Genomic DNA, 144,179 nt, shown 5'->3' with positions numbered 1-144,179 from the left:
CCTCGTAAGTCCTTGAATTGATATAGTTATGGACCAGCTGAACCAGATATATTCAGAGCGACAAAGTTCTATTTGCACAGAGTCTTTATTGCACAGAGAACACAGAGAAGACAGAACTCCGACCAGCCCTTCCACGGGGCTCAGTCTCTCCCAGCAGCATCAGAAGAAAGAATATCCACATTACATGACATATTTATACCTCATGGATGAAGAAGAGAAGGGGAGGGGTGTGTGTGCATGTGTGTGCGTGTGTAAGTACGTGTGTGCGCCTATGTGTGCCTGTATCAGAAGAAGGGGGCACATGGTAGCATGTGAGCTGTCGTCATGCTGATCAGGACAAGAGCTAATTGAGAAAGTGGCTCCATTGACCGGCCTGTGAGAAGGCACTGTGTGTGAGGCGTGTGTGTGTGGGGGGGGGGCAGATGTACAGAGAGCCACAGCGAAGAGCATGTGAGGCACTGCACCCTACAGCCTGAGGGCCCGGAGGAGACAATCATGCTATCATCAGAGGAGAGCTTCAAATATTAATAAAATATTTTATTAATATTTGAAGCTCTCCTCTGATGATAGTGTGGGATCGCAAGAAAGGATGAAACGGGAGACGGTAGTCGAGTCTTTCCTTTACTTCCCAACATAAATTACATACATCAAAACAGAGTGCAGAGACGTTTAACGTTATTACTTCAAAGTGACAGCAGCTAGCTGACAGCTGACAGGTGACATAATATACGTCACCAAATACCCAACCCGTTCCCTGAATCCCCAGGCTTAAAGGAGCATTCCCCCGCTCCTCAAGTCCATTGAATGTCTGCACCAATTGTGCGTGATAAGTGTCACCACACAGGCCCCCCCAGAATTCACAATAACCCCCCAAAAGATCCACAGTCAACGAGGCGGGTGGCGGATCAGGCGCCCAAAACGACTCCGTATCACCCGTGCAGGGGTAGAGGTGGGGATTGGGGCATGTGGGGCGTGTGGGGGGGATTCAGGAGATATGAGGTGACTAGAGGGAAAAGCAGTTGGCAGGGGCCGGGCAGGGGGTCGTCCATGCCGCGGGGTCCGGGCCAGTTCAACTGGCCTGTCTAGGTCCAAATGGGCAGGCTTGAGCCGGTCGACCGATACCCGCTCTGACCTTCCTCCAATGTCCACCATGAAGTTCTTAGGCCCCGCCTCCAGGATGCGAAAAGGGCCGTCGTAAGGGGGCTGCAGAGGAGTACGGTGGCTGTCATGGCGAATGAAAACATACCTGGCTGACTGCAGATCCCTAGGCATGTAGGACTGCGGGAGGCAGTACTGGGAAGTTGGGACTGGGGTGAAAGCACCGGCGCCATCCCTGAGCACAGTCCGAGATGAGGTCACCGACCAGGGAGCCTCGGCATCCGGGAGGAACTCCCCAGGGACTCGCAGCGGCTGTCCGTACACCAGCTCAGCAGCCGAGGCCTGCAGGTCTTCTTTGGGGGCAGAGCGCAGGCCAAGCATGACCCAGGGAAGCCGGTCGACCCAGTTGCAGTCCGTAAGGCTGGCCCGCAGAGCAGCCTTCATAGAGCGGTGAAACCGTTCACACAAGCCATTGCTCTGTGGGTTGTAGGCTGTGGTGCGGTGGAGCTTCACTCCCAGGCCCTCGGCGACTGCAGTCCAGAGCCCGGACGTAAACTGTGGGCCCCGGTCGGATGTGAGATCAGATGGTGTGCCAAAACGGGCTACCCAGGACCCAATGAACGCACCTCGGCGGATGTGGTCGATGCTAGCGGGACCACCTCCGGCCACCTAGTGGTTCTGTCCACCATGGTGAGGAGGTGAGTGAACCCGTGGGAGGCGGGCAGGGGACCCACCAGGTCCACATTGACATGGTCAAAGCGCCTCTCCGGCACGAGAAATGGTGCCAAGGGGGCTTTGGTGTGACGGTGTATCTTTGCACGCTGGCACGTCACACAGGAGCCGGCCCAGGCTGCGATGTCCTTCCTGAGGCCATGCCAGACGAATTTAGCACTGACCAGCTTAGTTGATGCCTTCACCCCCGGGTGCGACAGGCCATGGATGGCTTCGAATACCTGCCGCCGCCAGCCAGCGGGAACCATCGGACGGGGCTGACCGGTGGAGACGTCGCAGAGGAGCGTGGTGTTGGCAATACCAAACTGCACATCCTCTAACCTTAGTCCAGTGTCGGCTGTTCGGTAGGCCTGCATGTCCTTGTCAGTGGCCTGGTCGGCAGCCATGGCAGCGTAGTCTAGTCCCAAGTGGACGGCCCCCACCACCGTCCGGGAGAGGCAGTCAGCGACGTAGTTGTCTTTACCTGCGACATGCCGTAAGTCCGTGGTAAACTCGGAGATGGCGGAGAGTTGGCGCTGCTGGCGCCCTGACCACGGCTCGGTGGCCTTGGCCATGGCGAAGGTGAGTGGCTTGTGGTCCACAAAGGCAGTAAACCGTCGGCCCTCCAGCAGGAATCTGAAGTGCCTGATGGCCAGGAAGAGGCCTAGGAGCTCCCGGTCAAAGGTGCTGTACTTTCTTTCATTGTCCCGCAGCTGGCGACTGAAGAAAGCAAGCGGTTGCCAGCCCCCCCACACCCACTGTTCGTACACTGCCCCCACTGCGTAGTCTGAGGCGTCAGTTGTGAGGGCGATAGGGGCGGTAGGAAATGGGTGTGCCAGTAATGCGGCATTGGCCAGTGCAGTTTTAGCGCCCAAAAAAGCGTCGTCGGTACACGGGGACCAGTCCACCTCGGCCTTGGGGTCCTTACCACGCAGGGCCTCATACAAGGGGTGCATGAGGTGAGCAGCACGGGGAATGAACCTGTTGTAGAAGTTCACCATGCCTAGGAACTCCTGCAGGGACTTCACGGTGCGGGGGCGTGGAAAGCTGGCAACGGCGTCCACCCTGGCAGGGAGCGGAACGGCTCCCTCTGCTGAGACCCTGTGCCCGAGGAAATCAATAGACGACCGGCCGAACTGGCACTTGGCGGGGTTAACAATGAGCCCATGTGCACTGAGCCGCTCAAACAACTGCCTGAGATGTGTCAGGTGCTCCTCTGCAGACGTGCTGGCTACGAGAATGTCGTCCAAGTATACGAACATGAATGCCATATCCCGCAGCACCGAGTCCATCAGTCGCTGGGCGGAGAAGTCCTGTATATGCGGGACGGGGTACCGGTCCGGGGTCGTGGCGTTGTTTAGGCGTCAGAAATCGCCACAGGGACGCCACCCACCATCAGCCTTAGTGACCATATGCATTAGCTGGGTCAAGGCGCCGAGCACGTGCATAGACCGGGGGACCGACAGTGGCTATATAGTGCTCCACGCCATGCTTAGCGACTGCTGAGGAAAATGTAGGCGTGGTGAGGATAGGGAACTCCGCTAGGAGGCGCTGATATACATCCCCAGCAGCAAGCATGTTGGACAGACCTAGTGTCCCTGGCCCTCCCAGCGTGCACGGGTAGGTAGCGAAGGAGACAGCATCGATCAGGCGACAGTTTGTAATGTCCACTAGCAGCCTGAACGCACACAGGAAGTCCGCGCCGAGGAGAGGAACTGACACAGCGGCCATGACAAACTCCCACCCTAAACGGCGCCCGCCAAAACACACCTCTACATACCGGGTTCCGTAGGTACGTATAGGCGTGCCATTAGCAGCGTCCATGGGGGGACTGTGGCCCCTAGCCATAGTGTCCACAGCTGTAGCAGGCAGGATGCTGCGTTGCGCGCCCGAGTCGACTAGTAGTCGCCGGCCAAATAAGGTGTCCTTAATAAATAGCAGCCTGCTGCCTCCGCCAACGCTCATGGCTGTTAATGAGCATTGGCCCTGGCGTTTCCCTGGTCACTGTAATTGCACGGTGGGCGACACTGTTTGGCCCTGGCGCCAAACCGGTTATGGAAATAACACCATCCACTGTTACCCTGGCGACGGGCAGTCACTGCTGCAGCGGCGTCCGCAGCGTCCACTAGGTGGGTAGGTGGGTGGTAGGCTGGAAGCAGCGCATGCACAAACTGCTGCCGGTTGGCGAGATAAATCCTGTCTGCTTCGGCAGCCAGCGCGCGGTAGTCCTTGGTGAAGGAGACGGGAGAGCTGGCCAGGGCGGTGCGCACAGGCGCTGGGAGCTGACGCATGAAAACATGTTTAAACAAAAAAGAGGGATCTGCCTAGCCCAAAACGGACAGCATCCTGTCCATCAGTTCGGACGGCTTGCCGTCGCCGAGGCCGTTAAGTGACAATAGACGATCCGCCTTTTCAATTTCCGACAGTTCAAATAATTGCAAAAGGAATGCCTTGATAGCGTCATATTTGCTGGCAGCTGGCGGGGCTTCCAGCAGCCCCATAGCGCGGGCCGTCGTCTGGGCATCCAATGCTGCTACCACATGATAATATTTCGTAACATCCTGTTATTCCTCTCAACTCGAACTGAGCTTCAATGTGTTGAAACCAGTGTTGAGGGCTGTGATGCCAGAAGTCGGGTAACTTAATTGCAGCGGCGTAGACAATGTTCACTTCTCCGTCCATAATGATGTAATATTCACGTACTTCAGGTCACCAATGTGGGATTGCAAGAAAGGATGAAACGGGAGACGGTAGTCAAGTCTTTCCTTTACTTCCCAACATAAATTACATACATCAAAACAGAGTGCAGAGACGTTTAACGTTATTACTTCAAAGTGACAGCAGCTAGCTGACAGCTGACAGGTGACATAATATACGTCACCAAATACCCAACCCGTTCCCAGAATCCCCAGGCTTAAAGGAGCATTCCCCCGCTCCTCAAGTCCAGTGAATGTCTGCACCAATTGTGCGTGATAAGTGTCACCACACAAGCATGATTGTCTCCTCCGGGCCCTCATGCTGTAGGGTGCAGTGCCTCACATGCTCTTCGCTGTGGCTCTCTGTACATCTGCCCCCCCCCCCACACACACGCGCCTCACACACAGTGCCTGGTCACAGGCCGGTCAATGGAGCCACTTTCTCAATTAGCTCTTGTCCTGATCAGCATGACGACAGCTCACATGCTAGCATGTGCCCCCTTCTTCTGATACAGGCACACATAGGCGCACACACGTACTTACACACGCACACGCATGCACACACACACACCCCTCCCGTTCTCTTCTTCATCCATGAGGTATAAATATGTCATGTAATGTGGATATTCTTTCTTCTGATGCTGGTGGGAGAGACTGAGCCCCGTGGAAGGGCTGGTCGGAGTTCTGTCTTCTCTGTGTTCTCTGTGCAATAAAGACTCTGTGCAAATAGAACTTTGTCGCTCTGAATATATCTGGTTCAGCTGGTCCATAACTATATCAATTCAAGGACTTACGAGGGAAACTAAATCCCTTACAAATGGAGGTTCCAGTGAGAATTGATGTGGGCCAGCTGTATCCCAGAAGGACGGAACGAGAACTCCTGGAGGAATGGAGACACGGAGAAGAGAGGACGGAGCGGAAGATCCAGGCGTTCACTGCCAGCTGTCTGCAGTGCGTCTGAATCAGGGGTGAGCAGCCGCAGCCCCTCAGACGTACCACCAGACGACCCTCGACCAAGAGACAGAAAGGAGGAGACGGAGAACAGGCCGGAGATGAACACCGCAGCCAGGCACCGCAAATCATCGACAGCAGCCAGGCACCGCAAATCAACGACGGCAGCCAGGCACCGCAAATCAACGACGCCAGCCAGGCACTGCAAATCATAGACGACGAGAACGGGTGGAACCACAGGAGGTGGAGCTGGAAAGACGGTGGGCCAGCTGAGGAGAGGTGGAGGGGACAGTCCAGAGACACTGAGGAGCGGCAGACCAGAGAAGACACTTTTGCCTAAGGGGACCGCACCCTGGAACGGGAACCAGCTCAGGAAGGAGACCCACGCCCTAGAAGACGGGACCAAGGAGTGCACTGTAATAGAGGGGTGGGTTCCTCTGGGTTAGGTGAATGAGTAAGGGGGGTCCAACAGGGTTTGAAGTGTATTGTCTGAAAAATTGCGAATCTGTGTCTCTCTTTCTTCTCTCTCTCTCTCCCGTTCCCCCCCCCCCTCCCTCTATCGCTCTCTCCTCTCGGAACGTTGTTTAGTTTTCTTTTGATGTGTTTAATGGTTGATAATAGGCAGGTATGGTCCATTAATGAACTGTTGTGTTGACAAATTAAATTAATGTCAAAAGGGGGAATTATAGGATATTTTATTAATATTTGAAGCTCTCCTCTGATGATAGCATGATTGTCTCCTCCGGGCCTTCAGGCTGTAGGGTGCAGTGCCTCACATACTCTTCTCTGTGGCTCTCTGTACATCTGCCCCCCCCACACACACGCGCCTCACACACAGTGCCTGGTCACAGGCCGGTCAATGGAGCCACTTTCTCAATTAGCTCTTGTCCTGATCAGCATGATGACAGCTCACATGCTACCATTTGCCCCCTTCTTCTGATACAGGCACACATAGGCGCACACACATACTTACACACGCACACACACACACACACCCCTCCCCTTCTCTTCTTCATCCATGAGGTATAAATATGTCATGTAATGTGGATATTCTTTCTTCTGATGCTGGTGGGAGAGACTGAGCCCCGTGGAAGGGCTGGTCTGAGTTATGTCTTCTCTGTGTTCTCTGTGCAATAAAGACTCTGTGCAAATAGAACTTTGTCGCTCTGAATATATCTGGTTCAGCTGGTCCATAACTATATCAATTTAAGGACTTACGAGGGAAACTAAATCCCTTACAAATGGAGGTTCCGGTGAGAATTGATGTGGGCCAGCTGTACCCCAGAAGGACGGAACGAGAACTCCTGGAGGAATGGAGACACGGAGAAGAGAGGACGGAGCGGAAGATCCAGGCGTTCACTGCCAGCTGTCTGCAGTGCGTCTGAATCAGGGGTGAGCAGCCGCAGCCCCTCAGACGTACCACGAGACGACCCTCGACCAGGAGACAGAAAGGAGGAGACGGAGAACAGGCCGAAGCTGAACACCGCAGCCAGGCACCGCAAATCATCGACAGCAGCCAGGCACCGCAAATCATCGACGGCAGCCAGGCACCGCAAATCATCGACGACGAGAACGGGTGGAACCGCAGGAGGTGGAGCTGGAGAGACGGTGGGCCAGCTGAGGAGAGGTGGAGGGGACAGTCCAGAGACACTGAGGAGCGGCAGACCAGAGAAGACACTTTTGCCTAAGGGAACCGCACCCTGGAACGGGAACCAGCTCAGGAAGGAGACCCACGCCCTAGAAGACGGGACCAAGGAGTGCACTGTAATAGAGGGGTGGGTTCCTCTGGGTTAGGTGAATGAGTAAGGGGGGTCCAACAGGGTTTGAAGTGTATTGTCTGAAAAATTGCGAATCTGTGTCTCTCTTTCTTCTCTCTCTCTCTCCCGTCCCCGTCCCCCCCCCTCCCTCTATCTCTCTCTCCTCTCTGAACGTTGTTTAGTTTTCTTTTGATGTGTTTAATGGTTGATAATAGGCAGGTATGGTCCATTAATGAATTGTTGTGTTGACATAAATTAAATTAATGTCAAAAGGGGGAATTATAGGATATTTTATTAATATTTGAAGCTCTCCTCTGATGATAGCATGATTGTCTCCTCCGGGCCCTCAGGCTGTAGGGTGCAGTGCCTCACATGCTCTTCGCTGTGGCTCTCTGTACATCTGCCCCCCCCCACACACACGCACCTCACACACAGTGCCTGGTCACAGGCCGGTCAATGGAGCCACTTTCTCAATTAGCTCTTGTCCTGATCAGCATGACGACAGCTCACATGCTACCATGTGCCCCCTTCTTCTGATACAGGCACACATAGGCGCACACACGTACTTACACACGCACACGCATGCACACACACACACCCCTCCCCTTCTCTTCTTCATCCATGAGGTATAAATATGTCATGTAATGTGGATATTCTTTCTTCTGATGCTGGTGGGAGAGACTGAGCCCCGTGGAAGGGCTGGTCGGAGTTCTGTCTTCTCTGTGTTCTCTGTGCAATAAAGACTCTGTGCAAATAGAACTTTGTCGCTCTGAATAATCTGGTTCAGCTGGTCCATAACTATATCAATTCAAGGACTTACGAGGGAAACTAAATCCCTTACACTGGTGGACTCCTCTTACAGGAAGTCTTCTGGTGGACTCCTCCTCTTACAGGACGTCTCCTGGTGGACTCCTCCTCTTACAGGAAGTCTGACTCCTCCTCTTACAGGATGTCTCCTGGTTGACTCCTCCTCTTATAGGAAGTCTCCTGGTGGACTCCTCCTCTTACAGGAAGTCTCCGGGTGGACTCCTCTTACAGGAAGTCTCCAGGAGGAAGTCTCCTGGTGGACTCCTCCTCTTACAGGAAGTCTCCTGGTGGACTCCTCCTCTTACAGGAAGTCTCCTGGTGGACTCCTCCTCTTACAGGAAGTCTCCTGGTGGACTCCTCCTCTTACAGGAAGTCTGCTGGTGGACTCCTCCTCTTACAGGATGTCTCCTGGTGGACTCCTCCTCTTACAGGAAGTATCCTAGTTGACTCCTCCTCTTACATGAAGTATGACTCCTCCTCTTACAGGAAGTCTCCTGGTTGACTCCTCCTCTTACAGGAAGTCTCCTAGTGGACTCCTCTTTTTTTTTTCTCCACTTTTTCTCCCATTTTCTATATTTTCTCCCATCCCAATTTCGTATCATCCAATTCAATCCTCCCCTGTCACGAACGCTGTTTCTTGCCTCCCACAAGCCGGCTGCAATGTGGACTAAGTCATACATAGCACAAGTCCCCTCCGGTACTTGAGGTAACAGCAGTCGCATCTTTTCACCTGCGCAGCTCAATCTCTCAGTGGCGAGGAGTAACGTGTGGGAGGCTCACGCTGCCCCCGACACTTCCTGATTCGACTGCGCAGGCGCACCAACCGACCTGTAGGAGTCGCTGTCCACAACGCCCGATCCCCACCCATCAGTTTCCCACCCTCTAATATGGCCAATGTGTATTAGTATGAACGACCAGCTAAACTGAAAGCAATGTGGAGCGCTGGGCTCGAACAGGCAAGCCCAGCGTCTCCGTCATTCGTGGCGAGCGCCTTGCCCACTACGCCACGTAGCCGCCCGATGGACTCCTCCTCTTATAGGAAGTATCCAGGTGGACTCCTCCTCTTACATGAAGTCTGACTCCTCCTCTTACAGGATGTCTCCTGGTTGACTCCTCCTCTTACAGGAAGTATCCTGGTGGACTCCTCCTCTTACAGGAAGTCTCCTGGCGGACTCCTCCTCTTACAGGAAGTCTCCTGGTGGACTCCTCCTCTTACAGGAAGTCTGCTGGTGGACTCCTCCTCTTACAGGATGTCTCCTGGTGGACTCCTCCTCTTACATGAAGTCTCCTGGTGGACTCCTCCTCTTACAGGAAGTATCCTGGTTGACTCCTCATCTTACAGGAAGTATCCTGGTGGACTCCTCCTCTTATAGGATGTCTCCTGGTGGACTCCTCCTCTTACATGAAGTCTGACTCCTCTTACAGGAAGTCTCCTGGTTGACTCCTCCTCTTACAGGAAGTCTCCTGGTGGACTCCTCCTCTTACAGGAAGTCTCCTGGTTGACTCCTCCTCTTACAGGAAGTCTCCTGGTGGACTCCTCCTCTTACAGGAAGTATCCTGGTGGACTCCTCCTCTTACAGGCAGTCTGACTCCTCCTCTTACAGGAAGTCTCCTGGTGGACTCCTCCTCTTACAGGAAGTATGACTCCTCCTCTTACAGGAAGTCTCCTGGTGGACTCCTCCTCTTACAGGAAGTCTGACTCCTCCTCTTACAGGAAGTATCCTGGTTGACTCCTCATCTTACAGGAAGTCTGACTCCTCCTCTTACAGGAAGTCTCCAGGTTGACTCCTCCTCTTACAGGAAGTATCCTGGTTGACTCCTCCTCTTACAGGAAGTCTGACTCCTCCTATTACATGAAGTCTCCTGGTGGACTCCTCCTCTTACAGGAAGTCTCCTGGTTGACTCCTCCTCGTACAGGAAGTCTGACTCCTCCTCTTACAGGAAATCTCCTGGTGGACTCCTCCTCTTACAGGAAGTATCCTGGTTGACTCCTCCTCTTACAGAGCGGCCCTGGATAGATACTGTCCTAAGGGGGACGACAGGATGTCCCGAGGCATAGTGACACACAGATCATTTTGCTTTCCCCAAAGTAGGTGTAGTGTTTAAGGTTTCCGAGCCTTGCTCTCCTAACTGCCAACATCAGCAGGTTCATAATGAGGGGGGGATTATAATTTTTTCGATTATGGAGTAACCTTTTGAAAATTAGCTCTGCCTAATTCTGGAGGCGCGGCGGGACTGAATGTTAATGCAGGCTGACCGCGGTGGACAGCATGGGAATGAGAGGCGGCGGTGAAATGCATCAAGACACCGGCAATATGTTCAGCTATGACGTGCACAATTGTACAGCCCTGGCCTATTTTATTTTATAATTGTATTATATTCTATTGTGCTTCTATTTTAATTTAGCTTATATTCCATTTGATTTGATTCTACCTTTTCATTTTATTCCACCGTAGTTGTCTGTCCGTTAATGTCGCACCAAAAAACTACCAAATCTAATCCCTCACAAGATACAAGATACAAGATACTTTAATGCCACACAACTATGGTTGGTGGTAATCGTTTGCGGTACAGCATGTTATTTAAGCACTGGGACATCAACATGAACATGGAACATCAAGCGCCCCCGTCCCACGTCCCAATCCCCACAATAAATACATAAATACATACAGGACAGTCACATATAACTAGTGTCAGTTCAATTCAGTTCATGTTCACTTCAGTTCGGATGCTTGCCCGTCTGTGCAAGGGGGGCGGGCCAGGGTGTTTAGTGTTCGGACTGCTGTGGGCAAAAAAGCGTTTGTGAAGCGTGTGTGTCTGGTTGAAAGGTGTAAACTACTTGGCCATAAAGACCTTTCTGATTCTCATTCTGAGACAAGTACAGCATCCATCGTTGCAATGCTCAGACCCTGCATTTCTAACACGTGCCAGCAGCGGGTACTAGGTCACATTGATTTAAAACGAACGATTTCTAAAAACCTGACCGAGATACAAAACAGAGAGGTACTGTAGAATGGGTTTTTTTTAGGCTAAGGCGAGGCAGGCAGACCATAATATGTCTCTCTGCAGCGCCCTTTGGGAATGGTCGAGCTAACATTAGCGCGCTGATGATGTCACAAGCAATTCGGTGCTGTCTGAGGAGGACGACGCTGGCCTGCCTCATATCTCTGGTAATGGCAGCTTTAAAGGGGAACGCCACCCAAAACCGAGAATTCAAATATGACATTTCCACTGTCCAGGAAAAGTTCAGTCAATATTTCTGAGCGTGCGTGCGCCACTCTCTCCCAAAGCAAAGACAAAGCTGTATTTGTTTGAGTTTTATGCCCCAATTGAGCTCTGCTCTATAGTAGGGTTCTCAGTTCTGAAACAGAAAATGTATCCCAAAAAACCCCCCTGGGTGTTGTGTTTGTATTATTTCTTCAACATTTGTGCCCCATAGCTCTTAATGCTGGTTAACCTTCTGTAGTGTGGTAGTGAAAGGGTTAATCGTCTGTAGTGTGGTAGTGAAAGGGTTAACCTTCTGTAGTGTGGTAGTGAAAGGGTTAACACAACAGCTCTCAGCCCTGCTCCAGGAGGAGAGCTGGAGCAGCTTCTCTTGACTTGAGAAGTGATTCTCACCAGTAGCCGTCCTGCTTCATTCTATTTTGTTTCTGTCGGATTTCATGATGGTGTCTCAGGGGTGGCAGAGAGTCAGGGTTAAGGTTATTCTGTAACAAACAATCGGTCATGTGTATTCCCCACCGTTAACCTTCGATACAATCTGTGAATGAGGGAGCTGTCAGACACCTCTGCTATGCCCCCCCCCCCCCCCCCCCACACCCACACACTGTACACACACCTTTTGACCTTGGATCTGGAAAAATCTTTGGCAAGGCTGTAAACACAATATTAGCTTCATGGCAAATAGAAACCCAGAGGAGATTGTAAACAAGTTGCATATTTATTTATTTTAAATGAACAGTATCCTGTTGTTAGGGTCTCAACATTGTTGATTCAACCTTGCTGTTTACTATCTTTATTTTATGGTCTCAACAAGTTCAGAAGAATCAATGGGTCTCATTCCCGAATATTTTCCAAAGAGTTCTCTTGGAAGACTTATCTTGGAACCGACTGAGACAGGATCTACGACAAGTTCACTCTGAGTCCCCAACGCGTGGGGAAGATGTCTTAAGTGGCTCAAACTACAGTATCACAGCTGAGATGCCCGCAATGAGGAATGTCACCGCTCTGAAACATGAATGCGCGTTCCTGTCTAGGTCATTTGCATACAAAACAACGCCTCCAGAGCTCCTTATAAGGCAGGCTCTGTGCCGTGTGCAAATGAAATCGAGAAAAGTCGAGGGTTTAGACACACCTGTCCAGCTCATTAAATGCAACTAATGATGCAGCCGTGTGAAAATGGTGGCGGAAGCGCTTTGGCTGGCAGATCAAAATGAGATTAGATTAATGTATTGTCATCATTATACAGAATACAGGCTACTACTCGTGAGCACCTGCCGCAGCGCGCGCACCCCCCCCCCCCCCCCCCACACACACACGCTCGCAGTACTGTATAGTCTACGTGCGTAATGAGTGAACAGAGTAGGCTTATATTAATCTAATGACTTGTTTTATTAGGAGATTGCAGATAGTCAAGTCAAGTAAAGAGTTTTATTTGTCACGGCATACAAGTATACAGTGAAATGCGGGGGGTCTTGCCCGCAACGATTGTGCAATAATACAATAATAAGAATCCAATAGGATGAGAATAAGACATTTGTGCAATAATACAAGTCATAAGAATAAGACCTAACAGGTATATGTACATAAAGTTTACAAAAAGCATGGTAAGACATGCTAGGTCCTGTGATAGTGCAATACACTGTTAGCTACGGATGAGGCACTGGGTCTTATGTACACTCAGGGCACGAAATTAACTTTTTGACTCATTGGCCAGTGGCGGGTAGATGGGAAAAATCTACCCACCAAGCATATTTCTTACCAGCTGTTACGACCCTGGCTCAGAGGGAAGCAACATAAGGGCACACAGACACCAAGAGTCTGTGTTTAAACCTAAAGACTATAATTATTATCCTATCTAGCACAAACTAAAGATCAAAGTGGTGGAAGGGGAGAGACACTGCCTCAACAATGTCCTCTAGCAACAGTCATAGTGCATGTGTGGGTGGGGAAGTGCCTTTAAGCGTGCCAGGCAGGTGTCCAATTAGCAGCAAGCAGCTAATTAGCAGCAGTCAGCTGCAGCCCAAGACACAGGACTAAAATGGTACATAACATCTCCCCTACCAAAACGGTTGCCCAGGAGGCAACCACTACACATCAAACCACCAAACAGTGAGTCGCTACCACAAAGCGGCCATGGGTCGGCCCCTGTCAAACACGACCATCAACCTCGTCGAATGCTCCCCACTGTGGAACATTCGACAATGCTGTTTAAAACAAAAAACAACACTGTCCTGACTCTCGGGCAAGCGAGACCTCACACAAGGTTCCTCCACTGCGGTATATGGCTGGAATGGGGCACTGGGGCAGGCTCATCCTCCACTGAGGCGTAAGGCCTAGGACCCCATTGACAAACCAAGACCTTATCACATATGAGCTCCATTTCAACAGGCCTCTCCACCGATACCGACCTGTCAAAAAGAGACTGCAAACCGAAATCAATATGAGAGCTAAGCTCACTGCGCTCAACAGGACAGAACACAGAAAAACAAAAATCATAGGTCTCTGATACCACCACAGCGCCCATATCCATTCCTCCTGGCACTGGCAGTTCAGGATACTGCAAACCGTGAACATCCAGAGTAGGATGCACCGCCTCAGGTACAGCCCCACCGTCCCTGGAACATGGCAATACAGCAGTCACAAAAGTGTCTGGAATACCATCCAAAATGGCGTCACACAAAATAACATTGTCATGATCAAAATGGTTGGCACTCATCAGACCATGTCGTGAAGGTGGCTCCTGCTGTACAGGACACAGGTAACTAGGTTGACTAGCATACCTAGTGCCTGGCAGAGAGTCAGTGTGGACACGTGAATCAATATCAGAATCATCAAATGACATACTGGGATCATCCCTGCCCACAAGTGAAACATCATGAACAATAGAGCTACTGAGGGAAGGCTAGCAGCCTCATGCATATCCGGCACGCATGTCACCTTCGGTTCCACCACCGGGCCTGACACAAAGGCACAATCAAGAAAATCATTATGCAGAGGTACATCCACAGTGTGCATTCCAAAATTCTCAACAGGGTCACTTTTCAATTCAACAAAGAATGTGTCACTAAGTGTAATGTCACAAGTTGACGTATCAACAACATCACTTTTGTCCTTTGATATTGCCCGTGTCACAGCACACACAGGGAACACTCCTGGATGTTTCTGTGCCAGCTCATCAGGGACCTCAGAAACCACAGGGATGGGAATGACAACTGGAGTAGACAGCACTTTGTCACCAGCCAAATCATTCCCTAGAATGAAGGACACACCTCTTTTGGGGATGTGAGAACATACCCCCACAACAACATTGCTTGATACTAAGGGAGAGGTGAGTGTGACCTCATGCAAAGGTGCATCCACAAACCCACCTCCAAAGCCACGAACAACGACACCGGAATGCAATGCAGAGTTTTCTGAAAACGGCAAAATCCCTTCCAAAATGAGGGACTGAAAAGCTCTGGTATCTCTCCATATTGTTATAGCCTGCTTTGACTCTAGTGCATCAGTCAGGGAAACAAATCCATCCATCATACATCTTGAGGAGCCCTCAAGCTCTTTGTCCACACCTTTTATACTTCCCCCACCACCCTCCAACGTCGGCATAGGTATTCTGCATATGGTTTCCACCAGAGCCACAGTTTTGACATTTTTCTGTTCAAGCACAGGGCACCCAGCAACGATATGACCAGGCTCCTTACAGTAGAAACATATAATCCCCTCTGGGAATGCACTAGCAGAACCACCATGCCTAGGAGGTGAAGTAAACTGACCAGCAGACACAGGTTTTGGGAAACGGCCCCCCTGAAAAGGACACCTACCCCTGGACTCAACACAGTGGTCCTCCACAAAGACGGACTTGTGTGTCAACACAAACTCATCAGCCAAGACAGCAGCGTTGCCTATCTTCAATACCTTAAGCTCGTTTAGATGAGTGGAAACGGTATCAGGAACACATCTTTTAAATTCCTCTAGGAGAATCAACTGTCTAAGCTGCTCCTTTGACTCCGCCTTCTGGGAGGTGCACCATCTATCAAATAGGTTCTCCTTCTCTTTTCCAAATTCAACATACGTCTGTCCCTCCGACCTGCGATAGCCTCTAAAACGCTGACGATAGGCCTCTGGGACTAACTCATAAGCCCTCAATATGGAAGCTTTAACAAGCTCATAGTCAGCACTTTGTTCAAGGGACAGAGCAGTATACGCCTCCTGTGCCTTACCAACGAGAACACACTGCAGCAGCAGCGTCCAGGCCGTATTAGGTCACTTCAACGTGGTTGCCACCCGTTCAAAAAGGGGAAAGTACCTATCCACATCCTTCTCAAAAAAAGGAGGCACCATCCTAATATTTCTGCCGACATCAAAAACGGAACACGACTCTGAATGCAGAGAACCCGCCTGCAAGGCAGCATGCTTAAATTCAAGCTCCTTCAGCGCACGTTCGTGCTCCAGCAGCATTCGTTTCTCCTCAAGCCCACGCTGTTCACGCTCTTGCTGTAGCTGCTGTTCCCTAAGCTCACGCTCTTGTTGCTGCTGCTGTTCCCTAAGCTCACGCTCTTGTTATAGCTGTTTTTCCTTAAATGCTAACTCCCTAGGCCCCCAATCAATGGCAACACCTTCCGCCACACCAGAGAGTTGTAGAGACACCCCAGACAAAAGAGGCTCGTCCACCTTTGCCACAAGCACCTGCTCCTCAATGAGTATAGCCCTCAAAGTCCCCAAGGCAGTCATTTTTAACCGCTTCTCACTGGCAGTAAGCTCCACATTGTAGTGCACAGCAAGCTTCAGAAGCTGCTCTTTGGAAAACCTCTCCAACATCTCGTCAGAAGGGTTATCAACAAAATCTGTTATGGTAGCCATCCTTACTTTACCAGCGCCACAAACTACTCACTTTAGAGTTACCAAAAGCTGCCAAAAGCACCCAAGCATACACACAATTTACCTGAAGAACCACTGAAGAACCACTGAAGAACCACTAAAGAACCACTGAAGAACCACTAAAGAACCACTGAAGAAACACTAAAGAACCACTGAAGAACCACAAAGAACCACTGAGGAACCATGAAGAACCATAAAGAACCACTGAAGCACTCTGAAGCACCGCTGAAGCACCGCTGAAGCACCACTGAAGCACCCCTTGTCAGTGTTAACATGCTAATGCTAATACTAATAACTATAAGGAGAGCAGTCAGTTTTTGTGCCTGTCCGCCTGTGTGTTCGGTGTGCGACCTGGTGGAGATGTGTGCTCTACTGAGCGCACCTTTCTAGTTTGCAAATAATTCAACCACCCTGAAATAAGCAGATGTGTCATACGCGCAGGAGGTCAGGTGCTAACAGGTAGGCTATTCAAACAAGCAGGAAACCGCAGACCCATGGTGCTACCTGCACATGCCTTCAACAAAACATCCCTGTGTTACATCCAAAAAAAAATGTATAATAATAACAAACAAATCCAAACAGGTGCCCCTTATAATCTGATATGACTACTCACAGCCTCTACATCTATACTGCAGTCAATGACGGACTGCTAGGCCCACCACATGTCTACACTAAAAAAAACTTACATCAGGCCCTAACACACTACCTGTATTTTCTGGCACCCTAACCTACCTACCCTGAAGCTAAAGCACTGTAGACCTAACCCTCTTCAACCACACCTGCTACCAGCCAAAGATCATATTGACCACCAACCCGTCAAGTATATGGTATGGTACAAGACAAGTAGATGGTACTAATCACTTCTATGACTGCCCCAGGGGTAAGTGGTACACAGGAAGCTGACAAACAACCAGAAAATAATGACACTACCTACATGTGGTGTCCACTAAACTATATATTTTAACAGCATACAAGTAGTCAAATCAAATCACTAAAATAAGGGCATACTCACCTGTTTGAAGACTGGCTCAAGCCCCCATGTTACACAATATGTAACGATCACTACCCAAACTACAGCACCAAGACACACCATGCAATTTTATTTTTATTTTTTTACCAAAGGCAATTTCATTTGATAATGAAATGAAATGTTTATCAACTATCCAGTTAGTATTTATACTGTAACGTTTGGCTTTAAATCATATTGAACGTAGAGAGAGAGAGAGAGCGAGAGAGGGAGAGAGCGAGGGCGATGAATGAAAATGGGGGACCCTGATGTAAACAAGACGAAAGTCTTTCTCTGGTCTGCATCCCCTTAACAATTGTATATATTGAGCTGTACTGTACTGTACCCATTCTGCAATCTGTTAATAAAGTTTTCAATCAATCAATCAATCAAGCGAGAGAGAGATAGAGAGATAGAGAGAGAGAGAGAGAGAGAGAGAGAGAGAGAGAGAGAGAGAGAGAGAGGAGATGCGCCCAGTATGGTTCTGCGGGGCTGCAGCTGGATACTATTGTTCTGCTGGGCTGCAGCTGGATACTATTGTTCTGCGGGGCTGCAGCTGGATACTATTGGGAGAGAGAGCCCCCGTCTGAGTTGCATAGTTGATGATGTCACACACACTAGACTAGGATGTCAACACACAGAGCCTGGATGCATGGAGCGATATAATTAAGAAACGAATAGCCAATAAATGTGAAGTTATCTTTGAACCCCTGTTGTCAAGCCTCGTTAATATAACCCCTTTCCTCACTAATGGAACTGGTTTTGTGGACTCACTGACGGTGCTTTGAGCGTTTCCAGGGTAGCAGCTAATGCTAATTAGCTTAGCTTAGTCAGCTCATGGTCTTAAGTCAAGTCAAGTCAAGAGTTTTAATTGTCACGGCATACAGGTATACAATGAAATGCGGGTGGTCTTGCCCGCAAGGATGTGCAATACAGTGGTACATATAATAGAATCAAAAGAAGAAAACAACATTGTGCAGTAACAGGTAGCAGGTAACATGGAGTGACAAAAATTTTCTCGGTATCTGTACATAGTTATTTACAGAGCATGTGGGACATGCTAGTTAGCTTTGGTAGTGCAATACACTGTTCCTGTTATTCTAATTTAAAGTGTCCTTTCCTTTGGCCATAAGTGTGCATGTGTGCGACATGAGTGTGTGCCCGCTCATGTTAAAGTGTTAAGTGGCTGCTCGTGTGTGAGCGTGCACAGTGTGCGTGTCGTGTGTGTGTTCATGTGTGCTTGTGTGTGGACAGTTCAATGTTCTGAGCACTCAATGTTCATTGTTCATGGCTCTGATGGCCTGGGGGAAGAAGCTGAGCCTAAGCCGCTCTGTCCTAGTAGCTGGGGTTCGCAGGCGTCTGCCTGACCTCAGCAGCTGAAACAGGCTGTTATTGGGGTGGTGAGGGTCTTTCATTATCCTGCAGGCTCTGGATTTGCACCTCTTGTTGTATAGAACCTGCAGGGGGGGTAGTGCAATACCCGTGGTACGCTCGGCTGAGCGCACCACTCTCTGTAGGGCCTTCTTGTCCTGTGCCGTGCTGTTTCCATACCAGGCAGTGATGTTTCCGGTCAGGATGCTCTCTACAGCTCCTGAGTAGAAGGACTGGAGTATCTTCCCCGATACTCTGAACTTCCTTAACTGTCTCAGGTGGTAGAGACGCTGTTTCGCCTTCTTTACTACTGTTTCTATGTGTGTTGACCATGTCAGGTCCTCTGAGATGTGGACCCCCAGGTACTTGAAGCTGCTCACCCTGTCCACGGTAGCCCCGTTTATCATCAGTGGTGTGTGTGTCTCCTGCTGTCCTCTCCTATAATCCACGATCAGCTCCTTGGTTTTGCCAATGTTCAGGAGCAGGCTGTTGTCCTGGCACCAGCGTTCCAGTACCTCAACCTCCTCCCGGTAGGCCTTCTCGTCGTTGTCCGAGATCAGCCCCACCACCACCGTGTCATCTGCGAACTTCACTATGGAGTTGGAGCTGAACTTGGCCACACAGTCGTGTGTGTAGAGTGAGTACAGCAGGGGGCTCAGAACACAGCCCTGGGGGGACCCGATGCTCAGGGTGATGGTGTTGGAGGTCTGACCCCCCACCCTGACCGCCTGGGGTCTTTCGCTCAGAAAGTCCAGTACCCAGGCGCTCAGGGCGGAGCTCAGACCTAGCTCGATCAGCTTGTCCACCAGTCTGGTGGGGACTATGGTGTTGAACGCTGAGCTGTAGTCAATGAACAACAGTCTCACATAGCCCCCCTTCTGACGGTCAAGGTGCGAGAGGGTGCTGTGCAGTACCTGGGAGACCGCGTCGTCGGTGGACCTGTTTGTCCTGTATGCAAATTGCATAGGGTCCATATCACTGGGGAGGGAGGCACAAATGTGGTCCTTGACCAGCCTCTCGAAACATTTCATGACCACAGAGGTGAGTGCCACCGGTCTGTAGTCATTTGGACATGCTGGGGAGGGTTTCTTCGGCACAGGGATGATGGTAGACATCTTGAAGCAGGCAGGGACCACTGACTCCGCCAGTGATTGATTAAATATGGCGGTGAACACAGGGGCCAGCTGGTTGGCACAGGTCTTGAGTATACGTCCTGTTATGCCATCTGGGCCAGCAGCCTTCCTGGTGTTTACCTGCATAAATGCTCTTCTCACACTGTGTTCCGACAACGAGAGAGCGTCCCCCCCCCCTCGCGGTTGCCCCCCCCCCCTCCACAACAGCCGGCGCGCCAGTGACGTCACTAGCCGGAGAGCCAGCAGCGCCACTGTCTACACCAAACCGAGCGTAGAAGATGTTGAGCTTGTCCGCGAGGGAGGCGTCGTCGCTCCCCATTGAGGGGGCGCTGACTTTATAGTCAGTTATTGTCTTAAGTCCCTGCCATAATCCTCTTGTGTCGTTTTGTGCCATTTGTGTCTCCAGTTTATCAGCATATGTCCTCTTAGCAAGTTTGACAGCTTTGCGTAGAGTATAGACTGAAGCCTTATACTCCTCCATGTTTCCTGACTCTCTACCCAGGTTGTAGGCGGTGGTACGAGAGTTCAGAGCTGCTCTAATAGTGCTATCCACCCACGGTTTCTGGTTTGGGAAAATCCGCACCGTTTTCCTGGGGACAATACCATCAGCTATTGTTGTGATGTAGCACACCACTGTGTCTGCTAGCTCACTGACGTCACTGGCGCTTCCTTTGAACATATCCCAATCCGTGTCTGCAAGCACGTCCTTGAGCGTGGCCTCTGATTCGTCGGTCCACTTCTTTGTCTCACGTGACACGACGGCGTCACGTGATCTCTGTTGATATGCCGGAAATAGCAAGATGGAGTCATGATCGCTCGAGCTTGTGGACCCCGTTAATGGCGGAGCGGCTACTGCCTTGTAACCGGCTTTGAACGGGGAATAGCAGTGGTCGAGTGTGTTCTTCCCTCTGGTGGAGCAAGCGATGTGCTGAAAAAAGGACGGCATCACTTTCTTCAGGTTGGCCTGGTTGAAATCGCCGGCCACTACCATCGCTGCGTCTGGGTGTTTGATCTGGTGTCTGTTGAGATGATCGTGTAGTTCGCCCAGCGCTTTGCCCGTATTCGCGTGTGGGGGAATATACACGGCAGTCATGACGACTGCGGTGAACTCCCTCGGGAGGTGAAACGGACGACATAGGATAGAAAGATGTTCCAAGTCCGGCGAACACGAGTTTGAGAGGACCTGCACCCCCTCGGGATTAACCCAGGAATTGTTCGTGATGAGGCAGACTCCGCCGCCGATGGTCTTTCCTGAGCCAGCGTTGCGATCTGCACGTAAGACTGTGAAGGCATCCGAGGGAGAGACGCTTTTGTCTGGAGTCGTCGACGTGAGCCATGTCTCTGTGAGACATATAATGTTGATGTCTCTCATCTCCCGTTGGAACCGGACCCTCGCTCTCAGGTCATCCATCCTACCCTCCAATGAACGGGCATTCGCCAGAAAGATGGATGGAATTGCTGGGCGGTAAGCAGCTCTTTTTAGTCTCAATCTGATACCTCCACGTCTCCCTCTGTGTCTCCTCCTGCCGTCGCCTTTGTTCTTTTCTTTGCCGCCATTCTCCCGTCTGATTTCTGCTGGCCATTCTTGGTCAAAAGTGTCTCCAAACTCCTCTTTGAGCCCGGGGTTCAGGTCCATAAGTGTCTGACGGTCGTATGACGTACCCGCCAGTGTTGCTTTAAATAAAAAAGTAGCAAAAACAAACATAATAGCTAAAAGTGAGTACATCGTTGCGGAGCTAAAACCAGAAAAAGCTCTGCGAAACGTTCTTTTGTTAGGTGGTCTCGCTCTCGCTGCCGCGGTGGATTTTCTTTTTAGCGGTCGGCTTACTCTCATAGTTCCACATTATTTGTAACCCATTTAAAGTTATTAAGCTAACGTTAGCTCCCTACAGTGCAAGCAGGCGCAGCGGGCAGTCGTGACAGAAGAGTAGTGGATGTGACATCGGTAAACAAGCTACAAATTAGGCCTGTCGTAAGACCAAAACACACGGCAGTTTAAATAATTTTACATGACTATTTTGTGACCCGCAACATGGCGGACAGACCTCTCAGTGGCACTCGCCAAACCTAAAATCTGGTCGCCAATGGCGGGTGGCAGGCTTTAATTTCGGGCCCTGTGTACACTGCTATACAATGCTATACTATACAATCTACAGTTGTACTATGTGTCCTTATGCTAGCGTGTTATCCATCTGTTTACTACACAAGAACCACTCCCGTTCTTGTTTTTAAAGTGACCTTTCATTGTGTAAAGTGACCATGAGTGTGAGCGTGTGCAGCATGTGTGTGTGTGTGTTCATGCTAAAGTGACTGTTAGTGTGTGAGCGTATACAGTGTGTGTTGTGTGTGTGCTCATGTGTGCTTGTGTGTGGAGAGTTCAGTGTTCAGGACTCTGATGGCCTGGGGGAAGAAGCTGAGCCGAAGTCTCTCTGTCCTAGTTGCTGGTGTTCGCAGGCGTTTGCCTGACCGCAGCAGCTGGAACAGGCTGTTGTTGGGGTGGTGAGGGTCTTTCATTATTCTGCAGGCTCTGGAATTGCACCTCTTGTTATATAAGACCTGCAGGGGTGGTAGTGCAATACCCGTAGTACGCTCAGCTGAGCGCACCACTCTCTGTAGGGCCTTCTTGTCCTGTGCCGTGCTGTTTCCATACCAGGCAGTGATGTTTCCAGTCAAGATGCTCTCTACAGCTCCGGAGTAGAAGGACTGGAGTATCTTCCCCGATACTCTGAACTTCCTTAACTGTCTCAGGTGGTAGAGGCGCTGCTTCGCCTTCTTTACGACTGAGTCTATGTGTGTTGTCCATGTCAGATCCTCTGAGATGTGGACCCCCAGGTACTTGAACCTGCTCACGGTAGCCCCGTTTATCCTCAGTGGTGTGTGTGTGTCCTGCTGTGTTCTCCTAAAATCAACGATCAGCTCCTTGGTTTTACCAATGTTCAGGAGCAGGCTGTTGTACTGGCACCAGTGTTCCAGTACCTCAACCTCCTCCCGGTAGGCCTTCTTGTCGTTGTCAGAGATCAGCCCTGCACCCCCACTGTGTCGTCCGCAAACTTCACTATGGAGTTGGAGCTGAACTTGGCCACACAATCATGTGTGTATAGTGAATACAGCAGGGGGCTCAGGACACATCCCTGGGGGGACCCGATACTCAGGGTGATGGTGTTGGAGGTCTGATCCCCCACCCTGACTGCCTGGGGCCTTTCACTCAGAAAGTCCAGTATCCAGGCACTCAGAGCAGAGCTCAGACCCAGCTCGATCAGCTTGTCCACCAGTCTGGTGGGGACTATGGTGTTGAACGCTGAGCTATAGTCAATGAACAACAGTCTCACATAGCTCCCCTTCTGGCAGTCTAGGTGAAAGAGGGTGCTGTGCAGTACTTGGGAGACCGCATCGTCAGTGGACCTGTTTGGCCTGTATGCAAATTGCATAGGGTCCATATCGCTGGGGAGGGAGGCACAAATGTAATCCTTAACCAGCCTCTCAAAACATTTCATGGCCACAGAGGTGAGTGCCACCGGTCTGTATTCATTAAGACATGTTGGGGAGGATTTATTTGGTACCAGGATTATAGTAGACACCTTGAAACAGGCAGGGACCACAGACTCCGCCAGGGATAAATTAAATATGGTGGTGAACACTGGGGCTAGCTGGTTAGCACAGGACTTAAGTATAGGTCCTGTTATCCCATCTGGGCCAGCTGCCTGTCTGGTGTTCACCCGCATAAATGCTCTTCTCACACTGTGTTCCGTCAGTGAGAGAGTGCCCCTGCCCCCCCGCAGATGCCCCCCCCCCCCCCCTCCACGACGGCCGGCGCGTCAGTGACATCGTTAGCCGGTGAGCTAGCATCGCCACTGTCCGCACCAAACCGAGCGTAAAAGGAGTTGAGCTGGTCCGCGAGAGAGGCGTCGGCACTCCCCATTGAGGGGGCGCTGACTTTGTAGTCAGTTATCGTCCGTAGCCCTCGCCATAAGCCTCTTGTGTCATTCTGTGCCATTTGTCCCTCCATCTTGTCAGCGTATGACCTCTTAGCAAGCTTTACAACCTTGCACAGAGTATAGACTGTAGTCTTATACTCCTCCATGTTTCCTGACTCTCTGCCCAGGTTGTAAGCAGTGGTGCGAGTTTTCAGAGCCGCTCGGATAGTACTGTCAACCCACGGTTTCTGGTTTGGGAAAACCTGCACCTTCTTTGTGAGGACAATGCTATCAGCTAGTGTTGCTATAAAGCTAACAACCACATCTGGAAAGCACATGATGTTACAGTCCCTCACCTCTCGCTGGAATCGAACCCTCGCCCGAAGATCGTCCATCTTATTTTCCAGCAAACGTACATTTGCCAGTAAAATGGATGGAATTGCTGGTCGGTAAGCAGAACTGTTTAGCCTAATTCTGATTCCGCTTCTCCTTCCCCTGTGTTTCTTCCTTGTCCTGCCGCCGCCTTTGTCTTTTTCCGGCCCGATCTCCGATGGCCAATCTTGGCATAAAGTGTCGCTAAACTCCTCTTTCAGTCCGGAGATACAGTCCACCAGTCCGCTGCCCGACTCTGGCGGGCCTTAATATGTGTACTGTACTTACTGTATAGGGCAGAGCATATAGTATCTACTAAATCCTAATGAAACAAGTAATTAGAATAATATAAGCCTACTGTTCATTCATTAGTTTAATCATGTTAAACCCAGATTCGGCTCAAACAAGGCACTAAACACGTTTCGCAATTATGCCACATCAATGTGGAACGCCCTACCCACAGCTGTAAAGGAATGTGAATCACTACCCACTTTCAAAACCACTCTCAAGGAGCACCTACGAGAGACTGCAATTCGAAACTGGCCCCTGTAAATGTCCTAACGCAAACCCCCTCCAATGTACAATAAATGTCCTATTAAACCCAATAATACACAAGACCCTCTTCTTGGGACAAGGTAAGGAAATACAAATTCCACAGAAGGCATTAAATAATAATTATTTTCAATCATTTCACAATAATTGCATAATTGTGTTTGAATATCTGAGTAATTAAAGTAATTATACATTTGTCGAAAATAGCTGGTTCAGATATGGTTAACCCAGCTTCCCTGTGATCAGATGAATCCATATTATTAATTCTTTTGATGTAATTTCTTATCATACAAATATTGTCATATTAATTTTAATTATGATTAAGTAATTAATTCCAAGGAGGCCTGTATGGTTGACATGAAGGAATCACTATGATTCCTCCCAAATAAAGCCATTAAGAATATGGAGAACACAGTCTGTCAAGTTAATAAAATGTTCAAACAATCAATCAATCATAAGTGTGCTCCTCAGCACTCTTAAATTCTGCTCTCAGCCACGGCCGAATCCGATCTCAGGGACATTTGGGGAATCTCGCTACCAGCCCTAATATGTCTTAAATCGGCAGCAAATTTCTTGTCGTAAATCCGTTCGGGAATGAGACCCAATGCCCTTTGTTATGATCTCTTAGACCAGAGGTTGGCAACCTTTACTATCAAAAGAGCCATTTTGACCCTCCTGCATGAAATAAAATTAATCTGGAGCCGCAAAACCTATTTACCCTTAAAAGGAAGATAACACAGTGTATAAAGTTTGGTATATATTTATACTATATAGAGAGGGATTGGAATTGATTCAAAAGCTTATTTCTAGTATGCACCTATTCTGCCCTGTCAAGGCAGACCGCAGTAACTTCAAAAAAGTGAAACTGAGAAAAATGGCTTTAAAGTTTTTTGACTTGCCATCCAAAATGTGTTATAGGTAGATAGATGATAGTACCCAGATTTAACATGTATTAATGAAGTAATCTTTAGGCATACAAAAATATGACATAATTATTTTAATTAACCCCCAAAAAGCAGATACTGCACTCTGCTGCACAGTTCCCTTAAATAATTATACAGGTAATGTACAGGCAAAGTGCAGTAACTTCAAATACAATGTTGTTTTCCCTCCAGCTTTCATAACTTAACCTAGCCATTTTATTTGGATCATCATCATTCCAATATATTCAGGTGTTAAATTTCATTTTCAAAATGGCTAGGTTAAGTTATGAAAACTGGAGGGAAAACAACATTGTATTTGAAGTTACTGCACTTTGCCTGTACATTACCTGTATAATTATTTAAGGGAACTGTGCAGCAGAGTGCAGTATCTGCTTTTTGGGGGTTAATTAAAATAATTATGTCATATTTTTGTATGCCTAAAGATTACTTCATTAATACATGTTAAATCTGGGTACTATCATCTATCTACCTATAACACATTTTGGATGGCAAGTCAAAACACGTTAAAGCCATTTTTCACTGTTTGGAAGTTACTGCGGTCTGCCTGGTTTTTGAGTGTGATTTTGTAGTTACTGCAGTTTTTAAAACCCCATATCTCCAAAACTGAGCGACATTAACATCTGAAACTTGGTCACAAGATAAAACATTTATTGACAAGTTCAATTTCACTCATAACTCAATTCTGACTTTTTTTGAGTTACTGCGGTCTGCCTTGACAGGGCAGTATTGTTATGTTTCGTTCTGTCTCAAGTGTCGGAGAGGAGAGGGGCAGAAATGAATGCTGGCCCCAAATCCATTCCGAAATAAGAGACAACGGACCCAGTACTTGGTTGGTGGTGTGAAAATATGCCTACAAACATTAAAGCCCAACCTCCAGGTTAAACCCTACTGATCAATTATGGGTAGTTTACATCATTGGTATATAATTTCATTATTTATTTTTTTCCATTTGACACCGGAAATGCCACTCTGAAAGAGTTAAAAAGGTCCATGCACGAATAACATGCACGCGCGAATCAAAAAAGCTTATCAAACGCTGACGTCACTACAGGTGCATATTAATGAGCCGAATCTAAAAGCTTATCAGACGCTAGCACGGCTGTGACGTCACTTCAGGAAATGCCTTGCCCGTCCGGGTCATAGTACTAGATCATACGGCTCTGGATCAATGGTGGCCCACTCGGTGCATCACAGTTAGCCTATATAGCTCCGCCGTCCCTGCTACAGTCGGGACCACTACACTGACGTTAGCCTATGGTTCTCTCCTCTTTGTGTGCCCCCGTCCTCGCGGGTGTCCTGCGGAGGAGCTTGTGGACGCGACAACAGCGGCGGCCGTTGTTAGTTTCAAGTTCAAGTTTCTTTAATAGTTGTCATACAGAAGTACAGAATACTTTTATACAAAATGCTTCTTACTGTTGCGCTCCAGAGACTGTGCAAGACAAGATAAGTATGAAATAAAATAACATAGTAAAATTAGAAGTAAAAAAAAATGAGGTCACAGTGTTCAGTTTAGACATATGTACAATGTTCGATGCAGAATAGACGTAGTTACCATACAATATACAATACTGTGCAGTGTACTAATATACAATACTATATAGTGCAAGGCAGAAATGGGGAAATGGGACGAGGTGCAATTTAGGTACAATTCACAGTAGGTGTACGAGTTGTAGTGCAAATCCTTTATCAATAAATATAAAGTGTAAGTGTGTTTGTGTGATCTAAAGTGTGGAGAGTGGGTGCTGCAGTGTGTTGTTTGTTTGAGTGAGTGTGTGCGTGTGGGTGTGTGTGCTGTGTGCATTTGATGGTTGTTGCATAGTGATTATTGTAAGGTAGGAGGACGCGACCCTGGTCAGACGCCTCTGGTTTTAGCTCCGCAACGATGTACTCACTTTTAGCTATTATGTTTGTTTTTGCTACTTTTTTATTTAAAGCAACACTGGCGGGTACGTCATACGACCGTCAGACACTTATGGACCTGAACCCCGGGCTCAAAGAGGAGTTTGGAGACACTTTTGACCTAGAATGGCCAGCAGAAATCAGACGGGAGAATGGCGGCAAAGAAAAGAACAAAGGCGACGGCAGGAGAAGACACAGAGGAAGACGAGGAGGTATCAGATTGAGACTAAAAAGAGCTGCTTACCGCCCAGCAATTCCATCCATCTTTCTGGCGAATGCCCGTTCGTTGGAGGGTAGGATGGATGATTTGAGAGCGAGGGTCCGGTTCCAACGGGAGATGAGAGACATCAACATTATATGTCTCACAGAGACATGGCTCACGTCGACGACCCCAGACAAAAGCGTCTCTCCCTCGGATGCCTTCACAGTCTTACGTGCAGATCGCAACGCTGGCTCAGGAAAGACCATCGGCGGCGGAGTCTGCCTCATCACGAACAATTCCTGGGTTAATCCCGAGGGGGTGCAGGTCCTCTCAAACTCGTGTTCGCCGGACTTGGAACATCTTTCTATCCTATGTCGTCCGTTTCACCTCCCGAGGGAGTTCACAGCAGTCGTCATGACTGCCGTGTATATTCCCCCACACGCGAACACGGGCAAAGCGCTGGGCGAATTACACGATCATCTCAACAGACACCAGATCAAACACCCAGACGCAGCGATGGTAGTGGCCGGCGATTTCAACCAGGCCAACCTGAAGAAAGTGATGCCGTCCTTTTTCCAACACATCGCTTGCTCCACCAGAGGGAAGAACACACTCGACCACTGCTATTCCCCGTTCAAAGCGGGTTACAAGGCAGTAGCCGCTCCGCCATTAACGGGGTCCACAAGCTCGAGCGATCATGACTCCATCTTGCTATTTCCGGCATATCAACAGAGATCACGTGACGCCGTCGTGTCACGTGAGACTAAGAAGTGGACCGACGAATCAGAGGCCACGCTCAAGGACGTGCTTGCAGACACGGACTGGGATATGTTCATAGGAAGTGCCAGTGACGTCAGTGAATTAGCAGACATAGTGGTGTGCTACATAACAACAATAGCTGATGGTATTGTCCTCAGGAAAACGGTGCGGATTTTCCCAAACCAGAAACCGTGGGTGGATAGCACTATTAGAGCAGCTCTGAACTCTCGTACCACCGCCTACAACCTGGGTAGAGAGTCAGGAAACATGGAGGAGTATAAGGCTTCAGTCTATACTCTACGCAAAGCAGTCAAACTTGCTAAGAGGACATATGCTGACAAACTGGAGACACAAATGGCACAAAACGACACAAGAGGATTATGGCAGGGACTGAAGTCAATAACTGACTATAAAGTCAGCGCCCCGTCAATGGGGAGCGACGACGCCTCCCTCGCGGACAAGCTCAACACCTTCTACGCTCGGTTTGGTGTAGACAGTGGCGCTGCTGGCTCTCCGGCTAGTGACGTCACTGGCGCGCCGGCTGTTGTGGAGGGGGGGGGGCAACCGCGAGGGGGGGGGGACGCTCTCTCGTTGTCGGAACACAGTGTGAGAAGAGCATTTATGCAGGTGAACACCAGGAAGGCTGCTGGCCCAGATGGCATAACAGGACGTATACTCAAGACCTGTGCCAACCAGCTGGCCCCTGTGTTCACCGTCATATTTAATCAATCACTGGCGGAGTCAGTGGTCCCTGCCTGCTTCAAGAGGTCTACCATCATCCCTGTGCCGAAGAAACCCTCCCCAGCATGTCCAAATGACTACAGACCGGTGGCACTCACCTCTGTGGTCATGAAATGTTTCGAGAGGCTGGTCAAGGACCACATTTGTGCCTCCCTCCCCAGTGATATGGACCCTATGCAATTTGCATACAGGACAAACAGGTCCACCGACGACGCGGTCTCCCAGGTACTGCACAGCACCCTCTCGCACCTTGACCGTCAGAAGGGGGGCTATGTGAGACTGTTGTTCATTGACTACAGCTCAGCGTTCAACACCATAGTCCCCACCAGACTGGTGGACAAGCTGATCGAGCTAGGTCTGAGCTCCGCCCTGAGCGCCTGGGTACTGGACTTTCTGAGCGAAAGACCCCAGGCGGTCAGGGTGGGGGGTCAGACCTCCAACACCATCACCCTGAGCATCGGGTCCCCCCAGGGCTGTGTTCTGAGCCCCCTGCTGTACTCACTCTACACACACGACTGTGTGGCCAAGTTCAGCTCCAACTCCATAGTGAAGTTCGCAGATGACACGGTGGTGGTGGGGCTGATCTCGGACAACGACGAGAAGGCCTACCGGGAGGAGGTGGAGGTACTGGAACGCTGGTGCCAGGACAACAGCCTGCTCCTGAACATTGGCAAAACCAAGGAACTGATCGTGGATTATAGGAGAGGACAGCGGGAGACACACACACCACTGATGATAAACGGGGCTACCGTGGACAGGGTGAGCAGCTTCAAGTACCTGGGGGTCCACATCTCAGAGGACCTGACATGGTCAACACACATAGGCACAGTAGTAAATAAGGCGAAACAGCGTCTCTACCACCTGAGACAGTTAAGGAAGTTCAGAGTATCGGGGAAGATACTCCAGTCCTTCTACTCAGGAGCTGTAGAGAGCATCCTGACCGGAAACATCACTGCCTGGTATGGAAACAGCACGGCACAGGACAAGAAGGCCCTACAGAAAGTGGTGCGCTCAGCCGAGCGTACCACGGGTATTGCACTACCCCCCCTGCAGGTTCTATACAACAAGAGGTGCAAATCCAGAGCCTGCAGGATAATGAAAGACCCTCACCACCCCAATAACAGCCTGTTTCAGCTGCTGAGGTCAGGCAGACGCCTGCAAATCTCAGCTACTAGGACAGAGCGGTTTAGGCTCAGCTTCTTCCCCCAGGCCATCAGAGCCATGAACAATGTACATTGAGTGCTCAGAACATTGAACTGTCCACACACAAGCACACATGAACACACACACGACACGCACACTGTGCACGCTCACACACGAGCAGCCACTTAACACTTTAACATGAGCGGGCACACACTCATGTCGCACACACGCACACTTATGGCCAAAGGAAAGGTCACTTTAAATTAGAATAACAGGAACAGTGTATTGCACTACCAAAGCTAACTAGCATGTCACACATGCGCTGTAAATAACTATGTACAGATATCGAGATGTCACTCCATGTTACCTGCTATCTGTTACTGCACAATGTTGTTTCTTCTTTTGATTCTATTATATGTACCACTGTATTGCACATCGTTGCGGGCAAGACCACCCGCATTTCATTGTATACCTGTATGCCGTGACAATTAAAACTCTTGACTTGACTTGACTTGATTGTTCGTTTAGCAGCCTGATGGCCTGGGGATAGAAGCTTCTTCTGAGTCTTTCTGTGCTCGCCTTAAGACTCCGGTATCGCTTGCCTGACCGCAGCAGTTCAAAGAGGCAGTTGTTCGGGTGGCTCGAGTCCTTAATAATTCTCTTAGCCTTCCCCTTGCACCGCTTGTTGTAAATGTTCTGGAGGGTGGGAAGCCCCCCTCCAATTGTGCGTTCGGCTGAACGTGTCACTCTTTGTAGTCTGCTACGGTCTTGTGCAGTGCTATTCCCAAACCAGGAGGTGATGTTGCCGGTCAGGATGCTCTCTATTGTACATGAGTAGAAGTTCCTAAGGATCTTCTGACTGACTTGGAACTTCCTTAGGCGCCTGAGGAAGTAGAGGCGTTGTCGTGCCTTCTTCACAACACTGTCAATGTGTGTGGTCCATGTCAAGTCCTCGGATATGTGGGCTCCGAGGTACTTGAAACTGTTCACTCTCTCAACCGGTGCCCCGTCGATGCTGAGGGGGCTGTAGTCCTTGACCCCCGACCTCCTGAAGTCCACAATCATCTCTTTTGTTTTGCTGACGTTCAGGGAGAGGCAGTTCTCCTGACACCACCGTGACAGGTTCTCTACCTCTTCCAGGTAGGCCCTTTCGTCGTTGGCAGAGATCAGGCCCACCACTACTGTGTCATCAGCTCATAGCTATCGTGTACCACTAGCCTTTACGGGCTCGAGCACCCTACAGGCTGCCACCATTGTCGCCGTTGTCGCGTCCATGGGCCCCCCGGCAGGGTACCCATGGGGACGGGGTGTACAGAGAGGAGAGAACCATTTTGGGTCGGCCGTTCATGCCGGCCAGCGAGCCGGATGTCGGGATATGTTGTTAGCACAATAGCTACCAAGCTAAGCTATGTTAGCTACTAACGTTATAAACACAATATGTGTACAATGACACAATGATTTACATTATTACAAATATGGTAACGTGGTTGTGGCTTTAGAGATGGGTGGCTATAATCACGGAGCAATAGTATTAAGTGAAACAGATACATTTTCATTCGGCTAGTAGTAGCAAGCATATATCTATGGTAGCAAGGCTCTCTGCCTGCAGTGCCTGCCACTAGCTGTGTGTGACTCTCAGCGCCCCCTGGTGAGCCCCCTGGTGCCCTGCACCTGTTGTGACGAGATCATTTCGATTACACACGCACGTTATGAACCATTGATTAAAATATCCACGTGCGTGGTGATTGTGTTGGGCAGACAAAATGTTTGATAAAAACGCTAAAACTGGGTCAATTTCAATACTTTTTTTTCCCTTCTTCATGAAACTCACCGTTGGCCTAGTCCACATTGTTTATTGAACAAAAATACAACGTGAAGGTTGGCCTTTAAATATCTTTGGAACCGTTTGTATTAAATGATATCTGAATCGTGAGATTATTTTCTTTGTCAAAATTTAAAGTGTGTCTCTCCATCGCATAAAGGCTGGCTGGCAGTGTGCATAGAATAAGGCATATATAATTTTTTTTAATCCACTTTTTCTCCCCATTTTCTATTTTTCTCCCATCCCAATTTCGTATTTCCAATTCTTCCCTCCCCTGTCTTGAACGTTGCTAGACTATGCCTCCCACTGGTCGGCTGTAGTGAGGATAGAAGCCTTGCATCACGTGTCCCCTCCGGTACACGAGGAGGCAGCCTGTTGCATCTTTTCACCGCAGCAGCTCAAACTCTCAGTGGCGAGGAGTAACGCGTGGGAGGCTCACGCTGCCCCCGATACTTCCTGTTTCTGCCGCACCGGCGTCACCCAACCGACCTGTAGGAGTCGCTGTCCACAACGTCCAATCCCCACCCACCGGCTTTCCCACCCTCTAACACTGCCAATTGTGTTAGTATGACGGCCGGCCAAGCCGGTAGCAACGCAGAGAGCTGGGCTCGATACCAGCATACCCTGCGTTAGTGGCAAGTGCCTTACCACTGCGCCACTCAGCCGCCCAAGGCATATATTATTGAAATTTGTTTTTGTAATAATAATAATATAATAGCCTCATTGAAACAACTCTTGGTTGTTTTCAGCCTTTTATGCGCGTATCTGTTATTTAGTTAAACATTTTCGTTGACATAAGTAGATTTTTCGTTTTTGTTAAAGGGGACCTGCATTGCTATTCCTAGCACTATTTGGGCAACTTTACACAATTCCTGTGAGTCTATTGAAGACATATGTAAGGTTTTTTTCAAAAAAATGCATTGTTTTATATTTCTTATCAAGTACTCAAAAGCCTCATTTCACAGCATCAGTATTTCAGGCTGTGATGGCCTGGCTCCGCCCATAAGCACTTTGAGTGACAGTCATCCACACAGTCTGCGACTGGTAGACAGAGCGAGATAGACTGAGGCACGTAGGAGCACTGTGTAAACAAGCAGACGCGGGCTCTCGGAGCGATCTCTCCTCTCTCTTTCTCTCTCCCTCCCTCTCTATCTCTCTCTCCCTCTCTCTCTCTATCGATCTCTCTCTCTCCCAGCGACTGGCAGACAGAGAGAGATAGAGAGAGACTGAGGCACTGAGCACTGTGTAAACAAGCACACGCAGACGCGGGCTCTCGGAGCGATCTCTCCTCTCTCTCTCTCCCTCCCTCTCTCTCCCTCTCTCTCTCTGTCTCTCCCTCTCTCTATCTCTCTCTCTCTCTCCCTCGCAGAGTGCAGTCGAAGTGTCGGATTACACTATCTGCCTCGCTGTTGGAGGAAGTGATTTCCACTCGCTCTGCTATCGCTGTGTTGGCTGCCTAGGTTGTGGGCGGGCATTGGCTCCAACCACAGAGCCAATCGGAACACTATCCTCTTCCCCAGCGCCACGTGACGTCACCATGCGAGTCAAATCAGAATGACCTGATTAAAATGGACCAGGAAATGAATGACCTGAATGACGGCAATCCGCCAATATGGTATTTAGAGACACAAACACATTGATACTAACTCCTATTACTATAATACAATGCTAGACACTTAAAAAATACATTTATAATGCATGTCACCTTTAAGTAAAAAAAAACGTGATTAGAAATGTGTGAGTTTGTTACATGCTTTTGATATTTCTTTGTGGCGAGTGACGTTTTTTTTGTTATTAGCAAATCTTTCGCCACATATCAAGCAGGTACAGGTAAGCCTGCATTGTTAGTAGTGAAAGCAAATTAATCTGTCCACGTGGAATTAAACCCTCTATTTTTCTTTTTGGGGATTTATCCATGGTTAGTTTATTGGGGGGTCGGAAACTCAAGATTAGCCACCTGCAGACGGCAGGGAGAGGCGGGGGGTGTGACCTATATTTTAGTTGATGAAATGACAAGGCTAGACAACCACTACGGTAGACCTGGTTGGCGTACCACACGTACCAGTCAGCATGCCTTTGATCACTGTATATGCTCATGGACTAAATCGTCATTTCATTTTACAGTGTTATAGTGCATCAATAATCAAACAGGCTTAATTATTCAATGTAATCTCTCGTACGTACAGTACATTTATGGAATAGTCGAGGCGGTGATATTCCTCCACAGGGACGCCCATCATTCATGATTTATTTAACATGGAAGGCCGGGCTATTTTTAATGGTGCAACTATTCACAACCACACTACGGTGACGACCCCCACTTTACCTGCAATGGGGAGTCTTCTGACTCAGAGAGCATGGTAGAGTGGGTAGGTCGTCACCCCAATTTGAAGCACCTGTGCAGTGCAGAGAGCTGCCTGCAGCACCACTATATATGTTCCCCTCTCTAATCCCTTCTGTCTGCTTTCCCATATCCCATATTTCCCAACAATAGGTTGTATCAGTAACACTCAACTGGGAATCCTTTGACAATTCTGATTCACCTACATTTGTTGTTTATTCAATTATTGTTTGTTTAGATAGGATCAAATAAATTATTTTGTTAACTTGGTATCCCTATTTGTCAGAAACCACCTGTTTGTGACAATTGGGGGCTCGTCCGAGATTTAAAATATTATGGTCACTTTGTTGTGGATGGAATTAGCTTGCTGGTAAAATACCATTATGTTTTGTTAATAGGGTAGAACCCTTTTGTGTTTGTGACACTACAGACAGTGAACCTTTCACTACCACACTACAGACGGTAACCTTTCACTACCACGCTACAGAAGGTTAACCTTTCACTACCACGCTACAGGTTAACCGTCTGTAGTGTGGGAGTTAAAGGTTACCGTGTGGTAGTGAAATGGTTAACCTTCTGTAGTGTGGTAGTGAAAGGTTAACCGTCTATAGTGTGGTAGTGAAAGGTTAACCGTCTGTAGTGTGGTAGTGAAAGGTTAACCTTATATAGTGTGGTAGTGAAAGGTTAACTGCCTGTAGTGTGGTAGTGAAAGGGTTAACCTTCAGTAGTGTGGTAGTGAAAGGTTAACCATCTGTAGTGTGGTAGTGAAAGGTTAACATACGGTTATCCTATAACCATAGTTATATGAGTAATAGCGGCGCTCTGCGCTGCCTAGTGGAACATATCCCATATCAGCCTAGATGCTGAATAAATTTCTCCACATGTACCTGTACACACCCATCCGCCATCCTCTACATAAGCAGGGATGTGGCCATACTAACAGCTCCTTCCCAAGTCTTTCACCACCGAAGGCGAAGACCACGGGGTCCTCAGGGAGTCCAGCGCAAAGTGCCGCTATTACTCATATAACTATGGTTATAGGATAACCGTATGTTATATATCGTATAGCTTACGCTCTGCGCTGCCTAGTGGAACACAGGAGCTGAGCAGAGCGGAAGCTCGACCAATGTACCCGCTGAGGCACCCCACAACCATCAGAACCGGGGAGGACCCGAGCCCCCGGACCCCCCTAGTGCGACTGTGCGAAGAGGGTTTAGAAACTCAACGCACAGGGTGAGCAGACCGTGGGACTTACCTTCCCACAGAAGCACCCACGACTACACAGGCGTGCAACCCACATGCCACTAGGGAACGAACGGGAAGAAAAAAAAACTGTTACAACCCCTAATATCACGGGGTCAAGGTCAAAAACCCAACCCTGTGGCAAGGCCGTAGCAGCAGAGCGCAGGAGGAACCAGCCCCAGGAAGGGACTGGACCCCCCGGAAAAAGGGGGCCTGGTGAGGCCAACAACGCCGCAGCATCGAGACCCCACCAGGCGGTCACTAGTGACACCACCCCCCACATCGCCAGCTTATCGGACAGGGCCCATCCAAGAGCAGGCTCTTCCCCCCCTACAGCACGCCGCCCTGAAGCACTCAAGAGGCTAGACCCCCACAGCGGGACCAGGCAGCGCACCGGGGAGACAACCCCCAAAGAGGTTGATCCCTCAATCCAGGTAACAGGTCAAAAGGACTCAACCTGAGCCTGGAGCACTGCGGACTAGACAGGCGCCAAAGGGGTCTGCTGAAAACAGCACCCCGGCGGAAGGGGCGTACGGTATGCTGTGCACCATGTCGCAGCCTCCACAAAAAAAAACACCCTCTAGAGGGGCCAAGGCAGAGAAGGCTGACACGATTGGCAGATGTCATGAAAGGTGCGGGGGCACACTCGCAGGCAGACGGTGTCAAGCCCGGCCTAACCCGCGAGTCGACTCCGCTACAAACACACCTGGAAACCAATCACCACCTAACAGGAGGCGGTTGTTCCTATAACCCCCCCAAGAAAAATACTCCAAAACACAACTGCGGGTATACACCCGCTATACAGCAGTACAAGTGTTTCAGTTCTCAAGAAGGGGTTAACCCAGGCCAACCGGTCGACGAGAACGAGTCCGGACCAGGGCCCGGCGGACCGGGACGTACACAGGGATGCCAGAGGGGTACAAGAACCACCTCGACAGCCCCCTCCCAGCCCCGCCAAGAAGGAGAAGAGAGGGGCGAAAAAAGAATGGAGAAGGACCAGGCTCCTTTAGCACAGCCCAAGGTACAACACAATATGGACCAAGCAATAGTGAAGGATAACACGCAGTGACATAACCACGAACACCTCCATGACATCAAACCCTGCAACGCCCGGGCTAACCCGGCATTTTTTCCCCGAAAAATCACAAGTCCTTCAGGGTACCAGAACAGCAGATCTGCGCCCCGGCGGACAACGGGTTAACTGACCTGGTCCGGCCCGACCAGAACCAGTCCCGTGTCCTAATCACGCCACCATCCCCAGTCCTAAGAGGGGGGTAGGTACACGTGTCGATCCAAAACATCACAGAGGGCGCCACCAAGACGGTCAGAACATAAAGCACCGCGCCCGGTGGCCCACCCCAAAAGCATGAGACCCATCTGCCAATGCTTTGATCTATTCCGTTATCTCCCCCCAGAGATGAACGAGAATTCATCGAGACTAACATAGTACACTGGCGCTCGGAAGAGACAAAACTCCATCCTAGTTGCCCCATAAAAATGCAGTTTCAATGATGAGCAACCAAGGCGCCCAAGCCCATGCGTGGTTCCACACAGAAGCACCCAGGGCCAGCACTATGTACACGTCGAGACCCAAAACATATCAATGGTAATTCCAACAAGAATCCAGATAACGTTCCCTCCAAGCAGCCTGGGAGAACGGCAAGAAGCCGGCCAAAAAACACGGATATGGGTCCCATATGACGTGTCCGAGGGAAACAACACCCCTGTCAAACCCGCTCTACATAAAAGAGAGGAGACAGGGAACCCCCAGAGAGACTTCCCACATGAGCAACAATTTGAAAAAGATATATGTAACATTGAGCTACGTGACCAAAAGCTCAAGACATATGTAACAGAGCACAGAGCAGAAAACGTCACATGCACCGCAAACCCATCTTGACAACAACAGAGGTCCATCACATGGAGCCTGAAAAGAACTCACGGAAGTCTCACAACCAATAGAAATGCGCCCAGTGACGTACTCTATGGCGGGGGGAATTCCATGACCCACCTGGCCAAAAAGGCGTGGGACCAGGGAACTCCCTACCCCCCCCCTCTCCCTACCCCGTGCCGCGCTGACCAATCAGTGCGACAGGAAGCCCGAAGGACAGAAGGCCACACCCCCTGACCAATCAGACAAGAGGGAAGGAGGGGTTTATCAGTTCACCCCCTCACGACCCCACACCCCGGATACGATGAAAAACAACCATCAGCAATGATACCCTTGTAGCCAGCATGCTGTATGAAAAGCGTACATCCACAAGGATAAGCTAAACCAACGCACGCCAGCCACAGACGATAACTCATCTGCGAACAGGTTTATAAACAAGGCCGTAGGCTTATGTGCGAACACGACACCCGTGTTTCATGTTTTAAGAAAAAAACACAGAAGTTTAAGAGAGGGTCAAGACCGCGGTACAAGCTACATATACGAGCACTTCTGTAGGCTAACACTCCAACAAAGTTGTGGACTCGATGCCATGTTTCCAATGTAACAGAATACACACAACCCCCTCAGACAACAGTAAAAAATTACCACTATAAGAAGAAATATATTTCTTCAGGATGAGGAAAGAAAAGTCTTTCGACCGAGTGCTAGCCACAGGCCTTGCCAAGCACACATATATATATAGCAACCAGAACGATTTACAAGAAACTGTCCTGCTCTCCTAAACAACCCCACAGCTAGGCGAGGGTTCACACATCGTATCCCCAACATATACAGTGAATAAAAACCAGGAGGGACCCTTTATTTAGTTTTAACAAAATCATATGTTTGGGGCGGGGAAGGGAACAGGGTAAACAGGGGAAGTCACTAGCGGCGCCTGCCGCGTGCAGCACGGTGCTTGCGCCCATGGGGAGCCGGCCCAGAGGGCGCCTGGTCACGTCGATCCTTACCGTCACATCCGGGCGTGGGGCGGCTAGCTGCGGTGGACGAGGCACTCCCTCCACTCCTGGCCTTCTTGGACGAAGGCCCAGCAGCGGCGGCGGTGGTGGCGGAGGCAACGGTCACGGCCCTCCGACGACGTTGTTTCCGTCTGCCATCACCGGTGGCATCGGGTGGGGGGAAATGGGGTTGGAGCACAGCGCGCCCCTCCTCCATCTCTCTGCAGGCAGCCTCATCTGCTGCATGGCCGACCCGGAGAGCCCAGCATCGGAGAGGGGGGCAGTGAGTAGGGGAATCCTCTTCTGTTCAGGCACCCTCGCCTGCTCCAGCCAAAGGTGGTGCTGGGACAGAGTGGCCAGGGCGCGCCCCTTCCCGGCGGCTATCGCCTGCAGCTGGGTAAGGTGCAGGATGGGTCCAGCCGCCTGGGCGTGAAGGTATTGTTGATGGTCGTCCAACACCGACCCACCCGCCATCATCCCCGACATGCAGCGTGCTAGCTGTACGATGTTAGACGTCGCAGCTAGGCTCTGAGTCGCGGCGATGTACGCCTGGTCACTCCAGTTAGCCATCTGCCTAGCCGATTTCCCATGGGGAACCGGCTTCCGCAACGGCTCCCACACCACTTCAGGACAAAGAATGGATGTCATCGGGCTATCAAGCCGAGGCACCCCGTCCTTTAGTCCCTGGACCAAACCCGACACCCACGTGACGTAGGCGGAGGTAAGGCCAATGATGCGGGAGATTACCTGTCCCTGTTTTACGTAGGCCTCCATTGAAGGGAAGAATGGGCAGACAACGCACGTCTCCCTCACAGGACGACGTTGCCAGAGATGACCTATCATGTCATCAGGGACAGGTGCAACGCCACGCCATTAGCGGCTGCGGCGGCCGCCATGAGCTCGGGGAACAAGGCACACAACTCCCCTTGCGCACCTCCCTCCACGTCGCCCGCGGCCCTCACGTGCGGGAGGCTGCCATCTCTGGCGCCACCGTCCGACGCGGCAGATAGCTGGGCATCTTGTCTCCAGGTCGGAGGTTCTAACCCAACACCGGAGAACAAGGGACCCCAATGAGACGCAACACTCCCTGCCACACCCTGAGGGGGAGAATGATACGACTCCATTGGGGCATCAAACAAGAGCGCTCCCGCTCCCTGCATATGATCCTCAGTTTCCATCGGAAACGGAGACAGAGCAAGAGCACCCTCGTTTGGCTCCAGCACCTCCCCAAAGCCAGGCCGTTCGCCCCTGCAGCTCGCCGCCCTCGACGGGAGCGAGCAGAGGCGAAGAGCCTGCGTCTCAAATCCTCAGCCACCAGAGGAGCCGTCGGCCTGACGGCCGACCGTCCACTGGCGGGGGAACCAGAGCTGGAACTAGGCCATCTCACGGGAGACGGCCTTGATTCAACAGCCCCTCGGAGAGGCAGACTCACCACCGGATGCCGCTCGGGCGTGTCTGACTGCCACGACCGTGGAGTCAGAGCAGCCCCACGACGCACGGCGGACGCGGCAATGGAAAAACGCTGGTGAAGGGTGGCGTTGTGAGCGTCCGAACCCCCGAAGGTGCAGACATTATGACTTTGCTTTTTCTCTAAAATTGATGAGAGAGAGAAAAAATAAGAAACAATGTCCACGTAGCTCCTCTCCAACAACTATTTTGCACTAAACTCAAGTGGTGTATACAGACACTCGCCGGTGGTGAAAATAGGGAAGGGAGCTGTTAGTATGGCCACACCCCTGCTTATGTAGAGGAGCATATGGGGGTGTGGCAAGGCGGATGGGTGTGTACAGGTACATGTGGAGACATTTATTCAGCATCTAGGCTGATATGGGATATGTTCCACTAGGCAGCACAGAGCGTAAGCTATACGATATATAACCTTCTGTAGCGTGGTAGTGAAAGGTTAACCATCTGTAGTGTGGTAGTGAAAGGGTTAACATTCTGTAGTGTGGTAGTGAAAGGGTTAACCTTTTGTAGTGTGGTAGTGAAAGGTTAACCGTCTGTAGTGTGGTAGTAAAAGGTTAACCGTCTGTAGTGAGGTAGTGAAAGGGTTAACCTTCAGTAGTATGGTAGTGAAAGGTTAACCTTCTGTAGTGTGTTAGTGAAAGGTTAACCTTCTGTAGCGTGGTAGTGAAAGGTTAACCGTCTGTTGTGTGGTAGTGAAAGGGTTAACCTTCTGTAGTGTAGTAGTGAAAGGGTTAACCTCTGTAGTGTGGTAGTGAAAGGGTTAACCTTCTGTAGTGTGGTAGTGAAAGGTTGAGGATCACTAGCCAGGATGAAGAGCACGTTCAGCCATAGACTTATCCCCCTCCATGAGAGGCTAGCCAGGATGAGTTCTATGTATATATGTTCTATGTTCTATTACCTATGTACCCTGTACCATGCTGTTATAACACCGCCCTTAAAGCTCAGGTCAGGCGCGAGCGGTGCGATGGATTTTCACTATACATTGATTGGTGGCTCTTACTGGGTAATGCATCGTCGGAGACGGGCGAACAGCAGCACCAAACGCATGATCGTTAAGCCCACTCTGCTCTGACTTGGGGCTCGAGCACCGGGCTAATTCCGAGAACGTTCGCCGGATCTGCTGAGCTAAGGGCAGAAACCACATTAATCCCGCGGTTTTATGGGGTCATTCGGCATCGATACGTCACGATAGTAAAGGACTCTCAGAAAGGTTGTTATTTTCTCTCTCTCTCTCTCTCTCTCTCTCTCTCTCTCTCTCTCTCTCTCTCTCTCTCTCTCTCTCTCTCTCTCTCTCTCTCTCTCTCTCTCTCTCTCTCTCTCTCTCTCTCTCTCTCTCTCTCTCTCTCTCTCCCTCCCTACTCTTCAAAATCAATGAGCCTTCTGTTTTTTCCCTCTTTTCCTCTAAGGATGGTATCAGTATATTTTCTCTCTCTCAAAGGTCACCATTACCAGAGCAGCATTTAGCTTTATAGCTAGTGCTGGGGTCTGCTGCGTCTTGCTGATGCAGTGATGTTTGTGTGTTTGTTTCCCCTGGCTGCAGATAGGATCCTACCTTGACTGCAGAGGGGGGGGGGGGGGGGTCATCCTTACAGTATGTTCCCACAGCCCCATGTTCCCCCAAGGACTTTCCCCCAAATTAGGCCCTACAGTATGTTCTCCCAAGAACTGTCCCCCAAATTAGGCCCTTTGTTCCCTCAGGTCTACATCCCCACAGCACAGGTATAACCATGATTTCCTAATGCACATAACGTGGTGTTGCCCCCCCCCCCCCCCCCCACCTTAACCCATGCCCCCCCCCCCCTTCATATTGCTGCAGCAATAGTGATAAACTAGGGAGAGAGAGAGAGAGAGAGAGAGAGAGAGAGAGAGAGAGAGAGAGAGAGAGAGAGAGAGAGAGAGAGAGAGAGAGAGAGAGAGAGAGAGACTAAAATGTAGCTAATAACACTTAAAATCATTGGTAAACAACCGTAGTGCTGAAAATATACACTTTGACTGCTGTTTTGATAGGGTTAGGGTCTTTACCCTTGGCTACATTTGAAAAAGAAACGCAACATTAATTAATACATTCTGTATTGATCGATTTATGGCGTGATATGAATCTGATATGAGCCGGTCGGGCTTAACCCTTTCACTACCACACTACGAAATGGTTAATCATTTCACTACCAAAGAGTTACCCCTTTCACTGTGACAATACAGCAGGTTACCCCTTTCACTGCCACACGACAAATGGTTAACCCTTTCACTACAACACTACAGACGGTTCCATCTGTAGTGTGGTAGTGAAGTTTCAAGTTTATTTAAAGTGAGTGTGTGCGTGTGGATGTGTGTGCTGTGAGTGTATTTGATGGTTTGTTAAATAGTGTCATTGTCGTTGAGCATCCTGATGGCCTGGGGATAGAAGCTCCTTCTGAGTCACTCTGTGCTTGCCATGAGACTCCGGTATCGCTTGCCTGACCGCAGCAGTTCAAAGAGGCAGTTGTTTGGTAGACTAGAGTGTTTGATTATTCTCTTAGCCTTGCTCCTGCAACGCTTGTTGTAAATGTCCTGGAGAGTGGGAAGTCCACCTCCAATTGTGCGTTCGGCTGAACGGGCCACTCTCTGTAGTCTGCTACGGTCTTGTGCGGTGCTATTCCCAAACCAGGAGGTGATGTTACCAGTCAGGATGCTCTCTACTGTGCATGAGTAGAAGTTCTTGAGTATCTTCTGACTCACTTGGAACTTCCTTAGGCGCCTAAGGAAGTAGAGGCGTTGCCGTGCCTTTTTCACTACACTGTCAATGTGTGTGGTCCATGTAAAGTCCTCGGATATGTGGAATCCGAGGTACTTAAAACTGTTCACTCTCTCGACCGGTGAAAGGGTTAACCTTCTGTAGTGTGGTAGTGAAAGGCTTAAGGGGTTAATGGCAGTGATGGGCAGTAGCTTGCTACAAGTAGCGAAGCTACATAGCTTAACTACAATTCTCAGTAGCGTGCTGGTAGCTCGCTACTTTTTAACCAGGGTAGCGGTCTCTGTAGCGGAGTTATTTATAGAACGAAGTAGTAACGTAGCGACGAGAAACATTACACGCTACTTTCGCAGTCTAGAAGACTAGAAGATCTGCGAGGAGAAAAAAAAACTCCCCGTAAAAAACCCACTATGATTGGTTGGTTTGTTTAGATATGAGTGACGACTCACGATTGGGTATGGTAGGCCAAAATATTACGGGTAGGCCAATCAGAGGCAGGATAGGGCGGGACTCCAGGCCGCAAACCAGGAAGTGAAAATCTAAACGCAGACCACTGAATGAGAATGAATGGATGAATTTACAATAACAGAACCACTCAGCGCGAAATAATGGCAGAGGGATTTGATGTTTCCACTGATGGCATTGATGAAGATGATGTCAACAACAATAACAACACTGCATCTCCATGGCCCTACCTGGACACGTTTATGAGTTTGACTGAAAAAACGCCTAAAACATATGTGTTTAGGTGTTTATTGTGTCAACCAAAAATGAAGCTGCTCTCGACGTCCCACACGTCCAATACTAACTTGAGAACACATATTCAGGTGAGCTGATGAAAACCCTTACTGTCTTTACATAAACATTGTCAACTGTTCCCAAACAGCACACAAGTCAGTGCACTTTTTATCAACAGCTTTAACTAACAGTCTGAGATAGGCTAGCTGCTATGAACAATATTATCATTGATTGATTGAAAAGTGTATTAACAGATTGCAGAATGGGTACAGTACAGTACAGCTCAATACATACAATTGTTAAGGGGATGCAGACCAGAGAAAGACTTTTGTCTTGTTTACATCAGGGTCCCCCATTTTCAATTAATCATAACATATATGACATACATGACATACAGATAGACAGTACTGCTACATCTATACATTTATGACATATCAGATTTGCAAATACAGTACTGTTTGTGATACAAAAAGTGTCCAGAAAAAGAGTGTATATACATTTGACGTAGAAACTGTACATTGGAGGAGGTTGGGTGGGTGGGGTTGGTGGGTGGGGGCTGTACATTGGAGGGGGGGGGGGGGGGGGGGGTTGGGGTAGGGGGACACTGTACACTGTACATTGGGGGGTGGAGAAAAAAAAATAGGGAAAAGATCGTCCTAGACCAGTGGTTCTCAACCTGTGGCCATGGAATGTTTTGTGAGTTACATATCTAGCAGCCAAGGATAGTATTGTTTGTCTAGCAGTGTCAAGCTTGAGTGTTATACTCTGAGTACATACTGTAGTAGTATAGACATTAGCATAGTTGGTAGTAGTATATACATGGTAGCATAATAGTAAAATAAATAGTATAATAAACAATCAAACTGAGCTATTTTTTGCCTGCCTATTTGTTTGGTGTAAACTTGATCACAAAGTAAAAAAAAAAAAAAGTAGTGCCGATGTAGCTAGCTATTTATGCCATGTTCTTGTAGTGTAGCTTGCTACATTTCTCTGGGGATAGCTTCCATTGTAGTTTAGCTATATTTAATCGAGAGTAACTTGTAGTGTAGCTTGCTACATTTTCCAAGTAGCTTGCCCATCACTGGTTAATGGCATATATGTGAATGTGTGGCCAATGAGATATCGTACATCCTCCATATCTTGTGGAATTGTGCTTTTTGGTCCAAATTTCTGGGCAGGAAGCCCAGGCAGCTACAGATACATCATCCTCTCTATCGCTAGTAGCTTCTCCCCCCACACTGCAGCAAAGTTGTCTCCTACCATTCATAATAACGGTTACAGAGACACTTGAGAATAAGAGTGGGACGAGATCATTATGAAATCATCATTCTAGTTATCATCATCATCATTCATCATTTTTAATGTATTCGTACATGTAATTATTATAGTCCAACAGTACATATTAATATGCTCCACTAAATTCCATAGCCGAAAGGAACAGGACGAAGAACATTCTTATTTGTCCCTGCCCCTACACACATACAGTACACTGATAGACTAATTGCAATGTTTACCAAACCAAACAGAATGTACATACTTATTTTGCAGAAATGGAAACATCAACACAACAAAATTAACATAAATAAATACATTCTTTGTATCTATCAGTTAAATTGCATATTTAGGTTAATTCATTTATACACACACACACACACACACACACACACACACACACACACACACACACACACACACACACACACACACACACACACACACACACACACACACACACACACACACACACACACACACACACACACACACACACACACACACATTTATCTATATATTTATATAATGTATTATTCTATATTATACTTCTATATACTATATAATTGTATTATATTTATTTTATTATAATATAACTAAATCATACTATTTATACTACACTATATTGGTATACAGTATTATACAATATTTTAATATATTATTATTCTATGTTACGCTGCTATATACTATATTACTATACTCATACTAGCCTATACTGTAATGCTATGCTATATTATCCTGTTATGCTAAACTGCAATATTATAGTAAACTGTGCTATAGGCCTACTGTCTATTTATCTTTTCTTTGTACAACCTTTTGAAGTGAAATATATTAGTAGAACTTGTTTCATCATTCTGCAAGAGTTCTAAAGTTTGATACCTATAACTGATGTGCGCCTTTGTTTTAAGGTGGTTCGTGCAAAAAAGCACTAAAAGTTATACAAGCACTAATGCTGTCTGACGTGGAAATATTTAGAAAACAAACAAGAAGGGAGTGTGGGTAAGCAGGCATGAGTTCTGAATGTATTACAGTTTATTGAGAATTATTTGTATATAAAGAATTATCCACAACTGAACAACAAAAGTTATCGCAGGTATCGTTTAAAGTTGTCCATCTACTGAACAAAAACCCCTTGTGTTCTAGTGACACATAATATTGATAGATTATATTAGATTATTGTATTGTCATCGTACAGCACAAGTACAGTACAACAAAAATAAGTTTGGCATCCAACAAGAGTGCAAATGTAACAGTAAAGTGCAATAGTACTATACAATGTGAAGGTGATTACATTGGCTATAAAATATAGAAATGTGGTACTACTGAGTAATAGCGCTAATATCATGTATGTGCAGAGTTGTAATATTAGTATGTACAGTGATGCAGTATAAAGACAGTATGGTAGTAGGTAAGGGACTGCATGATATTTTGTATTGTTTTGTTTCTGATCAATGCAGGTGGCAGATTGCAAGGATATTGGAAGTAAGGTATAGTCTATCTGCTATAGTGTTTGGCATGGTTTAGTTCCAGCATCTTCTGCAAACTAAATACCAACCAATCAACACAAAGCCATGTTATGATCACCATGACCCTCTGGTTAAGTGTGTTTTAATCCTGATGAATGTGAATTCTACTGGTTGACGGTATTACAGCAAGGCCACAGTTTGATCAGATCTGGACTCAACGAGACACTGGATGTACCGTACTGTAGGAGGTTCTAAGAATGGTATTGCATCCCTCAGTCAAGGTGTAGAGGCCAGTGTTGTAGTCGAGTCACTAAATCTCAAGTCCGAGTTGAGTCCCCATTACCCTAGTCCGAGTCCAAGTCATCAAGGTTGAGTCCACTCCACAGATGTCTGTTGAAGTTTGAGGTTGTCCCGGTCTTCTCTTCAATAGTTCGTTTACATCTAGCAGTGCTCTTGCTGGAATTTGATGTAAAATCTGTGTAAGAAAAGCGCACAATTCGGGGTGTCTCTTTAGGCATCTTAAGTACTAAACATGAGGGTATCGACTTGAATCTGCATTTAGAACACACGTGTCTGCCCTTGCACGAAATTAAATAATGTTACAGTATTTATATAGCCATCAATAACTTATGCCAAATGATTAGGGCATATTACAAAAAATCTTTTTATTTATCAATTAACAAGTCCAAGTCATCGTCTGCCCCTTCCGAGTCTGAATGCAGTCAATGCTCGAGTCCAAGGCAGAGTCATCAGTGCTCAAGTCCAAGTCGAGTAACGAGTCCTAAAAATCAGTCAAGGACTTGGACTCATGTCCTACAACACTGGTAGAAACAGGATCCAAATGCAGGACAGAACTAGCAGAATGCAGGTGAAGTGCTGAACCCAATGCAGGGTGTATTTATTGAAAGCAAATGACAGGACACCGACTAAGCTAAGTGAAATAGAGAACTAAAATACGAAAGGTGAACAAACTATAACAGACCGAGACCCGAAGGTAATAACCAGAGGGAGAAACACTAGGAACATTACAACTTACTCACACATTAATCACACATCAAATAATTACACACAAGGACTGAATAGAAAACGGGGACTTAAATACACAGAGGACAAATGAGACACACCTGGGAGAGGAAACAGACTGCAAAGAGTTACAGGAAATAAAATAACTACAACAATGGCAACTAGACAGAGGAATAAACAGCACAGACAAGAGAGACATAATACATGACAATATTAACTCTAAACTAACAGGGACACATGAACGGGAGAGTGAGAGAGAGAGAAGTGGTGGGAGAAAGAGAGAGAGAGAGCAGGGGGGCAAATGCAAATGTCTATGACAAGGGGAGTAGCGGAGCAGGGGAGAGGGGAAGAGGCAGTCCATGGCCTCCAATTGATTTCCTGACATTTGTAGAATATAGCCAAGTTTTATTAAAGCTGTGCTGGCAGCAAATGGTGACCATTGTCCTATTAAAGCCCTGTTTCAACCCCAAAGTCTTTTTGTCCCAGGAACTACATTTCAAGGAACTAAAATGTTCCTTGAGCCCATTGTCGCCGGCGTTTCCACCATGGTGTAAAGACCCATGGAAGATTAGGCAAATTAGTCTTCTGATGACGCGACAATTGCACGACAACAAATGTGTGCCACCCTACAACAGTGTTGGGAAAGTTCACTTTCTACATGAACTAGTTCAGTTCACAGTTCACACATTTTAAAATGAACTAGTTCAGTTCATAGTTCAAAATTCAAAATTTTGAACTAAAGTTATATGGTCGTACTGGCGAATCGCGTCTCGCTCTTTCGCCATATCGAGATATACCTCATCTCCAGCACCTACTGTACTACATGAACGAAAACAAAGCACCCGTGCACTTGACCAGGCCCCGCCCCAGTGACCTCCTATAAGGCACCAGGCGTGGTCATACTCGCCCTTCCTCTATTTCGTTTTCCATCATGGACGTGCTTTGCATCCCATGTAAGTAGCTGTTGATGAAATGCAGAGAGAAATTGAACAATGTTGGGTTTTGCCGGAGATTTGCCAGCCCCTGGAATCTTCTTGGCATGTTCCAACGGCGCGTCGGGCCTGTCCTGGGGTTTCTTCGTCTTTTGACAGCAGATCGAGGGACGTCGCGCGATGTTTAGCTGTCGGGCTAACTCGCGTCCAGGTAGGATCTGCGCCACTAGGCATAACAATGCTGGTGCTAGTGATGCTGCTCGAGTCGTCCCGGGAGACAACCGAGTTGTATATTGGCGCAAGGGGCAGGATATCTGGGTAAACGTTGTTGTTTTCCCGGTTATCCTGGAGCGCGCGGCTAACACTATTCTATATGCTGGGTTACTGTTTCTGTTTTTGATTCCCCGCTGAGGGCTGTCTTTCTAAAAGGTCTCCCCTCCTCTTAACCATGCATGCTGACGGTCAATCAGTGTCTACTGTTGGATGTATTGACGGGGGCTTGTTTACCTTTTTCATGGGTGAATGGGCTGAGGCCTAGGGCTGGTGTGCTTTTTGTGGATATTATGAATGGTATGCGGGACTGGCAGGGACCGAAACTAGAGAGCGCCGCCCGCCATTTGCGGGCAGTTTTTACGTTTGGCGCCTCCCACTTAGAGGACTGACCGCCGTGTGGCGGCCAATCAAATGGTCATGTGAAAACCGAAAATCATGATCCAATTCTGAGCGGAGTTCTCACTCGCTGTCTGAGCGCATTGCTGCTCCTAAACCTCCCCTACCTGTTTCTGTATGCTGCATGTAAACACACAGTCACCGTGACTGATGTTAGTCTACTCTAGTCAGAGAGACCTCCGTGAGCTGATGTTAGCTACTGTTACAAAATGACCCAGTCAACTATTCACTTTTAGTTTAATACATGAGGCATTGTGTAACGTTATCCAGCTGGCTAGCTTCTGATAGCTCCCGACATAAACAACTGCAAGTGTCCAGTTACATCGCATGAGGGCTGCAGCGCTGCTGACTAGGGTCCAGGTGCAGGGTAGGAGAATCCTTTCATGCTGAATGTAAGAGTTTAGGGTCCAGCTGTAGCGCCGGAGAATCCTTGCTGGAGCTGGAGGCCACTAGAGTATACACACAGACAGTGGAGCTGTTTGCAGACAGCGAGGTGGCGATGTCTCGCAGATAATACAACTACAAGTATGATTATATAATATATATATTTTATTAAAAAAATCTTTTTATATAAAATAATAATAATTTTTTTTTTATCAAAAAAAAGTTGGCAGGTAAGAAATCTGCTTGGCGGGTAGATTCTTCCCATCTACCCGCCACTGGCCGGTGAGTCAAAAAGTTTATTTCGCTCCCTGGGGACTGGTGTTCTCTGGTCCGCATCCCCTTAACGTTGTGTGTATGGGCTAGCCCATTCTACAGTGTATTGGTGGTGTTTTAGTTCATTTATTCATTAACCCCTTCATGGGTGCACACCACAGTGGAGGTTGCTGGTTGCAACCACCACTGGTGCTCCGTGTTTATGAAGCAGGTGGCATCAGTCCTTTGCCTCTGGCATGTTGAAACAGTGCCCCGCCCGGCCGACGCCATGAGGTGAGTCGGCCCGGCGGGTGGCTGGTGGGCTGTTAAGCCTATACCGCCACGGTATAGAATTAACAGCGATTAGTAACTTTGTTAGAATTGCTGTTTTTTTCTGTCAAAAATGGTGTCTGGTGGCGGGGCCATGAGGGCCAGCCGACGTCGAAACATCACGTGAGGTGATGTTAGTCTCCTTTTGAGGGGTTGAGAAGTTAAAAATAATTTTTCCCTCCTCAGGGCTCCCCTCTCTGCAGAGGATCTTTGGTCTTCCGCTGGAGCGCGGGCGGTATTTGACCTAGGCCCCACACCGCCTCACGCCGCACAGCCAGAGGTGAGAGCACGGCCTCGCCATCGGCTGTGGCGAGGCCCTCGACCAGCGGCCATGTTTCCCTCGCCTGATGTACCCTGGGCTCAATGTCAACAGGTGTCCACAAGGCCGACAGCCTTGGCGGCCGAGGGATCGGCTACATTGGATGAGCACGCCCTAAAAAAACGTCGCCGTCCGGCTGTGTGCAGCTCACTCTCCGGTCACTCCCTCCCCCAACACCAGCGGAAAAGGGGCTCTGATTTGTTTTCTTTGGCTGCGGGCCGCGTGTCTTCAATGAAGCGCAGACGGCCCCACGTTCGCTTCTCATGGGGACAGGTGCTCACACCCAGTTGATGGCTGAGACTGGGTCTGTCCGTGAGAATGTTGTGCTGTCAAGCGGCTCCCACACCATAAGCTGTGTTTGGTTGAGCCTGGTGTTACGTCTGTCAACTACAAGGGTTGTCAGCAGGGGGGCTCGAAACCTTTTGAGGCAAACAGTGCAGGCTTCCCCGACCTCGCCTTCGCCAGGCCGGGTATCACGTTGGTGCCTCCCACTCCCGCAAGATCGGCAGTGGTCTGGCAGGCGCGCGTGATTTGGGTGGTAGTAATATCACTGCAGGGCTACGTGTGTAGGAACCCATGGGGGCCTCACACCTTGCATGTCCAGCTGCAGAACAACTCCTCAGCATGTTCTGGAGGGGTGTTCAGTGGGGGAGCTTTTGTCACCTAGTATGATGTCACCTTCCCCCGTATCAAACCGGCCGTTTCTGTCGGGGTCCCCCCTTGGGTGCGATTGCCTCGTGGGTAGTGTCAGGGTCCGATGTCCCGACTCCACGGAACGCTCTGCTCGCACGGTTAGCGGGTCCAGGGTTGGCTACGCACAGCGGGTGGGACCTGGCCGTCTATCTACAGTTCCTAGAGGACCAGCGCCAAATGGCGGCGGGTGCGTTTGGAAGTATCATCACATATGTGACCACGCCCAGCGTGCGCGCCTACAACTCGCGATCCAGGTTCCTGACGAGAATGGAAAGTATTTTTTATTTAATTTTTTTTTTCATTTCCGTTTTTTTTTTTTTTATATATATATATATATATACTTACAGTTCGAGGGTTGAAGAACATATTTAGTATAACAGCGAACATATATAATAACTCTAATTGTGTTTAAATTGTGTTTAAAAATGGCTCCTTGAGACATACTATGATCGTCTCTCACGAAGCTCTGGGGGCAGTTCCCTCGGGCTGTCCTATTTTTGCATGTGAAAGGCTGCTGTTAATGTACGCCCCCACACTGTCTGGTGTTTATAATTCACAGCACCTGTAGCCCACAAAACTTGTTTGCTGCTTAGATAACATCGACATGGCCGCACAAAGATTATCAGTTGCTCTTAATAGAGGAAGAGATGGAATGAGTATAGACTCCTCGGCGTTAATGAGTGACCACATCACGGACTACTTCGGTGACAACAACTTGAAGAGGAACTCCGAAAGATACACGCTTTCGACTGCAAGTGCCAGGCGCACCGAAAGGAATATTCAGAACGATCTGCCCTGTCTTGTTCAAAAAAACTGTCGGTTGAGCTAATTTACCAAAACCGATTGGACACCGCGTCGTTGACACCAAGAGAAAGGGACATGTGTCTGTTGTCCATTATTGGAACATGCCAAAATGTTTCAGAGAAGACGAAAAGTACAAAGAGAGTAAACGCTGTCCGTGTGGCTTCGAGGACAACATACAGATTTCACGACGTTGTTGTCTGTCGTCCAACGTTCTGTTTCATTTATGGGTAAGTGTCTTTATGCTTGTATATTGTATTGGACGTAGATGTATTGTATTGGACGTATATGTATGTTTAGCAATAGCAATAAATCGGTTTAAATAGGTGTTAAAGTCTAGAGATAGTCGTCGAATCCTATTCTACCCTGCGAGGGCGTCCATTTTGGATATTCTGGGTAGTGTAGTTTTTGTGCGGCCATTTTGTAATGCACATCGCTAGGATAGGGATTCTTAAAAACTACACCTGAATGTAAACAAGAGTGATTGATTGATTGATTGAAAAGTTTATTAACAGATTGCAGAATGGGTACAGTACAGTACAGCTCAATACATACAATTGTTAAGGGGATGCAGACCAGAGAAAGACTTTCATCTTGTTTACATCAGGGTCCCCCATTTTCAATTCATCATAACATAATATATGACATACATGACATACAGATACAGTGTGTACAATGTGTGTATTTCATTCATTAATCATCTTCCCTATTGTTAACATTTTGTTTAGGATCAGCGATGCGCTTCTCAAAAGCCTTTTCAAACACTACAAGACAGATGGCCTCACACCGCAGGAGATTTCGTGTTGTTGGTCAGAGATCCTTCCTTCGGTTGTGGAAAGCACTCCTTCCGCAGATAATGATCACAAAACCCAGGACAGATCTGTGTTCTCAATGCTACACCAACAATCACCAATTACAGCAAGCTGCGGGAAGGCCAGAGAAGTTGCAGGTGGAGAAACTCCAGGTGTGTACAGTCTACTTTCACTACTACACTACAGACTGTTTTTTACCACCATCATTAACGATACACTTTTTTAACGTATCGTGGATATCGTGATATTTTGCCCAAGAGGATTGTGTCGCGTCAATCTGGTCCACACCCGTTCAAACTTTTGAACAACGCCGCCCCCACACACACTACTGCATCAAAGTTACTACTTATTATTAACACAAGCATTTGTTCATGCTGCGGTGCGCTGGTAATCACTCGTCGGCAGCAGGGAGCTGTTGTTGTTGTCGTTGAGCTGAGCTCTCGTCAAAATCAATGGCGGACAAAAGCGGAAGTAAAAAACGCATAGCGCTTGCCGATTGGTGCAAGCGGTGTGACGTAATTGGCAGACTCGACTGTCAATCAAAATTATTCTGTTGCCGGCTGAATGTTTGAATGCAGAATGGGTACAATACAGTACAGCTCAATACAACAACAGTGGACTGGAGGATGAAGACCAGAAAAAGACTTTCGCCTTTTTTACATAAGGGTCCTCCATTTTCAATTCATCAAAACATTTAGAGACATACAAATATACAGTAGTTTCATAGAAATGCTAAAATGCTATTGATGCAATATATAATCTAATAATCCAATAATCTAAATCTAATATATAATATAAAAATGCTAAATGCAAGGGTATTTTATTTTGTCTTTAATGTTAGCTTGCAAACTCAAATACTGTCTTGGTAAGCCTCATAATGAATTGTTTGGGGAAAAAAAGAAAAACATCGTGATGTGTATCGTGTATCGCCGAAAGGTCAGAAAATATTGTGATATCATATTTAGGCCATATCGCCCAGCCCTAGCTTCAACACACATGACATTAGGATAACCTGAGGATAACTGAGCACTGCCACCTCATTAGCCGTGTGTGTGTGTGTGTGTGTGTGTGTATTGAGCCGTACTGTGTTGTACCCATTCTGCAATCTGTTAAATAACGTTTTCATTCATTCATGCTTTCATCCAGGTGCAGTTAAAACATCTGGCCCTTGTTGACAGAGAACGCGACATCTGGGAGGCTTCTTCAAAAGATTCCCACAAATAAAGAAATACCAGCACTTCAGCTTCGATGCCAACAGTCCTGGCATGGTGACAGCGAAATTACACTGTGACGATACAGAGCCATTCACGTTTCAGCCCCAAAACGCTACCCAACCATCTCTGGTTTTCCTGTCCTCCCCCCACCTGGTCTAGACAACGACCGACAGGAATATCTTTATAAGGAGATAAGACAATACTGTTCTGATGACGCAAAAGACATTACATGCCCACTCCCAACGTCTAGAGTACCTCAGAACAAGAAGACTGTACGATGTTAGATACCATGGAGAAGACACATGGATGTAGAGCACACACACACACACACACACACACACACACACACACACACACACACACACACACACACACACACACACACACACACACACACACACACACACACACACACACACACACACACACACACACACACACACACACACACACACACACTGTACTAGCAGTCACTTTAACATGAACACACACACACACTCATGCTGCACACGCTCACAATGTAAGGTCACTCTAAAAAAAATTAAACAAGAACAGGAGTGGTTCTTGTAGAGTAAAAGCTTTTGTAAAACTCATGTACATATACCTGATATGTCTTATTCTTATTACTTGTATTATTGCACAATGTCGCATTGTGCAATAATATTCTTAGTGTTGGATTCTTATTATTGCATTCTTGACTTGACTTGATAGTATAGTAGTACTAGTATAGCATAGGGACATAGAAGAATTGTATTGTTGTGTACCGGTACATGTACATTATATTTTTATTATTATTACTATTGTTTTATTGCACAATCGTAGCGGGCATGGCCAACCGCATTTCACTGTATGCCCTGGTATGTATGCAATGAATAAAAAAAAAATTTCACTTTAAACTAAATGGAAAGGTCACTTTAAAGGAAAGAACCGATGTGGTTCTTGTATAGTTTAGATTATTGTAGTATAGCATAATGACAGAGTTGAAACTGTATTAGCATGTCTATTTTTATCATGCACATCTTATGCCTTCTTATTACCTGTTTATGTATTTTATTATTAGTATTATTGCACAATCGATGCGGGCATGGCCACCCGCATTTCACGGTATGCCCTGGTATGTATGTGACAAATAAACCTCTTTAATCTTGAACTTTGTACACAGCTGTTTCTGCATTTAGACAGGCTTCACAGAGACTTGAAAAAGTTGGGACTTTTAGTCAAGCAGCCAATCCTATTATAATTATAGTGACCCTGTATAGCTCTCAGTGGCGTCGCGTGGGTAAAATAACAGGGGAAGCCAAAAAAAATTATTAAAAAAAAAATTATTAAATATTTTTATTAATATTTTTTTTTTTTTTTTTTTTTTTTTTTTTAAGTCAAGCAGTCACCATGTACACTACAGTATGACTCGGCGGCCAGTCAAACTTTCTTTTTATTTATTTAACAGATTGCAGAATGGGTACAATACAGTACGGCTCAATACACACAATTGTATAAGGGGATGCAGACCAGGGAAAGACGTTTGTCTTGTTTACATCAGGGTCATTAATACTGCTGGAGCATTGGTTAATTTTTGTCCGATCTTTCCTTGCACGATTTTGCGCGCCGCGTGGGAGCAAATTCGAGACACATATTCGGTTGCAAAAAGGTGTCCCACGGTCTCCTCTATGGCCGTGAATATTTTCACGCGGATCGGAATCACGGCGCGCCCGTGGGACACTTTTCCGTTTCGGCGAGTTTATTCCACGCTTTCTGTTTTCCTTTTCTAAGCATTTTAGGGGCTACATGTGAATGAGTAAAAGTTGCGGGACGCCCAGATGTTTCCACGATAGAAAGCTTGCGTGGATCCCATAATAGGCTCACTTAATACAGCGTTTTTAAAATCACGCGACATTTTCAGGGTCGCGAGCTGACCTTTTCCCCTCGTTTTCGATGATGGAAGTGATTTAGGTAAAGCTTCGGCACGTCGAGAGGTCCCCGTGGATTTAATCTCGCGAGGATCGGGGCAATATTCGGCCCGTGGGAACAGTTACGGGTTAATACAATGTTCAGAGTGCAGAGGGGAAAATATGCTGAGTGTTTTCCTCTCAGCCCCGTTTTAAACTTTTAGGGTGTGGCAGTCAGCTCGAATCTGATTGGCTAGGATCGGATTTGGACTCTATAATGCTGGAAGCCTGGAGAAAGAGACCTACCATCTGCCTCCTCTCCTGCTGCAGTGAGCATAGTGAGGCTGACAGTGTGTTAGAGGGAGTGAGAAGGAGAAGAGGGAGACATTTAAAAAAAAAAAAAAAAAATTATAACACAGATGCACAGATGAAAAAGAATGTAAACTATATTAATTTTTTTTTTTTTTTTTTTTCATATTTCATATTTGATATTAATTCATATTTTAATATTAGGGAGGCATGGCTTCCGTTGGCTTCCATAAGGATTCGCCACTGATAGCTCTATGGGTGCCAGGGTTAGGGGTTTCATTCACTGTAGCTCAACGGGTAGAGCATGGCACTAACACTGCCAGGGCTAAAGGTTTCATTCACTGTAGCTCAACGGGTAGAGCATGACACTAACACTGCCAGAACTAAATGTTTCATTCCCTGTGTAGCTCAACGGGGTAGAGGAAGGCACTAAGACTGCCACATTAGGGGTTTCATTCACTGTAGCTCAAAGGAGAGCATGGCACTAACACTGCCACGGTTAGGGGTTTCATTCACTGTAGCTCAAAGGAGATCATGGCACTAACACTGCCAGGGTTAGGGGTTTCATTCACTGTAGCTCAACGGGTAGAGCATGACACTAACACTGCCACGGTTAGGGGTTTCATTCACTGTAGCTCAAAGGAGATCATGGCACTAACACTGCCAGGGTTAGGGGTTTCATTCACTGTAGCTCAACGGGTAGAGCATGGCACTAACACTGCCAGGGTTAGGGGTTTCATTCACTGTAGCTCAACGGGTAGAGCATGGCACTAACACTGCCAGGGTTAGGGGTTTCATTCACTGTAGCTCAACGGGTAGAGCATGGCACTAACACTGCCAGGGTTAGGGGTTTCATTCCCTGTGTAGCTCAACGGGTAGAGCATGGCACTAACACTGCCAGGGTTAGGGGTTTCATTCACTGTAGCTCAACGGGTAGAGCATGGCACTAACACTGCCACGGTTGGATCATTGGGTGGAGTGCCGACTTGTAATTGTGTAATGATAGATGTATAACCTGAACACTGTACATATCTGTTTTCAGGAAACACTGGGCTATACAAAGAATATGCTGTGATGTCACATGAATGTATAAATATATGGCCATGCATTTAATCTCTCTCTTTTTTATAAAATCATTATAGCCAACATGCAATATATCCCATTGATTGGTACAATGGGACATACATTTGTTTTATACAGCTATAACCTGCATTCTTTCAAAATATATCATTAATCAATAAAACAGATATTGGAATACATAAATAAAGGTTTTCAATTCAATAACTGAAATATACATTATTCAGACTAGTAGTTATATTACTACTACAATACAAAATGTTTGATTTTGTATCTGATCTGTCAGCATGGCTGTCACAGCACTTAATTATGTTAATACTATTCAGGGGAGAGGTGTGACTGGGAGGTATTGTTTACGCCCAGCAGAATCCTGGCAAAAGGTGTCAAATCTTTAAGAGCTGTTTTCTCTGCTTAGGTCTCTGGGGAAAAAAGACTGCTACAAGATTTAAAATTAGCACATCACAATAATAACATTCTCAGATTTCAAAGTATGACACATCATTTGAAAGCTTACATTCTGTACTTTCACAATCTGGAAAAATCTGGAAAATGAAAAAATAGACATGTAGGCTATAGCACTGGTCGCGGTCACATATGGCTACAGCAGTACCATATGTCGGGGTGGATGGAGAGAACACTGAGGCGGGGACTTGTGTTTACACACCCCCACCCGTTTTCAGGTTTGGTACAGACCCTATTGTCAGGGTCACCAGCAGTGACAGCTCTGGTCAACGAGATCCAATCTCTGTGGCGAAGCAAGCCATCGTCGTGGCGTTTTCCTCCCGGTATTCTCTGGTGCCCGAGAAATCGGGAGGGGGGGGTGTCAGACCCATGCTGGACCTGTCCCATGCGAAGGTTCAGCATTTTGGACCGTCTCCTACCTGTTGAACACTGTCAGGTGGGGGTCTGGTTCTCCTCCATAGACCTGTAGGATGCGTATTCGCATCCCCGATCTTCCGTCCTAGGGTTTACCTACGCTTCCTTTGCAGGGTTTAGCGTATGAGTACCAGAGGCTGACGTTCGGTTTTTCTCTGGCTCCCCGCATCTTCACCAAGTGCGTGGAGGCCGCACTGGGGCCTCTGCGTCGTCAGGGGTTACGAAGTGTATTCTGCCCTGACGACGTTCTGGTCCTTGGCGGTCAAGATGGATCGTCAGGTCTCATACCAGGCAGGTGGTGGAATTCCTCACCAGCCTGGGGTTTGCTGTAGACTGGAAGTAGAGTACTCCTCTTCCCAGTCAACGGGTGGAGTACTATGGGCATCCCTCTCAGAGCATGTTATCGACACGCTCGGGAGGTTCCGTCCTAGGATGGTTACGGCGCTGTCCGTGATGCGCCTGTTCGGTACGATGGCATCTTCTCATTCTGTGGTCCCTCTTGGCCTCCTCTTCACCTCATGAGGAGGATACGGAGGTGGTTTTCCAGTATGGAAATAGACCCGGTGAGAGGCAAGTGGAAGCGGCTAAGGTTCCCGTGTCAGTACTGGGGGACCTCACCCTCTGGGGATGGCCTGGGGCCCTCACCAGGGGGGTCCCCATGGCGTCTATGCCAAATACAACGCAGTTCGGTTTCCGGGTTCCTCTGATTGGCCACTAAGCCCACGTGACCGCGCGCTAGCACGCCCCCCTTATCGCCCACTGCCGCGCTGTGAAGCGGAAGAGCCAGCTCCAGCAGCAGCGGCCTCTTCTCTCCGAGAGTACGGCGCAATACACACAATTGTTAAGGGGATGCAGACCAGAGAAAGATGTTTGTCTTGTTTACATCAGGTCCCCCATTTTCAATTCATATAGACATTTATGACATACACAACATACATGACAGCTTTGGCTGTTTGTACGATGAAACAAAGAACTTCTAAGATATTAACGTGTATTCTCAATAGATTCTATGTAGCTATACGTCTCAAGTTGTATAGTGGATAGCTACCTTTACTCTGCTGTGATATTTACACGTTTCAAAAGTTCATTCAAAGGATGGGAGACGGAGTCAGCGCTACCGGTGCAAAACAGTCTGACTGTTTTTATTGTAAAATAACAGAGTTCACAGCTTCAATTATTTCTATCTATAAACCGCTCGTCAGAAGAGTCTCCTCGTTTGGTAGCATCTCTGTTCTCGTTCAGTGTTGGAGTGTTTCAGGTTCGAGTCTCAAGCTGCTTTTCGTCTCCGTCTCCTCTGGTTTAGTTTTCGTCTCAGCGCTGCTCCCTTCTACCGATGTCCCATACCTGTGTTATATAGGACTCAAAACCCATCCCCCCGTAATCGAGTCTTTGAAATGTGATGTCACATTTCAAAGACTCCAGCGCTCTCCTCATTGGCTAACGCCCTGTGCTGGCTGTCTCTCTATGTAAGGAGATAGACTATTTTGGCCTGGGCCGTTTTCTGAATAATGAAACGGATAGAAATCAAACTTAGTTTGATTATAACCTTTTCTGGCAGCACAGTTCACCATTTTCACTTTCTATAACATGAAGCATTTTCATACATAGAATACAGTATGCTATCTATACATTTTCTATATTTCAGCTTTGTAACCACATTACTACTGTTTGGTTGATAGAATAATGTCTCAAGAGAAAACAATAGTGTTTATTTAATAAGCAATGCATCAGGAGAAAGGCAATACTGTTGTTTAATATACCAACTAATTAAGTATGGTTGTTTAGTTCACTTTGTTTTAGAGTTTTATTACCAATTTGTTTTATATCATTAATGGTACTTTTTGCCTTTATCAGTGGCCAATTTGTCTCATTCTTGGTACTATATTGCTTGCGTTTTCTTGCTGTTTTCCCTACATTATATTTTAATTAATAACTCTTTTTAGTTTTGGAGTTTAGTTTTGGCTCAATTGTATAAATGCTTAATGTATTTTCTCCCCAGCTGCCTTTTTCTATTTTCTCCCCGGCCCCAGGTTGTCTGACTCAATCAACCACATCCTGTCCTCACTGTCTTTCTAAGTTCTATGATGTGCCTGTTGGTGCTCGTTATCTTTAACAACCTTATCTCCTTCCTGACAGAAGGTTGTCTGAAGAGGGGGCTTTCTAACAATGGTCAGCTTGCTGTCTTACCCTAAAATACACACAACCTCCTGTTTGATCATCAGCATATAATCTGGAGGGATCAGTTTTATGACCTTAGCAACCCACTTTGTTGGGTGTCACGAGAATGTCCGCTAATCATCCAAGGTCTATTATTGACGAGCCAGGGTATTTACTGCTTACAAGCTGTGACCTATTTTCTTTGAGATCCTGTTTCTTAAATTCGTTTTAGCACTAGATTATACATTTTGATTTAATTAATTTACGACAATCCCTTCTCTGAGGGGTCTACCCTCATTATGTAACCAGTAAATTCCAAAATAAAAAATGATATAATTTCCATAAAATATAAACAATTTTAAAAAATTCCAAAAATCCAAAAAATTCCAGAATGCATCATTCCACTTACCTCTTCTTCTTGCACAGGTATACACATTATCAGTTATTAATATGACATCCAGTCTAGGTCTGTTTCTTTATACAAAAAGAACATTGTACCATTCTCAGCTTATTTCGTTTAGGACTATACATTATTCATGTAATTAACCAAATATGTATATTTTGTGTAATTGACTCTGCAAGAAAAGATTATTACATCACACCAATATAAGACTAACAGTTCTAATAAAAACGAAGGAGACTTAAACCATAAACATAAAAAATTAAATTTCTCCTTCGCAAAAGACCTTCTGAGGTCTATTTACTCTTAGCTGCAATTCTGCCAGTTATCCTCATCGAAACCTCTGAGGTCTATTGATAACCCTTTTTGGCCGTGGCTTTTTTGTTGCATTTGCGCTAATCGCTCTCTCCTCCGGCGTCCTCTGTTCCGCTGTTGGTACTCCGCCAAAATCCACAGAGGAAAAATCATAATTTTTCAATTCCAATTCATGATCTCCTCTGTCTGGCTCCTGCAAAAATCCTTCATTTCCAATAGAGGGACAATCATGTTCGCCCCTGTCTGGTTCCCCATAATCGTCTTCATTTTCCCCTTCGTCGTGCATTTCCTCCTGTTCTTGATCAATGAACAGGGGTTCGGATTCCAATTCTTGCCCATCTTGCAGGGCTTTTACGCAATGCGAAAGGTGAAACCACATTGAAGATCCTTTAACCTGTAGAGCTCTTTCCGTAGCTCTTACGACCTCATACGGTCCTTCCCGCCGCGCGCCATACCACTTGCGTCTGAACACTTTGACATAAACGTAATCTCCTGGTATTATCTGGGGAGTATTCCGCCTATTCTCCTCCTCCTCTGTCTCTCGTTTACTAGAGACATAATCATAGATCGCCCCATGGAGTTTTGACATGTACTTCACGTACTCATGCATCTCGTGGTCTAGACTGTCCAAACTCTGACCTTTTCCCGCCGCGTGCAAGCCGGGCACAACCATACATCGGCCAAACAACATCTCGTGCGGTGTTAAACGCAGGCCCCGAATCTCGCTCGATCGGCACGCCATTAGGGCCAAAGGCAACGCGCTCAGCCAATTTAGACCTGTGTGTTGACAGATCTTAACCAATTTGTTCTTAAGTACCCCGTTCATGCGTTCCACAGCCCCCTGGCTCTGAGGGTGGTAAACGGACCCGAAACGCTGTTTTATCCCCATCTGTTGGAGTACTATACGTACAGTTTTGTCCACAAATTCTTTGCCATTATCGCTGCAGATTTTATCTGGAATTCCGTAACGACTTACTACCTCACGGCATAAGAAATTAGCCACTGAGGCAGCATCCTTATGTTTAGTCGCGCAAGCCTCTACCCACTTCGAAAATCGACACACCACGACAAGAATGTACCTTTTTTGGTTAATCGGTTTTATCATGTCTACATAGTCAATCACAAGTTCTCTCATTGGGCCATTTGGTGTGGGGATGTGTCCCGGGGACACAACGATCCCTCTGCGTGCATTGTTTTTCAAACAAATCGCACATCTACTTATTACACAATCAATCTGCCGTAGCAGGTTTGGCGCCCAGAACCCATACTCCTCTATTTTCCTACTCACCTCTCTCCGGTGTGCATGACAGAAATCATGCGCAGTTTGGATCAGCAGTCCGACCAGGCCCGTTGGTGCAACCACAAGTCCTTCATGGTTCCGCCACAAACCTGCCCCATCCCTACTAGCCCCCCTTGCTGACCAGAGATTTCTCTCCACCTGACTCGCCTCTTCCTGAAAGGTCAAAACATCTTTATAAGTAATCTTATCTTCCAAATCTACCTCATGTGTGATAACCAATACCTTACCTGCTCTGTCCGCACCTGTCACTTGCTTGGCAGCGACATCTGCCATGTTGTTACCTCTGGTCACCTTAGACTCATCAGACTGATGGGCAGCACATTTGATAATCGCAATTTGTTTGGGTTTCATTATTGCTTTCAACAAATTGGTTATCTGACTACAGTGTCTTATGGCGGTACCATCTGCTCTCTTAAAACCTCGCCCTTTCCACACCGCTCCGTAGAGAAAGGCTATGTTTTGTGCGTAGCTGCTATCAGTAAAGATATTAACCGTCTTGCCTTCTGCCATTTTGCACGCTTCAGTCAGAGCGACTAGTTCTGCCAGCTGAGCTGAACAGGGTTGTGTCAAGGCTTCGGCCTTTTCTACGACAAACCCATCACCTTGTGATTTTACTACAGAGTAACCTGCTTTTAGGTCCTCTCCAACTCTGTAATAGCTCGATGGCCCTGTGAAATCGTTTGGCCTAGATATGCTACCTTAGGTCGACAGTATTGCAATTTTTTCAAAGACACCTTGTGTCCCTTCTCTGCTAGTAGTTGCAACAGTTCGATAGATTCCTTATGACATGTTGTCTGATCGTCGGCACACAAGATAATGTCATCCATATACTGAATGACTCGGGATTTTAATCTCAGGTCTAATCCGTCCAGATCTTCTCTTAAGATCTTGTTAAAGATATGTGGGGAATGCTTTAATCCCTGTGGGAGCCTAGTGTACTCATAATGCTCATTCTTATAGGTAAAACCAAAAAAATGCTGGCACTCTTTGCTCAAAGGTACACTAAAATAGGCACTACACAAATCTATAACCGTAAAATACTCAGCTTGCGGCGGGATGAATGTCAGTAGTGTGTGTGGATCTGGGACATCGGCGGGATAGTCAATTAAAACCTCATTGACGGCCTTCAAGTCGTGTACCAGACGGTACGAGGTGTCAGGTTTCTCCACTGGCAGCAACGGCGTGTTGCTCTTGGGGCTCTTTGTCTTTCGTAGTACTCCGGCTTCTAGAAGTCCTTTGATTTGTGGCTCAATTCCAGCCACCGCTTTTTCCTTCAGTGGGTACTGACTTTTCCAGGGCAAGGTTGCTCCTGGTCTAAGCTCCACCCTCACTGGTTGAGCAGATTTGATCAGTCCAATGTCGGTGCTATGTTTTGACCACAGCACTTCTGGTATGGCCCCCATCATCTCCTCCTGGAGGCTCAATTTCTTGGGGGTGTCTTCCACTGTCTCCTGTGACAGCTGCACTGTCTGGGGACGTCCCATCCCTGTGCCTTGAATCATTATCTTGACGAACCGCTTGTCCGGGCTTATCCATATGAGTCGGTTCTCCTTCATCTGTTCGAACTTTATTTCTTCTGCCTCTTTCATCATCATTCCGATGTGTTGTTGGTTGCACGAGTCGGTCACTTTTAGAGTCACGTGGGGAACGCTGTCTGTGATCTCGTGTTCCTTTTGCAGATAGTTGCTCCGTGCAAGCCGTATTGCTGCTCCTTGGGGACCCATTACTATGCTGGTGGCGTTGAGCTGCACCTCCTCTGGTTGATTTCTCAGCCACTCCTTGGCTTGTCTTTGATCCGCATCTCTATAGTACTGTAGAGTGCAATGGTATGGTGTCTCTGGGTTCTTTGCAGCTGGCATATTGGCGGTGATGAATGTCTCCCATTCCAACGCTGGTCCGAGCAATTCCTGGCTTAGGTTCCCCAACCAGTATACTTCCGGGGGTCGGGGGTCTGTTCTTTGCATTATTTCATAGTATTGGTCTTCTGGGACGTCGATCACACAACCATCAGGCGTGCATAGAATGTTCATCCCCAGCATACCAAGGCCGTCTCTGCCCAGTAAGCCGATGGGTGCGGTGTCGGAGACCAAGATGGAAACAGTCGCCTCTTTGCCTCTGTACTTCAGGGTGACAGGTTCTGTCACTGGAATCAGCTTTTTTATTCCCTCAAATCCAATGGTCCGTACATATCGACCGGACATGGGCAGGTGTGTCGCATCTTTAAGTTGGACCACAGTGTACGCCGCCCCGGTGTCTGCCATCATCCTGACAGATTTATTATTTACCGCTACGTGCACTATTGGTTCCTCCCTTAAGTGTGACAATGACAGCTGGCACCCCCCCATTGAACTATCTGGGCCTCGTCAGAACGCCTGTTCCGGCCCTCTGGATGGATTTACTGGGCCCATGGTCTGTTGCTGGTTCTGGTCTTGGGTCTGGCCTTGGTCTTGGGTCTGGTATTGGTTCGGTCCGTACCACTGATCCTGGAATCGGCCATAACCTCCTCGGCCACCTCCTATGTTATTTGCTGCTGGGTCCTGGGCTTCGCCACCCTTTGTCACATGTCCGGGCGAGATGTCCGATTTCTCCACAATGCCAACACTCAGCCGATGCCGGCCATCCCGGTGGTCCGCTTCTTTGCTGTCCATTCCCTCTTCGGGGCTGCCAGTTCGATCCCCTCTGATTCTGTTGTTGAAAGGGTGCCGGCGCTTCCTGTTTTGTGGGCTGTGCTGTTTCCTGGTTGTTCAGTTGTCCACTATTCCCCGTCTTGGCTCTGGGCTGTGTGGCTTGTACCATGGCTTGGAGGTACTCTACCACCTTGATTGCCTCGACAGGCTGTTGGTACATGCGCTTTCGCTGACTTGCCGTTTCTTTGTCTTTGGCCTGTTGCTCCTTCTTCCTGTGCAGCTCCACTTGATGGCTCACGTTCTCCATGTATGCATCTAAAGGAAGGCTTCCCATGCATACCACTTCGTTCAGTTTTTGTCTCACCTCGCTGGAGAGGCCCTTCTGTATCTTTTCTCTAAGCATCGCCTCTCCCATTGGATTAGCTGCGGGGTCTTGGCCAGTCATGTCTCTCCAGGTGGCGTAGGCCTTTGCCACATACTCTCTGGGGGGGGTATCAGGTTCCAAGGCACCAATGTGGATCTTGTCTGGATGCATCATGGTTTGATAGGTTTCCCGCAGGACTCGCCACAGTGCTCCTCTGTGGGCGGCGAAGAGGTCCTGGTCGTGGGCTCCTGAAACTACGTACCGCACCATAGCAGCCTTGGTTAGTAGTTCTTCCATGCCAGTGACTCCTACTTTGTGAGAGAGCAATCGCTTGACATCGCCGATAGCCAGCTGTTGGCCTACCATCATTTCCTCCAGCTTGGCAATCCACGGAAAAGCCCCATTCTGGAGGGAGGGCAACTTCTCCGATATTTGGGACATGTCGGAAGCATTCCATGGCTGGTACTCCAATCCCTGATGTCTTATCATCAATGGTTGCATGCTGACCGTTTGCTCTCTGGTATTGGATCTGGTCACTCTTTTGTCTTCCGTCTTTTTCAACGCTTTGATGTCATCCCTTGCTTTATCTATTTGTTCTTCCAATTCTCGTCGTGCGGTGTTGACCCTTCTCCAGTTTGCGGCGCTTGCTTTGTATCCCTCGGAAACAGTGTCTTTGGCCTCGTGGTAGGACTGTATCTGTGCTTCCATCTCGCGGTTTTCCTTATTCATTCCCTGGTGCCGTCGGTTTAATTCCTCCATGGTACCCGTCAGTCTCAGCATCTGGTTGCTTTCTTCGATGGTAGGTGCGGAAGCGTAGAGTGGGGTAGAGAATCGTGGAGCAGCTCTTCTGCTTGGTGTCGCTCCTATGGGGGCTCTCTCCTTTCTCTCCTCTTCCTCTCGTTCTCTGTCTTTTTCCTGGTATTTGTCCAGTGTTTCCCATATCTCTACGTCTTCCTCTGTGTCTTCCCAGTATTCGCGGCTTGCGGGGGGGGAGAGCCGACGACGGATGGGAGCTTGTCTTGACCTTCCCTGGGGATAGTCTCTTCTGTGGCTGAGATCTCTGTCGTATATACTTTCTATTTGGTCATCCAAAGCCCTGATGTCGTCGCTTCGGCGTCCCTCTCCTTCCGCCCAGAGAATGTCTTTCTGTGCGGCATTGAGCGGTATATGTATGCCTCGATGTCTCCCTTCGTCTTGATATCTCTCCGCCGCCCTGGGATGAGGAATATTGTGGGGCTGAATGCCTCGCTCCCTCCTTCTCTCCTCCTCTGGCTCGTCTGTTTCAGGCGTTAGGGTGATTGTTGTCACTGCCCGTCCCGTCTCTGTCCTATGGCCGCTATTGTTGGTTATCTCATATTGGCTATCCATGTCTATCACAGGCAGGATAGGGTAGATTGGTTCCCTATTCCGGCTGGCATATGGTGGGGGTGCTATATCTACCTCAGTCCTTACCTGTTCTGCTCTCATTAGGGGTCCTTGGGTGAGCTGAACTACCTCAGCTGCTCTTTGGGAGGTGACTATTGTCCTATTAGGGGCCAGGGGTGTGGTCAGGATGGGGGCTATCTCCTCTGTCGGCAGGGCCTCCTCATTGACAGTCGAACTGCCCTTTTCCTTACTCTTCCTTCTCTCAGCTTCCCGAGCGAATTGTGCTAATGCGTCCATTTCTTGCATGCGTTTTTTCCCTATTTTTGTCATTTTTCCCACTTTTTCCTCCTCCGTTCTATATGTCCTAATTAGAGCATGCAGATCTGATATTATCTCTAAATCAAAAGAGCCCTCAATAGGCCAGGGTTTGGTGATGCTTGGCCATCTTTTATTCCATTTCAGTGATAACTCAGTAAGTTTTGCCACATAATAAGGATTGTCCTCTGTGTAAGGATTATTTTTAGCAAGCACTTGTATCGGGTTATCCTCCCTCCAACCAATTAGGGTAGTCGCATCTTTATTTGCCTCCGTTTTCATTTTCCTATATGCGTTTCTTCTTCTCATGTACTAGAGTTTTTAATTCCTCTTTCTGTTTCCTATTTTAAGAAATCTTTTTCTCTGGTTCTCTTTTTTTTTAAAAGGCAGCAGGCAAGAGTGGTCTTTGTATTCCCTGTCTAAATGTAGGTGTCTATGCTTTTGTGACTATCTCCTACTTGAACAACCGCTAACGGTACTTGTAGCCCTGTCTATTCTCTTCTTTCCCTTTTCACTGGTGATCTGTAGTCTTACCTGACTTGCGGTGCCCTTGTTGCCTGGCAGAACTGCTGAAAAACAGAGCACAAAATACAACAGTTCTCTTTCATTTTCAACTGGAATCTCACTTTACTCTGTCTTTTCAGTATGAATATATTTTCTATCTAATATTCATACCACATCTAATTTTTGAGAGATTTTTTACCAACAGTATGAATAATCCTTTACTTAATTCATACAACTTTTTCAAAAATTTGAGAGATATTGTGATTGACAGTGGTGTTTGCGTTTCCGGTGTCTACTCCCTTATTTCCGCTTTTATGTTGATTCCTCTTTCGTCGAATCTCGGCTTTCTGATGTTTCCCCCGTGGTCCCACTCCAATATTCTGTTTCACCTCGAAAATCACAAACATTTTTAGATTAGTGTCTCAACCCTGATTACACATTTCATTCATTCTTCTGTTTCCATTTCTCAATACTACTTCCCCCCAGTGGACATTTGTCTTTTTCAGACACGTGTCCACTAACACCGTCCTTAAGCACCTCCTGACATTACTCCCTGCACGCCGCGAGGCCCCACCCTCTGTTTTCTGAAGCGTCCATTACAGACTCCCCACAGAGGCCAGGATAACCTCACCACAGGTACAAGGTAGTTAACGCCCAGGCACCCCGCCTTGTCACCCAGTCTATTAACCCCAGGAAACCCAGTGCCCTGCTAAACGATCATGCATAACCGTACAGACTCAGCACCAGACCCCAGGGACCTAACAACTCTTAACTCATTCTTTCACCGTGTACCTACTACGGAAACAAAATTCATCCATAAATACAAACATTACTTTTACAATATCCCCAGGCACGTCCCCTAATACCATACCCCTCTGTACACCCCATCCACCACCCATCGACCCAGACTGTCCAGCAGTCCAGATCACAAAATGGTAGCCAGGGCGTACTCATGGTATCTTGGCACCAACGGAACGCCCACCTCCGCTCGGCTCCCTTCCTCATCCTCCTCTACCGCCATCATCTTTGTCATAACAGGTGCAGCCGAGCGGAGTGACTCCTCCACCGCCGGGCCGGCTGCGCAGAGTCCTAATCAGACACCCAAAGCATGCTTTAATCACCGACACACACACAACCAATATTACAAATATCACCACTGCATAGAGAAGGTACTTAATTATCACCCAACCTACATACCCCATCTGCTCCTGACCCCAATCTTCCCACGAGTCATGGAGATCCCTCGTAATGTTCCTCAAATGTGCTATCACGTCTGGCATCCCTATCTCATCATTATCGGGCACATATGTGCAGCATTCCTGACCAATCAACGCACACGTACCCCCTGAAGCTGCCAACAAAAAATCCATAGCCGCCCTTGTCTGCATCTCCATTAACCTCAACGACCGCATCTCCTCATTTTCTAGGCTAAACCCCTTTGTTGTTGTGGCCGCCATCTCCTCAAATAATGCAGCCAAATGATCAATCTCTTTCATATTAGCATACGTCCCATACGCAGGAAGCGCCACCCTAAAAAAATGATCCGCACTCACAGCCCGCGTCTTCCTCGCCCCAGGGTGCGTCGGCAAGACATCCGTTACCCTCATCGCCGGCACCAGATATCCCAACGCACACCTTCCTTTCCAACCCGCTGGCAACGCTGCATACGCATTCTCACCACAAATCCAATACGTACCTGGGGGAGCCCGTGCAGCCACCTTTGCAGCCCCCAGGCTCACCCCTCCTACACAATTCCCCAGCGTGCCCACACTACCATTCTCGCCGTCTTCACATCTCGTAAACTCCTCTGGCCTAACTGCCACCGGAATAGGCCTAACATCCAACCTAGCCTGCTCCGCCTCACCCTCTAGCAACCGCCCCGTCTTACGATACGCCTCTATCCTCTCCTCACTCACTCCCTTACATAGGAAAGGCAAATTATACCCCTTCATCACAGAGTCATGACACTCAGTGACTGGGTGGGCCATAAGCGGTAAACCGGCTGCAGAAGATTCTGGTGCTAGGCCGCACACATAACAATCAGTTCTATTCGCACTTTTCGCCACCTCCCTCGCTATTTTTATAAACATATTTGTGTGAAGCTCCCGCAATGCCCGCTTGTCCACATCTATATTTATAAGTTCCGGCGCCTGGGCCAAAAATAAAACAAAACTCCCGCCGTACATAATATGAAACCTGTTACCAGAGTGCACATCACCAACGCGCACTCCGCATGCCTAGACAAACCAAACATCCTTGGACCGGCCTGCCCTCCTCTGCGTTATACCTGCTTCCCTCCTCCTGCCGCGCGTTTCCTACTTTCCCTGCAACGCCCCACAAATAACAATTAACAACACCCCTTACAACAACACATTCACCATATAATATATAACCACGTCCCACTCCCCCCCTAACCAACCCTCCAATATTTCCCTAATAGGAGAGCGGAAGAGAGGGGGTGGGAGGGTGTTGCCGGGCCGGGGAGGGGGACACACACTCGGAGGGGCCCGGGAGGGAGGGAGCACATACGAGCCTCCAGAGGAGAGGAGTCCAGGGAAGACTAGAGTATGTCACGCTAGACAGGAAGGGAGGAATTTAAAGAAAAACAGCCTAGGGAGGGAGTGAATGTCTAGAGAGGGAGTGTACCACTAGGGAGGGAGTGATGAATCTAGGAAAGGAGCTAGGAAAGGAGGGGAGGGAGGGAGGAAAAGAGACCTTCGACGAGGGGGGCCGAAACAACAATACTTCTACATACAACAACACAAAAACATAGTCTATTTCTAAAGGGAGGTCGGCGGCGTCCCCTAACCTTCCGATTTCGGTGGAGACCCCCAGCCAAATCTGTCATGGGTTTTCACCAGGGTCTCAAAGGCAGCCTCCGCTTCCTTTTGGCTCAAAGCTACCCCATTTGCTTCCTCTTCCCCTCTAACCATGCGACTCTGACCCATCACTAGGCTAGTGGCAAACTGCCTCAGGACAGCCTCCATGGTGTACGCGCTAGACCAACCATGCGGTGTCAACAACTCCATACATATGACCCCACCCTTACTCACGTAACCATGTTCTAATCGCGGGGCGAGTACCCGCATGAAAGGCGGAGAGAACAGGAAATTCTCAGGGAAAGAGACACCTAGCAATATGAACTCTGTCTTAGTCTCTTTCATATCCTGCCACAACAGAGAGTCCACATCTAGTTGAAACAACCGAACTTCCCAGTTGAAGAGATTATCCTCAACCAACTCCACCGCAATAAAACCGCCGCCCAGTCGTCTGATCTCCTGAAGCTCCCTCATAAGTCTCCTTGACCGGACCAGGTCACCCCGAGTCACTGGTGATGATGCAGATGGCGTATTGGTTCCCCTCAATCTCGCGATTGTCCTTGCGAACCAGCCCTGTGGTGCAGACCGCCGTTCCCCCGCCTGGCCCTTCACCATCTTTCACTGGTCAGATCAGTCATGCATTAGTCAACCTTAACAGTTAAATTAATCCCCATGTTCAACATCCATATTTGTTAGTATCCTAGCCCCTGTCTACAATGTCCCTGACCCTAGACAGGATCCCCCTAAAAGGGACCTAGCAATATGGAAAGAAAGCCAGGGCAGAGCAAGAGAGAGAGAGAGAGCACCTTCAGTAAAACAGCGCGTGGGGGGGGGGGGCTTTAAAGTCCTCTATTAAACAGAGAGGGATGTGGAGGGCAGGTAATCCCCACCAAAGCAACTCACCCAGTGGGAGGGAGGGAAAGAGTACTATCACGGCATGGGGGGGCACACACTGTGTTATGGAGGGAGATGATACCTCGTTTCTACAGTGGGGCGGGGGGGGGGGGCATACACCATAGCAGAAAGGGAAAGAGGGAGAGAGAGTCTAGGAAGGGAGGGGAAGGAGACATCTAGGGAAGGAAGGGAGGGGATGGGGGGTTAGAGGGAAAAAGGGAGAGTGAGTCTAGGAAGGGAGGGGAGGGAGGCATCTAGGGAAGGAAGGGAGGGGAAGGGGGTATTCTAGGGAAGGAGCCATGCAGGGAGGGGAGGGGGGGTGTACACTATAGTAGAGATGGAAGGAGACCTTAGAGAGGGGCCATAGGGGGTGAGAGGAGGGGCACACTATGGTAGCCAACCAGCGGGAGAGGGGCAACCACAACGGGGAGGGGGGGGGGGGTTTGAATTAACCATCCAGTATCACTACATTTCTGCTGCGTATACTGTACCACTTAAGAAGGAGGGAGGGAGAGAGAGAGATGGAGGAAGGGAGAAAGGAAAGAGGGAGGGAAGGTGAGGGGGGCGAGACAGAGGTGTGGGAGGGGCGAGGGAGGGAGAGAGAAATGAGGGGAGGCAATGGAGAGGAGTTGTACCATAGGGGTGCACACACCATGGAAGATGGAAGGAATGGGGCACCCACTATGACAATGCAGAATGGAGATAGATGGAATGGATGGAGCGGGGAGGGGGGGCACAAAGCTACAGTGGGGAGGGGGGGGCCTGATGAAACCTCAAGTGTCCCCACATACACTGCACCACTTATTAAGAAAGAGGGAGGGAGTGGAAACAGGAGGGAGGGATGGAGGGAGAAAAGGAGGCAAGGGAGTGGCACGGGAAGGAATGAGGTGAGGGAGGGGGTATGGGAGGGAGGGGGGGCGAGGGAGAGAGGGAGATGAGGGAGCGGGGGGCAACCGAGGGAGAGAGGGAGATGATGACAACCAGCACAAACGAGGGGGACCGTGGAACAAAAGAGGTTGTAATAACTTCAAAGACAATACCTCCCCCTGCTGTATTTCATCGCACATCACCTCCATTGCACCACAGTACTCCCAACATCCTGCAGAAGGCGCCCTCACCCTCCTAATAACAAGTGCGTCATCACGCAGCCACTCCCCCCATGACGTCAGCCGACGTGCTCACTCAACATGAACCCCAACTCCCAGAATCCTCTGTACCGAATCGTAGTCCGCCATTAAGGACGGCCCCCCACGAGACGTCGCCACCGAAATTACGTCACGTTTACAACCCCAAGGTCTCGTTGACCACCAGAGTAGCTTCACGCGAGGCTTTGTCACAGGACTTTCATTTGTTTACAAAAATATCTATCTACCATTCATTCCTAACCTTCTAATTCAACTCATTTTCACACAATATCACACATCGCCACAGTCACTCTCATACTTTCATCCAGCATCATAATCATCTCCAGCACTGGTTAGCCTTGTATAGCATGTAGCATCGTTCGGTAGCCTTCAGCCACCCGACATGATGCTACAAGCTCCACCAGCTCCCAGCATCGCCCGTTAGCTTGTAGCCTAGCTTAGCATGTATCCAGTCTTTCCCAGCATAACATTAGCTCACGGGCCCCAACGGCAACCTATTATGGTCTCCGCCGCATTATAGCAACCCGCGACGCTAACGCTAAGCCGGCGCAACCCCTTCTATCACCCTGAATTAATGCATGTCTCAACTCACATTTCTAACCTATATATATATACATTCTTACACAGGTCTCCATTAGCCTCGCCACTACACAGTGCTTTATATACTATTCCTAAACGCTTCTAAGTGCCTTCCTTAATCCGAACATAAGCGCAGTTACTTCAACCAATTTCTCCCACAAGTGCATTATATACCAAGGTCCTGTGTTTTCACCCCGTCATGCCCCACTCCTCCTCTCAATCTTCATATTGCCGCTCTCTGAGAGTTCTTTGTCGGCCCCTTGTCGGCATAACGTGTAAGTCTGCGCCGTCACTCCGTGCTCAACGAACTGACCACAAACCCCACTTCGACGATTAAATCTCTCCCCCAAGAACCAATACCTCCCCAGATTCAATCAAAAGGTGAATCTTAAACAGATTATGTCGGATCACGTCTCAGACAGATCCGCGTGGAACGTCTTCCAAAGCTCGTCTGTCTCACACGCCGAGTCTAAGAGAGGAGTTTCGCTAGACGGCCTGGCATGAAAAAACACCCTCCCGGTTGACGCGGTCTGAACCAACACAAAACCCAGTCTTAACCTTCCCTTTCCCAGAGACCACATTACCTTGACTGAGAGGATGGTTCCGTACACCCATAATGATTACCACGCTTCATTCACCCAATCGCCGCAGAGCTTGGACGCAGTTCAAATGAATGAATCGTGGTGTCATTATAACCATTTTCCCCAATCAATCACGTAGCCCCTAGCCTACTCAATTGCTCATAGCGTTCTGTCGCTTATAAACACTTCGCCCTTTATTCCATATCTGTGTTCGTTCACTCTGACCGCCCCCTTCCTTCCTTCTTCAAGCGTTTAACAACATCACTTCGACAGAGACCAGTCCAATCTTGTGAGAATTGGAACCAAATCTCCGCCGTTCTGACATTATTAGCCACTTCGTCTCAACCCTGTTCCACTGCTGCCCAATTCCACATCCTTCCAGACCAATTTTCCCCCGTTACAACTCACCGTTAAAACTCCGCTGGCGTGTCGGTTGTTTGTAGATAGTCAGGCGTCGTTGCTCTGCTTTGAGAGATCTTGAATCTTGAAGGATGGTGTGTAGAATCGGATTTTCCAGCCCAGTAATCACGGCGCCAGAATAACATGTATTCTCAATAGATTCTATGTAGCTATAAGTCTCAAGTTGTATAGTGGATAGCTACCTTTACTCTGCTGTGATATTCACACGTTTCAAAAGTTCATTCAAAGGATGGGAGACGGAGTCAGCGCTACCGGTACAAAACAGTCTGACTGTTTTTATTGTAAAATAACAGAGTTCACAGCTTCAATTATATCTATCTATAAACCGCTCGTCAGAAGAGTCTTCTCGTTTGGTAGCATCTCTGTTCTCGTTCAGTGTTGGAGTGTTTCAGGTTCGAGTCTCAAGCTGCTTTTCGTCTCCGTCTCCTCTGGTTTAGTTTTCGTCTCAGCGCTGCTCCCTTCTACCGATGTCCCATACCTGTGTTATATAGGACTCAAAACCCATCCCCCCGTAATCGAGTCTTTGAAATGTGATGTCACATTTCAAAGACTCCAGCGTTCTCCTCATTGGCTAACGCCCTGTGCTGGCTGTCTCTCTATGTAAGGAGATAGACTATTTTGGCCTGGGCCGTTTTCTGAATAATGAAACGGATAGAAATCAAACTTAGTTTGATTATAACCTTTTCTGGCAGCACAGTTCACCATTTTCACTTTCTATAACATGAAGCATTTTCATACATAGAATACAGTATGCTATCTATACATTTTCTATATTTCAGCTTTGTAACCACATTACTACTGTTTGGTTGATAGAATAATGTCTCAAGAGAAAACAATAGTGTTTATTTAATAAGCAATGCATCAGGAGAAAGGCAATACTGTTGTTTAATATACCAACTAATTAAGTATGGTTGTTTAGTTCACTTTGTTTTAGAGTTTTATTACCAATTTGTTTTATATCATTAATGGTACTTTTTGCCTTTATCAGTGGCCAATTTGTCTCATTATTGGTACTATATTGCTTGCGTTTTCTTGCTGTTTTCCCTACATTCTATTTTAATTAATAACTCTTTTTAGTTTTGGAGTTTAGTTTTGGCTCAATTGTATAAATGCTTAATGTATTTTCTCCCCAGCTGCCTTTTTCTATTTTCTCCCCGGCCCAGACCCGGCGCCATGGGCGGGCATTGGGGGGCCTGGCCCGCCCACTGAGTCAGCTGTGCCCACCCTGAGAAAAAAAAAAAAAAAACATTTTTTTTTTTTTTGTCAATCAAAGTAGACTATCCAAATGCTTAGCCCTAGTGGGCACTGATGTCAACAACAACACTACTGAAGCTAGCACGGCACTCTGTGAGAATTCGTTTTCTACCCTCAAGAACATCTTTACAGAACATCGCCTTAGTATGCTTCATCGACGCAAGGCCAATTTAATTCAGTTGGCATTTGAGAAGGACTTAACAAAAAAGTTCAGGAATGAGTGGAGGGGCAGTGTTTTAAGAAGATTTCACTCTGTCCCCAAACGCCGCTTGCCGCTCTACTAATGATGGTGAGTAGCCTGTGGAGGAATTTTGTTTGCTTTTTTATGCACTTTATTTTTGTCAGTTCAGTTCAGTTTGTCAGTGAATTCAGAAGTGTTGAATAAATGGAGACTTTTCAAAGATATAGAATAGAATAGAATATAAATGTATTATCCTGAGGGAAATTTGACACTCCAAATCACTCAACATTAAACATTTAGACAGAACAAGTCACGAATAAGAATAACAAAACAAATGGCCTAAGAATAGAATAAAATGAAATAGAATAAAAATAGAATAAAAGATACAGTAAATAAATACAGTAAAAATATACTGAAGTCTACAGTAGGTGTAATATTGCACAGTGCTGTTTAAAAAGTAAGAGTCCAGGAAGATGGTAACTGTCACTCTTTGCTCAGTGATGCAGTGAGGCACAGTGATGCATTGTATAGTCTGATGGCTGTTGGAATGAAGGACTTCCTGTGCCGTTCAGTGCTGCATTTAGGTAGTGTGAGCCTATAACAATACATGCTCCTCCTGTCAGCCAAGTCTGTGTATAGTGGGTGGGAGGGGTTTTCCCTGATGGCCTGGAGCTTAGCAAGGCTCCTCCTCTCCGCCACCCTCGCTAGGGCGTCCAGCTACACCCTAACCACGCTATTGGCCTTCCTGACCATCTTATCCAGCCTGTCTGTGTCCCCTGCTCTCAGTCCGCTGCCCCAGCAGGTCTGTTATATATATCCGTTCAGTCTGTTTTTGTATAAGTGAATGTTCTTAAGATAGAGAAATTTGATTTTTCAATTGCCTCTCTGCTGTTTAGTTCAGCACCGTGGGCAACGCCAAGCAAGCCACAGCGTCGTTGTTCCAGCTGAAACGTATAAAAGGGAACCTGTGTTGAAAAACCATTGTGCCCCCCCGAGAACATTTTATGCCCCCCCACTAATTTGTTTCTGCAGCCTGGTCTGCCCCGGCCCCAGGTTGTCTGACTCAATCAACCACATCCTGTCCTCACTGTCTTTCTAAGTTCTATGATGTGCCTGTTGGTGCTCGTTATCTTTAACAACCTTATCTCCTTCCTGACAGAAGGTTGTCTGAAGAGGGGGCTTTCTAACAATGGTCAGCTTGCTGTCTTACCCTAAAATACACACAACCTCCTGTTTGATCATCAGCATATAATCTGGAGGGATCAGTTTTATGACCTTAGCAACCCACTTTGTTGGGTGTCACAAGAATGTCCGCTAATCATCCAAGGTCTATTATTGACGAGCCAGGGTATTTACTGCTTACAAGCTGTGACCTATTTTCTTTGAGATCCTGTTTCTTAAATTCGTTACTTAGCACTAGATTATACATTTTGATTTAATTAATTTACGACAATATACATTAACTTGGATTTCAGTGATATTCAGCGGTTATGTCAGTGTTCTTAAAAGCTTGTAGTTGTGCATGTCATAAAAAAACAAACTCGCATCATTTGTGTATTTCTGAATGTTTTGGCATATGAGTCTATATAGGATGCATTTTTGTGTAATTGTTTTATCATAATACAGGACTAAGGAACATGGTATTTTTTATTTCAAATTATATATATAGGACTATGTATAAAGAAACCATTTCTTCTTTCAGAAAGGCTGATATAAAGCTAATGTTTTGTGTAATTGTTATACTCATTGAGGACCATTACATTTGTAGTATTAATCATCGTAGAATCATATCATATCAGTACCTTCAATAAAGAGTAGATCTGACTACTTTACTGAATTAACAATTACTGTGAATATCTCCAAACCACGCTCACAAACATTGAGTAACAATACCTTGGATGATGTAACTGATATGGATATTAGTCGCACTACTGGGGAAAAAGACGCTGGTACCCTTGACAGTTAAAAAAAAATCACTTTATTCATTCCAGATGTAGCTTATTTTTCCAATTCCTGCCTGAACATTCAAGACATGCTGTATTGCGTGGGGCTTTTAGAGAGGAAGATCCGTAGGACATCACAACGTCGATTCCTGAATGCAACCTCTTTGATATAGCTAGAGGAGAGATTACACCCATGCAGCCTCGAGTGTCGTGTGCAGTGTAAACAAACATTGTTTATGAGAACACATCCAAAGGGAACACAGTTTCTTGAGTCTGGCGTTGTTGAACGAGCCGCCTCGCGTCGCCCCGCTGGCTCTTCCGCTTCACAGCGCGGCACTGGGCGATAAGGGGGGCGTGCTAGCGCGCGGTCACATGGGCTTAGTGGCCAATCAGAGGAACCCGGAAACCGAACTGTGTTGTATTTGGCATAGACGCGTCCTCCTGGGCAGTAGGCTGTCACATGTCACGGTTTTCACCGATGCCTCCCTCACTGGGGACGCGTCGGGCCAACGCAGTAGGGGTCAGCTGGCAAGACCATGCTGCCCGGTCTGCGCTACGTTCAATGTGTTGGTATTGAAGGCAGTCCTTCTGGTCCTCAAACGGTGTTTTGATCAGGACGGACAATACGACATCAGCGTTGTATATCGACAGACAGGGAGGAGTACACTCCCCCCATCTGCACCGGGCAGCGGTCGGCTGGCTATGGGCGTTCTCCATCTGCGCAGCCTGAGGGCTCTCCACATCCCCGGCAGGGTAAATGTGGGTACAGGTGTGATGTCGCGGGCGGTCCTCACCCTGACGAGTGGGGATTATGTCCGGACATAGTCGGGCAGGTCTGGGACCTATGCCGTGGCCGCCTGGGATTCTGTGCGTTTTTCCCCCATACATCTGATAGGTCAGTTGTTGGTGCGGATATGTCGGGAGCACAGGACCTTGGTCCTGTTCGCGCCGGACTGGGGCACAGCTGTGTGGTTCCCGGTCCTGATCCAGCTCTTGTTAGTCCCGCCGTGGCCTGTTCCTTGGTCGTCGCGGGCCCTCTCTCAGGCGCACGGGTCTCTGTGTCTGTAACTGAGGGGTACAATTCCCTGACTGTATTGAGAGTATGGTATTATTAAACCACTACTTAGTTATGTACTTTAATTACTGGCCATACAGTACACGGTATATCTGGTGAACACCCACACAAGAATACGGCTTAACAAAGAAAGTTATATTTAGAAGTATTTATTATCAGAGCAGCAACAATAGGTTACAATATTGAGAATTATGAATTGCGCTTGTAAGGCGAAGAACACTTAAGTAGGTCAAGAGCGTAAGTCCATGAGCATATTAAGATGGGTATAACTGACGCCACCTGTAGCATAAGAATTACATAAGGCACACTCGTAGTCAGCTGGAGATACTAAGGGGTTTCCCTCCGGTTGTAAGCCAGCAGGGGAGAGGAATGTACGAATGCAAAAGTCTGGATCAACGAAGAATAAAGAAGCTCCAGCTACGGGAGGCGGTACATTACTCCCTTGATCGGCAGACAAAAGCAGCAGCTATAATCCAGTATGCGCGACAGCATGGATGAAAGCCAGCCAGCCTCTTCCTAGAGACGGGCTCGAGTGATGCTCCTCACGGGTAGATCCCACACAGCAGTGGGGTAGACGGTTCTCTGCTCCAGCAGCCACAGTACCAAAAGCAATATAATCCAGCCGGAAAAGGCTCTGCATTCGCCGGTGTTGATTCTCCTGTGCACGGTACTTCACATTAACTAGGTCGAACTTGACGTTATTTCACTAAACTCTGACACTTTTACTATCCTATTCGCACATATTATAAGTGCTCTATTTAGACGCAAAGTTGCTCACTTCACTTGGTCGTTGACTCGTGGTGAAGGCTTTAACGTTTGATAAGACGATACGTTACTTTGAACGAATGATGAACTGAATGAACTGTGGACTAAGTGCTGCTGTATCCACCTGCGCCGTATTTATACGTAAGGTGAATAATCTAGTGCCAACCTCAGTTCTGTCTCGTATTACTGCGCAAACCTGGACATGTTGAGACATGTCTTGGCGGTGGCTTTGAACTCGCCATTGGGGGTATGGTCGTTGGCGCCTAGGGGTCGCTGTCCAATAGGAGAACGAATATTATGGTCTGGCCTGTACCTAGGTAAAGGGATATTCCGTGTATATATACAAAGAATATACAAGGGATATCAGACGATATACAAATATTATACAAGGTATCTCAAGTAATAAATATATATATTCGGTTTAATCTGACCCTTTGTAACAGTGTCAGTTCCCTGTGCTGGGCCAGCCTCTGATGGTTTGGCTGGTGAGAGGGTGAGTCTGGAGAGGATGGACCCTTCTGTGGTCAACACCATCCGGAACGCGCATACTCCCTCCACTATCGCGGGTTACGCGGGTAGGTGGCGTATTTTCCAAGAGTGGTGTAAGGTGGGGGGCTGGGAACCGGTGTCCTGCCCCCTGGACGCTGTCCTTTTCCTTCCTTCAGTCTATTTTGGATAGACTGTCGGCTTCGACGGTGAGGGTATATGCCGCGGCTATATCCTCTTGTCATGAGGGGTTTTGAGGGCGTTACGTTGTTCAGCCACCCTCTTGTGAAGCGTTTCCTGCTTGGCGCTCGCCGCCTTAAGCCGGTGGAATGTTCTCTGTCTCCGAGTTGGGACCTCCAACTGGTCCTCGGCCAGTTGTCCGAGGCCCCGTTTGAGCCTCTTGAGCTGGCGTCTTTGGAACAGCTGTTTTCAAGACTGCATGCCTGCTGGCCATCACCTCCGCTAAGCGTGTGGGTGAGCTCTGTGCTCTCTCGGTGCGGCCTGAGTGCTTGTCTATTCGTGTCAATAGCGGTGCGACTCTGAGGCCTAATCCAGTCTTCGTGCCAACAAATGTCCGGAGCTCTTTTCGCTCCAGGGATATTGTGATTCAGGCGTTTCATCCGCCTCCTCACGCTGGTGAGTTAGAGGCGAGCCTTCACCTGTCGTGTCCAGTCCGGGCTTTGGGGGTTTACCTCAGCCGGACTCAGGACCTCAGGGCTACCGATCAGCTCTTTGTTTGTTATGGTGGCTCTCGCGCTGGTAAGGCACTCTCGAAACAGCGCCTGTCACATTGGTTGTGCGAGGGCATTGCCCTTTGCTACACATTGGCTGGGCTGGCCCCCCCTGGGGGTGTCAGGGCGCACTCCACTCGTGGAGTGGCGGCCTCTGCCGCCTTGTTAGGGGGGGCCTCGGTGGAGTACATCTGTGCTGGTCCTCCCCGGGTCCCTTCGTTAGGTTTTACCTCATGGACATGACTGGGGGTTCTGTCTCCCAGGCGGTTCTGAGGTCTGGGACCTCCCCTGCGTCCCGCCCTTTGGTGGGTTAGCAGGGATGTGTGGGTGTGTGCCACGAGGTGATGTGTCACACGTGGTCCCACCTGTGCTGTGCATTTTAGGGGTTTCTAGTTCCCTCTTTTTCGCACTTGGGTGTTGTTGACTGCCGCCCCCTCTTCGCTAGGAAGGGGGGGTGACGGGACTCCCCTCCCCCCTGGTGGTAGGGCTTGCGGGTCATCAGGGGGTACATTTGTCAGTCCTCGCGTCTACTCTGTCCCAATATCTCGATATGGCGAAAGAGGGCGACACGATTCGCCAGTACGACCATATAACGATAGGTTATGTATATAACCTAGTTATATGAGTACTGGCTGAGCGTCTCGCTCTTAGCACACCCTGAGGTCCCTTGAGTTTTTTTTTTCCTGATGGAAAACTTTTCCCGAGGAAGGGCGAGTATGACCACGCATGGTGCCTTATAGGAGGTTACTGGGGCAGGGCCTGGTCAAGTGCACGGGTGCTTTGTTTTCGTTCATATAGTACAGTAGGTGCTGGAGATGAGGTATATCTCGATATGGCGAAAGAGCGAGACGCTCAGCCAGTACTCATATAACTAGGTTATATACATATCGTTCATGGTTTAAAAAATTAACTAATTTATAGTTTATAGTTATTTTTTCAATACGTTGCTGCAAGCTATTATTTTTCAAATGTATTGCCACAACCCATAATAGAACCACAGAATACTGGCATTTCCATAACGCTTTGCTGCCGCCCATTCAGTCCACACTAGTAGCAGCTGCAGCTTTCATCTCTACAGTATATTTTCAAAAACATGAGGAAAAACCTGCTGCTTGAATGGTCTTTATTAAGTATAATAATCTAAATATACTTAAAGTACCAAAAGTGAAAGTAGTCATTGTGCAAACATATAACATATAAACATGTGCCGATATAACTCTGTACTAACACAACACGAGGTAGGAACCAGGCTGAGGTATGAAACTAAGGTTGTACCTCAAAGTTCAATATTCAAAGTGCAAAACATTTACTGACTTTAACTAAAACTCTTTTAAATGCTCATACACCAACGTCGTAGAGTCTGACTCTGAGTGAGTGCAGCGCCTTCTAAAAGTGCGAGTGCTGCTGCTCTACTACCAGACTCCCCGAAGCTCTGCCCAGAGCGGTTGCCAGATTGTGTGGTTTTCCGCATTATTTTAAAGCCTGTTTACGGTGTGTTTTAACTGGGTTTTCGGCTGAAAGGCATATGAAATCTGGCACACTTTTGAACAGCGTTATAATATAGTGCTGAGAATGAATGCACTTTTGAACGCCGTTATACAGCGCTGAGAATGAATGCGTTCTCAATTACGTTAATTTAGGGGGGAAAACATACGTTCAGTTCATGTTCACCCAAAATACGAACGTGTTCACGAATGATCGTTCATTGAACGCGTTCAGGTACATCACTGCCCTACAACAACAACAACAACAACAACTTAAGCAGGAGATTCAAGTCGTGTTGCTGTTGATGGTGCTTTACTGCTTTGCAAACGGGGATATTAAGGAAAGAGGACAAGACAGGCAGCGGCAGTAAAGCAGATTCAAAAGGCCTGAAACGCTACATTCCCACAACATAACAAGTAAACAGATTTTACGAGCTATTGCGGAGAGTAACCATGATATGACCTGAGACGGACTTGCGCCACCACGCACGAAAAGCGGTAAGAAGTTGATATATCAAGTACATGTATTTATTTATATATATATTGTGGCAATTCCAGGTGTAGGGGTGGCAGAATAAACAACACACAGACAGGTTGCAGTTCCCAAAATCATGCTCTTTATTTTCTATTCAAATAATAATTGCTTGCTGGCGGTAATCTGTCGATCGGGCGGCGTCTCCGCTCTGTGGCCTTTTGCCTTGCGCTGCTACGGGGGACTGAGAGGAGGCTCCTCGGCTCCATTAAGTCCCCCCTCCCCAACAGGCGCACCGCGCCGTGATTCGCTAATCACCTAATCACTTCTGATGGGTCTCTAGTGACAGGTGCGTCCGGAAGCGGACACCCAAACATGGGCAGCGCCCAGCCATTGGGTCGCCACGTAGCGCCCATCAATCACCAAGCCCAGGGGTGGCTTGGGGTTGCCACAGTACCCCCCCTCCAGCTCCGACCGCCGGGGAAGAGCGTCCGACGCCCAACAGGCATCCTTCCTGGAGAGGGCGTCTGCGTTGCCATGCGCCACCCCGGACCTGTGAATGACAGAAAAGTTAAATGATTGCAACTCCAGAAACCATCGAGTCACCCTGGCATTGGTCCCCTTTGTCTTGGCCATCCAGACGAGGGGGGCGTGATCCGTCACCAGCGTGAAGCGCCTCCCCAGCAGATAATAACGGAGCGTCTCCAGTGCCCACTTAATTGCCAGACCTTCGCGCTCCACCGCAGAATAGTTGCGCTCGTGTGGCAGCAGCTTCCTGCTCACAAATAAGATTGGATGTTCCTCACCCTCCAGTTGCTGGGAGAGGACCGCTCCCAGTCCCACCTCTGATGCATCTGTCTGTACCGTCATCTCCTTGTCGAAGTTCGGGGAGACCAGCACCGGTCCCGAACAGAGGGCAGTCTTGAGGTCCTCGAACGCCGCCTCCGCCTCCGGTGTCCACTTCACCGTGAACGGCCGCCGCGCCTGGGTCAGATCTGTGAGGGGAGCAGCGCGAGCAGCGAAGTTAGGGATAAACCTCCTATAATAGCTCGCTAGCCCATTAAATGTCCTGACCTGCTTCTTGGTTAAAGGGCGAGGCCACTCCCTTATCGCATCAATTTTCCTCTTCTGCGGTTTTACATTGCCCCGGCCTATTGTGAACCCCAGGTACTCTGCCTCTTCTAGTCCCAGCCTGCATTTCTTTGGGTTGGCGGTGAGACCCGCCTCCCGGAGGGCACCCAACACCGCTCTCACCTTTTGGAGGTGGGTGTCCCAATCTGATGAGTGAATGATAATGTCATCGAGATATGCGGCTGCATAATCCTGATGGGGCCGTAGTACTCTGTCCATCAGCCTCTGAAAGGTAGATGGCGCCCCATGCAGGCCAAACGGGAGAACTTTATAATGAAACAGCCCGTCTGGGGTGGAGAAAGCCGTCTTCTCCCTCGAGGCGGGGGCCAGAGGGACTTGCCAATAACCCTTCGTTAGATCTAGTGTTGTGATAAACCTGGCCAGGCCCAGTCTATCAATGAGCTCATCCACTCTAGGCATGGGATAGGCGTCAAACTTTGAAATGTCATTAAGCTTCCTGAAATCATTGCAGAACCTGGTTGTTGAGTCGGGTTTCGGCACTAAAACAATAGGACTGGACCACCCGCTATGAAACTCCTCAATTACTCCCATCTCCAGCATGACCCGCACTTCTCTTCTTACGGCCTCTCTTTTTGCCTCTGGGATACGATAGGGCTTCAGCTTTACCTTGTCTCCCGGGCTGGTAATGATGTGGTGCTGGGCCAATGTGGTGCGGCCCGGCGTGGCCGAAAACACATCCCGGTTCTGTTGGACCAGCTTCCGAAGCTCCTGCCGTTGGGTCGGGGACAACTGTTCCCCGATGGGAACATCGGCCGCCTCTGCCACCTGCTGCGCAAAAGGGGGGAGAGGGGGGGGCGAGAGCAACACATCCCGGGCATGCCATTTCTTCAACAGGTTAACATGGTATAACTGTCGATGCTTCCTACGGTCGGGCTGGTGGACATTGTAGTTGACGGGACCCACTTTTTCGATTATGTTGTAGGGTCCCTGCCATTTGGCTAGGAATTTGCACTCTGCTGTCGGAACCAGTACTAGGACCCGGTCCCCCACATTAAACTCCCGTGGCTGTGCGCCCCGGTCATAAATGCGCTTCTGTGCGTCTTGGGCCTGTTGCATATGTTCTCTCACCACTGGCCAGAGCGCCTTCATCCTGTCTCTCATTACATGCACATGCTCTATGAGAGACCGGTGGGGCGACGGCTGTTCCTCCCAAATCTCCTTTGCGATGTCCAGGAGACCCCGCGGCTTGTGGGCGTAGAGCAGCTCAAACGGCGAGAAGCCAGTGGAAGCCTGTGGGACCTCACGCACAGAGAACATCAGAAAGGGCAACAACTGATCCCAATTCTTCCCATCCTTCTCCATCACCTTTCTTAGCATGCTTTTCAGTGTTTTGTTGAAGCGTTCGCACAGCCCATCCGTCTGTGGATGGTATATGGAGGTTCGCAGCTGTTCCACTTTCATTAGTTTGCACATTTCTTTCATGACCCGCGACATAAAGCACGAGCCCTGATCAGTGAGAATAGAGTTGGCAATTCCCACCCGACTAAACAAATTAAAGAGCTCCCGTGCCACAATTTTGGCCGTCACCGTGCGTAACGGGATGGCTTCGGGGTAACGTGTTGCATAATCTATGATTACCAGTATATACTGGTGGCCTCGGGACGATTTGACTAGAGGGCCCACCACGTCGAGGGCAATTCTTGAGAATGGGGTCTCAATGATGGGCAGCGGGATCAGAGGATTTTTATAGTGTACCTTTGGTGCTGCGCGTTGACACTCTGGGCAGCTCCTGCAATAGTCCTCTACCACTCTCTTCATGCCCGGCCAATGGAAACGCGCCTTTATGCGCTCCATGGTTTTGTCCACGCCCAGGTGCGCTCCGAGGATATGTGAATGCGCTAGCTGGAGTACAGTGGGAATAAAGAACTTCGGCACCAGCAATAGATCTTTAACCTCATCATTCTTTTTTACGACTTGGTACAGCAGTTGTCTTTTTATTGCAAAGTGAGGATATGACAGGTTACTCACCCCCTCCACTGGATTTCCATCTACGGTTTTGATATTCGCCCGGGCCTGCGTTAGGTTTGGGTCTTCCAGCTGGGCCGTTCCGAACTGACCCGCCAGGTCCCTCCCCACCTCGTCCGCCTGGGGGAACTCCGCAAATGGGTCCTCGTCACTGCTATCCGTCTCGGGGCCCGCTTGGGGCGCCGGCGCGTCGTCACCCACACCTGATGCCGTCTCCGTCTCACTCCCCGGTATATTCCAGGGTTCCGGCGCGTCGTCACCGACATCTGATGCCGTCTCAGTCTCACTCCCCGTTACGTTCAGAGCACACACCTTCGGCTGACGTAACCCTTTCCTCTTCCTCGGTTTACCCGTAGAGGGTGGGGTGCGCGGGGAGATGACGGCTGAGCACAGCTGGCGATACAGGGGGCAGTCTCGACCAATCAGCAGCGCTACCGGCAGGTTGGGTATCACGCCGGCTGTCATCGAGCAGACCCCCTTGGTGGTTGTCAGGGTGATCTGCGCTGTGGGATACAACTTTGTGTCCCCGTGCACACAGGACACTGACACTTGCGGAGCCTCTGCGTCGCAGTGTGCCAAATGGGGCTGAACCAGCGTTATGACACTACCCGAGTCCAGGAGCGCTACGGCATCTTCGTCGTTGACGCGCACGGGTAAAAGTGACGCTGATGTTTCCTTATGGGCCCAACAGGCTGCGCCATAATTGCCCGTCTTTCCGCGGGGGTCTGAAGCTGCCGCCGATGGCATGGACACATCCCGGCCTGGGCAGTTCCACGAGAGATGCCCTGGCTCGCCGCAGTCATAGCAGCGTCTTTGGTCCTGGTCGAACAGCGGTCTTCTTCGGGGTAGTTCGGGATCACCTGCGTTCCCTACCCGGCCCCTTGGGCTGGGCTCGTCGGGACCCCTCCTTGTTCTCGGCCGCTCTGGCTTTTCCCCTCGCCCCCCTTTGAGTAAGTCCTGCGTTACCTGGTGGGCCTCCACAATATTCACTAGCTGCTCCACGGAGCGGGGGTCCGCTTGACTCGCCTGCTTCTTCGTGTCATAAGGGAGGGCTCTGACAAAGCGGTCCATAACAATCCGTTCCCAGACCGTGGGCCCTCCGGGGTCGGTCATTAGCCAGGCTAGGCTTATGCGGACTAGGTTGTGCATCTGGGAGCGCGGGGAGGCCTGTGCGTCATACACCCAGTCATGGAACCGCTGCGCACGGGACTGCAGACTATGGCCGTAACGGGACAAAATCTCCTGCTTTAGCCGAGTGTAGTTCTCTGCTTGCTCCGGTGGCAGGTCCTGGTAGGCCTTTTGCGCATTACCCGACAGGAAGGGGGCCAGCACCCCCCTCAGTCGTCCTCTGGCCAGCCCTCCCGGCCGGCGGTGCGCTCAAACGCTAGGAGATAGGCTTCTACATCCTCCTGCTCCGTCAGCTTGGGGATGAAGCGCCCGGGGTTAGGCCGCGTCCCTGCGGCCCCTTCGTCCCGCCGGTGAGAGGCCATCCGCTGGAGCTCCGCGTGGATCATCCCCGTCTGTTTCCTCTGTTCTTGCAGGGCCTCTTCGTGCCGGGCCTGTTGTTCCAGGTTCGTCTTTACGAGCTGCTGCACCAGTGCGTCCATGCTTCTCCTTCTTTATTAAATATATATATATATATTTTTTTCTTTAATTTCTTTTATTCTACTTCGATAAAGTCTATTGTTGTTTATTCCGCACCCCTGATTGCCAGTAGACTATGCCCGCATTCTCCACCACTGTGGCAATTCCAGGTGTAGGGGTGGCAGAATAAACAACACACAGACAGGTTGCAGTTCCCAAAATCATGCTCTTTATTTTCTATTCAAATAATAATTGCTTGCTGGCGGTAATCTGTCGGCCGGGCGGCGTCTCCGCTCTGTGGCCTTTTGCCTTGCGCTGCTACGGGGAATATATTCACAATTGTGAATATATATATTCACAATTGTGAATGATGTTATAGTAGACTACATCGACTTATTTGTGTCACCTTTGTGTGTGTTTCACATATGAGGTACTACAGAATGTGTAACGCTTCCCCTGGTCCTGCTGGACCAGACTGCAACCCTCCTCCCGGGTTGGCTGGTCCAGGATTCGGACCTTCACAACTCCCCTTCAGACTCCCCTTCAATAACAATACACCACTGCACACTACAGCACTGCCACCGTTTGGGCTGATCCAGGTGTGGCAGATCTGGCATCAGCTCACTCACCTGTTGAACATTATTTGTCTCCACTTATGTTTTGTATATTCGTTGTCTTTGTTGTCTGTATTATTTCCACTGTGTTAGACTTGTGTTCCTACTGTCTGTGTTTGTCTCAGTTTGTACATTCACTATAGTTATTCCCCTGTGTGTTCAATCTTCTGTTAGTTCTGTCTACCACACCTGTGTTCTGTTAGCAATCACCCTCTGTCTCTAATTAGTGTTTGTATTTAGGTGTTGTGGGCCCAGCATACACTTGCTGGGGTCATTGTTTCATGCTACCTGTGTGTACGTGTGTCAGTCGTGTTCCTTTGTTTTCTGTCTTTGAGTAAACCTTGTTTATTATAACAACGCCGTCTCCTGTCTGCTCAATTCAAGCTCTCGTGATCGTGCTTCATCTGCAACTGGGTTCCATTCATCATGCCACCGAAGCGCATCCGTAACAAGAATGTGTTGTTTGGGTACACAATACTGCCCTGCAGAAGCTAACCGCAGTAACTACATTTATTTTGTGTGAAGTTGAACTTCCCAATATCTGTTTTATCTTGTGACAAAGTTTCAAGTTCAATCTTGCTCTCTTTTAGAGAAAAGGGGTATAAAGAATGGCAGTAACTACAAAATCAAAGCATTTTAAAGCCATTTTTCTCAGTTTCACTGTTTGTGTAGTTAATGCAGTTAGCTTCTGCACAGCAGTATAGTTACTGCGGTTAGCTTCTGCAGGGCAGTATAGTTACTGCGGTTAGCTTCTGCAGGGCAGTATAGTTACTGCGGTTAGCTTCTGCAGGGCAGTATGCTATAGTTACTGCGGTTAGCTTCTGCAGGGCAGTATGCTATAGTTACTGCGGTTAGCTTCTGCAGGGCAGTATAGTTACTGCGGTTAGCTTCAGCAGGTCAGTATAGTTACTGCGGTTAGCTTCTGCAGGGCAGTATAGTTACTGCGGTTAGCTTCTGCAGGGCAGTATGCTATAGTTACTGCGGTTAGCTTCTGCAGGGCGGTGTAGTTACTGTGGTTAGCTTCTGTAGGGCAGTATAGTTACTGCGGTTAGCTTCTGCAGGGCAATATAGTTACTGCGGTTAGCTTATGCAGGGCAGTATAGTTACTGCGGTTAGCTTCTGCAGGGCAGTATAGTTACTGCGGGTAGCTTCTGCAGGGCGGTGTAGTTACTGCGGTTAGCTTCTGTAGGGCAGTATAGTGACTGCGGTTAGCTTCTGCAGGGCAGTATAGTTACTGCGGTTAGCTTTTGCAGGGCATTATAGTTACTGTGGTTGGCTTGTTCAGGGCAGTATAGAGCTACAGAGAGCTGGACCCAGTGGAGAAAGAATGTCCGGATGTCTGAGGACACATTTCTGCACCTCTGCCGTCGATTGCCATCAAAACTGGGGATACGTGACACAAACTAGTACCACCATTGTGTACCCATTAAAAAATAATCACCATTGAAACTTACGGCCAACTCGGAGTACAGGAGCATCTCTCATTTATTTGGAGTCACTGTGTGTCACTGTGTTGGTGAGTTCTGCTCCTCTGTTCAGTAGGTACTCGTGACATAAGTCAATTCAGTGCCCAAACAGTGACAAGTTAAGTGCAGATGGGGGTCGCCACTGTGTACATGTACAATTGATGGATCCCCATCCTCGGACCAGAGGTATACTGCACAAGATTACCGCATTCCATCATCCAGCAGGCTGGACGGAGGGGGTCTCTGTTGGAATGCTTTTTATCGATCGCTGTGCTCGTCAGGGTTGTGGGGTCTAGTGGATAATGGGTTTGCTACTCCCCGATGAAACAAAGAACATTTGTGGACATGATGCTGGCTACTATCCATGGTGACTGTGAGGAGGCGGCCATGCGAAGGAAAAATGCAGTCAGAGTCAGGTTGCCATCACCCAGTGGTTGGTTTTTTATTCTATTTGTTCTTTTGCTCCCCAGTGGGAAAAAACATATTTTAACATAAATACAAAAATAATACAAAATGATTAAACTTTCTTTTAACAAATATAAACAACTAGGCCCTTGGCTAAGGGACCTAGGTCTTAGTACGGCTGTGTCTCGCTTCCAAGCCTGTCATTACTTCTTTCTGAGAGGAGCCTCCATCCCTGGCTTTATGCTGGAAGCTCCTCCTACAGGGACAAACCAAAAACAAACAATCAATTAATCCATACAGACATCAATTTACACATCCAACAACTCTGGACAACATGGATACATTACTCCATCATGATCTATCATCACCAAACACCAAACAGTGTTTAGGGCGCTTCATAAACCTATTCCCCTCTCGTTATGAAAATCCCCCCCCCCTGTACTCTGCCACACTTGGTTCCTTCCAAATCTCCCCTCCAGAAAAGGCCCTGGCCTCTCCCAGTTCTGGTTGGGCAGCCAGAGATCCTACAAGGAACCAAGTGGGAGCACAGACAAATGGTATTTATCAACAAATGCATGTACTTTAATTCTACATCACATGTTATGCTTTAAACCAATGTGTCTGTATTACAAAACAACATAACAAAACAAACTAGGCCGAAGGCCTAAACTAAAGGTTTGGCCGCATGACCACATGTGGGGACCAGGGCTAAACTGTGAGGCAACCAGCATAGGGCATGGGGTAGCCCCATGACATTCCCCCCCCTTCTGGGGTCGACACATGTGGCATCCTATGTCCAACCATGAGCTAAAAGTGCATAATCCTATACCATGAAATAGTCCATCAACCATTCTATCACCATACACCCCCACCCTGAAATGACCAACCTACCGTTACCCAGAGTGGAAACCAAGCAACAAAACAGCATTCCCCAGCAATATAATTAACTAATTGATACACTTGAGGAATTAACAAAAATGGAACGCAGTTCTGTCCAAGTCCTTGAGGACCATGTCTGTACTGGTCACCAGGGGACATAGAGCTTTTATCAAAAAGTGAAGGGAAACAACAAACTGGTGGCAGTCCAATGTCCTCAGCCCGCTCTGCCAGGCGAGGTGGAGCACCCCCCCCACTCTGGTGCTGCATCTTCTGTTTGAGCCTCCACCACTGCTGCACCATCTGTTTGAGCCTCCACCACTGCTGCACCTTCTGCTTGAGCCTCCACCACTGCTGCACCTTCTGTTTGAGCCTCTACTACTGCTGCACCTTCTGTTTGAGCCTCCACCACTGCTGCACCTTCTGTTTGAGCCTCCACCACTGCTGCACCTTCTGTTTGAGCCTCCACCACTGCTGCACCTTCTGTTTGAGCCTCCACCACTGCTGCACCTTCTGTTTGAGCCTCCACCACTGCTGCATCGTCCTCTTCAGGGTGAGACTCGGCTGTTGCTTCTTTTCCCACATCCTGCGATTCAACTCCAGCCTCCTTCTCTAACATGGGGCAAAGGAGAAGATTCTCCTCAGGGCTGGAGCAGTTATTATCCTCCCCCACCCCCTGGACCTCAACCTGCAGTCCATCCAGGTCAGGTACAGGGACCTCCATGGCAGGCCAGGGATGGTGGTAAACACAGGCATTAACATGATGCCCGATGCGACGGCAGTGACCACACCATCTCTGAGCTGCGGCCGAGGTACATTCTGGCCACGTATGACCCTCCCTACAAAACCTGCAGGAGTGATGATCCGAACAGTGGAGGTGGCACTCACACGGCAGGGCCTGCGGATCCACACCAATCCCATTCTCCTCCAGCAGGAACCTCATGGCCCGGTGGTACTCCTCAAGTGGAGTCGAAGCTGGGTACTTTAGGGTCCACTGTGACCAGTAGATGGGGAGCTTGTCGGTAAGGCGGGAAACCAGCTGTGGAGTAGCTTCCATCTCATCCCACTGCTGGAGCAGCCACTGCCAGAGGTAGTCAGCTGCATATAGTCTCTCTTCCTCTTCCTCATCATCTTCCTCCATGTACAAAAAGCTTACCGGATGTTGCTCCTCCAACCTCACCACCTCGGGTTCTCCGGCTAGAACCCCATTGGCTGAAACTGTTGACGGACCTGGCCTGGCTGCCTCCAGATCCAACTGGAGCTGGGTCACCCGGTGTCTGAGAACATTGAACCTCTGTTCTTCTCTGACTGCTTCCCTCTCTTGCCGTGTATCCCGTTCCATCTGGAAATGCGTAAACACCTCGAACATCTGCGTCAACCTGGTGAAGCTGGCCTCCTCCTCTGCAGACCATGGTTGTTCCTGTTGCTGCTGCTGTTGACTTTTCCGAGGCATCCCTGAAGCTCGTAGTCCTCTTTACTTCTGACACCAATTGTGAGGAGGCGGCCATGCGAAGGAAAAATGCAGTCAGAGTCAGGTTGCCATCACCCAGTGGTTGGTTTTTTATTCTATTTGTTCTTTTGCTCCCCAGTGGGAAAAAACATATTTTAACATAAATACAAAAATAATACAAAATGATTAAACTTTCTTTTAACAAATATAAACAACTAGGCCCTTGGCTAAGGGACCTAGGTCTTAGTACGGCTGTGTCTCGCTTCCAAGCCTGTCATTACTTCTTTCTGAGAGGAGCCTCCATCCCTGGCTTTATGCTGGAAGCTCCTCCTACAGGGACAAACCAAAAACAAACAATCAATTAATCCATACAGACTTTTTTAGACATCAATTTACACATCCAACAACTCTGGACAACATGGATACATTACTCCATCATGATCTATCATCACCAAACACCAAACAGTGTTTAGGGCGCTTCATAAACCTATTCCCCTCTCGTTATGAAAATCCCCCCCCCTGTACTCTACCACACTTGGTTCCTTCCAAATCTCCCATCCAGAAAAGGCCCTGGCCTCTCCCAGTTCTGGTTGGGCAGCCAGAGATCCTACAAGGAACCAAGTGGGAGCACAGACAAATGGTATTTATCAACAAATGCATGTACTTTAATTCTACATCACATGTTATGCTTTAAACCAATGTGTCTGTATTACAAAACAACATAACAAAACAAACTAGGCCGAAGGCCTAAACTAAAGGTTTGGCCGCATGACCACATGTGGGGACCAGGGCTAAACTGTGAGGCAACCAGCATAGGGCATGGGGTAGCCCCATGACAGTGACGCAGCCCATCCTTTGATAAGCTGGCTGATGAAATCTTTCACAGACAAATGGACGACTTGACACCCCAGCAACTTGTGTACAACCACAAAACAAGCAGAGCCGGGGGCAGACTGAAGGGCAGATGGAGGTGTTTGCTAAAACTAAATGACTGCAACGTGCACACGCTTTAAACCAGCCTGACGGAGCTCTACCATCACCCCCACCCTCATCCACCTCCACTGGCTCCCAGTCAAGTTCCAGATATCCTTCAAACTCATGCTCCTCACCTACAAGTCCCTCCATGCCCTTGCCCCCCGATACCTGTCTGATCTCCTCCACCAGCACACTCCATCCCGGAACCTACGATCCTCTGATCTGGGTCTCCTCTCCATCCCTCGCACCAGGTTGCAGACTTTCGGTGACAGAGCCTTCAGCATCCCCTACCCTCTGGAACTATCTCCCCCCTGAAATCCGCAACGCCCCAACCCTGGACACTTTCAAAACTGCTCTCAAAACACACCTTTTCACCAAGGCTTTTCCCCATTAGTTAGATTAGATTAGGTTCATTATCCCTTACCTGCCCTCATGCCCCCCCTGTCCCCCTATTGCCCCTTTCCCTAGCCCTCTTGATTGTGAAGCGACCTTGGGTTTCCTGAAAGGCGCTATAGAAATTAGATTTATTATTATTATTATTATTATTGTAGAGGCTGCATTAAGCCAGCCTGACGGGGCTCTACCTGCTGTAGAGGCTGCATTAAACCTGTCTGCGCCAGAGAAGGCCTGTCTGACCCAGCAACGCATCCAGACGGTCAAACCCGTTATTGTGGTCCTTAAGTTTCTTGCAGCGTTTCCCGCTGTGAACAACGTTCAGCTTGCTCAACACCTTCTCATTGTGGGTCACCGTTTCCCTGGATTTCGTCCTCAGCATAAATGCTCAATAAGCCGCTAATCTCATACATAAACACTCTCACATCCCTTGACCCACACTGATCCTAAAGAAATACTGATCCGAAAGAAATACTCCTTCACTGAGGTGAGCACATCAGTTACTCTGATGTAAACTCCGCCCCATTGTATCTTTTTTTATAAAAAAAAATATTTAAATTTGTTTACTTTCTTTTTGCCTGCTTTCGATTTTGTTTCCTTTTTCGTTTTTGTTTTTGTTCTTTTTTTTCTGTTCTTTAAAAAAAATTGTCAATTTCAGTCCTGTCTGTGTCTCGTCATGTCTCATAAAAGCAAACAAATAATCATGTTGATATGTTAATATTGATAAACAACCTTTGCTTCTCTGTACCACCTATGTTTCACCAATAAAAGATATATAAAATAAAATAAATAAATGCTCAATAAGGCCCCGACTTCGTCTTCGGTCCATGTGTCGTATGATTTCTTCTGTAACTGTAACTCCATTTCTTCTCTAACGTCAACTCCAGAGACGTGTAGCACCACTAAAAAACACCAGCGGCTGTAGATTTCGCGTTCTCACTCGCACACACACGCACAGACACATACACACACACATGCACGCACACACACACACAGTGGCTCAGGAGGTAGAGCAGTCGTCTGGCAATCGGGAGGTTCCCGGTTAGATTCCCGGTCCTCCCGGGCAGCGTGTCGATGTGTCCTTGAGCAAGACACTTAACCCCTAATTGCTCCCGATGAGCAGGTTGGCACCTTACATGGTTGCCTCTGCCGTTGGTGTGAATGTGTGAGTGAATGTGTGAGTGAATGGGTAAATGTGAGTAACAAATTGTAAAGTGCTTTGGATAAAAGCGCTCTATAAAAAAGCTGCCATTTACCATTTACACATATATTGAGGCAAAACAGAATTAACAGACGCTTTATTATGTAAGATGTGTGCAACAAGATATACTGTAGGCCTATATATTATAATTTCGAGGGCACAGATAATGTTTGGCCAGCTAATTATCCTTTGTATTTTTTTGAACTGCAATTTATGTATGAAAAGTGCTATACAAATAAAGTTATTATTATTATAACACTCACTACAAATTGATGTGAATCAAGTCTTCATTTATTATTATTATTATTATTATTATTATTATTATTATTATTATTATTATTATGATTATTATTATGATTATGATTATGATTATGATTATGATTATGATTATTATTATTATCATTATCATTATCATTATTATTATTATTATTATTATTATTATTATTATTATTATTATTATTATTATTATTATTATTATTATTATTATTATTATTATTATTATTATTATTATTATTATTATTATTATTATTATTATTATTATTATTATTATTATTATTATTATTATTATTATTATTATTATTATTATTATTATTATTATTATTATTATTATTATTGTTACAAAGGGTCAGATTAAACCGAATATATATATTTATTGCCTGAGGTCCCATGTATAATATTTGTATATCGTTTGATATCCCTTGTATATTCTTTGTACATATACACGGAATATCCCTTTACCTAGTACAGACCATAATATTTCGTTCTCCTATTGGACAGCGATCCCCTAGGCGCCACGGCCATACCCCCAATGTCTAGTTCAAAGTCACCGCCAAAGACATGCCTGGACATGACCGGCTCTGCGCAAGAATACGAGACAGAAATAAGGCTGGTACTAGATTGTTCACCTAACGTATAAATACATTGCAGGTGGATACAGCAGTTAGTTAACCTAGAAACGTGTTACCCTCAAACGTTAAAGCCTTCATCACGAGTCAACGACCAAGTGAAGTGAGCAACCGTGCATCTAAATAGAGCACTTATAACCGCGTGCGAATAGGACAGTAAAAGTGTCAGAGCTTAGTGGAATAACGTCAAGTTAGACCTAGTTAATGTGAAGTACCGCGCACCGGAGAATCTACACCGGTGAATGCAGAGCCTTCTCCGGCTGGATTATTGCTGTGGTCCTGTGGCTGTTGGAGCGGAGGAGAATCGCCTAACCCCACTACTGTGTGGGATTTACCCGTGAGGAACATCACTCGAGGAGAGGCTGGCTGGCTTTCACCTATGCTGCACGCATACTTGGATTATAGCTGCTGCTTTCGTCTGCCGATCAAGGGAGTAATGTACCGCCTCCCGTAGCTGGAGCTTATTGATTCCTCGGTGATCCAGACTTTTGCATTCGAACATTCCTCCCCCTGCTGGCTTACAACCGGTGGGAACCCCCTTAGTATCTCCCGCTGCCCTACTAGTGTACCATAGATATAATTCCTATGATACAGGTGGTATTCATTATCTCCTGCGTAATATTCGAATGGACTTAAGCTCTTGACCTATTCACGCACATTCTTCACCTTACAAGCGCGACTCTAATTCTCAAGTAATGTAAGATAATCTTCTTGCTGCTAATAAATATTATTCTAACCAAGATTTGTTGTGGAACCGTGTCATTGTGGAGGTGTTCATCTCATATACCTGTGTACTGTATGGCCAGTAGTAATGTACATAAGACAGTAGTGGTTTAATGATACCATACTTATTAATACAGTCAGGGAATTGTACCCCTCAGTTACAATTATTATTATTATTATTATTATTATTATTATTATTATTATTATTATTATTATTATTATTATTATTATTATTATTATTATTATTATTATTATTATTATTATTATTATTATTATTATTATTATTATTATTATTATTATTATTATTATTATTATTATTATTATTATTATTATTATTATTATTATTATTATAACTGGATACAGGAGTTTGTGTACCAAGAGCTTCCTCAAATAACTTCCTCATTATATTTCGTTCAGGGGGGTTGATATTGTTATTTCAATATAAACTCCATTGAAGGGATGTTTATTAAGACTGCATTTATGAGGAATGTGTAAAGAGTTCAATTGTGAATGTCAGTACTCTGTGGCTACTTGGTGTCTGTCTGACCATAGATATCTATAGAACACTAGATAGCTTGCCCACGCTGCCGGCCAATGGAGAGCGACGTCACTGAACCGCCGCCATCTTGCTCCAGTTAGCCTTGAGTGAGAGTGAGTGAGCTGCACAGACAAAAATACTCATAACTCGCTGAAATATTGACGGATTTACAAACGGTTTTGTTTATTACAAGCATTATTAACGTGGCTATGATTCAAGCGGTTTGTAATTTTTTTTTATAAGTATGCAGTATCATAACTACATCTTTGATGTTTATAGCAAACCAACCCGTTTGTAAATCCGTCAATATTTCAGCGAGTTATGAGTATTTTTGTCTGTGCAGCTCACTCACTCTCACTCAAGGCTAACTGGAGCAAGATGGCGGCGGTTCAGTGACGCTGGTGACTCCGCCTTAAGCTATCTAGTGTTCTATAGATATCTATGTGTCTGACAGTGCATGAAGTTTATCTTGGAATAATGATGGATAAGATAGACATCTCATAACTTCCTTGTGGGTGGCGACAACTTTTCTGGGCTAATGGGCGCTTTGCGCAAAACAGATCAAGTCGTTTCCCATCATGCATCAGGTTGAGCAGTCGGTCGAGAGCAACTGCTTCGCCTAGCCCTGAAAACTGCGCGCGCCTCGCTACCGTGAGATTTCTGCGGCTCGCGCAGTCAAATATCCAGAGCGAGTCGGACAACATTCTAACCACCATGCAACGCGCTTGGCAAGGCGGTGGTCAAAACTGTGCAGGCCTAGCTCATCTCAAACAAGCCTATAGATAAATCCCACACTTTGCTTAGAAATTATCGTACGCACGGTTTACGCACATAATCTGTGTGTACACAGCATTGATAAATGAGGGTCTTGGACTCAAACTGCTTTAAATTAAATGAGGTACTATCACAACGCTGCTTTTTTGCTTCCTTTTTTTCTTTATTTGTTTGGGTGGGAATTTATGTATTTCCCACTTGTGGTGTATAGCATTTCAAACTTGACAGATTTAAGAGTAAAATATTTCATCTGTTCTCAGCAGTTTTCTAGCCGGCCAGGCTGCTGCTTTTAGAACGGGGAGATGAAAGCTGCTGGTAATGGGACCATCTCGCCCTCAGGCGCTGCTCTCCGGATGGATCAATACATCTGTCAGTCGAGGCCATTTAACTTGCTGCTGTTGCCACAAGTCTCAACATGAAAAAGTTCTTGTTCCCTAAAAGCCTGTTTGAAACCAAAATAATCAAGTCAAGTCAAGTCAAGAGTTTTATTTGTCATGGCATACACGTATACAATGAAATGCGGGTGGTCTTGCCCGCAACGATGTGCAATAACATATAATAGAATCCAATAGAACAACATTGTGCATTAAACAAGTAACATTGTGCAATAAACAAGTAACAAGTAACATAGTAGGGCATATCGGTATATGTACATAAGTTATTTACAGAGCATGGAGGACATGCTAGGTCCTTTGGTAGTGCAATACACTGTTAGCTACGGATGAGGCACTGGGTCTTTTCTGTACATGCTAATTTATACAATCTCCGGTTATACTATACTATTTTTAAAGTGACCTTTCCTTAGTGGCCATAAGTGTGGGCGTGTGCAGCATGAGGGTGTGCTTGCTCATGTTAAAGTGGCTGCTAGTGTGTGAGCGTGTACAGTGTGTGTGTCGTGTGTGTGCTCATGTGTGCTTGTGTGTGGAGAGTTCAGTGTTCAAGGCTCTGATGGCCTGGGGGAAGAAGCTGAGCCGAAGTCTCTCTGTCCTAGTAGCTGGTGTTCGCAGGCGTCTGCCTGACCTCAGCAGCATGAACAGGCTGTTGTTGGGGTGGTGTGGGTCTTTCATTATTTTGCAGGCTCTGGATTTGCACCTCTTGTTGTATAGAACCTGCAGGGGTGGTAGTGCAATACCCGTGGTACGCTCGGCTACACCACTCTCTGTAGGGCCTTCTTGTCATGTGCCGTGCTGTTTCCATACCAGGCAGTGATGTTTCCAGTCAAGATGCTCTCTACAGCTCCGGAGTAGAAGGACTGGAGTATCTTCCCAGATACTCTGAACTTCCTTAACTGTCTCAGGTGGTAGAGGCATTGCTTCGCCTTTTTTACGACTGAGTCTATGTGTGTTGTCCATGTCAGATCCTCTGCGATGTGGACCCCCAGGTACTTAAAGCTGCTCACCCTGTCCACGGTAGCCCTGTTTATCCTCAGTGGTACGTGTGTCTCCTGCTGTCCTCTCCTATAATCCACGATCAGCTCCTTGGTTTTACCAATGTTCAGGAGCAGGCTGTTGTATTGGCACCAGCGTTCCAGTACCTCAACCTCCTCCCGGTAGGCCTTCTCGTCGTTGTCCGAGATCAGCCCCACCACCACTGTGTCGTCCGCAAACTTCACTATGGAGTTGGAGCTGAACTTGGCCACACAGTCATGTGTGTATAGTGACTACAGCAGGGGGCTCAGAACACAGCCCTGGGGGGACCCGATGCTCAGGGTGATGGTGTTGGAGGTCTGACCCCCCACCCTGACCGCCTTGTGCCTTTCACTCAGAAAGTCCAGTATCCAGGCGCTCAGAGCGGAGCTCAGACCCAGCTCGATCAGCTTGTACACCAGTCTGGTGGGGACTATGGTGTTAAACGCTGAGCTGTAGTCAATGAACAACAGTCTCACATAGCCCCCCTTCTGACGGTTCAGGTGAGAGAGGGTGCTGTGCAGTACTTGGGAGACCGCATCGTCAGTGGACCTGTTTGGCCTGTATGCAAATTGCATAGGGTCCATATCACTGGGGAGGGAGGCACAAATGTGATCCTTGACCAGCCTCTCGAAACATTTCATGGCCACAGAGGTGAGTGCCACCGGTCTGTAGTCATTGAGACCTGCTGGGGAGGGTTTCTTTGGTACCGGGATAATGGTGGACATCTTGAAGCAGGCAGGGACCACTGACTCCTTCAGGGATCGATTAAATATGGTGGTGAACACAGGGGCTAGCTGGTTAGCACAGGACTTAAGTATGCGTCCTGTTATTCCATCTGGGCCAGCAGCCTTTCTGGTGTTCACCTGCATAAATGCTCTTCTCACACTGTGTACCGTCAATGAGAGAGCGTCCCCGCCCCCCCACGGATGACCCCCCCCCTCCACAACAGCCGGCGCGCCAGTGACGTCACTAGCCGTTGAGCTAGCGGCACCGTTGTTTGCACCAAACCGCGCGTAGAAGGTGTTGAGCTGGTCCGCGAGGGAGGCGTCGTCGCTCCCCATTGAGGGGGCGCTGACTTTGTAGTCAGCTATCGTCCTCAGTCCCTGCCATAAGCCTCTTGTGTCATTCTGTGCCATTTGTCCCTCCATCTTGTCAGCATATGTCTTTTTCGCAAGTTTAACAGCCTTGCGCAGAGTGTAGACTGTTGTCTTGTACTCTTCCATGTTTCCTGATTCTGCCAAGGTTGTAGGCAGTGGTGCGAGAGTTCAGAGCTGCTCTGATAGTACTGTCCACCCATGGTTTCTGGTTTGGGAACACCCTCGCCTTCTTTGTGGGGACAATACTATCAGAAAGTGTTGTTATGAAGGACACCACAGTGTCTGTGAACTCGCTGACGTCACTGGCGCTTCCCTCAAACATTCCCCAGTCGACGTCATCGAGTGCGTCCTGAAGCATGGCCTCTGATTGGTCGGTCCATCTTTTTACCTCACGTGACACGACGGCGTCACGTGATCTTTGTTTGTAAGCCGGCACCAGGATAATGGCGGCATGATCCGACGTGCTCGTCGTTCCCGCTAACGGCGGAGCCGGTACAGCCTTGTATCCGGCTCTGAGCGGGGTGTAGCAGTGATCGAGTGTATTTCCTCCTCTGGTGGAGCAGACGATGTGTTGAAAGAAAGACGGCATAACTTTCTTCAAATTCGCTTGGTTGAAATCCCCGGCTACGATCATGGCCGCGTCTGGATGTTTGATCTGATGTGTGTTTAGATGATCGTGTAGCTCCGCCAGCGCCCTGGCGACATTCGCTTGGGGAGGGATGTATACTGCAGTCATGATTACTGCAGTAAACTCACGTGGAAGATGGAAGGGGCAACATTGGATGGAGAGATTTTCCATGTCCGGGGAGCATGAACTGGAGAGTACCTTGATCTCGTTGGGGTTTACCCAGCCGTTGTTGGTCATGAGACAGACACCCCCGCCGATGCTCTTCCCGGAGGCCTTTGTGCGGTCCGCTCTGAAGACGGTGAAGGAGTCCGAGGGAGAGACGCTGTGGTCCGTTGGGACTCTGAGATCCATGGATATGTCTTCAGTTAATACCATTTATTTTGTCTTGTTTCATTAAGAATCAAGAATCGGGGAGCTCCTGTAGCTCACCGCGTATCTCGGCGCTATTTCGGCGTCGGGGACAACCGTGCTCGTCACGGATCTGGGGTACACGAGTTCGACTCCCGGACTCGCCCTATTTTCTCAGAGTGTCTTCCCCTGATCTATATCCCATTCAACCTGTTTCTGTCGGTCATGCTTGACCAGAAAAAGTGATAAACGCTAAAAAATGAAGTAAAAAAAAAAAAAAAAATCAAGAATCAAGAGGTTTATTTGTCACATACATACCAGGGCATACAGTGCAATGCGGGTGGTCATGCCCACTTTGCTTGTGCAAAATACAATAGTAAAATAGAATAAAATAGGCATAGAAAAAAATGTAATAGATAAGACACAAGATATGCACGGTAGAAAAAGACATGCTAGGTTCCTGAGAAACTGGCTCTTATATATACTATGCAATATGCAATTGACAATGTTACCTCTTAATATATCTAAATTCCAAACTATACAGTACCTCCTTCTTTTAAAGTTTATAAAGATTCTATTTCATGTGAAAGAAAATTAAAAAAAAAAATTGGAAAAGAAGAAGAAATTTGATTATCTCACAGCCCTAGTTGGAATGGATGCAGGCAGTTATTAAGTACAACATAACTCTATATAATACCAGTAGTGTCAGTCTGGGTGGTCGTCTTTATGTACAACATAACTCTCTAGTTATACTACCAGTCAGCTTCATAACGGTATCTTTCTCTTAGTGAAAAGCTGCGTTCTTAACTACTCTGCTCTTGGTGCCTTCGTCCCGGGGAATCCCTTGTCCTGCGTGCACAGCATATTTATTCCCTCAGCCTCGGCAAGATTTGTGGGGGAGTCATGGAGCGATTATAGGACCAAGGCCACGTTGTTAATATGGCCGCGGAGGGAGCATCCAATCCACCGCTGTGAGAGGCTTCTGCTTCCTGCCCTGCAGGAGCGCGGGGGGGGGGGGGGGTGTTGAGATGAGCCCACGGTTCATCAAGCAATCACCTCTGCTAGTGCTCAAGGGTACTCGGGAATGGAGCCTAACCATCCCTTAAGGGTCTTCTTCCCCCACATAGAGGTGTTTGAATGTCCTCCACCCTGCCGGTCTTCTAAGACACGACACCAGCAACGCGACGACAACTCTGCTGAGAGAGAGAGTCAGACCAGGCTGCAGAAACAAATTAGTGGGGGGGCATAAAATGTTCTCGGGGGGGCACAATGGTTTTTCAACACAGGTTCCCTTTTATACGTTTCAGCTGGGACTGAACGGCGCTGTGGCTTGCTTGGCGTTGCCCACGGTGCTGAACTAAACAGCAGAGAGGCAATTGAAAAATCAAATTTCTCTATCTTAAGAACATTCACTTATACAAAAACAGACTGAACGGATATATATAACAGACCTGCTGGGGCAGCGGACTGAGAGCAGGGGACACAGACAGGCTGGATAAGATGGTCAGGAAGGCCAATAGCGTGGTTAGGGTGTAGCTGGACGCCCTAGCGAGGGTGGCGGAGAGGAGGAGCCTTGCTAAGCTCCAGGCCATCAGGGAAAACCCCTCCCACCCACTATACACAGACTTGGCTGACAGGAGGAGCATGTATTGTTATAGGCTCACACTACCTAAATGCAGCACTGAACGGCACAGGAAGTCCTTCATTCCGACAGCCATCAGACTATACAATGCATCACTGTGCCTCACTGCATCACTGAGCAAAGAGTGACAGTTACCATCTTCCTGGACTCTTACTTTTTAAACAGCACTGTGCAATATTACACCTACTGTAGACTTCAGTATATTTTTACTGTATTTATTTACTGTATCTTTTATTCTATTTTTATTCTATTTCATTTTATTCTATTCTTAGGCCATTTGTTTTGTTATTCTTATTCGTGACTTGTTCTGTCTAAATGTTTAATGTTGAGTGATTTGGAGTGTCAAATTTCCCTCAGGATAATACATTTATATTCTATTCTATTCTATATCTTTGAAAAGTCTCCATTTATTCAACACTTCTGAATTCACTGACAAACTGAACTGAACTGACAAAAATAAAGTGCATAAAAAAGCAAACAAAATTCCTCCACAGGCTACTCACCATCATTAGTAGAGCGGCAAGCGGCATTTGGGGACAGAGTGAAATCTTCTTAAAACACTGCCCCTCCACTCATTCCTGAACTTTTTTGTTAAGTCCTTCTCAAATGCCAACTGAATTAAATTGGCCTTGCGTCGATGAAGCATACTAAGGCGATGTTCTGTAAAGATGTTCTTGAGGGTAGAAAACGAATTCTCACAGAGTGCCGTGCTAGCTTCAGTTGTGTTGTTGTTGACATCAGTGCCCACTAGGGCTAAGCATTTGGATAGTCTACTTTGATTGACAATTTTTTTTTTTTTTTCAGGGTGGGCACAGCTGACTCAGTGGGCGGGCCAGGCCCCCCAATGCCCGCCCATGGCGCCGGGTCTGGAGAGAGTGTCTCCTGACTTGATTGATTGATTGATTGATTGATTGATTGATTGATTGATTGATTGATTGATTGATTGATTGAAAATTGTATTAGCAGATTGCACAGAATGGGTACAATACAGTACGGCACACAAATAAATAGACACAATTGTTAAGGGGATGCAGACCAGAGAAAGACTTTCGTCTTGTTTACATCAGGGTCCCCCATTTTCAATTCATAACATTTATGACATACACAACATAATACAGTACTGTTACATCCAGACATTTATGACATATGATACGAGATATACAAATATACAGTACTGTTTATTTAGAGACAGAGTTTCTAAAAGAGAATATATACATTTGAGGGGGAGGAAACTGTACACTGGGGGTGGGGGGGGGGGGGGGGGGGGGTTTGGACATTTACCGGGGCCAGTTTCGAATTGCGGCCTCCCGTAGGTGCTTTTGAGAGAGTGTCTCCTGATTATGTCCATGAAGACAAACAGCTCTGCTGAGAGAGAGTGTCTCCTGACTCTATTATGTCCATGCCTCAAATAGATCCGCCATCAGCTCTATTTTTCAATCTTTTAAAATGTTCAGTTGCTATTGCATGCACTTATGTGCTTCATTTCACATATGTGTGCATGCTTACCAACTGTTTCGCCTGTTTTATTGCAACACTATTATCACCGACATCTAAGAAGGGAGATCCCCCCCTTGAACGGCCCTTCTGAGGTTTCTCTCCTCCACATTGCCTGTGGTGCTTTTTTTTCTTCCTATTGCTAGGTTTTAGTGCGTTTTTCCTTACCTTCGCATTGGGGTATGTCTGGGAGTGTTGCATTCATTTATTTAAAAATGTTTGGACTTCATGGTGTTTTTGTTTTGTTCTTGATTTATTGTGATGTTTCTTCTTGACTTGTTTAAGGAGAGACACCCCAGGTGAATAGGCAAATATATTTTTTTTTGTTGATTTTGAGATTTTGTTATTTGCTTCCTAAACATGTCTTCTATGAAACTAGTGATAATAAAACGTCAATAACACACATTTAGTTGTTTATTTTACTTAATTTTGCCTTATTGCATCCATAAATGTGCACATATTTAATGGGGAAGTGCCTCATTTGCATATATAAACATAAATTCAGAAAACTTGCAATATATTTTTTCTTAGTTTATATGTACATAACAAACTTGGAAAGTTTCATCTATTCAAATATTTGTTTGCCTATTAGGGGGTACTACACTGTACTACACTGTTACTACACTGTTTGTAGCCTGTGTGTAGTTCTGTTCAGTTCAATAACATCATTATTATTATTATTATTCAGTTATCAGGCATGTGTTTAGGTTGTCAATTTCTAATGGTTTGATTAGGTATTGTGCTTGTAAATAGCTGTTTAAAAAAAATAATGGCATTTTACAATACAGAACTTTGAAGGTGTTTTCCCAAAAATGAGTTTTTATGCGTTTTTCTTACATGCAAGGGTAGACATCTACCATTCCATAGCACCTACACACACCATACTTTCCACATTTCTTCCTATATATACCCTGCATCTTTTTACAGAGGGGTTTGTTGATATGTCATTCATAGCCTGATTTATAGTACATTTAGACCAAAAAACATGGCGAAAATTGATTTTTTTATGACTGTAGTCAGCATTTCCTGATTCATGGGATGATAAGAAGACATATCCACAATCCCTTCTATAAAAAGTTCACTGTGTTATGTGTCAACATAATGAAACCATTTAAAAAAAATCTGGCATCATCCAATGTTGGTATTTATACCCAAACGTCATATGCAAATTAGTGCATATTTACATTTACATTTACATTTACATTTAGTCATTTAGCTGACGCTTTTATCCAAAGCGACTTACAAGTTCTGTAATGAGGTAATGCCTATTTTGCATAATAAACATAAGATCTCAGAAAACTTGCAATACATTTTTTCTAAGTTGTTATGTACATAACAAACTGGGAAAGTTTCATAGTGATATCTATTCAAATATTATTTTTGCCTACTCACCTGGGGTGTCTCACCTTAAAGAAGATGTGTCCGGCCCATGGGGGCATTAACGTGTGTTGTCGGGCCTTACAAATACATTTGATTTGATTTGAAGACAGACAACTCTGCTGAGAGAGTGTCTCCTGACTCTATATGGACTTGGAATGTAGTGCTGATTTGTTGCACACAGCACACATGTCACAGTGTGCAGGCGGGGGCAAACATTAGTGATCTGAGCGAACGCAGCTTCCAGCGGCGCGGGCTGTGATTACAAATGTCAGATGTCGTTTAAAAAGCAACAAATGCCAGTGGCACCAGCAATGAAAACATTACACAGTTAGACAATTACTACTCCGGGTATACACAAAGGTCTTCCATTCAAGATTCACTCATAGTATTTGATAAAGGAATCAAGTAAAGTAACTAATTTCAATTAAATATATGCTCAAGTATCGAAAGTAACAGTACCTGTTAGGCATCATGTCATCATACTTCAGTAGGAAGAAGATGGGATCTCTGATGCATTATGTTCCACCCCAGGTGAAAATCTGCATAAAAATCTGCATGTATACCTAGGTAAATGGAATATTGCTCCACTTCTACAAGGGCTATTTGCATATTCTTGGTATCTAGGTACATCTATGGACCTCAGTGAATGTATTCTCAGTGTCAGAAATATTGTGTCTATTACTAGGCTTGCTTAAATTGTGATGAAAAAAAGGAAAATATGAATTATGATTTTTCTTTTCATCTTTGACAGTGAATAACACCATGATAATAATGACCAGACTTAAAAAACTGCCACTGACCTCGTTCAGTACCCTCTTGAGATCATGTGTACAAAGGATCTAAGGAAATTAATAAAGGGAAGATGATAAAACCGAAGGTTCTGTATATACAGTACTGAATTCTCCCATCCGGACCAATGCAATTTGAAATATTATTATAGAATATAGAATATATGCTTATACATTACCTTATTATAGCCAATTCGCACATTTATATATATATATACATATAGTATCTTTCAAATGCCAGAGTTCAATTTGGATTTAGTATCACCAGGCGTGCATAATAACAGATACTGATATTTACTGTAATCGACTGTACTTTTTTATTTCCCCCACAGTGTAACCGTTTTGAAACTAATTTCAGATCTAATTGTTCCTACATGCTAACAATAGTGTGGAGAAACTGACTGCATTTCAATATTTGTCAAAAACGTTACCTTTTGTGGCTTATTATCGCGAATCATAACAATTATTGATATGATTAATTCAGAACGCTGAACTTTGAACCACCATAGTATGTGACAGGAAGTGTAGATCGGAGAAATTTCAACGCTGGCCGACAGCTATGAATCTCCTCTACGAAATGACAAAAAAAAAAAAATGTTGATTTTAAAATCACAAATTATTTTCATCACTCATAAAAATATGCCTATATGATCATAATGTCAAAAGGGGTCGGTACCGACCCAGAGGGGTGGAACAGGTTTTAAGCTACAAGGGTATTGATGATTATTTACATTTGAAAGCAAGGTTGGAAGAGTGTTTGTTTATTATAGTCAGAGATACTATTATTTACATTAGTCGCCACATTAGTTGGTAGAAATACATGTCCCATAATGCCTTGCGCCTAGTAACCTAGTAACCAGCTGTGTCCATGTATAGTGATTGAAGTTGCCGACTGAATGTGACGTAGAGAAATGTAATGTAACATGCACCGGTAAACTTCTATATAAAGGACACTTTCGTATTATAACTCGACGTTTGGACAATCCATTATTTGGAAAGTAGTTATTCTACATTGGTGGTCCACTTAGGGTTGACCTGATGACATTTATTTCTTAATTTAGCTGTACAATACTGTTCATATGTGTTAGAGTAGGCTAATATATCGTAGTATATACCGTATATATATATATTTGTATTCTTTCTTACCATATATATACTGTATATCTACCCACATCTGTCTGTACATACCTGCATATAATCCTTTTTACATATCTGTAGATACTATATCTATTATCTGTACATATCCCTTACTTACTAGTTACGCTGCTGGCCAGTTGTGAAGTGCCACAGAACAACAGTGACCCTTTTGGAAATTGACATCCTGTTTGTTCCTTTATAACCAGTATATTCTTTATAGACTTTAAAACTAAACTCTGGTTGGAAGACAGTTTATTTGCTTGGTCTGTACAGATGTATCTGTCTCCCTCCCTCCACATGAACATGCAGTAGGGAGTTAACCAGAAAGAATGTGACCTTGAGAGGCAGCATGAGAGGCAGCAGGAGAGGCTGCAGAAGAGGAAGGAGGAGAGGAGAGTAAACTGTAATGTTTACTGTAATGTAAACTAATGTACTATAGTACACTGATTACTGTATTGTACCTGTAACCTATTGTACCTGTATATATCTGTATATGTATGTGTTAGGCTAATCATGCTAAAAAAGGACCATGTACTATATGCTCGTGCAGAAAGTGTGAATTGCTTCCATGTCAATACTGTTTGGCCACTGGGGAATGTGAGACGACCGTGGGGCCTCTGGTAGCCTGCTAGAAACAGATAGCGATTTTCCAACACAAGGTAATCTGTTGCTCCTCCAGTTACTGTGACGAATACAGAGGGAGGAGAATTCATCTGTATGTGTTATACGTTGATTGGCTAGTGGAATGACATAACTATGACATCACTGTATTTGGACCAATAAGCGAAGAGATCTGGGGCCCTTTATAAAGGCCAACTTGCCAGATCACAGTCAGATTTTGAAGTTTTTACCAGTGTGTTACTTTGGAAGACAAGATGCAGGTTTTGGCTTTGGCAAGCACAAGCCGATCTTAAGAAATGACATGTTTTGTTTTTATATAATCTTTTAAACTGTAATGGATATTTCCAATACAGTCCTCTTTTGTAACTTGCTTTTTCTAAATAAAAACAGCTTTTTATAATATATCTTTTGAGTCCTTGGACTGATTTCCAATAGCAATGTGCTCCGATGCCAGCCGACGCCCTGAGTTCCAATGGAGGGTGACTATACATGTACTGTAACTTAATACAGATTGAATCAACTGACTGGTTAATGCTTTTCAGCTGGAAGATATATATATTAGGGATGCTCGATATTGGCTTTTTTACCGATACCGATATTCCGATATTGTCCAACTCTTAATTTCCGATACCGATATCAACCGATATCAACCGATACCGATATATGCAGGGTTTCCCCCCCAAAAAAACGGAATAATTTCAGGTAACTAATAATTTCACTGGATGCAATATTGTTATTGTTTTTTTTTTTTTTTTTACCGATACCGATATTTTTCGATATCACATTTTACTGCCGATATCGGCCGATAATATCGGTCGGCCGATAATATCGGCCATCCCTAATATATATATATATATGCTATGTACTGTATAAATACTATACATGGAAATGTGTGTTGTTTGCGGGTTCCGGTATCTCTGTGTCCAGACGGACTCTGTCGAGTTAAGTGGGACCTCGACCGTCTAAATCATTGTTTCCCAACCGGTGGTACGTGTACCACTAGTGGTACGTGGGTGGTCCCCAGGTGGTACATGAAAAGATTTTGAAAAGTTTAAAAAAAAAAGAAAAAAAAATTGTACAGGAAAACTACCCACATAATGAATAATGCATAATCTGTAATAATGTAACCAAAATTGGGGGCATTCAAATTAAGTAATCATTTGCTGGCTATAATTATATTATTATTGGCGCTGAGTTCAGCTTCCCGCCCGCCGGCGCCGGACTGTCTGTCAGCTGTCAGGTGTTCATTGAAGAAAAAAAAAACTCTGAATTATCATCATTGTAGTGGCGCGCTGGCTAGCAAAACAACATCCTATCAAGTGAATGCGCTGGTGTTTATTGAGATAAAAATCATTATGGATCAATGGCTGAGTCGAGCTGGTTCATCCAGAAACAATGTAAAGCATATGTTCGCTTTGCAGTTGGATGAATCAACGGATGTCATTGGGGAAGCACAACTGATTGTGTTTGTGCGTTACAAAGACACTTTGGAGATGAACAAGCACATTCTGTTTTGCAAGAAACTCACGGGGAGAACTACTCTGGACTGGACGTTTTTAACGTTATTGACAATTTTTTCTCTCAACACAAGCTGGATTGGAAATACTGCTCTCATGTGTGCACAGACAGCGCTGCGGCGATGACCGGCAGAGTAAATGGATTAATGGCACACGTTACATCTCAGCACTAGCTGAGAATGAGTCCAGAGTTAAATGATGTTTTGAATGATGCCGTAAAAGTGATCAACTTCATACAGTCCAGGCCTTTGAATCATAGACTGTTTCAGTCACTTTGTGAAGACGGTGGGTCAGAACATAAACAGCTCCTGCTTCACACCGACGTCAGGTTGTTATCCCGAGGGAAGACGTTACAGCGGCTGTTCGAGCTGCGCAATGAAGTGAGGGCATTTCTGTCTGAGCACACACACCCCCTTGTGGCGATGTTCGACGACGCAGACTGGCTAGCTCGGCTGGGATACCTCTCTGATATTTTCAGCAAACTCAACCAGCTGAATCTCTCTCTTCAATGTAAAGACACAACTGTTCTTAGCTTGTATGACAGGCTCAAGTGTCACATTAATTGGTGAGTTACTAACTTTTTTTTAGTCTTTAAACAATGGCTATTATCATTTATATGATTATCATCACTTCTCTCCTTCTTCCACTCCCAGGTTTCACCTTAGCTACACACACACACACACACACACACACACACACACACACACACACACACACACACACACACACACACACACACACACACACACACACACACACACACACACACACACACACACACACACACACACACACACACACACACACAGGATGGGCCGCCATGTCAATTTTAATGTAGGGCCGCTGTGCCACGTATCGGCCGCCGTGCCAATTTTAATGTACGTGCCGATTTGACTATACACTGCTCTGTGCTGTCATGGTGGCTGGTGGCTGGTGGCTATCCATGGTGAATGGTGTCTCAGAACTAAAGCTTTACTTCAATAAACTGCCAACCTGTGTGACCATGTGACTTTATCCAGGTCTCTCTCACACACACACACACACACACACACACACACACACACACACACACACACACACACACACACACACACACACACACACACACACACACACACACACACACACACACACACACACACACACACACACACACACACACACACACACACACACACACACACACACACAGCCGGTCTGCCACAACATATAGACTATTAATTTATTAATTATACATCCTGGGCATCACCACGATTGATTGCGTAGTAGGTGGTACTTTTGGTTGGCTTGAAATGCGTTGGTGGTACAGTACTCAAAAAAGGTTGGGAACCACTGGTCTAAATCACTGCAGGGTTGGACGGTCGGTTCCGCTGACGGAGGAGGAGGAGGGGGACAGGAGATGCTGGGGCGTGCAAACAATGATTACGTGTTAGTACAGTGGTAATACTTATTAACAAAGTAGTAATACAACCAAGCTTTCAATTGAGCAGTATTACAAGCCCTTTCGTAAAATGATAATGATGATGATGATGATGATGATGATGATGATAATAACAAAATAATTGTTTTTTATATGCTATAAGAGTTCTCCTAAGACATACATTCGGTTTATTTCAAACAAGAAGAGATTAACAACTCTTCATGATTACATTTCATATCAACTGGATATAACTAGACCAGTGACTTGAAGTAATCTAGACAGAAATAGTAATTGACTCGAGAACTTGGCGAGTTTAGCACCTCGCCGGGGGATATCGAGCGGCCACGAGTTTATATCTCGAGTAGGTGATTGAGATATATAGAGACTACCTGTAGCTCTTAACACCAGTATGACCTACTACCATAATTGGCGTTATACCTGTATCACTGTACATATTAATACTACAACTCTGTACATACTGTACATCTGATCAGCAGTATTACTCTTAATTTACGTAATTTACTCAGTAGTACTAGTTCATATATTTTATATCCAGTTTAATCACCTGTACATTGTATATTACTGCTGCACTTCACTGTTACATTTGCACTGTGGTTGGATGCCAGACTTCTTTTCCATTGTACTGTACTTGTATGATGACAATACATTTGAATCAAATCTACTATAATGTAGACTATCGTGAATTCATCAAGCAGGCTAATTTCTCTTAATACATTTTGGAAATGACGAGTGATTTGAAAGGTCAGCATCGTGGGTGTTCAAACTTAATTTGATTAGAGTTTTCCCTGCGACGTGTGAAGCGTGTTTGGGAGTGTGCTTATGTTCCCACAGCTCTATTTTCCCACAGCCCTATGTTCCCACATTTCCTTTTTTCATAAATTTGTATCTGATTTTATCCCCCTTTCTCATAATTTGGTAGCCAATTACACCCAACATGGGCTGTGGGAACATAGGGCTGTGGGAACATAGGACCTAATTTTGAGAAAAATCTTAGAAATGTGGAAACATGGGGCCTAATTTTGAGAAAAAATCGTAGAAATGTGGGAACATGGGGCCTAATTTTGAGAAAAATCTTAGAAATGGGAACATATGGATGGGGGAACATAGGGCTGTGGGAGCTGTGGGAACATAGGGCTGTGGGAACATAGGGCTGTGGGAACATAGGGCTGAGGGAACATAGGGCTGTAGGAACATAGGGCTGTGGGAAAATAGGGCTGTGGGAACATAGCATGCATGTTTCATTGCATCCATCTGCACACGGCCCTGATCACACGGCTCTGATCTGTCTGCACAGGGCTCTGATCACACGGCTCTGATCTGTCTGCATACGGCTCTGATCTGTCTGCACACGGCTCTGATGTGTCTCTGCACACGGCTCTGATGTGTCTCTGCACACGGCTCTGATGTGTCTCTGCACACGGCTCTGATGTCTCTGCACACGGCTCTGATGTGTCTCTGCACACGGCTCTGATGTGTCTGCCCATGGCTCTGATGTGTCTCTGCACACGGCTCTGATGTCTCTGCACACAGCTCTGATGTGTCTGCACATGGCTCTGATCTGTGTCTGCACACGGCTCTGATGTGTCTCTGCACACGGCTCTAATGTGTCTTTGCACATGGCTCTGATCTGGCGGGAAGACTTTCCCCGTCGATCACAACGACTGACGCACAAAGACCTTTCTTCCGCTGAAATATGAACATCGCTTAAACTCTCTCACATTGCCCTCCTCTGTGACAACGTGTTGAGATTTCTTTGTGTCAGAATTCAAACTAAAATGTTAATTAGAAATCACTTTAAAGTAACGTTGCACCATGTAATGTTTTCTTGAGAAAAGATTGTTTCTTTCACCAGTTCAATTCAACGTTTAACCCTTTCACTACCACACTACAGAAGGTTAGCCTTTCACTACCACACTACAGACGGTTAACCGTCTGTAGTGTGGTAGTGAAAGGGTTAACCCTTTTGCTGTTTGGCAGTGAAATGGTTAACATTCTGTATTGTCACAGTGAAAGGGTTAATCATTTGGTAGTGTGGTAGTGAAAGGGTTAACCTTCTGTATTGTTGCAGTGAAAGTGTTAACCATTTGGTACTGTGGCAGTGAAAGTGTTAACCTTCTGTATTGTCGCAGTGAAAGTGTTAACCATTTGGTAGTGTGGTAGTGAAAGGGTTAACCATTTGGTACTGTGGCAGTGAAAGGGTTAACCTTATGTATTGTCGCAGTGAAAGTGTTAACCATTTGGTACTGTGGCAGTGTAAGTGTTAACCTTACGTATTGTCGCAGTGAAAGTGTTAACCATTTGGTACTGTGGCAGTGAAAGGGTTAACCGTATGTATTGTCACAGTGAAAGTGTTAACCATTTGGTAGTGTGGTAGTGAAAGGGTTAACCATTTGGTACTGTGGCAGTGAAAGGGTTAACCTTCTGTATTGTCACAGTGACATTGTTAACCATTTGGTACTGTGGCAGTGAAAGGGTTAACGTAAGGTTATGTATATAACCAAGTTCTATGAATTATGGTGACGCTCATTATGCATGCACTTCACTTCGTGCACGAGCACTGAATAAAAAATTCCACAATGTACCTTTACATCCCAACATTCATCTGGCCACACCCCTATCCGCTTACCTTCATAAGCAGGTGTGTGGTCACCTACTCGCCTCCTTCCCAAACTTTCACCACAAGGCGAGATCAAGTGCCGCAGCGGCGTCCTGACGCTGAGCGTCACCATAATTCATAGAACTTGGTTATATACATAACCTTACGTTCTATTTCATTATGGCTGCCGCTCAGCGTCATTCTGCACAAGAGGAGCTGAGCGGACGGGAGGGAGACGGATCCGACCGTGCGAAGAGGAACTCAAGCAACTCAACGCACAGGGTGAGCAGACCGTGGCTTGACCCCACGACTACGCACACGCACAACCCGCATGCCACCAGGGAACGAACGGAAGGAACAACCCTCATTACTGCCCCCAAAATCACGGGGTCAAGAGCAAACTCAACCCTGTGGCAAGGCCGTAGCAGCGGAGCGCGAAGGAAGACCCAGACCCACCGAAGGGGCTGGATCCCCTGGAAAAAGGGGGCCCGGAGAGGTCAATGACGCCAGGCATCAAGACCCCACCAGGCGGTCACTTAGTGACACCGCCACCCACATCGCCAGCGTATTCGGACAGGGCCCCTCCAAGAGCGGGCCCTTTCCCCCCATTAGTACACCGCCTGGCACACTGACCCTGCAACACAGGCAGTCAGCATGGCCGTAAAGCATTCAAAAGGTTAACCAACGGAAGCAGGCAGCGCACCGGGGAAACCAGGCAGCAGGCTGTAGACCCGAGCCTGGAGCACTGCGGACGAGACAGACGCCAAAGGGGTCAACTGAAAACAGCCTCCCCGGCGGAAGGGGCGTATGCTGGCATTGTTGAGCACCATGACAAAGCCTCCATCAAAAAACCCCACCCAGAGGGGTCGAGGCAGAGAAGGCTGACACGATTGGCAGACGTCATGAACGTGCAGAAGCACACTCAACCGGGTAACCCGGGAGTTGACTCTGCTCCAACACACCAGGGAATCAACCACCCTCTCGGTACACATACGGTGGTTGTTCCTATAACCCCTCAAGAAAAAACTCCAAAACACACCTGCGGGTATACACCAGCTATACCGCAGTACAAGTGTTTCAGTTTCCAAAAAAGGGTTATCCCAGGCCTACGGTTTCAACGAAACATTACTTCGGACCGGGCCCGGCAGCTCGGGAAGCACACATGGTTACCAGAGGAGGTCCAGAAGACTACCCCAACAGCCCCCTCTTCGCCATGCGTGAGAGAGGAGCAAAAGAAAGGAGACCAGTCCCTTAGGATAGTGCCAGGTACAACGTGTACCCAACAAAACCCTGTGACACCCGGGCCGACCCGGCATTTTTCCCCCCGAAAAAAGCACAAGTCCCTCAGGGTACCAGAACAGCAGATCTGCATCCCCAGCGGACAACGGGTTAACTGTCCGCGGTGCACACGCCCAATCTTCCAGGGCGTGGGACCAGGAAACTCCCTCCCCCCCCCCCTCTTACCCTGTAACGTGCCGAACAGCAACGTGACAGGAACCTTGAAGGACAGGAGGTTTTAACCCCTGACCAATCAGAAAAGGGGAGGAAAGGATTACCAGTTCACCCCTTTACGACCCCTCACCCATGATACGATGTAATGACAAGTAGAGCATGACACAGTCATAGCCTGCTACATGAAGCATCGAACAGCCTCACATAGCTCATGTGATAACCTGCTACCTGAGTTTTACTAAGGAAAAACACAGAACAGAGAAGGCCCCTTTAAGAGCCCCGGTCCAGACTTACACATGTGCTTCTGTGGGCCAAACCTAACCCAGTTGTAGATCACAAAGACATACACAACCCTTCATCACAACAAAGAATGGCACAGTACACTCCTACTACAGAGGAACGCCGTTTTTCATAACGAGAGAAGACAGAAGTCCTCGATTATGTATTGGCCACAGGCCTTGCTAAGCACACATGATAAGTGACCAAACAACCTTTTCTTTTAGGAAAAAATTGTTTCTCAAGCGGAAAGCACAACCCCAGCAATTAAGCTGAGGGTTACATCGTATCCCCACAAACACAGTGACACAATATATTGTAACCAAACATGTCTGAGAGGAGGGGGGAAAGCCCTAGGGAACCGGGGGGCCACCCCTCCTGTCTTACCCTTGATACGACCAAGGCGAACAGGCACCTCTGTTAATGTGTGAACATACTGTTCATTGTCATCACAGGCTGAGAAAAAGATTCATTCCTCAATCACATGTCACTAAGCATAGCTTTACAGGTTTAATTAACCCTCTTAGTTGTGAGTTCACCCACGGTACAAGTACAACGTTACATGAACACACATGTTCTCATCACAACCAAACCAGTTCATTTTTACACACGTAAAAAACAACGCCGATTTACTACAGAGAGAGGCTATACCAGTGACAAGACAATTCACACACAACACGCGTTGTATCCTCAATGTATTGCAGCAACACATGTTTTGGAAACATCGTTATTACAAAACATTTAGAAGGGAAGAAAAGAAGAAGTATTTAAAGTCCGGAGGACTCCTACCTTCACCCAGAACGCAGGCCGAGAGAACAGCAACACTGGTTAACGGGACACTGAGTTGAACCCAGCATCTCCTGCGCCGGTGACGAGTGTATGTCCGCAACGCCACCCACCCAGCCGCCGTTCTCCATGTTGACGAAGTCCTCGCCGGCACTGGCACCCAGGTGTAGGGTCGACTAACATCCTCTGTCAAAGATGACGTCGTAGTCAGAGTATTTTAAGGCATGTTATAGTCACAGTATCATTTCAACAGTGTAGCATTAAGCTAACAGCCGTCCGACTGATAGCAACAAGCTAACGTTTACTAGCCTGGTAAACACAGCGAGCTAGCGCTGCAGCTAACAGCTGACTGGCTAACACAGTAGGCCACAAACTAGCACGCCAGCTAAGCAGCTATCACCTGAACTGTACACAACGACATAATAAGCCACACTTCAGACAGGCCGCTTTCCAAGTCCCTCCCCATCCTAAGAGGGAAGAGAAAAAGAAATGTCAAACACAGTTTTCAACAGTGATTTACCAGACATACAGCGGAGCCAGCACAATTCCCATCCGGGCTGCAGCCGACTTTGAGCATGGAACTCCCGATAAAGAAGATCCTATGCCCACATTTCCTCTTTAGGGTGTACTTCCACTTTTATGTGAAAGATGGGGCCTGCACGGGACAGAGAAGCATCCGCTCGTCCAGAGAATCCCGGGTTTTTCCCAGGTCTTGGTCGCGGCCCACTAGATTGACCATCATGGGCGTCAGACCAAGATCCTCCGTCCGCCGCTTAAGAAGCCGAGCAGAGGACCCCAGCCTGGAGTCGGCGTTCGTAAAATTGTCAGCTAACCCCCATAGCATAACAGACAACCAGAGCAAGCAAGCAAAACAATACTCACCCCACCCGGAAGCAAACCGATTTCTCACAACAGTCGGTGCTTCCTACAGTCCAGCTGTATGACCGGAGGGCAACCCCATCCAGCCACAGCAAGGAGGACTGCAGTCGGGGAGTACATCAGCGGCACGAGCCCCTAATACAAAAAAGCCGATGGAGGTCAAAATGATCATCATCTTCCAGACACCCCAGTGACGAAGACAATATCGCCGTATTTTCTCGAAAATAGTGAGAGAGAAAATAAAGATATGATGTCAACGTATCTTCCCGTTCTTTTGTTTTCCAACTTTCTTCTACTAACAACCTCGTCAAGTGTGGGATCTACCGAAGGCACTTCCTTGTGGTGAAAGTGAAGAAGGAGGCGAGTAGGTGACCACACACCTGCTAATGAAGGTAAGCAGATAGGGGTGTGGCCAGACGAATGTTGGGATGTAAAGGTACATTGCGGAATTTTTTATTCAGTGCTCGTGCACGAAGTGAAGTGCGTGCAGAATGACGCTGAGCGGCAGCAGTAATGAAATAGAACCTTCTGTATTGTCACAGTGAAATTGTTAACCATTTGTTACTGTGGTAGTGAAAGGGTTAACCATTTGTTACTGTGACAGTGAAAGGGCTAACCTTATGTACTGTCGCAGTGAAAGTGTTAACCATTTGTTACTGTGGCAGTGAAAGGGTTAACCTTCTGTATTGTCGCAGTGAAAGTGTTAACCATTTGGTAGTGGTAGTGAAATGGTTAACCATTTGGTACTGTGGCAGTGAAAGTGTTAACCATTTGTTACTGTGACAGTGAAAGGGTTAACGTTAGGTTATGACTATAACCAAGTTCTGTTAATTAGGGGTGACGATCGGCATCACTCATGCACTCCCTCGCGTACGTGCACGCGCACTGAATAAATTCCACAAATGTACCTTTAATACCAGTATTCGTCTGACCACACCCCTCATTAGCTTACCTTCATAAGCAGGTGTGTGGTCACCTGCTCTCCTCCTTCCCAAGCTTTCACCACAAGGTGAGGTCAAGGGATGCAGCGGCGTCGGATGCCGAGCGTCACCCCTAATTAACAGAACTTGGTTATAGTCATAACCTAACGTTCTGTATCATTAGGGGATCCGCTCGGCATCACTCATGCACATAGGGAGGCCGAGCGGAGCCACCGGCCGACAAATACACCCCGCTGAAGGCCCCCCACAACCATCAGAACAGGGAGGGCCGAGCCCCCCCGACCCCCCCTAATGGAGGGCACCCCCCCTATTAGAGGTTTCCCGGGAGGGCGACCGTGCGAAGAGGCACTCAAGCAACTCAACGCCCAGGGTGAGCAGCCGTGGCCTGACCCCACGACTACACACATGCACAACCCGCATGCCACCCGGGAACGAACGGAGGGAACAACCTCGTTACTGCCCCCAGAAACACGGGGTCAAGGGCAAACCCAACCCCGTGGCAAGGCCGTTGCAGTGGAGCGGGAAGGAAGGCCCAGACCTACCAAAGGGACTGGACCCCCTGGAACGGGGGCCCGGAGAAGTCCATGATGCCAGCATCAAGACCCCACCAGGTGGGCACTTAGTGACCCCGCCCCCCACATCGCCAGCGTATTCGAACAAAGGCCCCTCAGCCGAGCGGGCCCTGTCCCCCCAATAGTACACCACCTGGCACACTGACCCTGCAGAACAGGCAGTCAGCATGGCCGTAAGCACACAAAAAGGTTAACCAACGGAAGCAGGCAGCGCACCGGGGAAAAACCAGGCAACAGGCTGTTAACCCGAGCCTGGAGACTGCGGACGAGACAGGCGCCAGAGGGGACAGCTGAACACAGCCGCCCCGACGGAAGGGGCGCATGCTGGCGTTGTTGCATGACCAAGCCTCCATTTAAAAAACCCCACCCAGAGGGGTTGAGGCAGAGAAGGCTGACACGATTGGCAGACGTCATGAACGTGCAGGGGCACCCTCAACCGGTTAACCCGGGAGTTGACACTGCTCCAACACACCAGAGAACCAACCACCTAGTCGTTACCCTATGCGGTGTTTGGTCCCATAACCCCCCAGGAAAAAACTCCAAAACATACCTGCGGCACTGCCGTAGTACCTGTGTTCCAGTTTCCAACAGGGTTATCCCGGGCCTACGGGTCAACGAAAACATTACTTCGGACCGGGCCCGGTGATACGGGGAGCACAGGGTCCCCCGAGGAGGTCAAGGACCACTCCAACAGGCCCCTCTTCGCCATGCGTAAGAGAAGAGCGCAAGAATGGAAAACCAGCCCCAACACCCCGTACTTGGTATTCCCAGGAGGTCACCCAACCAAGTACTAACCAAGACCAACCTGCGTGGCGGCCGAGATCCGACGAGATCGGGCGTGTACAGGTTGGCACGGCCGTAAGCCATTACGACAGTGTAGAATACAATGCACCCAACAAGGGTTCCATAGCGCTTAACCCTGCGACACCCGGACCGACCTAGCATTTTTCCCCCTGAAAAAAGCCCAAGTCCCTCAGGGTACCAGAACAGCAGATCTGCATCCCCGGCGGACAACGGGTTTAACTGATCCGGACCAGCGTGACCAGAACCAGTCCCGTGCCCTAACCACGCCGACATGCCAACTCCAGGAGAAGGGGCAGATATGCGTGTTGATCTTAAACATAAAAAGAAGGCACCACTCAGACGTTCGGTGCGAACCGCGCCCGGTGGCCCACCCCCAGGGCGTGAGACCCTTCTACATATGTTCAGATCCATTCCGTTATCATCCCCTGATATGAACGAGAACCCGTCGACAACCACACAGGTCGTCGGAAGAGGAAAACCCCCATCCCAATTGCTTTATAAAAACGCTGTTTTAACCCCAAGCAACCAAGGCGCGCCAGTCAGTTTCCTAATGTCCAGCAGAACATCCTGAGCTAGCACTATGTGTGCGTCGGGCATATCCACATCAATAATAGGCTATGTAGACCATCTTATTGAATCCCCAAGGCGCCCAGGGGAACGACAAGAGGGGCGGGATGCAACCAACTCCATGAATGAATGAATGAAAACTTTATCCAACAGATTGCAGAATGGGTACAATACAGTACGGCTCAATACACACAATTGTTAAGGGGATGCAGACCTGAGAAAGACGTAAGTCTTGTTTCCATCAGGGTCCCCCATTTCCAATTCATATAGATTCATCCAACTCTTTATAATAATAAAGAAGAAGCCTCCCCGTATGAACCCAACTGCACAGCTGGGAGTAAAAAACCGTTTACATGTTTTTACATCCAGTCACTCCTTTAGTCAAAGAGTAAAGACCGGACCTTCCCAGAAACCTTCCCACATGAGTCGTAGTCATGAAAAAGACATGTCAACTGTGAGTCACGTGACCAACTGACTCAAGTTTACACATAAATCGAGCATAGCAGACCCGTAAGCCCTACACTCTAACTCGACACCTTAACACTCTCTTTAACTCACGGAAGGCATCGCCATAGCAACATTGCTATGACGGGGGAAACCCTGCACACGGCTCCTGTTTGTAATAGGAGTCGGCAGGACCTGCATGTGGAGCGTCAGGCTAATAGAACCTCCTACGACTGAGTGTATGCTTGCAGACCTTGCTTAATCTCGTAACACAACATGACTCATCTCTCAACGTAATAGTGCAGATTCATATTTACGCAACCCCATCATATGATTTGTTGAAGAAACACACAGTTTGTTTGGCCAAAAACATAGTTCCCCTTATATCGGGGAACTTTTTTATTTTACATGGCACAAAATACAATCATAAGGGGCCGGGGAGGGTGTAGAGGAGAGGGGACACAGAGGGAAAAAGTCACTCTTAGCGGCGTCTGCCACCTCGCGCCGCTCGAGTCTTGCCACCCCGAGGAGCCCCGGAGGGACGGTAGTTAACTGTCTGCTGGTCTCGACGTTCCCTACCGTCTCCTCCGGTCGTGGATGGGTCGGCGGTAGCAGAAGCGCCGTCTCTTCTCCTGGCCTTCTTAAAGGGGCCAGCAGCGGCAGTAGAGGCAGTGGTAGGCACGGCGGAGGAAGCTCGACGTCGTGGAAGCCTTCTGACTACACCGGCAAGGACGGGAGGCGGAAAATGGGGTTGAAGAACGGATCTCTCCTCTGCCATCTCTCTGCACGTTGAGGTCATCAACCGCAGGGCCTTCCCGAACAGTCCAGCATCGGAGAGGTTGGCCGTCAGAAGAGGGGTTCTCTTCTTCTCTGGCACTCGAGCCTGCTCCAGCCAAAGGTGGCGCTGGATCAGGGTGGCCAGGGCGCGCACTTTCCCCGAGGCTATGGCCAGCACCTGGATAAGGTGCAGGACAGCTCCTGCCGCCTGGGTGATCTGATCGCATTTTACCTCGGTCAGATCCATGCCGCCCGTCATTATCCCCGATACAAATCTAGCTAGGTGGGCGATGTTAGAAGCCGCAGCCAGCGATTGTGTACCAGCGATAAATGACTGGTCACCCCAATATGCCAATCGCCTAGCCGATCTTCCATGGAGAACCGGCTTGCATAATGGTTCCCACACCACATCCGGACAGAGGAGAGCGGCCATCGGACTATCAAGCCGTGGCACGCCCTCTCTCATACCTTTGACCAACCCCGACACCCGCGTAACTGGTATGTAGGCGGGGGTAAGTCCCATGATGTGAGACACCGCCTGACCCTGACGAACATAGGCCCCCATTGAGGGGAAAAATGGGTAGACAACATCCACCCCTCTCACCGGGCGACGCTGCCAGAGATGACCTATGAGATCGTCAGGGACAGGAGCAGGCAATGGCAGCGGCAGCGGCACACCGTTTGCAGCGGCGGCTACCGCCATGAGCTCGGGAAACAAAGCCTGCAGTTCCCCCTGCTGACCGTCCTCCACCGAACCCGCATCCCTCACATGCAGCAGGCTTCGACTCATTGAGGAGCCACATTCTGATGTGGCTGATAGCAGGGCATCCTGCTGATGAGGCCGAGGTGGTTCCTTGACATCTTCGAACAAGGCGTCCCAAGGAGCCATTTCTCCCCCCTCCGGTGTTTCCTGGATAGGAGGGATACTCGCCTCCACAGGACCTTCATGCCACCATCTTGCGACGTGAACGGGCAGACGTGAAAAGTTTGTGTCGCAAATCCTCCGGACCCAAAACAATCGCCCGTTCAACAACGGACGATTCCCTGGAACCAGAGGAACCAGAGTCGAGATCAGGCCATCGCCGGAGCGACGGCACCGATGCCTCGGCTCCTCGGAGAGGCAAACTACCCATCGGCTGCCTCCTGGGCTGGGTCGGCAACCACGAAAGTGGCAGCAGCCCCGCACCAAAACGCACGACGGAGGCGGGAATGGAGAACCGCTGGTGAAGAGTAGGTCTACTCTCCGAAGAAGACATTATGACTTAGCTTTTTCCTTTTAACAGATATGAGAGAAGAAAAAACTAAGCACAATGTAAACTCGTCACAACTCTTTTCAACTAACAACACGTCAAGTGGGGTACTACCGAGGCACTTCCTTGTGGTGAAAGCGAGAAGGAGGAGAGCAGGTGACCACACACCTGCTTATGAAGGTAAGCTAACGAGGGGTGTGGTCAGACGAATACTGGTATTAAAGGTACATTTGTGGAATTTATTCAGTGCGCGTGCAGGTACGCGAGGGAGTGCATGAGTGATGCCGAGCGGATCCCCTAATGATACAGAACCGTACGTATTGTCGCAGTGAAAGTGTTAACCATTTGGTACTGTGGCAGTGAAATGGTTAACCTTCTGTATTGTCACAGTGAAAGTGTTAACCATTTGGTTGTGTGGTAGTGAAAGGGTTAATCATTTGGTAATTGGCAGTGAAAGGGTTAACCTTCTGTATTGTCGCAGTGAAATTGTTAACCATTTGGTACTGTGGCAGTGCAGATACAGATACTGTTTACCTGGTTGTTATAGTCAGCATTCCTTTAACAATGCCTCAGATCTCTACTAAGTATAGTACTAGAGTTATATTAATTACAGTACTAGAGTTATACTAAGTATAGTACTAGAGTTATATTAATTACAGTACTAGAGTTATACTAAGTATAGTACTAGAGTTATATTAAGTACATTACTAGAGTTATACTAAATATAGTACTAGAGTTCTACAGTACTAGAGTTATATTCACTGCAGTACTAGAGTTCTACTATGTATAGTACTAGAGTTCTACTAAGTATAGTACTAGAGTTATATTAAGTACAGCACTAGAGTTATATTAAGTACAGCACTAGAGTTCTACTAAGTACTAACCTTATGTATTGTCGCAGTGAAAGTGTTAACCATTTGGTAGTGTGGTAGTGAAAGGGTTAACCATTTGGTACTGTGGCAGTGAAAGGGTTAACCTTCTGTATTGTCACAGTGACATTGTTAACCATTTGGTACTGTGGCAGTGAAAGGGTTAACCTTCTGTATTGTCCCAGTGAAAGTGTTAACCATTTGGTTGTGTGGTAGTGAAAGGGTTAATCATTTGGTAATGTGGCAGTGAAAGGGTTAACCTTCTGTATTGTCGCAGTGAAATTGTTAACCATTTGGTACTGTGGCAGTGCAGATACAGAGTTATATTACGTACAGCACTAGAGTTATATTAAGTACAGCACTAGAGTTCTACTATGTACAGTACTAGAGTTATACTAAGTATAGTTCTAGAGTTATATTAAGTACAGCACCAGTGATGCCACAGATTACTTGTAAAAGTAATCCGATTACTGATTATTGATTACTCCTTTAAAAAGTAATCCAAGTTACTTTACTGATTACTTGATTATCAGAGTAACTTAGTTACTTTGAAAGTAACTAGGTTACGAAGTCGTCGTCGTTCCCCCAACCGTTTTTTTTAAACGCTTTATTGAAAGTGCATAAATTGTTTTTAGCTTGTTTCTCTGCACATAACGTAAATTGTTAAACTAGTGCTTCAGCTTCTGTACCATCAAGTATGGTTAAGCAACAGTCTATGATGCTCACAGCATTAGAGCAGCCAGCCAGTGGTTTTACAAAACCAGTGTATATCCATTCACATCTAACAAATGCAGGCTGAACTATTCAATTATATCAACTGTAACTATTAAATTGTTTTTATAAATGTCTCTCTATAAACATACAATCAGTCTCTCTTTAACATGTAAATTAACTGTAAATCTGGCAAATAAGAGCTTTTGCTCTGCCACCATCAAATATACATTAATCAAAAGGGAAAGAAACAATCTCTCTCTTTTGCTGTTTGGCTGGCCTCCGAGTCCTCCTGTACCTAGTCGAAGCGTCGGCTAGTGAATGAATGAATGAATGAATGAATGAAAACTTTATTAACAGATTGCAGAATGGGTACAGTACAGTACAGCTCAATACATACAATTGTTAAGGGGATGCAGACCAGAGAAAGACTTTTGTCTTGTTTACATCAGGGTCCCCCAGTGTTGTGATTCCAGATGCTTTCAATGCAATTGGATGTGCTGTTTTTAGCGGTAGACAGTATTTTGTTTCCTCCGCATATGAACGTGAAGTAGTGACTGAGGCTATACGAGCGTTTTGGGATGGAAGTCTGAACAGAAACTCACTTTTAATTTTGCCAAGCGTTTTGGGGTGGAATTCTCCGCCGACGGAGCCCTGCTGTCACACGATTGGCGCATATGTCACATGACGTGCTGTGAAGACCCGCCCTACTCTGCCTCTGATTTGCAGACTGTGGATGGGGAATGTGATTGTACAAAAGCAGATGTCACTCACAGACAGAGTGTCCAGTCACGCCGCGGGGACACATTCTTGTGTAACCCTTTCACTGCCACACTACGTCACTCCCAAAAGAAAAACAGCTCAAAATGTATTTTTGACTGTCGAAAACGAAATAAAATACTGCATTCCGCCTGCATTATGAATTTATGATGAGATAGTAACGAAATAGTAATGCACAGCCACTTGGACAAGTAACTGCAATCAGATTACTGGCTTTTAAAGATTAACGCGTTAGATTACTATTTTCGGGGGAAAGTAATCAGATTACAATAACGCGTTACTTAGTAACGCGTTACCGGCATCACTGTACAGCACTAAAGTTCTACTAAGTACTAACCTTATGTATTGTCGCAGTGAAAGTGTTAACCATTTGGTAGTGTGGTAGTGAAAGGGTTAACCATTTGGTACTGTGACAGTGAAAGGGTTAACCTTCTGTATTGTCACAGTGACATTGTTAACCATTTGGTACTGTGGCAGTGAAAGGGTTAACCTTCTGTATTGTCGCAGTGAAAGTGTTAACCATTTGTTACTCTGGTAGTGAAAGGGTTAACCATTTGTTACTGTGACAGTGAAAGGGTTAACCTTATGTACTGTCACAGTGAAAGTGTTAACCATTCGTTACTGTGGTAGTGAAAGGGTTAACCATTTGTTACTGTGGCAGTGAAAGGGTTAATCATTTGGTAGTGTGGTAGTGAAATGGTTAACCTTATGTATTGTTGCAGTGAAAGTGTTAACCATTTGGTACTGTGACAGTGAAATGGTTAACCTTCTGTATTGTCACAGTGAAAGTGTTAACCATTTGGTTGTGTGGTAGTGAAAGGGTTAACCATTTGGTAATGTGGCAGTGAAAGGGTTAACCTTCTGTATTGTCGCAGTGCAATTGTTAACCATTTGGTACTGTGGCAGTGCAAGGGTTAACCTTCTGTATTGTTGCAGTGAAAGTGTTAACCATTTGTTACTGTGGTAGTGAAAGGGTTAACCTTCTGTATTGTCGCAGTGAAAGTGTTAACGATAGGTTATGTATATAACCTAGTTATATTAGTATTGGCTGAGTGTCCCGCTGTGAGCCTTATGAGATACCCCTTATCTCCTATGATACCTACTGTATCCCAACGAACAACTACATGCACCCACACCTGAATGGGGCCCCGCCCCTATGGAGGCGTAGCCTATATAACCATGACTCTGGTCACCAAACACTCTTCCTCGCCAAATCTCGTTCCAGGAAAAGATCCCTCAAGAGGGAACTCAGGGCCGCGCAGAGCGGGACGCTCAGCCAATACTAATATAACTAGGTTATATACATAACCTATCGTTATATATCGTATTTGCTTATCGCGTCCCGCCTTGAGCCTTATGAGATATGGGTTAGAGCGGACGCGAGACCGACAGATGTACCCCCTGAGGACCCGTAAGCCCACATCAATGGGTGCGGGGAGCCCTGTCACCCCATCCTTCCTAGTGAAGGGGGGGCGCAGTCAACTCCACCTGAATGCGAACAAGAGGGAACCAGAACCCCTTTAACACACCGTACAGGCGGAACCACGTGTGACTCAACACACTGTGGCCCATACCCATACACTCCTGCTACCCTACCAAAGGACGGGAAGCAGGAAAGGCCACAGACCCCAGAACCGCCTGGGAGACAGAACCCCCGGTCATGTCCATGAGGTAAAACCTTACAAAGGGGCCCGGGGAGGACCATGAAGCTGCAGCACAGATGTCCTCCACCGAGACCCCACCCAGGAGAGCGGCAGAGGCAGCCACCCCACGAGTGGAGTGCGCCCTGACGCCCCCAGGGGGATCCTGCCCAGCCAACGTGTAGCAGAGGGCAATGCCCTTGCACAACCAATGGGACAGGCGCTGTTCGATAGTGCCTTACCGGCATGAGAACCACCGTGACAGACAAAAAGCTGAACGGTGACCCCGAGGTCCTGAGTACGGCTGAGGCAATTCCCAAAGCACGGACCAGACAAGACAGGTGAAGGCCCGCATCTAACTCACCACCGTGAGGAGGCGGATGAAACGCCTGAACCACAATATCCCTGGAGCGGAAGAACTCCGGATATTTACAGGCACGAAGGCAGGATTAGGCCGCAGAGTGGCACCGCAATCGGAACGAAAGACAGGCACTCTGGGCGTACCGAGAGAGCACAAAGCACACCCACGCGTCAGCGGAGGTGACGGCCAGAAAGAACGCGGTCTTGAAGGACAGCTGTTCCAACGGCGCCTGCTCGAGCGGCTCAAACAGGGCCAAGGACAACCGACCGAGGACCAGTTGAAGATCCCAAGTCGGAGCCCAGGAGCGTTGCACCGGCTTAACGCGTCGAGCGCCAAGCAGGAAACGCTTCACAAGAGGGTGGCTGAACAAGACATCCCCTCAAACCCCTCATGATAGGAGGATATAGCTGCTGCATATACCCTCACCGTCGAAGCCGACAGTCTATCAAGGAGAGACTGGAGGTAACTAAGGACAGCATCCAGGGGGCAGGAGACTGATTCCCGGCCCCCCGCCTTACACCACACTTGGAACATACGTCATCTGCCCGCGTAAGCGCGACAGTGGAGGGAGCATGCGCATTCCGGATGGTAACATCATCAGGATCAAGAACCTGCGCCCCTCAACGTACCCGTCCCAACAACTGACCTAACAGATGTATGGGGAAGAATCCCTGGCGGCACGGCATCGGTCCCAGACCTGCCTGGCTATGTCCAGACGTAATCCTCACCCGTCAGGATGAGGACCGCCCCGCGACAGTACACCTGCACCCACATTCTCCCTGCCGGGGATGTGGGGAGCCCTCAGGCCGCGCAGATGGAGGACGCCCATAGCCAGCCGCCCGCCGCCTGGTGCAGACAGGGGGAGCGTACTCCTCCCTGTCTGTCGATACCCGACACTGACGTCGTATCGTCCGTCCTGATCAACACCATTTGTGGACCAGAAGGACCGCTTTCAACACCAACACATTGAACGTAGCGCAGACCGGGCAGCATTTGCCAGCTGCCCCCTACTGCGTTGGCCAAACGCATCACCAGCGAGGGAGGCGTCGGTGAAAACGTGACGTGAGACAGCGCTGTAACCGTCCTAGGACAGAACCTCCCGATCGTGTTGACACCACGCTCTGAGAGGGATGCCCATAGCCCTCCAACCGTTGACTGGGAAGAGGAGTACTCTACATCCAGTTTACAGCAACCCCAGGCTGGTAGAGACCTGCCTGGTACGAGACCTGACGATCCACCTTGACCGCGAAGGACCAGAACGTCATCAGGGCAGAACACTCCGTAACCCCTGACGACGCAGAGGCCCCAGTGCGGCCTCCACGCACTTGGTGAAGATGCGGGGAGCCAGAGAAAACCGAACGGCAGCCTCTGGTACTCATACGCTAACCCTGCAAAGGAAGCGTAGGTAAGCCCTAGGATGGAAGATCGGAGATGCGCATATGCATCCTACAGGTCTATGGAGGAGAACCAGACCCCCACCTGACAGTGTTCAACAGGTAAAAGACGATCCAAAAAATGCTGAACCTTCCCATGGGACAGGTCCAGCCTGGGTCTTACACCCCTCCCTCCCGACTTCTCAGGCAGAGAACACCGGGACGAGAACGCCATGACGATGGCTTGCTTCGTCCACAGAGATTGGATCTCGTTGACCAGAGCTGTCACTGCTGGAGACCCTGACAATAGGGTCTGTACCAAACCTGAAAACGGGTGGGGTTGTGTAAACACAAGTCCCCGCCTCAGCGTTCTCTCCATCCACCTCGACATATGGTACTGCCGTAGTCATATGTGTTGACACTCCCAACGCACCCGCCGTCACGTGGCGCAGGTCCGCCAGGAACTGTAGATAGTTGGCCCGGTCCCCCCGCTGTGCGTAGCCAACCCTGGAACCATGCGAGCAGCGCGTTCCGTGTCGGGACATCTGACCCTGACACCACCCACGAGGCAATCGCACCCAAGGGGGGACCCCGACAGAAAGGGCCGGTCTGATACGGGGGGCTTCCGATGAAAAAAGCCCCCCCACTGAACACCCCTTCAGAACATGCTGAGGAGTTGTTCTGCAGCCGGACATGCAAGGTGTAAGGACCCCATGGGTTCCTACACACCGTAGCCCTGCAGTGATATTACTACCACCCCAAATCACGCATGCCTGCGACCACTGCCAATATTTCAGGAGTGGGAGGCACCAACATGATACCTGGCCTGGCGAAGGCGAGGCCGGGGAAGCCCGCACTGTGTGCCTCAAAAGGTTTCGAGCCCCGCTGCTGACAACACTTAAGTTGACAGACGTAACACCAGGCTCAACCAACACAGCTTATGGTGTGGGAGCCGCTTGACAGTACAACATTATCACGGACAGACCCAGGCTCAGCCATCAACTGGGTGTCAGCCCCTGTCCCCATGAGAAGCGAAAGGCGGGCCGCCCGCGCTTCAACGAAGGCACGCGGCCCGCAGCCAAAGGAAACAATCAGAGCCCACTTTTTCCGCTGGTGTTGGGGAAGGGAGTGATCAGAGAGCGGGCTGCTCGCGGCAGGACGGTGACGGCTTGTTTGTTCAAGCCGAACCCATCCTACATGGCCGATCCCTCGGCCGCCAAGGCTGTCGGCCTTGTGGACACCTGTCGAATCAACGCCCAGGATACCTCCGGCGGGGGAAAACATGGCCGCCTGTCGAGGGCCTCGTCATCGCCGCTGACGAGGCCGTGCTCTCTCTTCTTCTGGCTGCGCGGTGTGAGGCGGTGTAGGGCCTAGGACAATACCGCCCGCGCTCCAGCAGAAGACCAAAATCCCCTGCGGAGAGGGGAACCCTGAGCGGTTATAGCTTGCGGCTGGGTCAAAGCTAATAACGTCAACAACCTTGCGCGATGTGTCGACGTCGGCTGGCCCTCAAGGCCCCGCCACCAGACACCATTTTTTTTAATAGAAAAAAACAGCAATTCGAACACAGTTCTAATCGCTGCCAATTCCATACCGTGGCGGTACAGGCTTTAACAGCCCACCAGCCACTCGCCAGGCCGACCCACCCATGGCGTCGGCCAGGCGGGGCACTGTTTCAATATGTCAAAAACAAAGGACTGATGTTAACACGGAGCACCAGTGGTGGTTGCAAACAGCAACCTCCACTGTGGTGTGCACCATGAAAGGGTTAAATGAATAAAAGAACTAAACCACAAAATACTGTAGAATGAGCAAACCCATATACACAACGTTAAGGGGAGGCGGACCAGAGCGAACTAGTTCCGCCTTCATTCAAAATATTCACAACAGCACACCAGCCCTAGCTTAGCCCATTTACCAAAAAAGGTAAACAAAGCCCCCCCCGCACTACTCCCCCAGTATACCGATTGACCGTCAGTATGAATGGTTGAGAGGAGAGAAAGCTGTAGCAAGACAGACCTTCTCATAGCAGAGTGACAGAACGAAACAATAGCCCACTACACAGGGCCGCCTCAGGGGTTCGGGGGCCTCGCGTTTAAATTCGCACAGGGCCTCACATTTCTCCCAGGCGGCCCTGCCCCTATACTACTACAGCCTAGCGTGAGGCGATGTGGAACCCAGATCAACAACCGCCTGCGCACAGACACGCAACATGTTTACCATGTCGGCTGGACCCATAGCCCCACTACCCAACGCCAATGTGGATAGGAACTAGCCAGCTGAGCCATAACCCGCCGTTAAGTCCCATCCTGCAGTAATATAGCTCTACTGCTACCCCGCCGACCTCACGCATCGGCCCCAGATGAGGACAGACACCGTTCCATAGACCCCGCCGGAACACAAGGTAACATACCTGGCTAGGCTACCTAGCCACGGCCTACCCTGTTGTCAACCCATTTACCCGAAAAAGGGTAAATAGGACTCAGCAAAAACCCCCACAACAGCCACCGACTGACCTTCATTGATGAACCGGGCAAGAGGAGGGAGAAGTGACAACATCTCACGGCGGACACATTAGAACAGCGTAGCAGTTAGTATGTAGCAGTAGTGGTAGCATGTGGCATTAGCGATAGCATGTAGCATAGCATTAGATGTTTAGCAGCACGCCCAAGACAGTTTGGAAACCGTTCACTGCAGTGAACGTTCACCAAACCATCCTGCCCCCGGCGCCAACACACAACATGGTTGTGTAACTAAACAAACCAGCATTACTAACACTAATACCCATGCCTGAAGACACAGGGCCTACCTGGGTACAAGCTGGCCCGACAGCCAATCTTGTACAGCTGAACCTTGATATGCTGTCATCAGACGAGGAACATCAACATAGGCCCGTCGTGTCGCCGAAAACATGCTTCGAAGATGCCAGGGGCCAGCAACCTCCGGTAAGCTTTCAACATTATGACTCTGATCTTTTTCATCCTGCTAGTTACGTATGGTGCACGCAGCCGATACGATGGAACGAAAATAGAAGAAGAGTGTTTGGTGACCAGAGTCATGGTTATATAGGCTACGCCTCCATAGGGGCGGGGCCCCATTCAGGTGTGGGTGCATGTAGTTGTTCGTTGGGATACAGTAGGTATCATAGGAGATAAGGGGTATCTCATAAGGCTCAGAGCGGGACGCGATAAGCAAATACGATATATAACCATTTGGTAGTGTGGCAGTGAAAGGGTTAACACAATTGGACTGAGTTGGTCTGAACAAGAGACGATTCTCCCAACAGCGATGCATGAAACACAGGGATATTGTTACAACGCGCTCCTACGGTCGGGTTCACCCAGTGCAATCAGTAAGAAGCTACAGTCTAATTTCTAAAGCAGTGCCCAAAGTTACCTTGCTTGAAGACATTTATTTTATATTTCATGTTATTAATTGATCAATTATGTATTCTTTATGTATATAAATATTGCCATATTCTCTTATTCTCCATGTAAATTGCTCCATGCAAATAGTTTTAGCTTGTCTGTAAATGTCGTATCTGTTGTCATTTATAATGTTATGTGTGTGGACCCCAGGAAGAGTAGCTGATGTTTTGCAACAGCTAATAATTGGGATCCTAATACATTTTTTAAATCATAAATAAATTCAACTGCAGTGTTTTAGTGAAGAGACTGTGTCGTATAAACCTCCTGAAGTGGTAGTTTATGCTGTTGTAACCGGCTCCATGTTTATTGTTAGTATTTCGTCCTCTCTTTCTGTTAGGTCCTATCCACATTAGCCCCTTGGGGATAATAAAGACTCCACTCCACTCCAATCCAATCCAATCCAATCCAATCCAATCCAATCCAATCCAATCCAATCCAATCCAATCCAAACATTGTTTATTGAGAACAAAAACGACCTGTGAGTTGGACTTTAAACACGGTGCAGTTGCCTCTCATCCAATATTTCATAGTGCAGCTTTCAGTCTCCCGAAATTCAAGTTCAAGTTTCAAGTTTCTTTATTAGTTGTCATACAAAAATACAGAATACTTTTATATGAAATGCTTTTTTCTGTTTTGCTCCTGAGAGTGTGCTAGATAAAAAATAGATAAAGTATAAAATAGAAAGTCAAAAGTACGTAAACAAAAGTGTTCAATATACATATATACAATATACAATACAGAGTAGAAACAATTTGTAACTGAGTTACAATACAATATACAGTACAATGCAGAAATGGGATGAGGTACAACTTAGGGTAAGGTGCAATGAGGTATGTGCTGTAGTGCAAATCTCTTTACCAATAAATATAAAGTGTGTTAAAGTGTCTAAAGTGGGTAAAGTGGGTGCTACAATTAGTTGTTTATTTAAAGTGAGTGTGTATGTGTGGATGTGTGTGCTGTGAGTGTATTTGATGGTTTGTTACATAGTGTTATTGTCATTGAGCATCCTGATGGCCTGGGGATAGAAGCTCCTTCTGAGTCTCTCTGTACTGGCCATGAGACTCCAGTATCGCTTGCCTGACTGCAGCAGTTCAAAGAGGCAGTTGTTGTGACTAGAATCTTTGATTATTCTCTTAGTGTAACTGAGGGGTACAATTCCCTGACTGTATTGATAAGTATGGTATCATTAAACCACTACCGCTTGATGTACTTTAACTTCTGGCCATCCAGTACACGATATCTAAGTATGATGAACACTTTCCCACATATGAAATCAGGTCCACACAAATATAACAGTCGAAGGTTTAATATAGCAAAAGGTATATACAACATTCACTTAATTACATTTATGATTTGAATGCACTTGTAAGGCAAATGAGTATTCGTAGGCAAATCAACACTGAATGTCCAATCTCTGGTTACGCAGGAAGCAAGTATACAACCTGGTTCTTTAGGGAAACTATAGCGATGGTACTTAAGGATTATAGCGGGATACTAAAGGGTCCTGCTGGTTGTAAGTCAGTAAGGGGGGGGGGGGGTTTGGAGAGCCGTCAGCTGCATCCCATCTGGCCAACGATTCCTGGGGAGAATTCAGGTACAGAAAACAGTGCCCGCAGGATCTTGATCCACAGATGAATACACTTGGGCCCTCTTGTAGACGGTAGCTGTAGGTCCACAACGAAGGAGAAGCGAGGCGGCCTCGGTCTGGGTTGAGCGCCGTCTCACCTGGGCTCCTCTCGGGGGTAATTCCAACACTCACTGGCGTTGGCTGTTATCCGCTCCACAAATCAAAGCACCCAAAGCAAATAGATATTCCATGCCGTATAGGCTCAGCAGTCGTCCGGGTAGGTAATCCAATGTGCAGGTCCACTCGTCCTCGCCCAGAACTCCTCGGATGAAAGCACCACGCGTGGTCTGCCCAGCCTGGTTAAGACTCTAGATAACGCGAGGAACGATGGGGGTGCTGCTCACTTTAGAACTTTAACCGAACGATGCACCATACATAATAGACTATTATTAACTTAATAGAAATACGTCCCACTCGACGGTATAGTGCCAAACTATGACAATTCAGCTATGAATTTACACGAGGTCTCAATGCCTATTCTGGGGCCAAAATAGGCCATACTGCACCACACGTGGGTCGTGGGTGAGGCTTCACGTCTGTTACTAGGTTGGAGGGTAAAGGACTAATGGACTAAAAGAAAGTTCTACTTTACTTGCGCCCTATTTATATGCACGGTGAACAAATAGTACCATTCGTATTTCGGTAGCCGTATTCCTACGCGGAACCGGGGCTAGTTGGGACATGTTCGTCGGCACTATTGAACTTGACTCAAGGGGCCTGTCTGCTGGCGCCAGGTTCTTGTCCAATGAGAGAATGAACTATTATGGGCTGTAGTAGACTAAAGGGATATTCAGTGTATATGTACAAAGAATATACAAGGGATATCAAACGATATACAAATACTATTAAATATATATCCATAAATAAATATATATATTCGGTTTAATCTGATCCTTCACAACAGCCGCCCCCTAATTAGTCCCACCTAATTAGCTAAGCAGAGACAGATTAACCGCACTGTCTACCACTCAAGGTCCGCTGTAAGGGTCAGTCAACTCACAAAGTCATGGGGTCATGGTCGTCATCGATAGTGTCTGGGAGTCTTGGCAGTTCTATTAGCCTCGCCACGGGTCGTGTGTAAGTTCGCCCTTGGACGAGCACTTCAGCTGCTCGGACCTTGCCATCGGCACCGGTGATCACTTTGCTTACGCGGCCAGCCGGCCACATAGCTCTGGGTAGTGACTGGTCGATAATCATGACGACTGTTCCTTCTGTCAAATTGTCTCTCTCTTTTACCCACTTCTGGCGGGTCTGTAGAGACGGTAGATAGTGGAGTAGGAAGCTATTCCAAAACTTGTCAGCCAGTATTTGACTGTACCTCCACATTCTTCGGCCGTTCGCTTCTTCAGGCCTGTACATTGTCTGGGGTAGCGCGGGGTCCAGCCGCCCCATCAAGAGTGTGTTGGGGGTGACTGGGTCGACATCTGCTACCTCACTTGAGACGTAACCGAGGGGCTTGGAGTTCAATACTCCCTCGATCTCCGTGAGGACTGTCATTAGGACTTCTTCCGCCACAGTCTGGGCCCCAAGCACGGCGTACAGGGCTGTCTTTATAGAACGTACTTCTCGTTCCCAGGTTCCACCGAAGTGGGGTGCGTTCGGGGGATTAAACTGGAAGTCAATCTGGGATGGAGCGAGGTGGGTCTTAAGTTCTGGGCCCATAGCTTGGAAGCTCTCTCTCAGCTCTCTTTCTCCGCCTTTGAAGTTTGTCCCGTGATCAGACAATAATGTAGACGGTTTTCCTTTCCGCGATGTGAATCTTCGGAAGGCCATAAGGAATGAGTCTGTGCTCATGGTTGGAAGGAGTTCGATATGTATCGCTCTGGTGGTCATGCATTTGAATACAATACCCCACCGCTTCTCGGTTCCTCTTCCTTTCTTTATATACAACGGGCCAAAACAGTCCATGCCTGTGGAGTGAAAGGGCTTGTCGCCGAGTCGGAGGCGACAGGGAGGTAGGTCAGCCATCCGGGGTATGCTGGGCTGCGCGCGCCACTTTCGGCAGTCTAGACAGGTTCGCTGGAAGCGTCGCACTGCTTCTCTCCCTTGAAGTATCCAGTAGCGACGTCTGATCTCCGCGAAGACTCTCTCTGCTCCTGCGTGGTGCACATCCTCGTCGTATTTCTTTATGATCAGCTCTGTGACCTTGTGTCGGCTGTTCAAGACTATCGGGTACTTAACGTCATCCGGTAGGTCGGGGGCTCTCCGCAGACGACCACCCACTATGATGAGATTATGGGCGTCACTCTCGGGTGCCAGGTGGAGCAGTCTGCTGTCTGATGGGACGGGCTTTCCTCCCTGTAGACAGTCTAGCTCATCGGGGAACGAGTCTCTCTGGGCTCGTTGTAGTAGAAGAAGTTCTGCTTCTTCGTAGTCAGCTGCTGAAATGTCAGTGGTGGGCTGAATCTCTGGGTGGTGCCACAGGAATGTCTTTAGCTGCGCACTCTGTAGGGTGAGGCAATCATCTATGTTGGGGTCTGTGGAGGCGACTGTGCTCAATCCACAGAACATAGGTTTCTTGTTTTCAGCCTCCTCTTTACTCGCTTCCCGTGGGGTGGGCGTAGGCCACTCTTCTTCCGGGAGCTTGAGGAACTCTGGTCCGTCACTGTAGATGTTGTGACGGGTGAGGTCATCTAGGGACATTCCCTGGGTGATGACGTCAGCTGGGTTGTGTTTGGTGTCCACATACCGCCAGCTCGCTGCTTCTGTTAACTCTTGAATCTCTGTGACTCTGACTCCCACGAAGACCTTGTATCTGCATGAATCAGACTTGATCCATGTGAGTACTGTCGTAGAGTCTGACCACAAGATTGTTCTTTGCACCGGGATGGTGAGTTCACGTTGGATTAACGTGGCTAGATGCGCTCCTGCTAGGGCTGCGCAGAGCTCTAGACGCGGGATAGATTGTTGCTTTCGTGGGGCTATTCTTGAGCGAGCCAGGATGAAAGCAGTGTGTATCTCTCCTCCCTTCTCTTGGGCACGCAAGTAGGCCACAGATCCATAGGCTACTTCGGAGGCGTCGCTGAAGACGTGTAGATCCATCTTGCATGTCTCTGGCCTCACTGTGGGTGGGAAGTAGCTGCGACGTATGTTGACGCCTGGGAGTGAGCGGAGTTCCGTCTCCCACTCTCTCCATGTGGAGGCAAGGTGTGCGGGTATTGGGTCGTCCCAGCCCTGGTCCTTGTCCCATAGTGCTCGTACAATCATCTTTGCCCTGGTGGTGTAAGGTAGAATACATCCCAACGGGTCATATTGTCTGGCGAGTGTTCTGTACACACTCCGTCTGGTGGTCGGTATCGCCGTCGACCTTCCCTGCTCCGTGGTCAGGGGTTTGTGTCTATAGTGGAGCGAGTCTGTTTTGAAGCGCCAGACTAGTCCTAGTGTCATTTCTTGGGCTTCTCCTGGGATGGTCGCCATCCAGGTCTCGCTACTGGCTGCCTTGTCCGCGGGGGAGAGGCTGCGCAATACTTGCGGGTCGCTGCTGGCCCACTGCCTGAGATCAAAGCCGCCTTTGATCAGGGAGGCGCGTAGCTTGAGTAGGAGAGCCTCGGCTTCTTCTTGGGTCGAAACGCTTTGTAAACAGTTGTCCACGTAGAAACTGTTCTTCACACTGTGTCGGACCTCTTCATCTGCTGCTGGGTCCTCTGCGACGTGTTTCTGCAGTGCAAATGTAGCACAGCACGGGCTGCATGTGGTTCCGAAGGGGAGGACTTCCCATTGGTAGATGGCTGGGTGCTCATCTCCGATCCTCTCTCTCCATAGGAACCGCAGTAGGGGCTTATCCTCCTCCACTAGTCTCACCTGCAGGAACATCCCTTTGATATCCCCGCTGATAGCCACCTTGTCCTGGCGGAAGCGTAGTAGCACGCCTAGTAGAGAGGGGCCGAGTGTGGGGCCGGGCAAGAGCTCTTTATTCAGATTCTGGGATCCGATCTGGTAGCTGCAGTTAAACACAATGCGATCCTTGCCGTTGTGGTGGACCTTGTGGTGCGGCACGTACCATGATTCGGTCGTCTGATCGGCCTCTTTAATGTCAATCTTCATTACGTGTCTCGCTGTGATTAGCTTCTCAATCTCAGCGCGGTACACACTCTCTTGAGCGGGGTCTTTGGCTAGGCGCCGCTCTGTGTTCAATAGATACCGCTCCGTAGCTTCTTTCGTGGCGTGAAAGGTGGGCATTCCCTCTCGCCTCAGGAGTGGAGTTGCGTATCTCATCACTCCGCCGACTGTGACTCTCTTTGTCCCTTGCTCGAGGAGGTTTATGGCGTAAATGTCTTCTTTAGAACGAATGTCTTTCTTTTCGTTCTTAAAGGGCATTGTCTCTAGTGTCCATAGCCTCTCGACATGCTGCAGGAGAGTGGTGTCTTCTTCTGTCACTCTGGAGTGGAGGCAGCTAGTGGCTGCTGTTCGGTTGAGAGATGTAGCGAGGGGGCCTTGTAGTGTCCATCCTAGGCGGGTCTCGACTGCTGCAGGACAGCCTCTGGGTCCTGTATGGACCCGGTCTATCGGGACTATGAGGTCTGCATGGTCGGAGCCTATCAGCAGGGTCGGGGTGGCGCCGTCTATGAGCGGGATAGGTAGTTGACGCAGGTGCACATATTTATCCATCAGCTTGGCGATGGGGTAGGTGTACTGTGATAGTCCTATTTCTTGGCTGGTGAAAGCATTTGTAATCCTATACCGTCTCTCTGGCTGCCCGCTTGCTGCGATAGTGAAGGAGACATTCTCGCCTTTTATCGTCTTTAAATCTCTTCTTATTGTCCGAATCGTCATCTGGTTCTCGCTCCCCCGCAGTCCCAGCTGGGCCGCAGTGGATGCGAGGAGAAGGGTCTTCTCTGACCCGTCATCAAGGACGGCGTAAGTGTCCATGACTTTATCTTGGTGGCTCAATGTTACACGGACTACCTTTAAGAGCACCTGGGCGCCGCTGCTGCTGGCGGGGTCAATGTACATGACACTTGCCTTTGTGCTGCTCGATGGTGCAGGTGCAGGCTTTCTTCTGTTACTGTCGTGTAGGACATTTCTAGGTGGGCTCCGTCACACCGACTGCACCTCTTCTTTAGGCGGCACTCGGCTGCCATGTGACTGCGCGCACATCGGTAACAGCGCCTGTTGGACTTTATCCATTGACTCACTTCTTCTGCATTCATCTTCTTGAACAGGTCACATTGTGACAGCCAGTGTTCCTTCTCGCAGTACGGGCACACCATCTTCCACTTCTCTTTTCTCGAGGGGGTACTGTGGTTCTTACTGCTCGGTACTGATTCTGATTGGTGCATGACAGTCACTGATCTTCTTCCATCGTTTACTCTCCTAGGTCCCTCTCTGGAGCTTGGTGTGCTCCGCACGAATGTATCCAAGCGTAGGCTGCTGACTTCTCTCGTCAGGAAGTCGGCTAAATCGAGGAGGGATGGTTCGGGACCGTTAGGATCACGGTGGTCTCTTTGCCGCCTAAAGCGATCTTGTCTGGCGGGCGGCAGCTTCTCTAAAATACTCTTGACGTTAGAGTTGGCGTATAGCTCGTGCATACCCTTTTCTCGTTGCGCTCCCAGCATCCCTACCAGGGACTGCACTTTTATAGACAGGTCGTCTAGTGAGCGATTGTCTGTTGCTGGGGGTAGGCGGTCAATATGCCTTATCTCTTGGATTACGTAATCCCATATACGTCCATATCTCTGGTCCAGCACTGCTAGAGCCGCGGTGTATGGGGTCGTAGAGGTGGCATAGGCTAGCGCTATATTGTGCGCTCGGGGTACTTTCAGGTGCTTCAGTAATATTGCATACTTGTGGCGTTCGTCAACGACATCCACCATCATTGTCTCTAAGCACATCCGGAGCTCCGTGTACTGTGCTCGATTCTCATGGGTGAAGTCTGGAAACGTCGGTGTGCCAATGTATGACGCCGTGGATGGCTGGCACATCGGTGAGCGTTGGGAGAGAGGCCTCCTAGGCGAGTCTCCTCTTGCGCCTCTCTGTGGGCTGGTACCGGCAGGGTACCATGGCCCGCTGGTCCAGGTGCTGTTCCTCGGGGCTGGTCGTGCGTCATGCTCACCCGTGAATAGAGTCGGGGGTCTGTAGCGCAGCGCCGCGGGGGTATAGCCTGGGCTGTACTGGACCTCCTGGTCCGGTGGAGTACTGTGCTGTCGTCGGGCTTGGTTCTCCTCCTCTCCCTCTTCTTCTTCTGTCAGGTCCTCTAGATCCTGTAGTCGTTTATTTAGCCTCTCCGCAGTGTATGCTGCTCCTTCCTTGTAGCTGGGTCTCGCTTGGACCGGTCGGGGAAGGGGGTCTGCGGGGGGTATAGGCTCTCTCTGGTGGTCAAGTTCAGGGTCGCTTGGTCGGTTAGGGGATGCTGCCCTTGACTGTTGTCTCGACGAGGCCCTTGAACCCCTGGCGGGGGGAGAGGGTGTTGCCTTGGTGATCAGCTGCTCCATTAGCTGCGCTTGTAGTCTGTCGCGCTCGGCTTGTAGTCTGTCGCGCTCGGCTTCGCACTGGATGAGAGCGATGTCGCGCTCTGCTTCTCTTTGGGCACCGTCAGCGGCGCGCTGGGTGTCGGACCGGTCTCTTGCCATATTCTCTTCCGTCTGAAGGCGTCTCATCTCCAGGCGTATGTGCTCTTCTTCGCTCCGTTGCTGTGTTTGGAGTCGATCGCGTTCACCCTGAAGTCGATCGCGTTCACCCTGGAGTCGATCGCGTTCGGTAGAGGCTGTCAGGCTGACGAGGAACGCCTGTGACAGCATCCTCTCCGCCTCGCTGGGGGAAGACGCTTGTAGAGGTGAGCCGCTCCTGGCTGTCCTCGTTGGGGAGTCCTGGAGCTCTATCTCCTCTGCGCTCTCCTCATCTTGTTCCGTGCAGGGTTCCACCTCTGGAGGGTTGTCTTCCTCCCGGAGCTGGTCGGGGACTACTTCTTCGGTATTGGCGGGGGGTAAAGGCATGTCTGTTCCCTCCTGGTCCCCACCGTGAGCTTGGTCAGTTACATTAGAACCCACTAGGGCCTCTGTGGTCGGGGTAACCTGGTCGTTAAGGTCAGACATAATTTTACTTTCTACTTTTACCGCGTTTACCGTCTGTAGAAGGCTAGGTAGTTGACTGACAGCGTAATCCTCTAAGTACTGAGGTGTCTGTCGTCTGCGCCGCGGGCGTTCTACGTTAGGAGGACCGTTTCGTGGAGTGTTCATCATAGGCCATTTCAATATTAATAACACTATATTAATATTACACTAGTTGCCCTCCGGCTCGAAGGACCAATTGTAACTGAGGGGTACAATTCCCTGACTGTATTGATAAGTATGGTATCATTAAACCACTACCGCTTGATGTACTTTAACTTCTGGCCATCCAGTATACGATATCTAAGTATGATGAACACTTTCCCACATATGAAATCAGGTCCACACAAATATAACAGTCGAAGGTTTAATATAGCAAAAGGTATATACAACATTCACTTAATTACATTTATGATTTGAATGCACTTGTAAGGCAAATGAGTATTCGTAGGCAAATCAACACTGAATGTCCAATCTCTGGTTACGCAGGAAGCAAGTATACAACCTGGTTCTTTAGGGAAACTATAGCGATGGTACTTAAGGATTATAGCGGGATACTAAAGGGTCCTGCTGGTTGTAAGTCAGTAAGGGGGGGGGGGGTTTGGAGAGCCGTCAGCTGCATCCCATCTGGCCAACGATTCCTGGGGAGAATTCAGGTACAGAAAACAGTGCCCGCAGGATCTTGATCCACAGATGAATACACTTGGGCCCTCTTGTAGACGGTAGCTGTAGGTCCACAACGAAGGAGAAGCGAGGCGGCCTCGGTCTGGGTTGAGCGCCGTCTCACATGGGCTCCTCTCGGGGGTAATTCCAACACTCACTGGCGTTGGCTGTTATCCGCTCCACAAATCAAAGCACCCAAAGCAAATAGATATTCTATGCCGTATAGGCTCAGCAGTCGTCCGGGTAGGTAATCCAATGTGCAGGTCCACTCGTCCTCGCCCAGAACTCCTCGGATGAAAGCACCACGCGTGGTCTGCCCAGCCTGGTTAAGACTCTAGATAACGCGAGGAACGATGGGGGTGCTGCTCACTTTAGAACTTTAACCGAACGATGCACCATACATAATAGACTATTATTAACTTAATAGAAATACGTCCCACTCGACGGTATAGTGCCAAACTATGACAATTCAGCTATGAATTTACACGAGGTCTCAATGCCTATTCTGGGGCCAAAATAGGCCATACTGCACCACACGTGGGTCGTGGGTGAGGCTTCACGTCTGTTACTAGGTTGGAGGGTAAAGGACTAATGGACTAAAAGAAAGTTCTACTTTACTTGCGCCCTATTTATATGCACGGTGAACAAATAGTACCATTCGTATTTCGGTAGCCGTATTCCTACGCGGAACCGGGGCTAGTTGGGACATGTTCGTCGGCACTATTGAACTTGACTCAAGGGGCCTGTCTGCTGGCGCCAGGTTCTTGTCCAATGAGAGAATGAACTATTATGGGCTGTAGTAGACTAAAGGGATATTCAGTGTATATGTACAAAGAATATACAAGGGATATCAAACGATATACAAATACTATTAAATATATATCCATAAATAAATATATATATTCGGTTTAATCTGATCCTTCACAACACTTAGCCTTACTCCTGCAACGCTTGTTGTAAATGTCTTGGAGAGTGGGAAGCCCACCTCCAATCGTGCGTTCGGCTGAACGGGCGTAAATTGAAATGGGCTTCTCAAGTAAAGTACAAATGCAGCATTTTCCCGTGACAAATGGTTTTGCAGTCATGTTGGACAGCTCTGCTCTCAAGATGCTCTCGGTGCAAATCCATGAAGCAAGCGGATTTGGCTGAGAGCTCGAATAAAAAATCCCCCCCCCCATGGAGCATCATGAGGCTTAGTGACCACATCCTCATAACGTGAACCTGACACTTGAGACTCAAAGCCAGCAGCACGGAGAGCCTATCATGTAGAGAGCATATCTAGATGGTAAAAATAAATTGATACAGATACTGTCTACCTGGTTGTTATAGTCACTTAGTACTAGAGTTATATTAATTACAGTACTAGAGTTATACTAAGTATAGTACTAGAGTTATATTAATTACAGTACTAGAGTTATAGTAAGTATAGTACTAGAGTTATATTAAGTACATTACTAGAGTTATACTAAATATAGTACTAGAGTTCTACAATACTAGAGTTATATTCACTGCAGTACTAGAGTTCTACTATGTATAGTACTAGAGTTCTACTAAGTATAGTACTAGAGTTATATTAAGTACAGCACTAGAGTTATATTAAGTACAGCACTAGAGTTCTACTAAGTATAGTACTAGAGTTATATTAAGTACAGCACTAGAGTTATATTAAGTACAGCACTAGAGTTCTACTAAGTATAGTACTAGAGTTATATTAAGTACAGCACTAGAGTTATATTAAGTACAGCACTAGAGTTCTACTATGTACAGTACTAGAGTTATACTAAGTATAGTTCTAGAGTTATATTAAGTACATCACTAGAGTTCTACTAAGTACAGTACTAGAGTTATATTCACTACAGCACTAGAGTTATACTAAGTATAGTACTATAGTTATATTAAGTACAGCACTAGAGTTCTACTAAGTACAGTACTAGAGTTATATTCACTTCAGCACCAGAGTTATACTAAGTACAGTACTAGAGTTATTTTCACTACAGTACTAGAGTTCTACTAAGTACAGCACTATAGTTCCACTAAGTGCAGTACAAGAGTTCTACTAAGTACATCACTATAGTTCTATTAAGTACAGTACTATAGTTATATTAAGTATAGTACTAGAGTTATATTCACTACAGTACTAGAGCTCTACTAAGTACAGTACTAGAGTTCTAAGTGCAGTACTATAGTTCTACTAAGTACATCACTAGAGTTATACTAAGTACATCACTAGAGTTCTACTAAGTACAGCACTATAGTTCTACTAAGTACAGTACTAGAGTTATATTAAGTATAGTACTAGAGTTATATTCACTACAGTACTAGAGTTATACAAAGTACATGTAACCCAGGTTTCAGATTCATAACTATTTAATTATGAACATACATAGTTAATGCCATTGAATAAGAACATAAATAATTAATGCTATTGGGTTATATGTATATATGCATATGAGATTAGCAATGTTTTGACCAAATCCTTTGAATTGCCTCACTGCCCCTTTAAGTTACCTCTTGACGCGAGATAGGTGTCACAACAGTCCACGCCTTGCCTTACGGCAGGTGAGCCTTGCCATAAAACAGATGAGATTATGGATTGACGGAAGCTGACGCAGCTGAATGCTGATTGAGCCGAGATGAACTAGCGCCACGAAATAGTTATCAAACAGTTATAAAAGATTCCCCCAGTTACAAAACCGAAGAGGTTGTTGCAGTTAAAGAGCATACCACTTCCGGAAGCGGTTTTGGTGAGTTTCATCAATATTGTGCTGATTCATTGTTGAATGTACAAAATCGCTAGCTCAATGCTAATCAGCTAATAATGTAGCTTCATCCTGAGTCATGCTAGCGAAGCTCCAAACTCAATTTGGTTAAATGAAAACTAGAAATAAACCATTTCAGAAGTACTTATAATTGTATTGATATGCTGTATGATAAGAACATGGTCTATATCTTGACTGCTTTTGAGAGTTTAATATGGAATGTGAGGAATGTTCGCATATGCTAGTGCACTTTAGCCTAACTTAGCATAAGACAAATGGACATTCCCACGTGCTGTGATAAGGTAGCCTACTTTAGCTTAGCATAGCTAAAAGTAGCCTGATTGACTGTTCATTCTAGAAGCAATGAAAAGATGATAAAGCAATGAAAAGATGGTAAATAGCTTTTATTTTCTGAATGCCTGTATAACGCAGGCCAGGTCTTTCTAGCACCCCGTTCCACCCCCGGGAAGAGTTGTCAGGAGTCCCGACCGACCACCACTCATCACGTGTGCCCACGCGGGACGAGGCAGTGTGCCGGACCGACACAAGATGGCGAGCCAACCCACTGAACCTCAGATCTAGATCAAGGCTATACCGGGCCTGATCTGTTACCCCTGTTGCCTCAACAGCCTGGTAGGATTGTGAATTACCTTCCTCATTCCCAGTGAGGAAGTGGATCAGGAATTAACGAACTAATTGAACTTGAGTCACAAGAACTTCCAAGGACCATCATATCCTTTTCTATGATACGATCTGATTGAACAAGAGCACAAGGACGTCCAAGGGCTTTTGACCCTGTTTCACCTTTTGTATTTTGATATTGTATTTTGTATTTGATTGATGCACATTGTATATATGGGTACTGATATTTCTCCTGTAAGAAGGGAGAGTTAAAGGGTAAATGCACCCAGTAAGATACTTGCACCACTGATATTTCTCCTGTAAGAGGGAGAGTTAAAGGGTAAATTCACCCAATAAGATACCTGAACCACTGATGTTCTCCTGTAAAGAGGACAAGTTAAAGGGTCAATGCACCCAGTAAGATACTTGAATCTCACTGATAACATATTGATTATAGTTGAATCGCTGATGGTTCTCCTGTAAAGAAAGATGGTTTAAAGGGTCATTTCACCTGATAGGGTATTTTGCATTCCTATAACCTTGAATATTTCTATTGGTACTTTGTT

This window comes from Notolepis coatsorum (assembly GCF_963971535.1).
Source record: "Notolepis coatsorum genome assembly, chromosome: 4".
NCBI classification, from domain to species: Eukaryota; Metazoa; Chordata; class Actinopteri; order Aulopiformes; family Paralepididae; genus Notolepis; species Notolepis coatsorum.
Note: the sequence above shows the minus strand (reverse complement) of the source record.